This window comes from Anastrepha ludens, chromosome 5, assembly GCF_028408465.1.
Source record: "Anastrepha ludens isolate Willacy chromosome 5, idAnaLude1.1, whole genome shotgun sequence".
Classification (NCBI taxonomy): Eukaryota; Metazoa; Arthropoda; class Insecta; order Diptera; family Tephritidae; genus Anastrepha; species Anastrepha ludens.
The window spans coordinates 42053793-42197971 of NC_071501.1; the positions used below are offsets into that span (position 1 = coordinate 42053793).

The window sequence follows — 144179 nt, forward strand, 5'->3', positions numbered from 1 at the left end:
CTGCCGATGAGTTGCCCACTTGCGGATCAGCGGTTACCTCTCAAAGAGCAGAGCCAATAATAGGAATCAGTTCGACAGCAATCATGAATTGGATCAGCGATTACTAATGCAATTTACATAAAGAGCGATGGTCCGGTCTTGAGCGCTGCAGAACTGCAAAGTGTTTTGAGAAAGGTGCGAATCGAAAACTGCCAAACTTTCTATTAAAACTTGGAAGAAAAGACGTTCGGTTGATGGTCGGAACTATTACGGAACACAACTCATGGGGTCAGCATATCAGCACTATTGGAATTATTGAGGACCCGATTTGCCTGCCTTGCTGAGAGGAGGCGGATAGCACTGAACATTTTCTCTGTGAGTCTACTGCCTTTGCTAGAGCAAGGCTACGAATTTGGGGTTCCGATGTCATTGAATGCGTAATATTCGTTTTTTCAAACTGGAGGACATTTTCAGATTTGCCAAATAATCTAGAAAATTTTTACAGGGCTAGCCATCTCTGTCTCTGTATGGATTCTATCTTATTTCTTTTCTTCTGTTACTTCTCACCTTTTCTCCTCGACTATCTACCCTTTTACTTTCCAGAGCTTTGAATACAATAGGTGAGTGCTTTAGGATTTACTAATCTCTCGGTGCTTCTTGGTTCTTCGTTTTCAAACTTCAATTTTGAATTTCAGTACCCTGCTGAGCCAATCGGGGTTTTTGGTGAATTTCTTAAGACCCCTTAATCAGATCTGATTTAGAGTATCTAAGAATGATATTCCCATATACCGAAACCTGTTCTTACACAGTGCGGTACAGTAACAAAGAAATGAGAAGCCATTTTTTCGGCTTTGTCAGCTTTGTAGATCCTCCTGCAGCTATGAAAATTCAAGCCGATCGTATTTTTCTATTCAATAATATTCTGTTAATAACTCCAATGACTGTAGTTACACATAGCTTCGATTTTCAGAGGATATAAGGCTCGTGCTCGATTCGGTCAAGTTTGTCTTGAGATCCGACGAGCTGTGTTTTGCTTTCATCTGCCACCAGTTTGCCTAAAAGTAAATTGCCTAAAAAGTAAGTGACAATTCTTTTTAAAAAATATCTACTCTTTCTTTACTCCGCCTTACAGAAACATCTGCCATGCAGTTTCCTTCTGTCCTCATGACCTGAAAAGCAAGTGAAATGAAAGCTGTTCTATTTAGAAATCATTCCAATGCTGCATAAAGTTCTCATATCGGATTTTGTGTCCCATTTGGAATGCGAGTAACTGTATTATGCGTATTTCTTCCCATTTTACTAAAATTAAGCGTAATCCCTTTAAATGAATGGCATTGACTGCAACCGTGGTCAACCGAGCTATATCTCAAGTCAAACGATTATAGAGCCAACAAATTCCAATTTACAAACACGCAAAAGGAGAATGTGCGCGCAAAGGCGAATACATCTACACACAAATAACTCAAAATTATATTCTGATAGACAGTGTGACGTATAAAACTAAATTGGTAAGCTTAGGCCGAACTTCTTCTCTAATCGGTGATGAGCGTTCACATCTTGAAAGGTCGGCCTTGAAACGAGTTTGAAGTTTTTAAAACGTTTAAAAATCTGTCCTTATACAAGTCAAATTGTATTTGAATGTTTGATTGCCTTTAGTATTGAGACTTTGAACCATTGCACTAACAGCGATAATGCCACGAACAAGCAAACTCAGCTGTGGCAGCCACTTGCTGTAATCGCATACACGCTTAGATATGCGGCAATAAATCCTTATACATACAAACATGAAAATGTTGTACCATACATTGTGACGTTCGCGTGCTTCGCCCACCATAAACTAACGAAAATTCGCCAATTTAGAGCATTAGCGACCACACAGCGCGCACAATCATAAGCTGGCACACTTCAATGGCTGCAAGTACGTCTGGCAAACAAAATTCAAACAGGCAGTCATGTCGCGCTGCCAATAGTCTGCGCCTGACACTGGGTAACAATTTTGATAAATCTGTGGTAATTAGTTGGAATCTAGTTATAAATCGGCATAACCTCAGCTGTCGAGCAGTATCAGTTGCCGCGAGCGCTCCTACAAGGACAATAGTTGCTTTTCCTCGATACATACATACCTACATACGCACGCATAGGACGTGCGCCCATGGAAATGTATCGTACACATTAATTAAAGGATACATACAATTTATAAGTAGTTTATATTGTATTTATGGCATTACGCGAATGTAACTCAAATCCAGCTGAGTGGTGTGAATCGATTAAAATCGGATTAGACCAGGAACAAAGCAGTGGGCTTGATTGTTGCGTATGAAGTTGGGTTAATAAGACTCCGGAAATTGGAATACGTCGTCCATTCACTCAAATACAGAAAGTGGCCTGTCACAAAGCAGCTCTCAAAAGAAATAACAATAATTTTTCGATTGACCGATCGGTCAAATAGTTTTCTTGTGATACCCCACAAAAATTGTCATATGAATAGAAGAGCCTGATTTTCATGTGCATTAAACACTATTAAAAAAAAAAACCTGGAAAAATATTAAGTTTTAACATATACATGCACGCATACATAGTAAGCGGCCGAGAGACATGCTAACGAGCGCCTCAATTCTTTTCCTTCTCCCAGTTACTGCTGCTGGCGTTACTGTGACGGCGGTGACGTAAATTTATTAACGCGTTTCCGACTTCGTTGTAGCTTAAAAAAAATACATAAATAAAAAAAAAAAACGCAAAAAAGCAGAAATAAAAAATAAAGCCTGCTGAACATAACAAAAGGAATGAGGAAATGAAAACTTCAAACAACAACAAGTACGCATAGTTTTCATCTGCAAGTCCTATAGTGTTCGTTGAGTTTTAAACGTTAATTTTTCTGCCATAAAAATACCAACACCCAGACGTATGTGACCTCTCCGCATCTACCATTCACTCGCCGATTACTTGACGCTAGTCCTCTTAGTGCTCCGATTTGGTGGAAGAGGCATTTGGTTGGTTGGCTGGTAGGAGCTTCTCGTACATACTCGTTTATTGCAATGAGTTGCTGCGTTGGACTTCAGTGTCGCTATTTCGCGTTGGAGCCTTCACACTCAACAAATTTATCACCCGTGATTTTTGTGTCGACCCATTTGAATCCAATGTAATCGTTTTAGTCTTCCAGAGTGGTTATGAATGTTGTTGATGTTACTGTTATCAGGAGGTACTTGAACAATAACAAATGTTCTGAATCAACTACAAATGCACGAATGTGTATAGTTGTAAAATACGTCATTTTGTTGTCCAAAAGCAGTTTTGCAACAGAGTAACAACCATGGAATACACGCATTTCTGAAAGAGGACACTGTGATGGCCATTTCTTTGTTGACAAAGTTATGATTCAGCTCGCCTGAGTATACTTTTATTTGCATTCAAAGGTGACAAGGACTTAACGGGGAACGGGTTCTTGTACTGCGAGAATAAAACCTTGAGGAGTTAGATCATTAATGTCTGAGACAAAGTTGATTCTTATAAAAATTTTAGTGGTGAGAAGTCGTCATAAACTCAATGCAGTTTTCTTCAGAAATCAACGTACCATAGTTGGACTGTGGCATAAAAAAAATTTAACTGGCTCAGTTATGGAATTAATAATTTCATGAGATACTTGAAATTTGTATCTTTTTCATACACTTCAAGAGCTATCAAACTATTTTCAAGTTCTACTTGCAAGCGAAGTAAAGACTCACCATGAACTGCCCATCGCCGGACGATGAGCATTCACTTAAGCGACACTGAATATTATTCTTTTGCAACAGACCCCCTCAAATCCTCTAACACTATCACATTACCACAAAGCGTCTTGGATTAGTCACTTCTCTGCTCGTTATATCTGGGCTCTGCTTGCATCATCTATGCTGCTCGCTTGACGAAAATTTGTATTTGAAAGCAACACTAACGTTTATCGAGTAAGAAAATTTTTTACACGGACATGTATATCGGTGCGTTTTGCTGATAATCAAGCTGAAAAACGATTTTACAATATCGGCTAGAAATTTTTAGCAGTGAAGTATGGAAACACAATATATGAAAATTAGTTGATTACAAAATATAAAATAGCTTTAGCAAAAGTACGGCCGCCGTAGCCGAATGGGTTGGTGCGTGACTACCATTCGGAATTCAGAGAAAACGTAGGTTTGTTCTCGGTGAAATACCAAAAATGAAGAAAACGTTTTTCTAGTAGCGGTCGCCCCTCGGCAGGCAATGGCAAACCTCCGAGTGTATTTCTGCCTTGAAAAAGCTCCTCATAAAAAATATCTGGCGTTCGGAGTCGGCTTAAAACTCCCTCCATTTGTGGAAAAACATCAAGACGCTCACCACAAATAGGAGGAGGAGCTCGGCCAAACACCCAAAAAGGGTGTACGTGGACTTATTTTAGCACGTACAAATTTCGGCTGCCGCATATTTTCTCCATGAACAAAATCGCTCTTGGTTTATTATAGCCATTGAACCATGATTTTGTTTTCTGTGTTGTAAAAGCGCTAACAAACTGAATCAATTTTTTTTTTAATTCAAAGTCTTGGTCAAGTTGGCAACATTGAACCCAGATTCTTCGTGCTTGACAACGTATATGAACGGTAAATCCAAGTTTCGTCACTTGTCACCTGTTACGATGTCATAGACGTACTTTGAACCCCCGCGGCTGAATTTCTTCAATATTTTTTTACACCAATCCACATGAGTCCGTTTTTGGGCAATTGTCAAATTATGCGGTATTCTACCAGAACAAATCTTCTTAACACCCATATGTTAATGCAATATTGAATGTATGTTGGTCTCACTAATTTCCAAGGATGCTTCTATCTCGCAATCGATTGTTTGTGGCATGACAACCGTTGTTAGACGACCTTTATGCAACTCTATTAAAAAGATCGTAGTTTATGTATAAGATATCGGCCTCAGTCACTACCGAAGTCGAGCGGTTTTATGTGGAACCAGCATTCTGTAGTTCTTTTAATCTGAGCCGTTGCGGATCACCTTTCACCTAAGCTCTTTTACCCATAGCTGACTCTCCCTGCCTTATTTATTATTTTCTCCTTTTTGTTTCTCTTTGCTGGTGTTTTCATTCGCGGTAGTTAATTCGTGTGCGATAAATATAGAATGTTCACCGCAATAGCGTACTCTCCCGCGAACAGATCCCACTGTTATTCTTTGTTGCAAAGAGAGCTCCATTAAAACTTAGCCGATGATGTGAACTGCTTGGCCGCAAATAATTTATTGAACATAGAGGCAGTAGATGGCAGCGTTGTGACTAACTGAGCAGTGGATTACGGCAATCCGAAAGTTGATTACATAGCTATTAGACGAATGGTGTCCAAGGATGATAGATTTACACGGTTTGCTCTTTAAATAAGAAAAGAAAATTGTGAGGAAGCTTCGGCTGCCACGTCACAAAGGAGATTCGGCAACCGAATTCTGCACGTTCATTTCCCATGTATTCACATAATCGTCTAATCAGTTGTTGTTCAGACAGCAACGAAGCGATATTTTGCCGATTTTTTCCACATATTACCAACACAATCTCAGTTTTTTGTACACACATCGCCTGTTTCTTCAGCCTATCAGCTGATTCTGTCAAATTCGCTCTGTCTATTAAAGATCACGCCTCTGAAAATCTTTTCACCACGAACAGAAACCGATAAATTGTGTAAATATACCAACAAAGAAAAGTAGCAGTATATACGGGCATAAGTTTTGCTCAGTTTTGTGCATCTCACGGGGAACAGACTCGATATACGGTAACGTTGGTGAGTGTGGGCACCATAAGCCCTCGTGTCAGTGTGAAGGTACCTGCACTCTATAAAATGTAGTATGAACTTTCTGTATTTTGTGCGAAACATTTTGGGTCTCTTTTAATATTTTTTTCTGCAATAAATGAATTTTTAACTACGAAAAAAGACGAAAGCTCAGGTGTTACTCATTCTTAATACCAGTCAGACTTAATAAAAGAAGAATAAATATGTACAATATAATTTATGATCCGAATAGGTTTAAATACTTTCACAGAAATGTATGCAATAAGAAAAATCATAGCTTAACTCCCAGAAGAAGATTTCGACTGTTACGCAGCACTCATTATGGCCTCGCCTCGTTGTAGACATATCTAACTAACATCCCTTTTAGGCGTGAAACATTTTTTGGTGGGCGAAAAACGAAAAAAGGAAATTGCAAACAGGAAAACATTTTAAACACATTATCATGATTATCATGGCGGAAAATGGGAGATGAAAACTCGCAAAAACCTAATGGACTTAGAAAGAAAGGGCTCAAATAAAGTAATAATCAGAAATTAAAGAGAGAGAGAGGGAAAAATAGAGAGAAGATATTACATATACATACTTAATAAAGCATTATCCGGCAATGACCGACATACAAACGGGACTCCTCTTCGCCCTCAGAACAACGTACATACATTGCATGCTTTTTAAAAGCCTTGGAGCTGCCAACTAAAACACAAGTGCACTTATACTAGTATAGGTATTATAATAGAAGTAGCCCACATTTATGAAATTACGTACATGTAATTGTGTGGGTATAATGAAGCGAAAAAGTGCGCCTATTCTAAGTAGGCACGCGCTATTACACTAAATATATAAGTAAGTACTTACAACTATGCACTTTGCAGAAGGAAGCGGCTAATTAGCACTACTCTTCCACAGTTGAAAAAAGGAAGTGTGCGGCATAAATGAAAAAAGCGTGCAAATTTAATTTTTATTATTATAAAGCAACCTATTGGGAAAAAATTATGATATGTCACGCCTACGCCACGCGATGGTGAATTATAGCCACGTACAGGAGTTGCTACGATTGACTAGGAATGAAAAATTCATTGATGCCAAACCAAGGATTTTGTGTAGTGAATGGTGCGGCATCAAATAGTAGTGCGAGTATAATAGAGAATCTGCGGCATGTAGAATATACCCCCACTGCCGACCTTAAGGTCATTCTGCACTTATTGTACTTCCCGTTGATCTTCAAGTTCAATCCATAGCAGCTCAGAGCACTATTAGGTTGAATGAGGCTGACCTCCTGATGCAGTTTCCTGTGGGACCTGGTAGCATTTTGAGGTGAATTTATCCTTCTTTTTCTGTACTTCGTACATATCTATTTATTAGCTAACTGGGTTTTGAGGGTTTTGCTAGGGCTATCTTTCCAAGCAGGCTAAATTGGTACGAGAGGAGAGCCTACAAGGGCAAAGGTTTTCATCGACGGATCCAAGACGGAACATGGGATGGGAGCGGGGGTTTTCTCTAAATCAGTCAATATTTCAGTCCGCTTTAAACTGCCGAAAACTAGTAGCGTTTTTCAAAGCAGAGCTCTCTGCGATCCTGTAGGCGAGCAAAATGCTTAGGGATCACTGTTGGGAAGGAGCCATAAGTAGCATTTCCGATAGTCAAGCTGCGATCAAGGCCTTGTCGACGCGATGTTGTAGCTCTCTTCTGGTCAACTCCTCTGAGGAGGAGATCAAACGTCTCGAATGTGCAGAAAATATTTCTCTTATATGTATTTCTCTCTGGGTTTCAGGGCATAGGAACATCGAGGGAAATGAAATTGCCGATGAGCTTATCAGGAAGGGGTCATAAGACCTGGTTTCTGTTGTGCCCATTTTAAACATCGGTATCCCCTTGACTGTTGTTAAAGGGAAACCGCACAATTTCTTCATTTAAAAAGCGGAGGACAGATGAAGATCTCTTTTATCGCGCGCCATCTCCAAAACATTTTGGTCTCAGTACGACAGAAGCAGGACGTTAAAAGGGCTGTGGATCACCCCGCTATTAAATTTCCAAATTCATGCGGAGAAGCTTGGATTTCCGTACAACTCCTATTGTAGAAGCTGTGGGGATCCTGCAGAGAAATATACTGATGAACACTTTCTTTAAAAATGTTTGGGCTTGGCGGCTAGGCGCTTGAGGTTCTTTAGTGTGACTTTTGAGGATAGCTTGAGACAGTTCCCCAGCCTAAAAACCCCGTACCCGAATTCATAAGGTAAAAATCTTATTTTCGAAAATATGAGACAACCATTTGAAATGCCAGAAAAATGAGGAATTGTAACTTCAGTAACTTATTAACTCAGTTACATATTGTATTATAGAAATTTTATAAAGTACATTTAGTCTCCAATATAGACTAGTAGCAATAAATGTTTTCTTTTTTGTTTTATGTACTTGAATGAAAAGACAGCGACAATTGTTGAGAAAACTTTGAAGAAATTACATGCAAATCTTGGTATACATATCTACTTGACATACATACATATATACATTAAACGTATGTGTATGAAAGCTCGCATAGTATTTTGAACTCCAAACAAAATTCCAACATACCAGCCAAAAACGCAATAAATATGTAGGATATATTATATGTATGTATGTCCATGCTTACAGTGGCGGATTCCGAAGAAACTTTGTGGGAGGCGGGGCTAATTTTCATTCACTCTTGGATACTTTTCTCTTCATTTCGTTTTATTTAGATTCCGTAGCGTTTATTGAGTTTCGAAATACTTCGCATTCCTTCATGCGGCTTAAGAGCGATTCAGACTTTATTATTAAAATATCTGTCTCTCTGATAGCCCTTTTGTTGGATTAAGATGGCTCGCCTTTGGACTGAAAAATCTATCCAGTGACGATTAAACTGTGCAAGTTGTGCCGTCTTGTTGGAATCAAATGTCGATGAAAAATTCATTTAGCCTGACTCGATAACACTCGGTATTCACCGTAACGGCAGCTTCTTTCTCATTTCTAAAGAAATAAAGAGCGATGATGCTGCCAGTGCTCTATGAACTTCACGAACAGATTTATTTATTTTTTGTCAAAGTAAATTTCCACAATTTCGAAGCGGTGCTCTGGGGTTAAACGATTCATGATGACTTGCCAAACCTTATTTATATATATGTAATTGCCGCGTACGCCCTTTTTGGGTGTTTGGCCGAGCTCCTCCTCCTATTTGTGGCGTGCGCCTTGATGTTATTCCACAAATGCCAAACCTTACTGAACAGAAATATCAACAGAGTTTGCTATTATCAGCTGTAAAACTATAGTTATCGATATCGATATTTCTCATGCGGCTAAAAAACACCAGATATATTAATACCGATGTAGAACCCCCTTTCGCTTGCTAACCTCTCTGTTCGTAAAAATATTGATTCTCACACTCTGGAACTCAGCCAAATATATTTGACTTCTAGCGCAATGATAAAATCAAGGTAGTGGCGGCTGCGTTTTGGTGATCTCTGTGGAAATGAAATATCAAACGATACGATTGATTATACTAATGATCACCTATGGGCAAGCAATGATAAGCTTCAGGTTTTCTGCCATGGAAAGGCTTTCATAGAATTTCATCTGCCCATAAAAATGTAGTATGTAAAGGATATTTATATATTTTTGTACAGGGTCCGGACCTCGAAGTGTAACCAACTTTAGACCGGACATCAGCTGTCTGTTAGTTGGCCAAATGACAGCCCAGAGTATTGTTTTCAAGCGCGCGGAAGCATTTTGCTGAGAGTAATAGTAATAGAGAGTAATAATTTCAAAGGTAATAGTGTGATTGTATTATGTTTGGCTGGAAAATCACAACCAGCGATTCTTCGTGAGCTCGAGCACCTAAAAGTAAATACAGTTTCTGTTTATCGCACCGTCACTCGTTACATCGATACTGGTAGCATCGCGAAACGTCAAGGAGGTGGTCATCAAAAGACTGCAACGTCACGTGAAATGGTTCAAAAAGTGAAGAAGCGAATTGAGCGAAATCGCCGACGAAGTGCTAATAAAATGGCGAAAGAACTGAAACTAACTGACCGTGGCATCCACCGCATATTGAAAAATTGTCTCAAAGTCAAGCCTTACAAGATCTAACAGGCTGCATGATCTCACACCAAAGCAGCAACAAGTTAGACTTGAGAGAGCGAAGGAGTTGCTTCGCTCGACCGAAAGCGGTCAATTTCCGAATATTGTGTGTTCTGACGTAAAAATTTTTCAAATTGAGCAATTCGTAAAGTCGCAAAACTATGGGGTTTATTTTACCGAACGTTCATACGAAAATTTGAGTCTTCGATTGGCCACCAGGAGGCGGCACCCGCCACAGGCAATCGCTTGGGCTGCTGTAACCACAGATGGGCGCTCTCCAATCATTTTCTTGGCACCTGACGTCAATTTATCAGGAAAGTATTCTGGAGGTTGCTTCGAAGCCGTGAGCAGACAAACATTTCGGTGGCAGACCATGGACGTTTCAACAGGACTCGGCACCGTCTCACAAAGCTCGAGTGAACCAAGAATGGCTAAAAAACAACGTTCGGAACTTCATAACGTCCACACAATGGCTCTCAAATTCACCAGACGCGAATCCGGTGGATCATTCTCTTTGAGCCGCATTGGAGAGCAAGGTCCGAACTAAAAGATTTACCAGTCTCGAGGCGCTGAAAAAAGTCATTGTCCGCGAGTGGGTCAAAATACCTGCAAGTCACATTCGGGCAGCTTGCAATTCGTTACTGGACCATCTCAAGGCCATAGTCAAGGCAAAAGGTGGTCATATCGAGCAAAAGTAATTGGATTCTTAATTTTGTATTATTTTCACACATTTTTTACTTTCAATTGAATAAAATTAATTTTCCAAACTAAATGTATGGGCTTTTTAAATAGTTACACTTTGAGTGCTGGATTTTGTATGCTAAATGAGCGATTCCAAGTCAAGCGATCCAAGAACTTCGGATATCGTCTTAAATTTTTCTGAAAATTTATTTATTTGTAGGCTTGAATATAATACGAAGTAAATTGAAAAACTTAAAAACAAAATTAATAGTTTTGAGATTTATTCAATACTGAAAATTTTGATATTGAGTTTTTTGAATAAAAATTTCTTCTTCAGTCATTTTCATCATTTAAAATTTTTTTTTTCTAGCATAAAGTATATGCTCCTAAAAAAATTATATTTCTTCGAAACCTATATCTTTTGTTTTTTGTTAAAAATACAAATCTCAGATTTTTTTCATTGTTTCGTAGTAAGATTTCATTAACTTTTCGAAATATATTTAAAAGGGTACTCCGAACCAATGACAAATTAAGCGCGACGTAGATATTTTGATTGTTTCGCTGGTTTGTTTCAGCTGAAATTTTTTTACAGTATTTTTAATTATTCTTCGCCTACCACACATTTGAATTTATCTCGTTTGAGAGATAAAAAATTTCAAAAGAATTTTTTGTGCTACTCCCACGAATACTGGACTTCTTTTATTGTGAGCCTCAAAATTTAGAAGAGCTCAATCGAAAGTTTCCACAAAATACTCACTATTTATACGGAAGTAAATTTGTGACACTCTCTCTATAAACCTTCATCGACATCGAAAGGGTCTTCCTGTAACTCCACCTATGTAAGTGTGCATAATGTTCTCTCTAACTTGAAGGTGAATCATTCGTCATTTTACACTTCTGGGCGTATAGTTTATGTTGTGCCAAAAGTCGCTTTATAAATGTTTTACACCTTAATATTAGAGGTACGCAATCGCTCGGGATATGTTTTTTATCTTCAAATTTTATAGTGCGTCCAATTGAAAACGAAATCTGGAAAGTAAATTTTATAATAAAAATATCAACTAAAATATGGGTATCAAAAGAAAAGTTTTTAAATAAGCTTCAATTAAAAAAAATATTTCTCGTATAGTGTTGCCACCATATTTTTTAGAAATTAATTATTTGACTGAAAAAATATGTTATTTGTAAGGTAAATATGAAGGCAAATATTTTTAAGAAACATCAATTTCGAAACATTTGTTTTTAATAGTGTTGCCAGCTAATTTTTTTTTTCAAAAGTAGCACTTCATCACAAATTACTATAGAATTATGAGATATACAAAGATATGAAATGAAAGATGTTTAAATAAATTTTCAATAAACATATTTTACTGTCTGGTATTGCCAGATGATTTTAAGCAGCAATTTATCACAAATTACTATTGAACTATGAGATATACAAAGACATGAAATGAAAGATGTTTAAACAAATTTTTATAAAATTTTTACTGTCTGGTGTTGCCAGATGATTTTAGTTATAAATATCTTAACTAATATATGGATATAAAAAAAAAGTGTTTAAATAAGCTTTAATTAAAAAAAATATTTTTCGCTAGTGTTGCCAGCAATGTGTTTTTTAGAACTTAATTAATTGATTGAAAAAATACTTCTCTGTGAAAGAGCAATGCAAATATTTTTAGAGGAAATCAATCCCAAAAAGAATTTTTTTATAGTGTTGCCATCTAAATTTTATTGCAAAAGTAGCAATTCATCACAAATTTTTATTGAATTATTAAATATAAATAAGATAAAATGAAAGATGTTTAAATAAAAATACCAACTAAAATATGGTTATCAGAATAAAGGTATTTAATATATATAAGCTTTAATAAAAAAAAAAACAATTTCCTAGTGTTGCCATCAATTTATTTATTTTATTTAGAAGTAACTGACTGAAAAAATTAATTATTTTGAAATTATTTTTGGTGTTCGTTGCCATCATTTTTTTAGGAATTAATAAATTGCTACTACTGAAATAAAATTTAGGTGGCAACACTATAAATATAATTGTTTTGAAATTGATTTTTCTTAAAAATATTTGCCTTGATATTTGCCCTACAAATAATATATTTTTTCAGTCAAATAAGTAATTTCTAAAAAAGATGGTGGCAACACTAGCGAAAAATATTTTTTTAATTGAAGCTTATATAAAAAAATTTGTAAAAAAATGTATATAATTACATTTATATGTCAATGTTAAGGTAAATATTGCTTCAATGCAATACTATTTTTAAATGGTGCTGCCAATTAATAAAAAACAATTATTATTAAAAAAAATTTGTTGGATATTAGAATATGGGTAACCAAACATGAGAATTTTCTTTCGAGAATTCCATTCAGAACCACATGTCACACGTGATTCTTCCGGTTATTAAATCGGTAATATTTAGTTTGCTCAGCGCACCTCTTCATGAATGTAGTGTTTCTTCTGCAGAGTGAAGATGTCACCGAGCATGCTCTTGAATGAAGTAGTATATTTTGTATTAAAAAATAAATAAATAATTCGCGTAAATTTCTGTTAGGTATTTGGCCGAGCTGCTCCTCCTATTTGCGGTGTGCGTCTTGATGCTGTTTTGATTGGATGATGAGCTTTTTAATGGCAGAATTGTACTCGAAGGTTTGCCATAGCCTGCCGAGAGGCGACCGCTATTAGAATTAAATATTTGTATTATATTTTGCATTATAATGACCATTTTATCTACTATTGCTTTCGGGCAGGCTCTACATCCCCCTTTGCAACCTCGAAGAACTACGCCTACTTTTATACATTTGTAATTGCTTTCGGACTCTCTTGTACTTATTTTCTTATATGCTTGTTTTCAGTTCCGTTTCTTCTTTATTTATATATTGCAAAGAGTAATGTTGCCCCTTTTCTGTTTGTTGCAAGCGACTATGCAAGTTGTACTTCCATTAAAGTGAATCAAATTAAAATGTAATTTGGATTGTTTTACAAACTTCTTACAATTCTCAATTTTGGTGGGTAGGTCAAACGACCAACAAAGGAACAAAGGCCATGGCAACACTCGATTTTGCTCACTCGATTGTTGTGACCGGCTTAGTGACAAATATACTATGCCGCATACACATATATACAAACACGTATGCATACGTAGGTGTGTATGCGTATAACGAGTAAGAGGTTTGTTGGCTGCAACAGTTTCTATTTACTCCGAAAATTGTCGCACTCGAAGTTGTCTAAGATACTTGCAATCGCAAAAAGAAACAACACTTTGAGTATCCTTTTCAACTAAATAAAACACTTGAAAATACACGCTGTAGAACCGCTTTCATTGCGCCCACACACTTCATTACAGTGACATCGACAGAAATTGCAAGGATGTTTCACGATTGCCGGCCCGTTCAAGGCAAGCGGCTTTTGTTGCATTTAAATGTGAATTGTGGCAATTCAAAAGGAGTTTCAAACAAATATACGGTGCGGGTGTCAGACTGACGTATCTACGCAATGCGCTACATAGTCTAAATAGTCAATGCTTCTTGGGAGTGTCTTTGAAGTTGCCAGTCTGCACGCCAACAGCTTAGTTGGAAGCCTGTTGATGTCGTTCACTCAATCACTTTGGCGCAACTTGAAGTGAACTTATTCAATTTAGTTTGCAAGATTTCAGGGTAACGCCGGAAGCTTGTACAACTTACACTTTCCTATGCTTGAATATTTTGAATTTTATGACGCGGAATGAATATTTTTGTCATAACTTGCGAGATTTCGCAACGCGGGTATGGCCATATTCCAATAGGTAGAGTTGCCATACGCTAAAACGAGTATGAAGATAAGTATGTACAGGTACCTGTGGCAATAATGAATTAGTGGTACGCTGATGCAGAGCTGTGCGCTTTTTGTGTAATTACTCAAAGTTGTGCACATTGCTGTTTAATAGCGGCTGTTTAATAGGGTGGTAGAGTTTTCTGAAATGTCTCCTGCTATTTTGTCATCACAGAGTAACTTCTTGTCTGGAGTTGCCTCAAAATATTTAACATTATTGTTAAATTTAAGGAACATAAAAACAAAATTATACAAGTATATTTCTTTTGTTGCAGCATCCCTAAGCTCGGTATAAATCGGTGAACCCATCAAGTGTTGCCATTGATGATTTACGAGTATAAGGGTAACCTCATGCACAATACTTTTTCGAAGGGGTCGGACCGAAGTTAAGAAGTGTTAAAAGGTGTAAATTCCTATGTGAAGCGCCGGTTGGTATATACAGGGTTGCAATGGTACTTGAGTACATGCATATATGTGGCTGTAACTTCCCGAAACTTTTTATTTTCTTCTTGTTATTTTTCAGATAAGACATGGAGGACTACAACTTGACTCAAGAACTAAAGAGGCATGCAGTTATCGTCGCTATATGTGCAAGTCATACCGATTAAGAAATCTCTAATATTCTTAACTGCATCCGTTTACTCGTTCGTAAGGTTCGGCCTGAATTTGAAGCATCAGGAGCCAACGCAGAATCTTTTTCAAATCACAAAAAATACGAGGAACAAGTGCAAGTAATCATTGACGAGGATCCTTCAAATCAGTGATGGTCATTGCGAGAGAGTTTCATGTTTCTGAGGGTCTTATCTGTCGAATTGTCCATGAAGATCTCCGTTATAAATCCAATGTTATGTTGAAGCAAACACTAGTATAGCGAGTCAGTACGATCAAAATGCCTTCCAAACAATATTAAACACCCTCAAGCGCTTAAAGTGTTTTAGTTTTCTTCTGACGAAAGAAAATTTGAACAAAGACCAATCGCAGAAGCCCAGAATGATAGATAGTTATGCTAAATTCCTACAGAGGTTCCTGTGGTCATACACACAAAGTTTCAAGCCACTCTTGTGGTTTTAGGTAGCAACAGAGGACATGCCATGCCGCCACTCTTCTTTACTCAAGGATTTCGAGGGAACTCTGCAGACAGTAGTGAAACCGTGGTTTGATAGTGTACGCCGTGGCAGCCCATACATCTTTCAGGAAGACTCGACATAAGATTGGAAGATGGCGACATAAGATTGGATGGCTGAAAATTTCCATGACCACATAACATAGAACTTATGGTCGCCTAACTCTCCAGACCTTAATCCCCTATATTACTACACATGGGACAGAGTTGAGCGTAAAAGAAATAAGCACCATTTCTTCTCTGAATGCTGTAATTAATACCGTTATGGACAATATGAATAAGAAGCATTTGATTCGGACATGCAATCGTTTCCAGATCTATATCGAGGAGGTTGTTGCGGCTGTTGGAAATTTTTCTGTTGAATTTAGTAGGCTGTGCAGTTTCTAGCAAGTAACTGATCGTTTACCACAATGAAACATTAAATGAGCAAATGGTGGATGAATAGGAAGGTGAATGAGTCTCTATGCAGTTATGCTAAAGTAATTCCAGTCAGATTACATTGCAAAGGGTGTCCGAAAAGCTCAAAATTGCTACCGGGTCATATTCTTTTACCACCAACGAGTTTTATTTGATGTGAGCCTTTGTAAAGGAAGCAAAATCTGTGGTATGTTACGCCTAATGATTTCACTTCAAACTTTAGAATTATAGTTAAACACGGCAGTTAAGCTAAATTGGAGTTATATAGGAATATAATCACTAGACCTTGCTTTGGAAATTTCGTACAAGCTTATGCAATGGGGAAACCGGAACTTGTGGAATTCTGTTTATTCTGCAGCTCTTCATTTGTTGAATAAGTCTTGGTGGGGGCAGCGCTCATAGAAATATTCCAGGTGCTCAAAGAAAGAATCTTTGGTTGCATCGTCCTTCTCTTCCATCTGAAAATGGGCGCAAATGAGCGAGATGTCAAAAAAACGGGCTTTGATGCGGATTATTGCGAGACGCTCATCGGTGTGAACGACAGTACTTGGCGATGAAGCCTCTCTCCCATTATAAATCCAACACCGAATTTGCGCTCCTTCACATGGCAGCTGTAGTAGATGTCGCAATCCCAATGCTCTTTTTTGCCAAGTCCATCGCATCTCTTGAATGACAGTGATGTCAGCATTGGCTCTCACAAGAGCATAGACCAGCCGGTCAGAGACCAATTTCCCATTAACGGACCGCACATACCAGTTGCATGCCCTCAAATTATAGTCCTTAGTTCGTTTGCAGGACAAGTAGTTTTCATACGAGGCTTTGTTCGTGTTTTCATTGGGAAGGATTTTTACGTGGCAATTCTTAAATGCAGCGCAAAACCAGCTTTTCTGCGATGCTTCGCCTTCGATGGCACTTTCCTCACTTTAGTGGACTTCTACACCTGGAACCTCCCTCCCTCTTACATATATATCTACTAAAACTATTATGATAAAAATCTATTAAAAAAAAAGTAAATTACAATGAAAAAGCTGCTTTGGATCATATATTCAGCGCAGGTTTAATAAGCAGGTTCAAACATTTGATAAAATATTTAATACGGAAGTTTATCCGGAAGAAAACCCTTCTTCACATCTTCATCGAATACAATATTTTGTGTGGGAAAAAATTTTTTTAGCAACCGCTGCTTCCAAAAGCTTAATTTTTCTTAAAAAATCTTCACTTGGTTTAATCGATTCTCCTTTTAAAACTGTGTCGATCCATCTAAATTAAGGTTCATTGGACACATATTCATTTAATTTCAACTTTCGGATGATATAGCCAGCAGCATTTGGGCACAGTGGACTGTTTTGTAAATGGTTGTATTCTTAGGCCCAGCTAACTGCAATGCTATTGCCGATGCAGTATCGTCCCATGTCCATTGATGATTTTTTCCATTATTCTCTCATTTTTTACTTGTCCTTCTGTGAAAATGTATCTGGCTTTGGACTAAAGTTTCTCCAATTCTACGACTCGTACATTGAGTCGGGCCATATTTTTTTCAATAGTTGCAATCTGGCAATCAGAGTTCGTTCTAAATCAAAACATATTTATACATACTTAGATTTTTATTTTCTAACTTATACTTAGAAAAAGTTTAATATAGCCATATTTAGAAAAAGTTTAATATAGTTTACTTAGAAAAAGTTTAATATAGCCATATTTAGAATTAGAGGAGGGGTTGGGAAAAATTGATCTGCTGTGTCCCAGTGCGTAAATACTTGCAAAAAGGTGTGGCCGCACTTGGACCAGAAAAAAAAACGCCGAAAGAGTGGTGCCAAAATTCAAGGCTACAGGAAGCTCGTAAACAAAATGTTCACTAGTTGGAATTTAGCCCAACAACCACTTCTACCAAGCTTGCAGGGACGCTTTGCCCTCTTTTCCGAACGGATATCGGTGTTCTAGAGTACGCAAGAAATTCTCAACTATATTGGCCACTAAAACAGTCAAAACTAAACTTGCACAGCGACACCTGCAAAAACAAAGGTTTATTGAATTATATTACATATGCTTATGGAGATAAAATTCTTGTTAAATTATAAAATTGGATAAGTTTGTTAAAAACTTGCAGACTTTTATGCAGACTTTTATGCAAAATGTGAGAAGAAAGTAAATTACACAAACGACTAAGTGTTTCTAATGATTTTTTAGTATGAAGAAGTTTACGTTTTTTATTTATTTATTTATTTAGAGCAGTCAGAGACATTGTTAATCAATTAAGGATTTTTTCTTTTTTTTTTTTTTCTTTTATTATTGAATCAAGGTTTTGGACTAAAATGAAATATTTAGATATGCACCAAGTAAGGTCACTTATCATCTGATCGAATTTCCGCATCCATAAATACCTATATCTACATATAAAGAGGGGTATTTAAGAGCTTGATAACTTAAATTGTTTATACACAATACAGATATTGATATATCTGAACAATACAATACGTCTAAATGGGCCCAGACAGCAAATTGCGGCAACAACGATGGTAAATTGCATGAGCTCTATTTTACAAACACATAAGCCAGATCCTTATGTAAAATTTTCCATGCATGCGAAGGACAAGTTGAAAGTGGCGAAGAATCGACATTTGGGAATCTTCTTCAACACCTCATTCCATGGACTTCGCGGATTCATAACAGATTCATTTTTTTTTTTTTTTTTCAAAGTAAGTTTCCACAATTTAGGAGTGTTATTCTGGTATTAAACGATTTAAGATAGCATGCCAAACCTTACTGAACAGAAATGTCTACACAGTTTGCCATTCTCAGCTATCGCTATCGATAGTTCTTATGCAGTTAAAAAATACCCGCTATACAAGTATACTTATATATGGATATTGAGTCATAGGCATAAACTTAGTTCGTCAAGGCATTTATGCCAACAGTTTACAAAGCATATCCTTAACTTATGTATCGTAGTCATCGAACATGGGGAGTGACATGGGTTCGAGACCCGCTGAAGGCTGAATGGAAATTTCCAGATGGTATGAAATAGACAATAAATTTCCAACACTTTAGACTATTTTAACTTTTCCAATTTTCAGTAAAAGTATTAGTTCAGATTGAGCTCTTAAAATTCGCATTAATATTTAATTTGGTAGCCCAATCAATCGATAAAATTGATTCGCAGTTTTTAGACACCTCTGAGTCCGAATACAGATGAATATGATCGAGATCTTATATACGAAACACCATTACGGAAATCAGCCGGGCACGATTATATCAAAAATATTATGATAAGATATCTGCCTTGTGAAGCAGTGCTGTATTTCACCTACATTATAAATTCTTGTATTAAATTGCAATATTTTCCTAAAGCCTGGAAAACAGCAAAAATTGTACCTATCTGGAAGCCAGGTAAACCTAACAATATTGCTGAGAGTTATAGACCTATTAGCCTCTTAAGTTCCCTAAGCAAAATTTTTGAAAAAGTCATAAAACACAAATTACTTAAATTTATTAACGCAAACCAATTAATACCAAATGAGCAGTTCGGATTTAGGCAGTTTCACAGTACTACGCATCAGATAAAACACATAGCAAACTATGTGAAAATTAGTATTGAAAACAGGAAGTCTGCTGGTCTGATATTACTGGACATTGAAAAGGCCTTTGACTCAATTTGGCATGATGGACTGATTCGTAAATTAAACAGCTTTAACGTATCTCGTAAAGCTTATAAAAAGTTTTTTGATAAATCGTTATTACAGTGTATGTTTGAACAATGAATACTCCGATTTAATTGAATTACCCGCTGGAGTTCCCAGGGATCATTGCTTGGTCCACTGTTATATGTTGCTCCATGTTTGCGACGCTATAACTCACGAACGACAAAAAGCAAACAACAATTAATCAATCACGTGTTAGCACGTGAAAAGAGCTTTCCAAAAAGCTCTAGCGTGAACCGATGCGACGAATACAACTAGAACTACGCGCTTGCAAAGACAAGCTTGCGGAAATACCGCAAGACTTTTTTGACAACCTTATATCATGGGAGAAATCTGTTAAGTACCTCGGGGTAATTTTTGATAAAAATCTCACTTACAGTGATCATGTTAAATATATAACAGAAAAAGTTAATATAGCTATTAAAATGCTATACCCGCTGATTAACAGAAACTCCAATTTGAGCAAAGAAAATAAATTGGTAATTTACAATTATATTTTCTTATCCATAATATTATATGCTTGCCCAGCATGGGGTATAACTGCAAAATCTCATATTAAAATGTTGCAAGTATGTCAAAACAAAGTTCTCAAAATGATGCTAGGGCTACCCTGGGATTTTTCCACTAGAAAGCTCCATATCGAGGCAAACGTAAACATGGTAAATGAACAAATTGAAAAATTTACCGAACGGTTTAAAATTCGTTGTATTATATCAGACAATACATTGATCTCAAATCTTTTTAATTAATATAATTTACTCATATAAAAAGAAAGAAAAATAGCTTGTGTATTCATAGTGGAGGTGTTTTAAATAGTAGTTCTTTTCCTCCGAAATTTACCTGTAAAATGACGAAAATCTGTGATAACAAAAATATGTTGTAGAATTAAGGTTTAGTTACCATATTCTGTAAGTTGTGCTATAATTATTGTTGGGTTCATTTCGACAACATCGATATACCTCTTGTTGAGTTCACTTCAACAACATCGATATACCTTTTTCATCGCTATACATATTTGCATTTCATTATTCTTTTTATCGCTCTTACGCATTGTTCGTCAGTCAACTCGGATGTCAACTCTCTATCTAAATAAATCATTGTATTAAATAAATTTTAGTTTTTCTTTCAACGGATTTAATTGTGAATTTAAGTGCCTTCAAAGCAGAAAAAACCGCCGCAACCATTTCTGGTCCTTCGAGCCGGATTACCGCGATAATTTAATTCCATATAGTCTACACCGCGTTATATTAACATAACCTATTTTACCGCACCCGCAAAATGTCCGCATTCGTAAAAACACGTGATTCCGCGCTAAATGCTATAAAAAGGTACATGACCAAGAGCAACGACGAAGCGTTTGTGTTAGATTTAGAAAATGTCGAAAGTTATCTGCAGTTATTAAATGAACAGTGGGTACGATTTAAGACAGCCCAAGATGAAGTCGAGCTTTCTTGTGGTGCAGATAACATCGATGTCGAACAGACCGCGCGCATCCAGGCCGATACCTGGTACGTTACAGCGCTATCACAATTTAGGCGTGTACAGAAGTGTAGAACCGAATCAGTTGCGAATTCTACAAATCCGCATCCCACCGTGTCAGCAGCAATTAAACTACCTAAAATGGAACTTCCATCCTTCGCGGGCAATTCCACTGAGTGGATCGCCTTCTACGACGCTTTTGTTACCCTCGTAGATTCTAACTCTTCATTGTCAGGTGGTCAAAAGCTACACTACTTACGTAGCTGCTTAAAGGGTGATGCGCTTAGCATTATCAGCGGTTTCCAAATTTGCGATGCCAACTATACGGAGGCATGGAATCTTCTAAAGTCGCGATATAAAGTCATGCGAGTTATTGTCGAAGCGCACTTTCGGGCAATTGCAGAGATACGTAAATCGACGAGCGACACTGCTGACTCCATTAAGAACGTGTTGAATGCATTCCAACAACACATAAGGGAACTTAAGGCTTTAGGGCGACCAGTGGATTTTTGGGACGATTGGTTAGTACATGAAACTGTAACCAGACTCTCCTACGAAACTCGCAAACAGTGGGAGTTGTCACTCACTAGCGACGATCCTCCTACCTTCGAAGACCTTTCGTCCTTTTTGGAAATAAGGTGTCGCTCATTATCGATGATATCAACGCCGGCAACCCAGTCATGGCCAGGAAAACCGAACAATCAAAAATTGGTCGGAAAATCGGCAAAGGTTTTTCATGCCACCGCAGATCAATCGCGTTGTACGTATTGTAACGCAGGTCACAGAATTTATTCTTGTGAAAAATTCCGTAGTTTAGATGCAAACGCTAGACTCAATTTTGTGAAGGATTTCAAGGCGTGCTTAAACTGCTTAAGTACCGGACATTTTAAGGAACGCTGCAATAGCGCGTCTTCCTGTCGAATATGTCGGCAGCGCCACCATACATTGCTTCATAGTTCGCCAGAGGCATCTACCTCTTCCCACGTCGTCGACTCACCCCGCACCGCTGCAGGTACGTTACCCGCCGCTAGCTTGCTCCCGCAAACCGCTGTCACATCCGCCTCCGCTTGCCTTAATTCCAAGGTTAACCCAATGCATAAACCACAAAACGCTGTGTTGCTATCAACCGCCCTAGTAAAGGTACGTGATTCTGCTGATCGATGGCAGAATGCTCGCTTATTATTCGATTCAGGTTCTCACGCCACATTCATAACTGAGGCATGCGTACAACGTCTAGGTCTAGCTCGCAAATCTTCGTCCATATTTGTAACGGGAATTGGCGCTTCTCAGGGTGGCCGTTGCAGAGGCGAAACGACGTTATTCCTTTCTTCGCGACATTCAAGTGAATGCTACCCCATCAATGCATTAATTTTACAAAAGATTACGGGCGATTTGCCGTCGCAGAGTTTAAGCGTTCCTGAATGGTCTCACATCAAGGGACTGTTCTTAGCTGACCCGCATTTCATGGAACCCGGCCGTGTAGACATCTTAGTGGGCATGGACTATATGGATCGATTCATTTTAACTGAGCTGCGTAAAAGCCCACCTGGCACGCCAATAATACAGAAAACAGTCTTTGGCTGGACGTTGTGTGGAAACGTAGATACATCCGTTCCACCCGCAAACCATATACAATCATTACACTGTGATGTATATTTAGATAGAGCATTGGCTAGATTGTGGGAACTTGAAGAAGGGCCGCAAACACGATATCTTACCCACGAGGAGCGGTACTGCGAAGAACATTTTGAATCAACTCATATTAGGAAGCCGGACGGACGCTTTGTAGTGGAGTTGCCACTCAAGGTCGACGTGCCATTAGGTGAATCAAGGAGTCTCGCCGTACGAAACTTATTACGCATGGAGCGCAGATTTGCCGGTGATCAGGATCTGTGGACACGCTATAACGAATTCATGCAGGAATTAATTGAAATGGGTCATATGGAAGTCGTGCCTAAAACGAACTATGCGAAATATTATATGCCACACCATGCTGTCGTAAAGGAGTCCAGCGTTACGACAAAATTGCGAGTTGTGTTTAACGCGTCTGCTAAAACCACAACGGGGAATTCCCTCAACGATGCGCTTTATGTTGGTCCTCAATTACAAGAAGACTTGTACTCCATACTTTTGCGCTTTAGAATACACAAATTCGCAGTAACTGCAGACGTTGCAAAAATGTATCGACAAATCTGTGTTTCAGCTAAACATGTCGACTTACAACGAATTGTTTGGCGCTCTAACCCATCTCTACCTATTACAGATTACCGCATGCTACGCGTAACTTATGGAATTGCGTCCGCCTCGCATTTGGCTGTCAAATCGATGCAACAAACCGCGAAACAATCTTCCAATACTTTTCAGAAAGCAGTCGACGTAATTCTTAAAGACTTTTACATGGACGATCTTCTCACTGGTGCGTCTAGCAAGTCGGAACTTAAAGCATTGCAGCGAAATGTGTCCGATATTCTACGGGAAGGTGGGTTCGAGTTAAGAAAATGGGCGTCAAATTGTACAGAGCTAAATGAGACTATCGCTAGAGAATCCAAGAACATATCACACTACACCGTAGATGGCAACAATGTACATGCTCTGGGACTAATTTGGTATATGGAAGAGGACTATTTTACATTTTCCATTTCTCTAGGAGAACCGCCCCACGTCTTAACTAAGAGAGCATTTCTGGTCGATGCCAGCAAACTTTTTGATCCATTGAGTTTACTTTCACCCGCAACAATCAGGTCGAAAATGTTGTTGCAGGACATCTGGCGTTCCAACACTGGATGGGACGACCCAGTACCAGATACGATAGGCAAGGTGTGGCTTGATCATCGTTCGCAATTACAACTTTTATCTGAACTTAAGGTCAACCGTTGGGTTGGAGTCGGGACGATAGGCTCATTTACTGAGTTGCACGTTTTTGCCGACGCTTCCGAGCGCGCCTATGCCGCAGTCATATATGCGCGCACTGTATATAGGGATGGTCACATTACAATCGGCTTAATTTCATCAAAGACTAAAGTTGCCCCGCTAAAAACAACAACGCTACCTCGCCTCGAGTTGTGTGCCGCACATCTCGCCGCAAAATTGGTCAAGGCCGTCATGCAAAGTTGGAAGGATTTTTGCTGTCCACTGGTAGCATGGACAGATTCCACCATTACGTTGGCGTGGCTGCAAGCACATCCTAATAAATGGGAAACATTCGTCGCAAACCGTGTCGCCTATATTCACGAGGTCCTGCCTCCCGAGTGCTGGAACCATATACGCTCTGAAAGCAATCCTGCGGACTGCGCATCCAGAGGTATATCTCCGCTTCAACTTATGCATGATGAGTTATGGTGGTTCGGACCTGACTTCTTACGCGAAGAGGAACAGTTCTGGAAGCAGCCTGCGCAAATAATGCATAAAACCGAAATAGGCTTACGAAAAGTTAAGGCTTGTATCGCAGCTACTGACGTTCACTGGTCGGTCATCACAAAATACTCATCTTATTCGAAATTAAGAAGAATTATCGCTTATGTATTGAGATTTATACACAATACCCGCTCTAGCTCGCTTGGAATCAATAACAAAAAAACGTGGTTTCCTAATTGTCAGGAGTTGCTGGAATCCGAGCGAAGATTAATCAGGTATACACAAAATTTCTATTTTTCTAATGAAATACGTTGTTGCAGGGAAAAAAGGCCAATTAAACTGCGTAGTAGTTTGCTGCGATTACAACCGTTTCTCGATTCGTTTGGAATCCTTCGTGTTGGAGGTCGGCTGAAATCCGCAGATGTTGCAACTGATGTCAGACACCCCGTTATACTGCCAAAAAACTCTCCGCTTTCAAAACTCGTTGTTTTGGATATACATCACTATACGCTACATGCAGGCCCCCGTATAATGCAAGTAATCCTGCAACGCCGGTATTGGGTCGTTGGTGCCCGCAACTTAATTCGTAATATCTATCGCAAATGTGTAAAATGTACCGCTTTAAATCGCAAGCTCGCAACACAATCAATGGGTGATCTTCCTTCGTCCCGCATAACGTACGCTCGCTGCTTCGTTCGTACAGCAGTAGACTTTGCTGGTCCTTATATGTTCAAATTTACGCATGGAAGAGGAGCTAAATCCGTAAAAGGTTATATATCTTCATTTGTCTGCATGTGCACAGGTGCAATGCACCTCGAGTTTGTTGGAGATCTCTCAAGTTCTTCGTTTCTAAACGCCTTTAAACGATTCATCAACCGCAGAGGCTATTGTAAAGAAATGTTTTCGGATAACGGGACGAATTTCGTTGGTGCAGAAAGGGAACTCCGTGAGAAATATCAAGAGTGCATGCAAGACTCCCAACTTCAATCGTTTTTTGCAGACTCTGCTATTGAGTAGCGATTCAATCCACCGTCCGCACCTCACATGGGAGGATATTGGGAAACTGGAATCAAACGCATAAAATATCATCTAAAACGCTCCCTCGGAGAAATTCTTTTAAGCTATGAGGAGTTTAGTACGCTCTTAACGGAGGTGGAAGCTTGTGTCAATTCCCGCCCATTATGCGACATTTCGACGGATGCAGGCGACTTATCGATTTTAACGCCTGGCCATTTTCTGGTAGGCGAACCATTGCGGGCAATTCCAGAACCTGAGGGTCAAGGGTTTTCTGGAACCCTGCAACAAAGGTGGCAGTTGGTCTCTTCTATTCGTCAACACTTTTGGCGCCGTTGGAGAGACGAATACCTCGTTAGCTTGCAACGACGTGCTAAGTGGTTTCGTCCATCACGAAATTTTCAAGAAGGAGACGTCGTCGCTGTCTTTAATGAATCTTCTCCTCCAACAAAGTGGACACTCGCAAGAGTAATTCATTGTCATCCTGGTAGAGATGGTCACGTACGTGTCGTAACGATAAAAACCGCAAACGGAGAATTCACTCGCCCAATACCTAAGCTGTGTCTTCTACCAACTCAAGGGGACGTATTTTCCGAAGAAAACTAAAATGTAATATAGTTATTTAACTTATTTAAAGTCTGAAATTCCTATTTTGCTTAAGTTTGTATTCGAATTTATTTCCTTTGTAATGTACATATTGAACATATCATGATAGTTCAAGGGTGGCGGTATGTTGGGTTCATTTCGACAACATCGATATACCTCTTGTTGAGTTCACTTCAACAACATCGATATACCTTTTTCATCGCTATACATATTTGCATTTCATTATTCTTTTTATCGCTCTTACGCATTGTTCGTCAGTCAACTCGGATGTCAACTCTCTATCTAAATAAATCATTGTATTAAATAAATTTTAGTTTTTCTTTCAACGGATTTAATTGTGAATTTAAGTGCCTTCAAAGCAGAAAAAACCGCCGCAACCAATTATTGATGTAACATCTTTTGTCTACTTAAATGAAAATCTATCTATCTATCTATATTTAAATAATTAGGCTCAAGTATTAATAAATTTTGCAAAAAATAAAAGAAGAAGGCAGATGACAGTGGAAGCAGTGTTGAAAGCATTCATGACATACATCAGTACAATAAATTTATTTTCACAGCCACATACATATATGTATACCTATATAGAAATTACATGTTCAGTAGTTGAAATGAACAACAGCACCCTTTTACGAAGATATTAGAACTTAGAAGGCGATTTATAACAACGAGAAATTTTTTTTTATTATAATGTCCGAATAGCAAACACATTACGGTCTCCGAATAGAGTTCTGGGCGTTCGATCGCTGTCTGGCCCAATTTGATTTACTTGTAGCGTAAGTATAATATGGATTTTGTGGAAAAGTCTAGGGGATACTTTGCACATATGCATGTATGTATGCATGCCTGCAGTGTGGTATCTTAGTGCATTACTGCAGTCTATGGCTTGCGAAGAGTGCTGGCATAATCCACTTGCAAGCACCAACTAGTGCACTAAGCATTTGAAAATCACAATGCGGTTAAAATGAGGCGATAAAAACAATAACTACCTTAGACGTGCTAGTGACTCACTTGGGCGTAGCTTGGCTAGCTGTTTCACTTTGGCTTACATCTGTGCTCTCAAAATAATATTATTCAAGCCACACATAGTGACCGTAAATTCAATTTGAGTGTAATGTAGGTTCTCCTTGTTCCGTTACATACAAACATATGCATAGGCAAGGGCGCTTACAAAGAGGGCTTTTGTGGATTTCGGCTAAAAAAGCGTCCACCTGGGTGAAAAACAAAGAAATGAGGTCAGGCTTTATTATTTACAAACCAAAAATTGCTTCCTTTCGGAGATAGTTGTAAGGATTCCATTCTACATCAGCTCATTGTGAGTAGAAGCTGTTTTTATATTCGAATTTAGGGAAATAAAGAAAAATTTTCAAAATTATAAAAAAAAGAAGAGAGAAATTTTTGTTCATGAAAAAGTTATGAGTTCGATTTTGCCTGGGTGATGCTTCTATCAGTTATTTGTATGATACTCTCGAGATGCCAATTCAGCCATGTCGAATTTTATCGAGCAATCACCCTGTACGAAACTTTGCAATTTCAAAAAGTACAAGTATTCTGCAAAAATTATTTCATTGAAAACGTGGATCTAAACTCACAAATCAATTGGAATTGCAAATATGGTTACAAGAAAAACTGCCTACAGGATGAGAAGAAAGCGTAATTGTCCCAATACATAAAAAAAGGTGCTGAAACCAAGTGTGGAAACGTCTCTGCCGGAATACATGCCACAAAATATTTTCAAATATGCTCTGAACACAGTTGTTAGATGGGCAACGGATTGCGGCCTGTCGGTGAATACTCTTAAGACGGAGCTCGTCTTATTAACGAGGAAATATAAGAAACCCGGAGCTCAACTTCCCTCACTAAGGGGCGCTCCTCTGATGCTTTCTGAGAAGGTGAGGTACCTAGGTATTATCCTTGACGACAAGCTTACGTGGAAGCCCAATATTGAGGAATATGCATGGGTGCAAGTGCGCAATTGACAAAAGATGGGGCCTTTCGCCTAGAGTGGTTCTTGGCTATATAATACTATTCTAAAGCCTATCTTGTTGTATGGAGTCATAGTCTGGTGGAACTCACTAGAGAGAACGACATTGGTCAAGAAGCTGGAGAAAGTTCAGAGGTCGGCATTCATTGGAATCAGTGGGGCGCTTCGAACGACTCCTACTCTGGCGCTCAGCGCAATGTTAAATGTGGTATCCGTAGACATCGCAGGCAGAATTGCCGCTACGCGTACCGCAATCAGACTGAGGGGCTCGGGCTATAAGCTCAACCTCACTTATGGGCACTCAAGCATCCTTAGAAACTTCGAGTTCATCCCCCTGTGAACGGATCAGTGTATCCCTCGCTTAGTCCAACCGGAACCTTCTCCACTCATATTCCATCAAGAGAAGAGTGGACCGGGGGCTACACTTGGGGGCAGGGCCTGGTGAACTTGTTCACGGATGGATCGAAGTTGGAAGGAAAGGTTGGCGGAAGAGTTTTCTGCGAGGAGCTCCCCATCAGATTCAGATTCAGGTTACCGGACCACTGTAGTGTGTTCCAGGCAGAGGTAGCCGCAATCAAGGAGGCAGCTGATTGACTGCTCACATGCGTACTTACAGTCAGAAAAGTAAATATTTACTCCGACAGCCCAGCGGCAATAAGGGCCCTCGGGTCAGTGACGGTGCACTCGAAACTGGTCAGGAAATGCCTGACCTCACTTTCGACTACGTCTGAATTCTTTGACATTAGCCTCATCTGCGTTCCAGGTCACAGCAACATTGTGGGAAACTGCGAGGCGGATGAGCTGGCCAGACAAGGGAAATGTGAGGTGATCTCCCCGCGAAGGGAGAGAATTGGGATCCCCCTAACTGTGGTCTGCTCCTGAAAAGATGGGCAACGCGCCAACTCAGCGAGCGTTGGGCAAGTACACAAACTTGTAAGGTTGCGAAATCCTTCTGGCTTGAGTGCTTTCTTCGTTTGTTCTTCCACATTGAGCTTCCACGTTAGTTTGCTAACCAACATTACTCCTAGGCACTTGACATATGTCTTAACTTGCAGTGAAATATTGTCCAGTCTTGTACTTCCTGGTGAACAGTACTAAGCCCGTCTTCTCAGGACTTACTTTTAGTATCGTTTCAACTCTTCACTTGCTGATTACTAAATAAAAAAAAAATTCTGAGTAATTCAAATTTTGTTTGACCTTCACATACTCCACCGCTTGTTTGCTTGTGCACTGTAGCTGTCTAGTTCACATGACAAAAATTATAAATCCTCTGATAGGGTGATTAATTGTGCGCCTTGTTATAAGGTGTTTAATTTATGATCTGAAGGATCTATTGTCCCGCTTTATGAGTTCAAAATTGCTCAACTTCCTCAACAAATTTACGCTCTACTGACAACAGTATTCAATACCTGTTTCGCTCAGCCTACTGCCATTGTCTTAATGCTCATAACAAACAGGCTGAGGTGTGGATTTTAGTCGCCTTCAACGACTAACCCGCTAATCCCCTGGGAGATAGTGCTACGAATACAGAAATCTATTATCCTTGGCATAACCATGATCGAGATTAACCCCATTGTGACTAATCGTCAAACTGATACTAAAGGATTTAAGGGACAGTTTAGTTATAAGAGTATTCCTCATACTCACTTTCACTTTCCTCATACTCATTAGTAGTTTTAATGTAATTTTGCCAATATTATCTAGGTCTATAAGACCGTAATAAATAAATAAATAATAAATAATAAATAATATTATTGGTATGGGAATAAGCTTCCGTTCTCGAAAACGAGGTGTCGCTGCTGTTACTATTTTTGTGTTCGCTCTGATAATATTATATACTGGTGATTTGCAGGTGTATATGTGAGGTCTCGATCTCAGTAGTTGACATTCGTTTGATGCGTAAAGATCTTTTTGTACCTGACGCCAAAAATGTGGTTCGTCCCGAAAAAAACAGTATTTGCCGGAAGTCATGTTTTATTTTTACCTTTTAAAGAAAAGTGCAGGTGAAACGTGTTGTATATTGATCAATATTTATTGTAATCACGCTCCATCAAATTAAGGGGGTTTTTAATAAGAGGTGTTTTATTGATATTCAAAGAAAAATGCCAATTAACGGCATTTCATTTATATTAAAAGATCGGATGTTTGTTTCATTATAAAGAGGAAGGTATGCCGTTATATATAATATATAATTGGCTCGTACACCCTTTTGGGTGTTTGGCCGAGCTCCTCCTCCTATTTGTGGTGTGCGTCTTGATGTAGTTCCACAAATGGAGGGACTTACAGTTTCAAGCCGACTCCGAACGGCAGATATTTTTATGAGGAACTTTTTCATGGCAGAAATACACTCGGAGTTTTGCCATTGACTGCCGAGGGGCGACCGCTATTAGAAAAATGTTTTTCTTAATTTTGGTGTTTCACCGAGATTCGAACCTACGTTCTCTCTGTGAATTCCGAATGGCAGTCTCGCACCAACCCATTCGGCTACGGCGGCTGCCGTTAATAGTGGAAAATAACATCAGAAAAATAACCACCACGACCACGCTTACAAGACAATATCCTTTTCATGAAATTTTCCATAACCGAATTGCCCGGTTGCCCAATGTCCTCGATAGCCTAACGAATTCTATCTTTGAGGTCTTGAATCGACCTTGGGCGGTAGCCGTAGACCTTTTCTTTCACGTGGTCTCAAAGAAAAAAATCACAGGATCTCGGTGGCCAATTGTGTTCACCTCTTCGAGAGATAACACGGTCCGGAAACTTTTCCCGTAAAAGCACGTAGCGCCGCCTTGTTGAAAATAAACGTTGTCCATTGTCCAAGATCGTTAATCATCTCTCGATAGGGCAATCCATTCACCTGTAACCCCTGTTATTGGAAAACCCTTTATAACTTGTAAAGTGCTTTCGACGCTTCCAAAGTGGCAATTTCGTCGTGAGTGATAAAGATCGCGAAGCGGCACGAAAAAATTCGAAGGTACTCAACTACAACAATTATTGGATGAAGGCGCATGTTGAACCCTTGATGATGTGTCTAAAGGGTTACAGTTGACAAGCCAACCGTCGCTAAATGTTTGCACGCGATGGGAATGGTCGAGAAAGCAGGTAACTGGGTGCCACATCAATTGAGGGAGAGGGATGTGGAAAGACGTTTCGTAAGACGTCTGTGATGCTTCTTGAACGGCAGAAAAGAAAACATTTTCAGCATCGCATCGTCACGAGCGATGAAAAATGGATATATTATGATAACCCTCAGCGTCGAAAATGTTCGAGCCTGCCAGGTGAACCAGATGCATCGACAGCGAAAAAAAATATTCATGCTTGAAAGGTTTTGTTGTGCATCTGGTGGAATCAGAAGGCTGCCATCTATTATGAACTCCTTAAATCATCTGAAGCCATCACTGGCGATCGTTACCGACTGCAGCTAATGCGTTTGAATCGAGCTCTCAAAGAAAAGCGGCCGAAATGGGACGGTAGACGTGACAAATTCATTTTATTGCATGACAACGCCAGGCCACACGTTGCTTAATTGGTCTAGAAATATTTAGAGTGACTGAATTGGACCTTCGGATTACCATCTGTTCCGATCAATGCAATCAGCCTTTATTAGAGAGCGGTTCACTTCTTACGAAGTGAGAGCATCGAGAGAGCATCGCAAACTGGCTCAATGAATGGATCAAGGCAAAAGAACTCGAATTTTTCATCAGAGGAGTCCGTATGTTGCCTGAAAGATGGAGTAAAGTTATAGCTTCCAATGGGGCATACTTCACATATCGTCTATTATATAATTGTCTAAATAATTCGTAAGAAAGGACGGAAACATACCTATATGACAGTTGGCAAAATTATTGCGGTGATGATTAAACGTTTTTTTTAATTATTTCAATACTTAAAAATCGGTTCTTACTGTAAGTGGTACATATTAAAGAGCGAATGAATGTATATTAGTAAATATTTATCACTTAGTATAGAATCAGTTTAGTTGGTGAATGCCACACAGTTTTCGAGGGCAAAAAACTCCAGGTTCTGTTTGAAATTTGGTGGTGACCAATTCTATGAATTCGCAACTTTTGGAATCAAAATTTGGCTATACAGTGACTGTATATGACTACGAGTATATCTAAAAATTTTGCAAAAGGGGTTTCTCAGTGGTTTCAAAATGGCATTGTACCGAGTTGTTTGTTATAATGTTGCCGATTATATCTAAGCATCTGTGGATATCTCCTTAAAATTTATAAAATAAATTAAATCCTCCTCCACAAATGTTTTCCTTTACCTCTGCACAATTTCTTTTCTACATTCACCTTCGCAAACTGTCGTTCAAATGCATTTCAGCATTAGCCACATATAATGTAAATATATATTTGGGTTTGTATGTGTGTCTAAATATACATCTGCACATATGTGTATGTATGTAAAAAAATAAATGCAGTAATACGTACTACTACATATACACTTCTTAAATGTATTACAGAACTTTATCACAGCGAACGTTCAATGCAGCCACGATGAAGATTTAGTGCTACAGTTCCTCCACGCTGTCCTTCAGTCTGTGCGAAGTGAATACGTTATACTTCTTGATTTAGTTATTATATTAAATTTTGTTTTCAATTTGGCTTTTAGAATTCTCGAAAAAAAAAGATGTCTGCTTGCCGAAATGCTATACTCGCATACACCAGTGGAAAACTCAAGTGATCAAACAAAAAATTCCAAATTTTTGGCGCTTTTCCAAAAGTTGTATCTCAGTCAAAAATGGTCGTACGGGAGTTGAAAAAATGCTATTCAAATCTTTAAGTCTCTGGGTTAAACATCTTATGAAAAAAAACATTCAAAACCAGAAGTATTATGCAACCTTAAGAAGTGGAATCAAAAACTAAGAAGACTTAATTTTTGTCCATGTGTGTTTTGCGTCGTTTTATTCCATTATGCATATCTCTCCATTCTCTGTCCTAATCATAGGTTTTTCGAAAACCCAACCTGAAGATTATTTACGCACTTATTTGCGGTTTACCCAATCCTTATCTTGATGAGCCAAAGAAAAACCAAAACAATCAGCATAAAACTACTTCGCTATTTCAGTGTAACTTCGTCGCTGACATTTAAAAGCCAGTTCACCACATACATAGCAACAATAGGCTGGATAGACTTTCTTGGCATGCTGAGAAAGTAGCAATGATTAGCTTCTCTGTGCTGAGCCCAAAACATGACACAGATTAAAATGAAAACTTGATTCAATTTGACACTACGTACAGTAATATTGGCGAAAAATATAGCAAATCCTTAAGCAGCAGTCATAGTGTCAGAAAAATAATAATATCTATTTTATAATGAGGGAATGTAGTAAAGTAATAATAAGCACAGTAAGCAGTAATGAGCTCATTGTTCTATCGCTAACGATACTCGCCATCGCCAATGTGCACAGGCCCAAAGATCGTCCGCAGAATACTTCTCTCAAACACTCCAAAGAACAACTTCTCTTCCTGCTGTCGAATACGGCTTCAGAATCGACAAAGAGATGGTGTGTGTCGATTATCTTGCCATGGGACTTTTCCAAGATTTGGCGTACTATGAATATCTGGTTGATTGTCGATTTTCCAAGTCTAAAGCCACACTGATAATATTCAATCAGTTGGTTGATGGTGGACTTTAGCCTGTCCCGCTATACGCTCACTAGGACCTTATACGCCACAGATAGAAGACTAATCCCGCGATAATTGGCACATATTGTAGCATCACTCTTCTTATAAATTAGGCAGAGCACACGTAAATTCCAATCGGCAGGCATGTTTTCATCCGGCCATATTTTGCTGATGCATGATCTAACCAGATCCTCGCCATCATGGTTGAATAGCCACGTTATCTCTATTTTCATCTCCTGATGGGCGGATAGCAGAACGACAGTTCTGTCGTCAACAAATGAGGCACTTCGATCATCACATTCTCTGTGACAAGCACATATCAGTCAATAGATTGCCGTCAGTCAGCACCTGAAGCTCCTCCATTCACGAATTCTGGCCCGAATCTGCTGAAAGAATCAGTATTGAAAGAATCAGCTGATTGGATTACGTAGCCGGGGTCATGACAGCAAAAAAACTGAGATTGTGTTGGCGATATCCTCGCCCATGTTGCTTCGTGGCAGCGGAAGTTACTCGCACAATTTTGTTTTCCACCATAACGGATTGGCCACACGTGGTAATCTATCCTTCTTGCATTAAGCTTTTTGTACGCCAGAGTGAAATGTTTTGAGCTCTCGATTTTTTGGTGTACAGGCATCAGATGTCTGTTAGTTGGCTAAATGACAGTCTAGAGTATTGTTTACAAGCGCGCGAAAGCAACGTCACGTGAAATGGTTCAAATGGCGAAAGCACTGAAAATATTTGACAGTAGCATCCGCCGCATACTGAGAAATGATCTCAAAGTCAAGCCTTACAAGATCCAAAAGACGCATGATCTCACACCAAACAGCAACAAGCCAGACTTGAGAGAGCGAAGGAGTTGTTTCACTTGGCCGAAAGCAATCAATTTCCAAACATTATGTTTTCTGACAAGAAAATTTTTCAAATTGAGCGATTCGTAAGCTCCCAAAACGATAGGGTTTATTTTACCGCTCGTTCATATGAGAATTTGAATAAGCGATTGGCCACCAGCCGCTGTAACCGTAATGGGCGTCCAATCGTTTTCATCGAGCCTGGCGGTAAGGTAAACGCGAAATATTACCGGGAAAGTATTCTGGAGGTTGTTTTGAAGCCGAGGGCAGACAAACATTTTGATGGCTGGCCATGGACATTTCGACAGGACTCGGCACCATCTCCCAAAGCTCAAGTGAACCAAGAATTCCTAAAAAACAACGTTCCGAACTTCATAACGTCCATACAATGACTCTCAAATTTACGAGACGCGAATCCGATGGATTATTCTCTTTGAGCTATTTTGGAAAGGAAGGTCCGATCTGAAAGACTCATCAGCCTCGAGGCGCTGAAAAAGGCCATTGTCCGCGATTGGGGCAAAAAACCGCAAGTCAGATTCGGGCAGCTTGCGATTCGTTTCTGGACCGTCTCAAGGCCATAGTCAATGTCAAAAGATGGTCATTTCGAGCAAAAGTAACTTGATTCTTAATTTTTTATTATTTTCACACATTTCTTACTTTGAATTGAATAAAAGTAATTTCTTAAACTAATTTTCTGGCCTTTTTAATTGGTGCCGGGACCCTGTAATGACGAAGTAGAGTTTGGTGAGGAAACCGAAGTTGATGTTTTTTTTTGTTTTTGTCGGGAACTCAGACATTACTTAAGTCCATTGTACTGCACTTGGTTTCCCTTTTAATTTTCTTTAAATCTACCCGATCTCCGAAGAAATCTGAGTAGATTTTGTGGTGCCAAGGAGCTAAGGTGCTCGCTTCTTAACACATCAGTGCCAAAGACCTCAAACCTGATTCGAGCGAAGGCGGGGCAGACACACAGGAAGTGGTCCGCCGTCTCATCCTCCTCTTCACAAGCTGAGCAGAGTACACTGTCTGAGATGCCCACCCTTTACATGTGCTTCGTCCACAGGAAGTGGCCCGTCATCAGTCCAACCAGCTGTTTGCACTCTCTTCTGCTTAATGACAGAAGGGTTGCAACAGTCGTTCGGACATGACAGGTAACATCAGTTTAGTCCATCTGCAGCCTCTCTCAGCCTACCAAGCTCGCTTGTGGGTTGTAGTAACCCATTTGCTAACCGTGGCTTTGATGGCCGCAAAAGGGAGTGGCAAAACGGGCTCTGGGCAAAAGAAGTTGGCCTCAGAGCCCTTCTTAGCTAAGGAGTCAAAGGTCTCATTTCCCACGATACCCACGTGTCCCGGGACCCATGTTAGCATCAGACTGTTATGTCTACCGACATAGTTCAGCCTAGATTTACAGGACTCGACTGCCCCTGATGTGGTTGGGGGGCTGTCTAAGGCCATGAGCGCAGCTTGGCTGTTGCTGCAGGCACAGATAGATCTGACTCTCCATCGGTTTTCCACAACAAAGTTCATCGCTTCTTGAACTGCATACACCTCCGCTTGAAACACAGATGCATGCATTCCAAGAGCAAAGTGCAGTTTTGTCCTGCTGGATTCCACGTAGACCTCAGAGCCGGAGCAAGATGATGGTTTAGTTGATGGTTGAAATAAGTAAAGTGGATTTTGATTTCAAGGAAGACTTTGTTGATCCAGACGACTTAACTCGTGATTCAAACCCCGACGGTGAATCAACAAATTAATCGGGAAAAAGCAGGTATTTTATTGGCCGGTATAATTTTACAAAATGGAGGAAACAAGGTCCAATTCAAAATGCCTCAAGAAACATTGAAAAACGTTTACATTTGAAGCCGAGAATAATTCACTCATACAGATATACATATATTGTTTGTACACTATTATTGTATTATATTACAATAACATAATCAGAAAATTTTAAAATGATTACAGAAATTAATAAAATAATTAAGAAATAAATATTTTCTGCCCTTCGGTCTGAGAGACCGATGCTAGCAACCTTGTTACGCAATTCATGTTAGTAGCGGAAGGTTAAACAAAAAATATTATAAAATATTCACAAACTATCTACCGTACTACAACAACAACACAGTTTTCTTCCACATACTATTGTTTCAATTGAATTTTGCTTTATTGCACCGGCTTTGCTGGCGTTTGTGGAAAATTTAAATTAAATATATTTTAAGGAGAATAATGCCAATGCCTATCGAATAGAGGCTGCTGGCAATTGGGCCAATAGTTATTGATTGCAATTAACAAATTGCTGCATACTGAGAGGTATCGGACAGAAGGTCCTTCTTTGCGATTAAAGCATTCCAATCAACTACTGATTTGCCGACTGATATGAATATGAAATGTTCAAACAATCATCGGCACAATATACAAGTGCAAATGCCATTGTTATTTGTGTATATATATTATTTATATGCAGTTACTTGCATATATGCAGCATGACTGCAGACAGGTATATGCAAGGGCGTATCGAGGGGGAGGTGCGTTGATGCTTCGGAGCACAGACTTCTGTAAAGTACAGAAATTCGGCAAAAATTTGAGTTAAATATATCCAAAGCTGCAATAATTCCTTAGAGAATGGTACTTGAATTTGTGTAGGTATGTATGTATGTATGTGTGTATGTAGACTGCTATAACAAAACTATGGGAGGAGATAACATCGAAGTGCACATAAACCGGACACATTTGAAATGAGATGCACAAAGAACGCCTGAATCTGAATGTTCCAATTATATACTCGGGCCCTTTACTACTTATATTTACGTCCACAGATCATAATGTGAGCTGTGATATTAAAGCTGTGCATTTTTAACTGTAATTGAAATTACAATCACTCAGCATATAAACAAACAATCAATCAACATTCCAGAAATTGACAGCTAAATAATTTTGAAACGAATCCGCCGATGAGCTCTTCCATTTTTCTTGCTGAGAACGGAAAATGTCGCATAGGCTAAAATTTCAAAGACTTTCATATCTGGAGCACGGCCCCTTAATGGGAAATATGTGTCGGTCTGATTTCCAAGACGTCAATTTCGAAGAGTTTGTGCCAAGAGAAAGATTTTCAATAAGTGCATTCATTCACTCCGTTGGACGAGTATCTCGCCATAGCCTATGTGAGAGCGTCACCGAATGAGAAGGCATTTTTACGTTAGAGTTAGACATACCTTGCGCTAACAAACTTAAGCTAATCGATTGTTCGTTGGAAAAGAAACAATGTTACATAGTACCTGTAGTACCGAGTTTTAGCAAATACAAGTCAATGTATAGATAAACTCGCAACTAAAAAATAAGTCACCGTCAACTTAAGTAAATCTCCTACCGAGCTCCGTATATTAGAAAGAATGAGAGATGAGTTGCGTAACCCAGGTGTGTGAGGGTGTATATGAGTGGATGGTCGATAAGAAAATAGCACGACAATTCTACCAGAAAGTTCCGGTAAGAACAAAAGTGACACTTCTCTACTCCGTAAATGACAGCAGCCAAATTCTCAAAGAAGAAAATCAACTAAAATTTTTTATCCTTGACAAAGCAATTGTCTGTGTTGAATTACGAACATAATGAGGAAGAAGGCTATTCTGAAGATGACAATATAAGGCTGTAAAGTGATTTGTAACACTGATTGACAAGGTTTTTACTAGACGGATTCTGTATTTATGTCTGATGCGTAATTACAGGGCCCGCCATCTATCGTTACGGATTTGAATTAGGTATTATTTGAAGAATGGTAACACTTAGCTGTCATCTGATTTGACAGAAAATTAGTTTTATTCTTCCGCTGAACGAAAATGGTTGTGTATACGCTCAAAGAACGCTGTGAAATATTGCTACATTACTTTGAAAATCATGGTAATGTTGCAGAATGTGTACGAAAATTACGTACGGCAATGGGAAGAAGAAAAGCACCGAATGAAGCGGATGTGCGTTACTTTGTGAAAAAAGTAAGAGAAACTGGGTTGCTTATTGACAAACCAACGCGTGACCGACCAAAAACCGTGCGTACACCCGAAAATATTGCTGCTGTGGCCGAGAGTGTTCGTGAATCACCAGGAACATCAGTTCACCGTCGTTCTCAACAATACAATCGAAAATGTGTTGAAAAATTGGACCGATCGTACGGGATGGTGCATGGCTAGCCGAGGCAGCCATATGAATGAAGTTGTCTTCCATCATTAACAGGAAGGATTGTACTTCAAAATAAAAAAAAACAGTTTGGAAAAATATTGAGTAGTTTCTTTTTTGTAGCATTTTTAATTCCGTAAAGTTATATGGCGGACCCTATATTATTATGACTTTCAAAATCAGAGACGAAATTTCACTGAACTGTTGAAGGAATGTTATCGTAATTATGTACGTATGAACGTGGAAAAACGTGTGGTATCGTTAGCGAATGGAGGCTTCGTAGATGGGATCATTTTACTGCACTTTTGCTCCTATTCGTATTCATTGGAGGGGGGCATTTTTACGTGGCGGATCCCAAGCCTAGCGCGCCCCCGACATCCTGGGTTGCTTCGCTTTCACACATTAGCTCGCTCCCGAAACGATTTGGGCGTAGCCCGGAAGTTGTGAGCTACTTCGACCAAATGCAGAAGAATCGTTGAATTTTTGCTGATCTTGCAAACTGATATCCGTATATTGAAATGCACCGAGTAACCAAAGTTTAGCTTTATAAAAAGATTCACAACAGAACTTAGTAACGAAAGTAATTTGGCTGGTGTATTCTTGAAACTAACAGGACAAACTAACTTATGATAACTTGGCACATGGAAGGAATTATCGGGACTGATGTATGTGGACCGACGTTAAGATAAGTTAAAACCGTGGCTAAACAGATGCCCATAATTTAGGTAAAAATATATGCAATAGGAAGTTGTGTAGACTACAATATCAGTCACAGTTACTGGGACCGAAAAACTGGAACCGAAAAACTGGAACTTTTTGCCTAAGACAATTAAGGACCTCAGATCAACCGGGCAACTTCCAGACTAGTGTCTTAGTAATCTTGGAATAGCCAAGTTTGGGCTCTACGGGCACTGCTTCACTTTTTATTGAAGGAAATGATGTTGCCAACAAACTCGCAAATAATGTAGTCTCAACTCTACTTTCTACGGCTTTGGCAAGAGGGCACCCTTACAATAGAAGAAGAAGAAGCTCATAGCGAGCTATCTTAGGACAATGTACGAGATTTACATCACATTAGAGAACTTTGGGGCTTTAACAACTACAAATGCTTTTAGGATTTCATAAATTTATCGAAGAAACACCCAGAAATAGTCCGGAGAATTCTGACAGAACATCACAGGGTGAATCATTACTTGACTAAACTGGGAATTCATTCGTCTGAAACCTGCAGTACTTATTTTAATTGTGAGACGACACCCGAAACTGTCCACTAAAAAAATATAGTAGAAGGATTTTGAAAATCTTCTACAGAGGAAATATTAAAAATGCTATGGTGATAGAACTTGCACGCTTTATAGAACTGTGAGTCATAAAGTGGAATTTTGAACGTATAGCGCACAAGCTTGGACAAAGATAATAATCGATAACGTATTTCTTGGAGTCTTCAAGAGAAAGATGCCGCGGAAAATTTTGGAACCTTTGCACGTTGGTGACGGTGAGTATCGCAGCCGGTGGAACGATGAGCTGTATAGGCTGAACGTCGACATACTCATAGGGCAGCGAATAAAGACCCTGCGGATTCCGTTTACCTATGAGCTTACGTCATATTAATATCCAACTCTGAAATCTCTCTCACCCTTCTCTCTAAGGCGTGAAACATTCCATAAAATTCTACCTCATTCGTTCATAGCAGGATCTGAGAAAAATTCTATGGGATTTCTGCCAAAAACTTTGTTTTTTAAATAAACAAATTCAATTTCTCGCCTAGCTGATATCAAGATTTTTGGAAAATTTGCATTTATTGAACGTGACTTGAAGAGTCTAAAAAGAGATATTTTTGTTAAAACTTACTTTTTCTGTGCATTAAATTGTTCCCTTATTCTGAAGCTACAATGCACATTGTATAGTATTTATCAATCTCTCCCCTCCCCTTACCAGGTCACTGGGTCCGCTTATGCATTCATAAAGCAGTAAATAGATGCACGCAGTATTATCTCATATATGTACGTCCACTTATACGACCTTTCATGCAAGGGATGTATGTATGTACAGAGCTACATATATTTAAGGCCGAGAGGACTTCTCATACAAAGAGAACTAGTAAATATTTTCAAAATCTCCTTTTGCTTTTACATTATTTGCTCTGCTCGATATACTCGTGAACTAGACAAGCTGACCACTTTCATAGCATATTTCCCCTCTTCACTATCTCTGCTCCTTCATTCCTCAAAAAGGGAATTTACTTTCCTTTTGATTTGTTCACAAAAATTGGTTGAATATCAAATTTTGCAAATTTGATAATTGCCTGAAACAATTTTGTCAATTACCATTTATGGTTTCAAATATTTCCATTTGAATATGTGCACGTCCTTGCCCTGTGGGATGGAGAGCATCAAAAAATGGGATGAAAATTAAAACGTGCGGAAATTTGATTCTGAAAGTTTTGAAAGTTTAAATGTTTATGCAACAAAGCGATTTGCTGGAGATATTTTTTACAGGACGCAATTAAAGTTTTTTAGATGAGAAGGTGGCTTTCAGCAGTTGGAAAATTATTTCAATGGTTCAATTTATTCGTTAATTCAACTGCTTATTATCTCACGTTTATTAATTCTATTTGAACCGCTGCTTGTACACTAATGCGATGTCCTAATTTGTGTCGTTTTAGTAGATAATTAAGTGGCACCTACATCATACCTTCAGGAGAGAAATTTCAACTGTTTCGGTTTTAGAGTGCATATATTTTTATTCACCTAAGAGATTCTATTACTATTACATTGATTGAGGCTAAAGAAATTTGATACAGGGACTAAGAAAGTGCAATGAGTCCTATATAGCGCCTCGAGATTGGTGAATCTTTCAGTTTGGACCATCCATCGGATTCGCGTCTGGTGAATTTGAGAGCCATTGTGTGGACGTTATGAAGCTTGGAAAGTTTTTTTTAGGCATTCTTGGTTCACTCGAGCTTTGTGAGACGGTGGCGAGTCCTACTGAAACTGCCAGCGAAATGTTTGTCTACCCACGGCGTCAAAGCAACGTCCAGAATAATTTCCCGATAATATTTCGCATTTATCAATTGAAGAGGGCCCATCTGCGGTTGCAGCAGCCCAAACCATTACCTGTGGCAGGTGCTGCCTCGCGGTGGAAAATCGATGACTCAAATGCTCGTAGGAACGGTCGGTAAAATAAACCCTATCGTTTTGGGAGTTTACGAATTGCTCAATTTGAAAAATTTTCTTGTCAGAAAACACAATTTTCGGGAATTTACCGTTTTCGGCCAAGCGAAGCAACTTCATCGCTCTCTCAAGTCTGACTTGTTGCTGATTTGGTGTGAAATCATGCGCCTTTGGATCTTGTAAGGCTTGACTTTAAGATAATTCTTTAGCATGCGTTGGATGCTTATTCACTTTTTGAACCCATTTCACGTGACGTTGCAGCATTTTGATGAACACCTCCATGACGCTTCGCGATGCTACCTGTATCATTGTAACGAGTAGTGGTGCTGGAGCTCACGACCAATCGCTGGTTGTGATTTTCCAGCCAAATATAACGCAGTCACTTTATTACGTTTGAAATCCCTTACTAATTTTCGTTTTTCGCGTCGAAAAAACGACTTTAATGGGCAAAATTATATGAATTAATATATGGATTGCTCCCTCCCCTCGTACACCATATTTCGCAGATCTAACCTCTTGCTACTATTTGCTTTTTCCAAATACTTGTGAAGCTAAGCCTCAACGGTAAACAAAACTACTATTTTGAGTACTCCAACCCATTATTATGTAGAATATAAAATTATATTATATTAAATAAATTAGAGAAAAGTTGGATGAAATTTATCGAGCTAGAGAAGGAAATGCTTTTGAATGGTAAAACGTTTTTTTGCAAAATAGAGTTCAATTTCCAGGAACTTACTGATCCACCTTCGTATGAAAGATGTTGTGTATTTAATGTTTAGTATTCGTATCAAAATCCCATTTCTAATAATTCTTCATTTATTTCTTTTCGCCATCAACAAAACAACCTTGCATTCAAAAAAAAAAAAAAAAAAACAAAAAAAAAAAAAAACACAACGCATATCTGCATAAAAAGCGCAGGGCTGAATTGCGAGTAAAAAAGTAAAATGCCATCATATGAAACATTTCACGGTTGATCTCTTGACTTCCAACTACTCCTGACCATATCTGCGCTATCTTGCCAATCCAAAAGCACCAACATGTGTGAGGCCTGCTGGCCTGCATGCATGTTACGTTAGTTGTCCAGTTAGTCGGCTGATGACTTGTTGGGTCCAGTGCGTTTTTAGGATTTTGCTGTCACAATGATTTTGCATAGCATTGTCACCCGACAAACCGTTTATATTTGCAGCTTACACAGTTCATCGGTTCTGTGCTACCCTTTTCAGTCGGCATACACTACATCATTCCGGCATATTCTGACATATTTACTGCTCGTGCCCTTGATGTTATTCAGTGATTTGGCTTCTATGACGATTTTTCACGCGCGGCTGCATTTGTTTTTCAACATTTTTCGTTCGCTATTCGCACCGAATCGAAATGTATTTCTGCGTGCGATTTTTTCCCTTATTGATAGATATCCTTTGTTTTATTCCAGCAAATATTTTTTTTTTTGCTTCAAGCAAACACGCGTTGGTGGCATCAGTTCGCAAATGGTGTTAATTCGAATGTGATAGGCCAACAATCGCTTTAATACAAATTGACAATTTGTTTAAGCAATTTTCCGGTTGTGTTGATTTTCTGGCCTACGTACTAAAAAGTTAGCATGCGATTTTTCAAACAGATTATTGTACAATAACTTATTTGTATGGAATGTGGAGTATCATTTCAAATATAAATGACTGCACGTTTCACATATATACGAGGAGCGGCTGATAAGCTCGCATCCTAGGGTACTTAATATAAAAAATGAAAGAATTGTATGCTACTGAACAAATTTTCTTTAGATTTCTCTTCAAAGGGTGTTGTTATGGCCGCCTTCACTTCGTCAAATTTGAGAGAAAATAAAATCACTTGGAGGGAGGTCTGGGTTGTAGGGCTGGTGACCGCAATCCCAAAAAGTGATAGCTCTTAACTTCAATACCCACGTATCCACTTTAAGATTCTTTAGTGGTATTTCCTTGTCCGCAGGCAACAATCTTTGCGTCAATTGAATCTTATATGGGAATAAATGCTAATCAATGCGGATAATTCGTTGTAAAGTGGTCCGAGCAATGCCCAACTGCTGAGAACGGCGATTTTGGGATGACCTTGGCGACGCCTTGGTCGGCCTCTTTGGATTAGAAAGGTCATCACCAGTCGAAAACCTTTCGTACAAACGTTTAATGGTGTTCTTAGAAGGCGCATTTTTCACATTATTTAATTTTTTATACGCACGTTGAGTTTTCACAATTGACTTTTTTTGTTAAATGTAAATTTCAACAATTTGGGAACGCTCGCGTGGCGTGCACTGTTCCATGGTAGAAGTCTGCTTGGACTGACGCTTCCAACGTGGTATGTCATTAAGCGATCTGACGTCTCTGTCAAAAGATACAGGGTTGCCAAATGGGCCGTCGAATATTGGCAACCCTGTATACGATGGGTGAATATATATTGTATAGATTTGTCTGCTGGTAAACTCAGAGATAGAAGAATATCTCATATTTTTGGAAAGATCAAAGAGAGAAGAACTAGGCTTTGAGTTTGTGTATCAAGTTGGCGCCAGACAGCATGAGTCATGCTATCAATGAACTCGTCTAGAATCGCTTAGCCGATTATCATGCCAATAAATTCAAATTCTTAGTCCAGCTTGCTTAAATCTTGCTTGCAATAATCCAGGCGCCAAATTTGGTAGTAGAAATATTTATATTAAAGGCTAATAATCATTCTTGTAATTTTTCTAGAGAATCATTTTTGTGAAACATTTTAATCCTTAACTTTTCTTTTTCTTTTTAATTTGTCACTTTTTAGGTTATTAGGAATTTAAAAAGTCGGTTTTTGTAAAGATTTGTAAGAGTATACCCTAGAACGAAATCTGAAGCACAAATGCGCCTATGCACTTTTGTATTGCACTTCTGCAATGGGGATTATATGGACCAATTAACCGGCAAGTACAGCTCCAGGTTTGGAAGTTGAAAAGCGTGGAGTCCCTTGGGACTACCCGCACCTTAGGTCATTGTATTGAGAAAATAGAGATCCATCTCTTTTGCGCTTTCCTGGGAAATAAGTTGTGCAATTCATCTTTAACAACAGTCAGGGGGATGACGACGACCAATTAGAAGATCTCTGAGACCAATTAAGTTGACCCCCTTCCTGGCAAGCTCATCAAGCAATTTCAATTCACTCTATGTTCCTATGTCCTGGAACCCAGACTAGAGAAATGTTACTTGCAGATAATATGGCGTCGTCAGAGCCTTGATACCAGCTTGATTTTCGGAAATAGGGTTGATATCTCCCTCGATCCCGCGTTCTCTATGCATTCTACATACCTACAGGATCACAAAAACTTTTGCCTAAAAAACACTAGCAGTATTCGGATAAATTGGCTGATTTAGAGAAGACCCATGCTTTGACTCCCGATTCCATCTTGAAGCCGTCAGTGAAGACAGAAGTACCAGCCTCGGTAAAGATTTTTCCTAAACTCCTGTACTTATACAACATTGTTAGAAAAACTCGTACTGGGGCAAGCCGTCAATGTAGTTCTCTAGGTTTAAATGAAACTTTCAAATGTCTCATAACTACAGAAATGGCAGTTATTCTTTGCTTTTCATTGAGGTCAAAAAGCAGCCGAAGGGACATTTGCGACGTGTATTGAAAAAGTGTCATAGGCGAGTCTACAGCACGGAAATGGCGTGCAAAGTTCAAAAGTGGCGACTTTGACGTCGATGACTCGTCACGCAGCGGAAGGCCTTCTGAATTGGATAAAGAACGTCTAAAATCACTTTTGAAGGAGAACGGTCGCCAAACCAGTTGTGAATTGGCAGAGAAAATGAACTGCTATCAAAACGATTCTCAAGCACCTTCATGCATCAATATGAAGTAAAAAAAGGAGTGGGTGGCTCCAGGACATACGCCAAAGCCGAGAGTCAAGCCGGATCTTCATCCAAAGAAGATCAAGATATGTGTTTGGTGGGACTGGGAGAGCATGGTGATCTGGAAATGCTCGAAAAGAATGTCACGGTCAAAGTCGCACTTCTTCGGTCCTTGCACCGACCAATTACCATCTTCTTTGTTCTCTATCAAACCATATGAAGACCGTACCGATAAAGAGGTCCTTGAAAATTGGCTCAACAACTTCTGTGACACTAGACCAGACGGTTCTAGCGGCATCAACAAATTGGTCGAGAGGTGGGAAGAGGTTGTAAACAGGAACGGAAAATATATAATTGATTAAATTATTGATATAATGATTGTGTTTTTGTTTAAAGAAAAGTCTTCGATAAAAACGCTATGAACTTATTTCGCCAACACAACATATTTATCAATCTTCAGGAACGGAATCTATGATTTTCGTCTTTTTTAACTTTATCAACCTGGACCATATTTTTACGATGCTATTCGATCTAACTGTGTTTATTTTTTTGTTTTTGAAAATAAATATATACTTTGGTACAACTTTAAGCTTTTTTGGATGAAACTAAATTAAAATGGACAAATAAAAGTAAAACTAGCAAACCAAAATTTATAGGATGACTCATTTATACGTACAGGTTTTTTTTTTTTTTTTTGTCACACAGTGTAATAATCAAAAACCTTACTCTTTACATAGTTAACGCAATCGTTCGCAGGACGAGGGCTGTAAAACTGCGAAAAAGCACAAGACGTCTCACACTGCTCTGACGCCCAAACCAGCCAAACGCGCGTTTAACGAGGTGGCACGGGATCACCTGCAAACGGCGTTGGTGGACGAGTTAACGAACCGCGGTAAACCTGCGTTAGAAAGGTGGTCCGAAATCGAGGCACGGCTGTCTCGCATTGTCGTTGATCACGTCATGGCAAGCCCGGAGGGTCAAGTGCCAGGTTATGATTCAATGGAGGTGGTCCGTGGATACAGGGTGATCAAATGCGACGATCAGTTCTCTGTTGATTTCCTTCAAAACGCTATTAGCAAAATCCAGAGCGACTGGGAAGGTTTGAGGCTCAAACTAATCCCAGCCAGTGAGATCCCAAGACGACCAAGGGCTCGTATCTGGATACCGAACATGGAGTTCGAAGCTAAGCAGTTAATACCATACCTGCAAGCACACAACCGCACTGTTCCAATGGATGACTGGAGTATCATCAAAGCGGAGGCTCCGCAAATGAACAGTGTGTCCTTCCTTCTCCAAATCTCGGAGGAGAGTATTGAGCCACTGGGAAAAGTGGACAACAAACTTCGGTTTGGCGTGAGGAAAGCGCATCTGAAGTTATTCCGTTCTGCAAATCCGGAGGATGAGCAGGACGAGGTTGACGACGCTAATGAGTTGCTCATGGGCATGCAACTGGAAGAAGCCGGGTCCACCCAAAACAATGGCGCTAATGAGCAGCAAACGGGCATGCAGCTTGACGCCCCCAAAAACGACCAGTAAGTATGGGTCTCAAGGTTGTCCAGATCAATTTGCAGCACTCCAGGACTGCAACGGACAACCTAGCCGTTCTCCTATCGGAGGAGGACGTAGACATCGCACTGATACAGGAACCCAGAGTGCGGAGTACTGAGGTAAGCGGATTTTCTCTCAAAAACTACAACTTGTACTATAAGCGGACCCAGGGTAACCCCAGGGCATGTATTGTAGCAAAAAAACATCTAAATATATTTTTAATCCCATCCTACAGCTCATCGGATGTGACGGTCATCGAAATGGAGGCTACTGACGGCGTCAGGATCAAAATTGCCTCCATCTACATGGCACACGACCAACCAGCACCACCTGACGAGGCTCGTAGGCTTGTGCTTGACTGCAAAAACAGTATCCTGCTACTAGGATGCGACGCCAATGCGAGGCATTCCCTATGGGGGAGTACCGAAACGAATGATCGAGGTGAGTCCCTATATGAATTTATCATCAATACTAACCTAACAGTATGTAACAGGGGTAATACCCCGACTTTCACCTTTCCAAGCACGGAAAGCTTTAGAGGATGGGCGGAAGTAATAGATGTTACATTACTGTCTGAAAATACTTCAGTGAGGGTAGAAAATTGGAGAGTCTCAAGCAAAAAGTCCTTTTCGGACCACAGCTGGATCCTCTACCACCTGGATCTTGAGGTAGATCCACCCTTACCATATCGAAACCCACTTAGAACAAATTGGAAACGGTTCAAAAATGTAGTAGGGAATAGGATAGGAAGGATTCCGATCCATCAAATCACTCTCGCAGAAAACATTGAGAGTAGGGTCACAACATTGGAAAAGACATTCAGTAGGGCCTACAAAACGTCATGTCCAATTAAATATAGCAAAAAATCCTATCCTCCTTGGTGGAGCAATGAGCTCTCAAAATTAAGGGAAGAAGCCAGATCAAATTTCAATCTCAGCTACTCAACAGGTAATTGGCAGTTGTATAGAGAAAGTCGGAGACAATACAAGAAGGCAATCAGGGCCGCCAAGAAAGAGAGCTGGAGAGATTTCTGTTCTTCTATCGAATCTACCAGAGATTCTGCGAGACTTAGCCGTATTCTGTCCAAGGACCAGTCAATGGCTTCTTGGGTCAAGAGGCCGGATGGCACTTGGACCTCTACGGCGGAAGAGTCTCTAGAACTTCTTTTAGATACACATTTTCCGGGATGTAGCACCCATGACAGTGATGCTGGGAGAATCCGGCGGAGCCGATATGACCCACAGCATCTTGTCGATGTAATAGTTACGAAAGAGAAGGTTGCATGGGCAATCAAATCATTCTCACCTTTCAAATCTCCAGGCCCTGATGGGATCTTTCCTAAGATGTTACAGGAAACTCTTGATAGTATTCTACCATGGCTAATGGAAATTTTCAAAGCGTGTCTAAATCTAGGTTATATTCCAAACAGCTGGAAACTTGTTAGGGTCGTCTTCATACCAAAGGTAGGCAGAAGAGGACATGAATCAGCGAAGGACTTTAGGCCGATCAGTTTGTCGTCCTTCCTTGTTAAAACTTTGGAACGGCTTTTAGATATGCACATTAGAAGTTCGCTGGAGAGCTTTAGCATATCAACTGCACAACATGCTTACCTCAAAGGCAAATCGACGGAGACAGCGCTTCACGAGGTAATCCGAACAATAGAGGGGTCTCTAGTAAACAAACAGTATACGATGGCAGCTTTTCTTGACATAGAGGGCGCATTTAATAACGTTAGCACGAATGCTATCCAACGGGCGTTAATAGACTTAGGGGTGGAAAATTGTATCACCAATTGGATCATCTCTATGCTAGAAACCAGGATCATTAGAGCTAATATGGGTAACATCAACATAACTAAGAGAGTCCACAGGGGTACTCCACAGGGGGGAGTACTATCTCCACTTCTTTGGTTATGTGTGATTAGCAAAATCCTAATAAAACTTAATAGAGGAGGGATAAAAGCGGTGGCGTACGCTGATGATGTGGTGCTAATGGCGTCAGGACTGTGTCCTAATACGATCAGTGGGATCATTCAAAGGGCGTTAGGCGAGCTTAATTCTTGGGCAACAGGCTGTGGCTTAAGTTTAAACCCGCGTAAAACAGAACTCATGCTCTTTACCACCAGATACAAGGTACCAAGCTTTACCCTACCAAATATTAATGGACAAACCCTCTCACTTTCACCCAGTGCAAAGTACTTAGGGGTAATTTTGGACTCCAAACTTAGCTGGAAATTAAACGTCGAAGAACGGGTAAGGAAAGCTGAAATTGCTCTATATGCCTGTAAACGTATGCTTGGAAGAAGATGGGGTCTTCAACCTAAGCATACATTATGGTTGTACAAGGCGGTTATACGACCAATTTTATCGTATGGTTCGGTAGTTTGGTGGAAAGCTCTAGGGAGAGATTACAACATCAAATTACTCGGCAGAATACAAAGATCAGCCTGTGCAATAACGGTCGGCGCAATCAGATCATGTCCTAGGGAGGCTCTGAACGCACTGACACACGTTATTCCAATAGACCTACATATTAAGAAGACGGCAACCATGAGTGCGTTTAGGTTAAACGAAGCGGGCCGCTGGAAAGAAAACACTTATGGTCATGCCAGTCTACTATTGCGGCAAACTCAGTTAACCTCGGTGAGGACTGACTACATCGTCCCGACGGTAACATTCAATAGGAATTTTGCCACTCTCTTTCCATCTAAGGAAGAGTGGAATAAGGGATTCTCATTAAACAACTTCGACACTACAGTCTATACAGATGGTTCTAAAATGGATTGTGGTGTTGGAGCTGGTATATATTCTCATAGACTTAAGATTGAAAAATCTGTGCGCCTCCCCAATACCTGCAGTGTCTTCCAGGCGGAAGTACTGGCAATTGGGGAAGCTTGTAGGCTACTAATCACAGACTTCTCTTTTAAGAGCAATATCGCTATTCTCTCGGATAGCCAAGCTGCAATCCAGGCACTGGATTCAGCGACTACAACCTCAATGGTGGTGGAACAAAGTAGGAATAGCCTTTCCACCTTGAGCGAAAAACATAATGTTACCTTAATCTGGGTCCCAGGACATCGGAATATTGAAGGTAACGAAAAAGCAGATGAACTGGCAAGAGGGGGATCTGCCATGAATAACGCTCTTGCAGAACCGGTATTCACACCATTAGGCGCAGTCAAGAGTACAATTTCCCTAAAATACCTCCGAATGGCGGAGTGTAGATGGAGGGGCCAGACGAAATGCAAAATCAGCAGAACGTTATGGCCCACCTACAACCTTAAACAATCATCAATATTGTTAAACATGAAACGACGGGATGCCTGGAGACTAACGGCAGTCATAACTGGCTTTTGGTCTGTCGGAGAACAGGCAGCCAAAATGGGCATCCCTCACAACACATACTGTCACAGTTGCAAACAACCGGAGAAAAAGGAAACAATCTTCCATTTCCTCTGTGAATGCCCTGCCCTATGGAAGGACAGAATGTTAACCCTGGGCAAACCGCTGTTCGAGGAGCTCGAACAACTGTCTGGCTTAGATGTCAACAACCTAATAAGGTTCCTGAACCGCACAGACTGGGTATAGTCATGCCGTAAATAACAAGTTGGTAAAGAGGATGTGGCAACAAAATGGTGCGGAAGCGCTAGTTGGATTCAGGATGAATCTCCACTCTAACCAACCAACCAACCAACATAGTTAATATGAAAGCAAAAGGCATTTCCTTGTAGGTATCATAGTTTAGATGCAAGATATAATCCGAATATACTTTCCTACAATTTTAGGCTAATTGTCAGTGGGACAGCCAATTTGAAACGAATTTGAGATGAAAGTATTAGTAAAACTCCAAAAGCTTTTTGCTGGTAAAATTGAAGATAAGACGAAATATACGGCAGTCAAAATAAGCCAACATCAGACAAACTGAAAATTGGTGATTTTTCTTTTGAAATCGTGGAATCCTTTACCTATTTAGGCTTCAAACTGAGTAGAGACAATACAAAAAGCCTCACCATTGATGAGAGACTTCGAACAGCTAAGAGATCGTACGTGTCACTAACGAAACTCTTCAAATCGAAACTAGTAAACGTACAATGCAAGTTGATTCATTAGACCAGCTTTATGCTGTGGAGCTGAATCGTTGACCCTAATTGAAGCAAATACAGCAAAATTACGGTCCTTCGAACGAAAACTATACAGAAAACTTTTTGGAGCAATCAAAGATCACGGCGAGTGGCGTATAAGGTGGAACGACGAGCTTGTTCCTGTTGCTCAGTTTGCGGTCATACTATTCCATAGGTGCTGATTGCGGGAGAGACACATCATTGTACCGTATTTTTTCCAAAGTGAAAATGGAGTTATGGTTACCGCAAATGACACAATCGTCTGAGGATTTAATGGTTTCAGCGAGATGATGTAGTATGCCATGCAACCGTCGCTTTGTTGCAACCACTTTTTGCAGTTAAATACCCCACAGTCAGGGTTTCAAAAGAAATTGGCATAGTTTCTTTCTTTCTTATCTTTATCTTTAACAGCTTGAAGTGAAAATGTATGTTTTGTGATTAACTGATAGGGCCTCAGCGCGCCTTTTGTTCACTTTAAAGTTTTTAGGCGATAAGTGGGATTAAATTAAAAAAATGCATAATAAGGGATTCATAAATATTATTTGTATTCATAGTCTAGCATATGTTTCATATTCATATTCATAATTGCATAGCAACGTGTGTGGGTGTACGTGCATATGTGTGTGCAATTGCATATAAAGCATAGCATAATATTTTTTAATTCAGAAGTAGCAGATGTTGCCTGCTCTTTAATGATGTTGGCAGTAAAAAACACGAAACGACAAATATGAAATCGAGCATGAAAGCACAAACAAGCAATGAGCCATAGCAATCACGGCTGCATGTACACACATTAATGATTGTGTGTATGCATAAATACATATAAATATGTATGTATGTATGTAAATATATGTTGAATTTCCAATACATTGCACTTTTTTGAACGCTTGCAGGAAATAGCAAGGAACACGAATGAGGAAAAATATGCACTATCACTCAAAGGTATATATCGACTTGCATACATACATATGTACGTATATATACACACAACCATACATTTAAATATATCATTGCAACGAGTGAACAAAAAATAAATGCAATTAATACTATTGAATGCATATGTTTTGCATGTATAATATATTTATGTATGTATGTGTGTGGGTATGTAAAAGTATGACCCAACAGGGATTGATCGTTTAGTTAATTAGTAATTACGATTGTATTCGAGCTTCAATAGTTGCGTCAGAGTTACTTTTTATGAGATATCTAAAGTAGAGTACTAGGTTCGAGTTTCACGTTGCCAGTTCCAGTTTGCCCTGCAAGATGTCGGTACAAGTCTTTTGGATAGCCTCTATGGACACAAAACGTTCTTCTTTCATAGCCAAATGCAATTTTCCAAATAGGTAGAAGTCATAGGAAGCCATATCAGGCGAATACGGTGAGTGATTGATGGTTGAAATGCGATTTCTAGTCAACATCTCAGTCACAAGAGTGGATCGATGCTGGATCAATGGTGGATCGAGATGGTGCATTATCATGCAATAAGCGCCAGCTTCCTCCTTCGCGGTATTCAGGGCGAATTTGACGAATGCGATGCAACAAACGCTTCAAAAAGCCAAGATAGAAATATGCATTGACGGTTTGGCTCATTTTCACGAACTCATTGTGAACAACTCCCTTGGAATCATAAAAACAAATAAGCATCCACTTAATTTTTGACTTCTCCAAACGCGATTTTTCGGGTGGTGGCTCGTCTAGCGTCTTGCATTCGGCACTTTGACGCTTAGTTTCAGTTTCAGGTTGGAAACACCACCGATTCCATGAATTTCCACAATGATTTCGTTTAATTTTTGATAGGTTAGGTTAGGTTAGCCTGGTTGGCAACAAGCCTCTCATAGACCTTTTGGTCCCTAGCGATACCAGATGGATACCGACCTCTATGAATACCGAAAGTAGACTTCATGTAGGATATCAGCGCTTTTGGCGAATCTAAGCAGCGCTGGGAGATCCGCTTTTGAGACGTCCTCCAAACCCTCAAACAATGGGGCTCCCATGCATTTTAAACGCGTTTTTAATAATGCCGGACAAACGCACAGACGTTGTTCTAAAGTTTCCTCAACATCCTCTCTGCATTTCCTGCATTTGTCCGTGTTAGCAATCCGTATCTTGTATGCATGTGCAGCCAATAGATTGTGACCTGTTAGCATACCTATGATACTATTGTACGAATTGAGTCAGTTTTTTGTCGTTAGTTCTACACATGACTTTTGCTGTTTTGCAAGTGGTTAGATTAGTCCAGATATTAATTTTTGATAAATTTACGAACAATTCTGATGGAGATTTCGATGATTAATTATTTCGGGCGGCCTGTATGTTCATTGTCATTTATATCTTCACAACTATATCTGAAACGTGTAAACCACTCATGAACTCTGGTTCGAGACAGATAATCATCGCCATAAACTTTTTTCATCAAATCAAATGTTTTGATATTCGGTCTTTGTTCGATACTCATTTTTGCACCGATGACACAAACATACAGACTCTTTGGTGAGCTGAAAAATTCATCTGGCCCAAAAAATGGTATTAATTCATGAAAATTTTCGTGCGAAGACTTATTACGATTTTGGAATAATGATTCATATGATTATCAATGCCCAGTTGATCATGGGCGTTGAAACACCACACTTAGCCACTGTGAAACGCTGGTACAAGAAATTGGAAGGCGGATGACTTTCATGAACGCCATCCGGTTGTTGGAACGAAAATAATCGATGCTGTTAATGAATTGATAACACAAGATCGCCATGTAACATACGATATCAAGAGATAAAGCCCACCTCGGACGTTAGTGGGACCAGCACACATTGAATATTAGATGAATATTTGGTCGTCAAGAATATTTGTTCTCGTTGGATGCCGCATAATTTGACAATTGCCCAAAAAAGGACGCTTGTGGTTTGGTTTAAAGAAATGTTGAAGAAATGCAGTTGCGGTGGTTTTATGACATCGAACAGAGGATAGGAGTAGGAAAAATAGAGCTTAGGTCATGTTCAAATCTTTGGTGCGTGACAAGGCCGAGGCTACTTGTTAGGGTTGCTTACTCTCGGCCACATTTTCACAAATCTGAACTGCGAGTGTACTCAACTAGCAAACCAGTCTCATGAAAAAACTTCTAGTCTGTACAGCTGTTGCTATTGGGTAGACAAGTAAAAATAAATTCAATGTTACAAAAAATAGTGTTAATAAAGATCGATAGCTTTTGCACTCAGATTGAGGTAACTCCAAAGCGTGTGATTTGAATGCATAAATCGCTTCTTCAGGCGTCGAAAAAATTTTACTTGGCAACTTAATTTTGATTTTTCAAAATCTCAGCTCTTTATTTACATATTTGTTTGTTATATTGTAAAAGTCCAAAGCTACAAAGGTTCTTACAGACTAAAATGATTCTCAAGATTGAAGCATTTTGAGGGAAATACTGAAATTTAATATAATTACATTATAATACATTTTTTGGCAAACAGAAATCATTATGCTTGAATTCAAAGTCTGTTTTAGTTCTCCACTGAGGCATACCTTGCAAAATTCATACCGAAATGCATATATAAAAAGGATAGTAAGAAGGAAGAGGTATCGCTGGGATAACAAATTTAATATTAGGTAGTACAGTAACTAAGGGGAAGTCAATAAGATGATTTATCACACCAAATACAAAAAAACATATAGAGAGTAGTCTTTCTGCTTTCAAAGGACTTTAGATGAAATTAAATTTAAGGAGAAAAGATTTCCATTAGCATTTGGCAGTTTCTATTGATTTCGTCTACTTTTCCTCTTCACCTTCATTTTGTTTGTATTTTCTCGGACCCTTATGTTACAAGGTTAATCCCGCATTTGCGCTGCAGGGAATGTAAAAATCACTGAGCGTGGGTGATTCAGAGTTGTATGTTGAGTGCCGTCGAATGCTGCTGTAACGCGGAATCAACTACAGGAATGCCATTTGCGATAACATAAAATTTATGAGTTTATAAACGGGCTATGTATTTATTTATATGTATGTGCATATGTCTTGATGTATGTATATCACGGAAAATTAATTTGTGTGGAAAAAAGTGCATGGCACAGAGACGATTTTTTTATGTATATAAGTACAACAACAATTAGAAGTCAAATCGTGCAAAGAGCAACACCACCAAAGGTGATCCGAGAGCATTGCAGCAGCAATTAAGAATAAAAAAGTAAATTCTAACAAATATTTTAGTTTTTCATGAACAGGTATCAGATATCTTAAAATCCTTGAAGGTTAACGCGATTAAAGAATATAATCGGGCAAGATCTGTAATTTACTTCCGAGTGAATTTCAAGGCATTCACCAGAAAATTGCTATGAAATTCACTAGGAAGTGAATGAGGAACTAAAATATTTGTTGGAATTTACTTTTTTATTCTTAATTGCATCATACATAGTTTCACTGCACTCTGGTCACTTTTTATTTTCAATAAATTGCACAATTCTCTATGTATTTTGTGAATAAGTTAAAAATGAGTTTCCCGCATGAATTTCAAATGTTAAGTAGCAACCTGGGGTCAAACATTTTTCATCATGGTGCATTATCGAATCAAAGGTCGTTGAAAATTGTAAAACAGCATTTTTGGACAGTTTTGAAACAATTTTCAGCTGAAACCGGATTTTCATGATACAAAAAAACCTTACTTATGGAAATTTATGCATTTTATATTAAAATATTTTAAATAAAATAATATACAATATTAAATAAGTATCAATTTGAGTACAATCGATAACAAAAAAAAAAGTACCTACTTGGTCCTAATGGTCTCAGGTCCCTTCCCATTAGTAATGGCTGAAATTTTGGAAGGTGCTCTGGCTACACTCAGTATATGGTCTGCTACTTGCGGTCTCAGAGTCAACTCTGACAAAACGGAGTTGGTGCTATTCACCAGAAAATGCAAGCCTCCACCACCTAAGCTTCCAAGACTTAACAACCAGTGTCTTACTTTTTCATCGGAAGTCAAGTAATACTTGATTCCAAGCTCCACTGGAAGCTGCACATAGAAAATCGAGTTAACATAGCCTTCTACGCCTGTAAATCTATGTTCGGCAAAAAATGGGGTCTCAAGCCACGTGTCGTACTTTGTATGTACAACTTAGTGGTTCTGCCAATTTTGACATACGGTTGCCTAGTTTGGTGGGTAGCTCTTCAAAAGGGCTATAACACCACTAAACTAGAGAGAGTGCAGAGAACTGCATGTGTGGGCATTACTGGTGCTTGTAGAACATGCCCCCCTGCTGCGATCAACGTTATTCTGCACTTACTTCCTGTGGATCTGCAGGTTAAATCCCTTGCTGCTCAGAGTGCTACTAGGCTGAAGGAGATTGGCCTTTGGAGGCAACTTCGTGTAGGGCATAGTAGCATCTTGAAGCAGATCTCCCCTTCCTCCTCTGTTATTCGCACTGACCTCTCCATCCGCAAACTGTGCTTTGAGGGTTGTGCTAGGGTTATCTTTCCGAGCAGGCAAGATTGGAAAGAGGGGAGAGTTGGTACGAATATAGATACCTCTGTTTTCACTGACGGATTCAAAATGGAGTCTGGAGTGGGAGTGGGGGCTTACTCTAAATCAGCCAGCATTTCGGTCTCTTTTAAACTGCCGGAAACAAGCAGCGTTTTTCAAGCAGAGAAGGATATCAAAGCATTGACTTTTCTTGTATAATTTTATGTAACTCGTTTTAGTTTTTTTTTTTTAATTTTAAAATTATTACATACCTATTTTTTAAACATTTCATTTTTGGTCACATTCACGATTTTAAGTATTTAGGTAAACGAAAATTCTCAAAATGAAAGTAGTAGGTTGAAGAAATGTATGTACAATATGTGGTGCTTGTATCGAGTTCCCTACAAACAAATTTCAAAATATTTGCTCCAAATTGTAATCCACATTTAATTGAATCTCCTTTACTTGAATACATTGATATGTGCTTGTGTGTGTGCCTATTAGTGTCCTTGAGCTCATATCTGCTTCGCTTTAAAGTCACTACTTCGCTTGTGGCAAATTTCGTTCTTATAGAAGCCCAGGTAAACAAACATACTTACGTACGCTTGTACATACATACATACTTCCTGTACATACCTACAAATGCACTTGAATATAATTTGGTATTTAAGTGTCCCTAAGAGATTTATTTCTGAAAAGTATTTCTCAATAAATTGGCAGTGCATAAAATGTCTGAAGATGTTTATAGCGGCATTTGGTTTGTCCATCAAAGGCATTAGAGCAGGATAAGCAGAATGACATTGACGCCATATTGGCAGTTCAATAATAAACGAATATTGTGTCTAAGAGTTGAGACTCCACCAATACATACAAGCATAAATGTTAGAATGTGTATACGAGGGGTGTCTGGTGGATTCGTGGCCCAAGGCACGCAGTTATAAAAAGTTCATTTCTAAATATAATTGGCGATTACAACAAACTTTTTTTGGTGTTTGGTCGAGTTTCCCCCTCCTATTTGTGGCGAGCGTCTTGATGTTGTTCCACAAATGAGGGACCTACAGTTTTACGACGACTCCGAAAGGCAGATATTTTTTTATGAGAAGCTTTTTCATGGCAGAAATACACTTGGAAGTTTGCCATTGCCTGCCGAGGGGCGAACGTTATTAGAAAAACTTTTTCTATTATTTGGTATTTCATGCAATTCGAACCTACTTACTCCGAGGGGTAGTCACGCACCAACCCATTCGGCTATATCTTTTTTCTGTTAATGTAGTCTCCTTCCAGTGAATCTGCAGGCAAGATATTTCGCTCGCAGTGCGGCAATAAGGCTTAATGCCATAGTACATTTCTAGCTGGCATTTCGGAGCTTCCCTGTCGGAGCTTTACTTTCGAACTGTGCACTCCCACCTACAAGTGCCATGAAAACATGCACGACCATTCTACTCTGAAAGAAAGAGTGGGAATGGGACTATGTAAGGCAGGGCGAGTCCATCCATGTATACACAGATGACCTAAATCTCGAGAACATCTGTAGATCTCCTTTAGTTTTCAGCTTCCCGACTACTGCAGTGTCTTTAAGGCAATAACAAAAGCAGGGACACTGATGCAGTGTGATGCGATACCTGGAGATGATATCCTAGTCACTAATAGCCTGGTCCCCATAAAATCCCTCACAAAGCAGTAGACAACCTCCAAAGTAGCCATGAAATGCCGGTAACATGGGTGTCTGGTCATTGTGAATTTGAGGTTAACTGTAGGGATGAACTAGCGAGACTTGTTACCAACCTGACTGATGAGTATACAGACTATGACATTGGCATACCCTACTTATTTCTGAAGAAATTGTTAGAACAGAACCCACAATTGTGGCCGACTCTAAATGTTAAACATACAGAATCTCTACTAAGCCTAAATGAGCTCAGGCTTCGCACACTGACTTTCATTATAACGGGGCCTAGTACGTAGGTAGACACGTCCAGAAGATGGTCGTGCAAAAACACAACTTCTGCAGAAGCTGTCTTGATGATAAAGAGCAATAGACGACCTCACATCACATCATTGTTCCGCTGCACCCACACGGTACGGAATAGACGAGAATTTTTGAAAAGTACACATTGGTTTTAGGAGAGATAAGGAAAAGTTAACCACGTCGCGTCACTATGGGATATGAGCCTGAGAGTTTCGTCCCTTAGGGACAATCGCTTCAACCTATTCTATCTTAATAAAGTCTTCTTAGAGTGAGACATATTTTTCACTTCGAGTATATATGCTTCTAACCCGTTGAAATTTCGTGTTTTTGCTTTTAAAAATGGGTACCTGCATCCGCCTTGATTTCAATGCAATAAAAGTCTGAGAATTTTCCCATTTTTAAAGAAAAAAATACTGGGATTGATCAATTTCCAAAATTCCGACTGCCTACCCTTTCTGCGTCAATAAGTTAACATAATATTATATGTATCATTCATTATATTGGGTTCGCAACTAAGTAATTGCAGATTTTTTTTTTAGAAAATCAAAGACAATTTTTTCATGGAACTAAATAACTTTATTCTGTAATGTATTGCCCATTTTGATCAATGACCTTTTATCATCTTTCAGGCAGCATCATAATCCCACGTTCATAAAACTTATGGTTTTTATTAGCAAAAAACTGAAGCAGGTACGACTTCAAATTAGGACCTTAATAGAGGCACTCACAGGACATTGTCTCATAGGAAATCATGCAAGAAGACTATGCGTTTGCATGCATGATTTCTGTCGTAGTTGCAGGAATGAGGAGGAATTGGAAACAACTCAACACCTTTTTGCACTTGCGCGGTTTTAGCCACAAGCAGGAACCGATATTTAAGATCCTATTTCTTAATGAATATATTGTAGATAATCTATACACTTTAGGTATCAACAATTTTTTACGCTTTGTCAAAAGCTCAGGATGGTTCAATATGGAAGGGGAAATGTAGCCCAGCCCTTGCGGCTCACAACCGACCCATTTCATGGTCTAACTGGCAACGCTGTCTCTATGTGGGATGCGGCTGCCAAACCTAACCTAACCTACCCTGAGTTGCGCAACTGAGTCATAGTTAAGTGCCTTAGGCCACGAACTTAACAGGCAGCCCTCATACAGACACATGCACCTCGCGATTTAATAAGGCGTACATTTGTTACATAGCTTGCCGCGAGAGATCTAAACCGCAAATAAAAATATTTTCAAGAGACAGCCAAAATGGTTTTCTTTAGCATTAAGGGGGTAGTATGGTTAATTCGGTGTAAAACAAGCATATTTTTCGAAATTTTTTTTGTCGACACAGTTGATTTATTCAAAATTTTAAAATTACTTCATTATAAAGTCATATTTAAAGAATATTGTGTGAAATTTTCATTGATTTTTATGAAGAAATGAGTTGGTGGCAGGGAATCTTCGCGGACGTCTCATAAAAAAGTTTTATTGCGGTGTCCCTCAGAACTCATTACTGGATCAACTAAAATCAAAAAACCAAATTGATTTCATCAGCTAATAAAGTTTCGCAGGTAACAACGTCAAATTTTTTTTTTTTTTTATTTTTTTTTTTTTTTTTTTATTTTTTAAAGCGCTTTGAAGTCAAAACACCGATTTTTCATAAAAAAAACTTGAAAACTTTGTTGTTTTAAAATATGACAAAATTAAAAAAAAAAAAAACTCGACGTTGTTACCTGCGAAACTTTATTAGCTGATGAAATCAATTTGGTTTTTTGATTTTAGTTGATCCACTAATGAGTTCTGAGGGACACCGCAATAAAACTTTTTTATGAGACGTCCGCGAAGATTCCCTGCCACCAACTCATTTCTGCATAAAAATCAATGAAAATTTCACACAATATTCTTTAAATATGACTTTATAATGAAGTAATTTTAAAATTTTGAATAAATCAACTGTGTCGACAAAAAAAATTTCGAAAAATATACTTGTTTTACACCGAATTAACCATACTACCCCCTTAACCGACTTGGAATTATAATCTGACAATTTAAAGCTGTTGCGGCATACTAAAGGTATCCCTGTAGGATGAAGTTAAGCTGTGGGTTTGAATAAAACCATTCTAATTTTAATATACATATTTGTCAATTTGCAGGATGTAATGGATTGCATGAGAAATAAAATATAGTTTAGACTTTATGATCAATGCAATTTAATTGGGGTCGTGAGACTTCAGCTTAATATGGTAACCAAAATCTTTGGTACAGATAAATTTTGTGCTGTTTTTGTGACGTTGTGGGAGTAAGAATATAATTTTCGGAGTATATAAAATGTATATGAGTATTAGAAACGCAACTCGACATTGAACGTACCATTATCCATTTCAGTCCCAGAAGCAGGGATCAAATCGGCACCAATGCAAGCAAATAGAACCAATTCAGCAGTAACTGACATTTCTATGAAGAAGCAAATTATTGAAAAACGAAAGTTAAGAAAAAAATGGCAAACAACTAGATCCCCTGACGACAAGAGAAAACTAAACTTAGCCACAAAAATTCTTAAGGATACTTTAAACAAAAGAAATAACAAAGAAATCGAAAACTATTTGAAGAACCTGACTCCCAATAAAGATACAAACTACTCTCTTTGGAAATGTACTAAAACATTTAAAACCCAAGTAAAACACCACTAAAGAAAGATGACAATTCATGGGCCGTTACAAAAGAGGAAAAAGCGACAACTTTAGCAAAATACTTTGAAGAGGTTCTATCAAATGACGAAGAAAAGAAAATTGACAACCAAAACAACTACCATTATGACTTTATGAAAATAAAAAGGGCGAATACACACGAAGTAATAGCTTGCATCAAAAAAGGAATAAATATAAAAAAGCACCCGGATATGACATGATAACAGGAAAAGCATTAGCGGGGCTACCAACCAAGGCATATATATTTTTGGGAAACGTTTTTAATGCAATGTTTCGCTTGCAATATTTTCCGAAACTCTGAAAAGTGGCAGAGATTATTGCATTGCCAAAACCGGATAAAGGTCCAACTACCGTATCATCTTATAGACCAATAAGCTTGCTACCGACAATATCTAAAATTGCTGAAAAATTACTGCTTGATTGTCTAAGCCAATTTCTGGAAAAAAACGTACAATATCGGATCATCAATTTGGATTTAGACAAAAACATTCGACTATCCAACAGATCCATAGAATTACAAATAAAATCTAATCAGACCTTGAAAAAAATTGTTATTGTGCGGCAATGTTCTTGGACGTATCTAAAGCGTTTGACTAAGTGTGGCACAAAGACTTACTCCACAAAATAAAAATAATGATACCTTTGGACTACTATCTTATCATAAAAAGCTACCTAACGGACCGAGGTTTCTATATTAAATATGACAATCAATGTTCAGATATTCATCAAATAACAGCTGGAGTTCCGCAAGGAAGCGTTCTTGGACCACTGTTATATGTTTTATTCACCGCAGACATACCACCTCCTGACGAAACTAATTCATCAATTGCTACGTTCGCAGACGATACAATACTATTGGTATCGGACAAAAGCTTAACTATCGCTACTGAAAAACTGCAGCGATGCACAAACGCAGTTAAGGAATGGTTCGATAATTGGTGCCTAAAAATAAATGAAGCCAAACCGTACAGGTTATATTTACTACCAAAACAAAATTTACTGCAGTTCCAATTAAAATAAATGGCAAAGCAATTACAATTAAATCAACTACTAAATACTTTGGAATACATTTGGATTCGAAACTAAATTGGAATCACCACATAAAGCAAAAGATCAAAGAAATAAAAGAAAAACTTCGACAACTTCATTGGGTAGCTATCATTGTACAAAGCCATGATTAAACCAATCTGGCTATATGGACTATAGGTGTGGGGAACGGCTAAAAAGTCTCATTTACTAAAAATTCAATGACAACAATCGAAGATTCTTCGAATTTTGACCATGTCTGACAGGTACACGAAAAATGATGACATCCACAGGACTTAACAGTAGACGAAGAGATCAAAAAAATAGCAAGAAGGCACTTTGAAAAAATACAAGAACACAATAATGCAGAAATCAACAAACTTCTGGAAAGGGGAAAACGCTGAAAGACGTTTAAAGAGAACTCGACCAAGCGACTTAATAAATGCTAGAAAATAATAAATGTGCAAAGAGGTTAAATTGCTTTATATCGTTGTACAATTGTAATTATGTAGAGTCAAACTTGTATTGAATATTATTTAATTGTATATTAATTCGTTTATTTTAATTTTTATTCGCTTTGGCACTGGTCATTAAGCGATGTATGTAAATCCTGACCAAATTGTTAAACAACGTACTTAATGTCAATGGACAAATGAATAAAATAAAGGGGAACAAAAAACAAAAAAAAATAACCTTTGATTCCTATTAGTGGTCGAAAAACTTATGCATTCAAACGAGTTTTGTGGTAAGAGTGTGTAAGTGCATTGAGATAACTGCTCTGCTGCTCATTGGTCATAAGTAAATATTTTATTTATTTTTTTTTAGTTAGCTCCAAAGGAATAGTTAGTTATTTTTTCACCCAATATTAATAACTTGGTAAGATAAGTTCCAAAACTCGTGGAAATTATTGAATGATTGAATGGACTACTCTAAGGCCAGCTGTACGATGTTACCTTTATATTTGCATTTCCAACGAAATATCTGTTTAAATAATCAGAGACTGCTTCGGTTTTGTTTCGATTGGCGAATGAGCCCGAAAATGAAGAGTTTTTCAGTTGCAGTGTGAGAGCAAATGATGACATGAAGAAAATAAATAAATACTTTGAATTCCACAGCTAAAACTGTTGGTCGGGCTGAGTCAAGAGTACAAAAAATATTAAACAACTTTTTTGAGACAAAGTCATTAGTAAGCAAACCCAGAAGTGGTTGTTTGTCTAAAAACTCTCAAGCAGTTAAACGATAAACTAAAAGTGTTGTGGACAAAAATCCAAAAACAACAGTTGAAGAAATTCCGAATACATTGAAAACCGACCAAAAAATTAATGTTCTTGCTGAAACAGTACGAAGTGTTTTGAGAGAAACCGGATATAATAGCAAAGTACCGAGTAAAAGGGCCACTTATAAACGAAACTTAAACAAAAGGAACCGATCGAATTTACATTGCAGTATGCCAACAAATCGATTGATTTCTGGACGAGTGTGTTGTTTACTGATGAAAGAAAATTCAGGTTATTCGGTTATGATGGCAAACAGAAAATATGGCATAAAACACTTGAAGAGCTGCAGCCGAAATACCTTGTCTCAACTATGAAGGATAGCGGAGCTTCGGTGATGGTATGGGTCAGCGAATGCGGTCGGTGTATTGCAGTTTTTAGAAACAACTGTAGATATGCTGAAAGCAATTTGAAAGAATTAGCAAGCCAATTGGATCGCAAAGCGTTGGAAGGCATATCCAACAAGACAAGGATCCGAAGCACAGATGCCTTATAGTAAAGGAATGGTTGCTTTATAACCTGCCAAAACAACTGCATTCGCCACCCTAAACACCGGACCTCAATCCAATAGAACATTTATGGGACCAATTAGAAGGCCGGATTATCAGTTCGTTTAAAGCTTGTTATAATTTAACAGTTTGGAAATTGGAAATGAGAAAATGTGGTCAATAAACTCGCCCAGTTGTTCTTTGCCAAGCGAACCACTACTGGCAGTACTGACAGCCTAATGAAAGTGGCGTGACTAAAGGGTAAATAAATATGTATCCCCAACACTGGGGCAGTCACAATGTGGAAGTTTTGAGGCGCCTCGCGTTAAAAAAGCTGTTCTTGCAGCCGTAACGGCATAACAACGGTCATCTCTTCATTTATAGTATTTAAGAAGTGGCATCGTAATACAAAATAACTAATAGTCTTCTCCAATAATGGTATAATATTATGAAATATTTTCATATAAATGCCTATGGATTCTCTTTACGATACTGCAGGCACGCAAAATGCTTAGAGAACGCAGGAGCGAGGGAGATATTAACATTTTCTCCGATAGTCAAGCTGTAAGGAGGAGATCAAATCTCTTGGGGGTGCAGGTAACATTTCAGGGTTCCAGGTCATAGAAACATAGAGGGAAATGAAATTGCTGATGAGCTTGCCAGAAAGGGGACTGAATTGGCCTTAGAGACTTCCTACCCGGGCATCGGCATCTCCACGACAGCTGCTAAACGGGAACTGCACAAATTATTTCTCAGGAAAGCGCAGAAAAGATGGAGCTCCATTTCCTTATGTGCTAATTCGAAAACCCTTTGGCCCAAGTACAATATAAGGAGGACTCAGAAACTTCTTTGGACTCCTCGCCATTCAATTTCCCAACTGTATTTACCGGTCACTGGACGATCGACACACACGCGGAAAAGCTATGGTTACCATTTAACCCCCATTACAGAAGTTGTGGGGAACTTTCAGAGAAAGAGACTGTTGAGCACTCTCTCTGTAAATGACCGGGTTTGGCAGCTAGACGATTAAGGTCACTGGCTGTTCCTTTCTTCGATAGCCTGGGGCTGTGCGCCAACCTAAATCCCATCAATTTTCTCCATTATATCAACAGCTCTGGCTGGCTGTAGATATCTGCCTGTTGTAGGTCTCATAATGGCATCAAAACGACGCTTTAGTGCTACTTGAGGAGTGTCAGACTGACACTTCAGCCATTGCACCTACCTACCTGCCTTATGGATGGGCTACTTTTACGTATTACTGAGGTAATGGTTTTAAGTGTCTAATACTTTTGGAAGAAAAGAGTTCAGGTTGATTGATCGGCAAAACAAAGGCATTTATTGTCGTTTTTTGGCTTTCAGCAACAAAATTATTAAATGTATCTTACCATCAGAATACAGGAATGATAGGTGCCAATGTTTGGCCACCCGAAGCAACATCTTAAAAGTAACTTCGGCTGTCACGTCATTGGGGACTGGGCAGCAGAATTCTGCCCAGTTATTTTAAACGTATTCTTATGCTCTTCCAAAAAGCGTTGTTCAAAGGCAACGAAATAATATGAGCGGAGACCAAGGCGAATTGAATGACTTTTTATCTTTATGACGTCAGGCTCCTTTCTTGAATATAAAAGCTGCAAATGCAGTTTTCCTGTTTTTTTTGTGCAGAAGACGTCATTGTAAGAAAGTGTGTGCGCATTGTATTGAGTTTTATTTCCTTTCCTGGTAAAATACGAGGGATGTCGAAAAGTCCATGCAAAAATAAAAATTACTTAACTGTTTGGGGTAAACATTTTTTGTTTTTCGACTTTGCCGATTTTAAGTTTATACATTTCGTCCTACGCTGGCCTAGTTTGTTAATCCCTTTTAAATAATGGGAGTTGTCCAAGGCTTAAAAATAGCCATTCTTGTCTGCACTCACCTCATCGTTTGAATAAAATCTTTTCTCCGCCAGCCATTTCTTCAAATTGCGAAGCAAATAGTGATCCGAGGGAGCCAAGTCTGAAGAATAGGATGGATGTGAAACGAGTTGGAACCCTTCTTTTTTTGAAAATCGCTGAACTTAATCGATTCAAACAAATGCCAAACCCAAAGGAATAGAGCGATCTGGCTGAAACTTGGTGTGTGTTCTTCCAAGATATGCTACTAACTAAACATAATCTCGATATGCGCCAGTAGTGCCATGTCTCTGACTTTGCACGGACTTTTCAAGCGAGACTCGTATGTTTACTAGGGCATTTGAGCAGCTTTGCATCAGTGCTGGACACACCTGGTTTTTCAACTGCAAACATTTTTTCATGAAAGAATTTTTTAAATACATTTTCAGCTATTTTTAGGACTGTGAGTTTTTTCTTCTGTATATCCTCAACTCTGAATATTTTTGTTTTTTTACTGTACACGCACAATAAGACTCAATGCTTGCTGATTATTGTTGAACCAAACGATATTTAACTTTTTGAATCTTTGATACTTTGAATAAATCTTGATATTATTCGAAATGTGATAAATTTCCTTTTATTTATCGTTAAATTTATTATTTTGTCTCCAAGCTGTCTTGGGTTGGACGTCCGTAGAACCATACGTGCATGTAAAATTTAATGCTCATAAACAGAAAGAGGCGTCTGACAAAAAAAGCACACATTCTTACTAGTAAATATGTAAATATAAATACATACAAGTGCATAAATATGTATAAGTGTATGGCCCTTCAACGATGAAAACCGACCCAATAGCAGAAAAATTATAAATGATTTTCAAATTATTTTCAGTCACTTTATCGTGTCAAAACTCCAGGCATTAAATGCTTAAGAAAAAGGCAGTGATTGCCACTTTTGGCAAATTCGTTGCACGTTCACACCAAGTGGACACAGTGGGTGCGTTGATTGTCGAATAAGCTAAATCATGGCTACTTAAATGTCAACAGTGTCAATTGCTTGATGATGCAGTAGAAACATAAATAAATTAATTCTGTGCACGTTTTTGTTACTACTTTAAGCCAACAATCGTTCAACTCACAAAATGGTTGCAAAATAGGTGTTAACTGCATTGTAATCGAGGCTAATAACTTTACTTGCCACCAATTCACAAACAAATCAAACTCGAAATGATGTTGGAGAAGGAGCCGTAACTTCTACGTATAGGAGTTTAAGTTTTGGCCAATTCAATCTTCACCTACTAACCTCTTAGATTCCCCTGACGGACAGTAACACAGTAGACACACTATTTGGCAACTGATGGACGTTTCCGATTACTAGATTCTAGATTGACTAGAGACTGCCACAGTTGCTGAATCCGGGCTATAAGGCAGATGATCCACTAACCCAATTTTTTGATTTTGAGTGCTCAAAAACTCTCTAGTGTTTTCCGATACGTGAGAAATTGTCTTGGTAAGAGACAACTCGTCTTCGGCTGCTGGTTTTCCTTAATTCTCCGAAAACTTCGTCTATTGTCTCAGTTGTCTATTGACACAGTTGTGACATTGCCAGATTTGCTAAAAAAAACAAGCGTCTATTTGCTGTGAGGTGCTTCTTCGGCGAACAATTTGTTTGAATTAAGCTCGTCTTGAAAAACCCATTCTGTCGGTTGATGCCCTGTTTTCTGCTCATATGTATAGATTCAAGATGCGTCACCTCTTACAATGACGTCTATGACATCTTTTCAACCACAGCGGCTGAATTTCTACAATATTTCTTTACACCAATTGAGTCCTCTTTTGGGCATTTGTACATGGTTCGACTAATAAAAAGTAGTGGTTCTACAAGTGATTGTTCACCACTATCACTATGCCACATAAGCTCCCTAGTATCCTTCGGTGCTGTATTCAGTGCTGAATATTGACGCGCTTAAATATGCCCATATCGTCGTAGAATCTATACAGCTCATGGTTCATTCGGCGACAGTAGTTATAGGCAACTCGAAGAGGGCCGAAGATTTTCCGAAGATTTTTTCTCTCGAATACCCCAAGAGCTGCTGCATCAGTCTGCGACAACACTCATGCTTCAGCGCCATAGATAGATGAGCGTCTTGTAGAGTGTTAGTTTTGTCGGGCGAGAGAGATCTCTGCTACACATTTGCTTACTGACACCATAGTAACACCTATTAGCTATTAGACATCGTTTGTTGTTGTGACGGCGGTGCCAATATATATAAATTCCTTGACAACTTCAAAGATTTGGTTGCCCTCTGAAATGCTCTAGAACTCCGTGTATCTTTACTAGTGGACATCATATACTTCGTCTTGCCCTCGTTAACCACCAGACCCACTTTAATTGACTTTCTTTCGATAGCGGAAAATGCTTCTTTGTAGTTTCCTATGATGTTAGCATGGGCAAGGAGCTGACCACTTTTGTTAAGAATAGTACCATTTCGATGAACACCGGCTTTCCGCAGTACCCCTTCCATGAGGAAGTTGAAGAGGTCGTACGATAATAGATCGCCTTGTCTGAAACCTCGCTCGGTATTGAAAGGTTTGGAGAGGTATTTCCCTACTTTGACAGGCTGGACGTGTTGCCCAATGTCATTTTGCAAATGGTGTAATGCTGACGCTTAGGCTAAGGATTGACATTTCGTACATCGTCGTACTAAAAAACCTTTTACCTTCATTGAAAGATATATTTGTATAGAAAAAGCCCAAAAACTTCAGCGGCAATGCGAAGTAGTAAGCGAAGTAAGTATTTCAGAACTAGTTAGTTTGATTGCAATGCACAAACTGCATACATAAATATGAATGTATGTAAGCCCAAGTACGGAGGAACTAAACAAAAACTTGGCCAGCACTGGAAAACCGGAAATAATTAGAAAATGCAGTAATCCGGAGATGGCAGTAAAGATCGTGATAAGTGTTCCAGGATTTTAGTGTGCGGTACATACCACAAGCGCATATACAAATATGAATATTCACAACCATTTCAAACACACAAAGAAGACACTTAAAATTTTTTTAAGCTTTTAAAATCTCTCAAAATGTTTAGTTACTCAAATGCATGCTGGAGGAGACATAATTTTTACATTAAACACGGGAAGCAGCGCTCACATTAAAAGTAATGTATTACTGAATTAAAGCTTGCTCAGACAGACTAAAAACTCTCTCGAGTAAAATTGTCTGTTATAAAATTATAAAACCATTAAAATAGTACCTTCGGGTACCGAGTGCCATGATTTGCGGCATGAATTATAAGGAAAAGTGCTATCCAAACTTTCTTACCAAAAAATGGCTAAGGATCATAACACAAGTGAAGTGCATTAAGCAAGTGATTAACAGTGAGGAAAACCTTAAGGGGACCCGGTGGTCTAGAAATTAAAAAAATTTGTTTCTTCGATATTTCGAAAGTATAGCATCTGAAGAATAAACTGTGAAATTTTCATGCACGAATTCCCAATATTATAGCTTCTACAGCCTATTAACTAGGTAGAGAGCGGTTCGAGCGCTCCTGTACCTCAAAATTTGCACTGATTTATCATGAAACAACTTTTTTCGGCCTGGTTGTCAAAAAAAAAAAAAAAACTATTCAAGCGAATCGTCTGAAATTTTAATATGTTTTTCACAACAACAAACCTGAACAAAAACCCGATTTTTAGAATTACAAATTCAAAACTGCGCCATTTTGTGAATTTTTTCGTTTTTTTTATTCTAATAGCGGGGCATAGCTACAGACATACGGATTAATAGTTTTTTTGGTTTTTCTGTTTCAGATGAATAAAATAGCCAAAATGGACGACACCGTCCAGGTCCAATTTTTCGGAAAGGTCAACTTTAGCGCCCTTTTTTAAATTATTAAAAATGAGAATTATTAAAAATGTAAAAGAAGTTAAATTAAAAGCTTAACAAATTTAAATATCGTTTTTCATTTTTTTTTATTGAAAAGAAAAATCCTGAAAATACTCTACATTTTCGAGAGCTAGACCACCGGGACCCCTTGCTGAATGAATTTGCTGAAGCATAACACTCAGGCCCGGACTATCCACAAGGTAGATTAGGCAACTGCCTAGCGACCCCGCGCACAGAGAAAATTAAAAATATTTTGAACTATTTAATTGAGTGAAAATTTGATTTGAAGATTTGCGTCCTCAATGGCAATATTATCGGTTAGTGTGTTTGTATTAAAATGACATTTTTCATTTTTACTTGAACTAATCATGTGACGATTGACGTGCCGTGCCGGTTGTAGAAGCAGCTGTTTTAGCGTGGAGCTCTTCAAAAAACCTCCATTGTGACTGCCCAAGGGCTGGTACTACGTATTCATATACGCTATGGTCATCTCACTTTCATTTGGCTGGCAGTACTACCAATACTGCTTTGCTTGGCAGAAAGCTTTGGGAGGCTCCCGATGCTTTGGATACATTCCGCAGCGCAGTTCTTTTATACAGAAAAGTTTTGAAACACGAATACAATTACACTGTGGTAGAACAAATTTATTTTACGAAGTTAAAAATGAATAAAGTGACCTCGATATGGTTAATTTGGTCCTGACCACGTGGAAGAAGCAAATTTTGTTGGCGAAAAAACCAGTGTACCTAATGGGCGCTTAATTAACCTTTTCGTAATGCCCACACAAGGCAGATCGTTTATATTATTTGGTGTTTCATGCATTGAGATTCGAACCTGCGCATATCCGAATTGTAGCCACGCCGCAAGCATTCGGTTACGACAGCCGCCGAACCGTTTCTCTCAACTGCTTCATGTGTGGCGTTTTGCACCCGGCCACTACCGAATGTAGTCACGCGACTGCGACAACCGCTTATCGATGAACTTACTTGAGTAATTTATATTTGAAGTAAGTAGAAGTTGAGTTATCACAATAGCCTTACCAGCAAAGCCTAAAAAAAATTTAAAAAAAAGTTGGATATCAACCGATATAGGATATTTTCATTCAAAATTCTTGAACTATAATATCGAAGTTCAATAAGTTTTCAAAATAATAGTTTTTGTGATTAGTTTTGTAATTAAAATTGTGTGATTTGTGTGCCTAGTATGGACGAATGACATGGGAATTTCAAAGATGAGTTCGATCAAGCCCACGAGCCTTCGCGAAGAGGCCAAATAAGAGAAAATTAATTATATCAGAGCATCGCAGACACAATGAGCCGTATTTAAAAGATAACGCTAATATCGGGTGTTTTTTTTTTGCTGCATGCGAACTATGGCTTGACATCTCAGTATAAGGTTTGCAAAGTCACCCAAATAATGGAAATCTACTTCGAGAAAAATGAATCTGTTTGCGAAGTGTTGAATAAGACGTCGAAATGTCGTTGTCATTGTTATCAGCTTTTTTGGCTTTTGTTCTTCGACTACTGGGAAAATTTTAGGTAAGGATCTTAATCTATGTGCCTATAAAATACAGCCAGTGCAAGAATCGAAGTCAAATGACCATCGTTTGCCGTGAGAATTTTTGCTAACTGGGCTCATTTAAATTTATTATTTAGTTTTATTGGAAACAGTAGTCCAAAATTGGACTGATCGATTGGACCATGTAACTCGTAGCCGCGGCGGACATATGGCAGATATTATATTCAAAAAATAAATTCCATGAAATTAACTACCAGATTAAATAAAAAATTATCATTATAAGTTCTCAAGCTCTTAAAAACCCCCATTTCGAGCGGAACCTTATGCCTTTCGAGTAGAAGCATATTTCTCCGCTCATATAAAAGTAAATGGGTTTGTATAAATGCCCTTCAGAAAGAAAGAAAAGACTCATCTCATGATGCTAAACATTACACACCCCGGCTACCTGCACTTTTTCATGATTTTAAAGATTTAAATCGTGTTGAAGGGAGAAATGTAGAGTGACTCGCGGATTTTTACGTACCGATGCAGAAACACGTGGAGGTGCCTTGCCACCTTTTCGTAGTATGAAAGCATGTTTACGATATCTCAGTGATCCTGGATTAGATGGTATCGATGAATAACTTGATGTTCGGTGAATAACTTGATGTTCGCAGTGGTTGACAAGGATGCAGGCAATCTACCAGATCACTAACGCGAATCATCAGATATTGACGATGGCCTGGCTGTAGAAGTAATGATTGAAGTTAAAAAATATCGATGGAAATAGCATCAATTTTAATAACAAAAATCATCGAAAAACAACAGACCCCAGAATGCAGTTTCTTGCCTTTTACATACTTCGCTGCATACTTGAACAATAATTTTTACCTATGTTGTGATTTTCAAAGCCTGTTTCTCTTAAAAAAATGCTAATAAGTATTTTAATTTTTTACACAAAGAAATCCATTAAAACTTATTTAAGTCAAGTCTCTTTCATTTTTCTGGAACATTTTCACATGAAGACATGCATTTATATGTATGTGGGTTCCAAGTATGTAGCGTAGATATATGTATGTGTGCAACTATATAATTACAAGTACATATATATATTCATTTAGTTCAGTAAGAACACTTGTCAACGCATTGTCAGTGAAAACTAGGTAGATAGAACAAAGCTGGAAATTATATGCAGCAAAAATGCAGTCGCACAAATGACAGGCAATTAAAGCGACTTACAATGCTTCATTTTTTGGCGCACACAAAAATATGAGAGCACCGAATTCATGGACATCGTTGGAAACCGGAACGCACTTGCAGCATTCAACAAAGCCTGTGAAGAATACTGCAACAAATCCACAGGGTCTTACAAGCTGGAGTTTCTTTTTTGAACTCAAAATTAACCCATATATTGAGTTCATTGCTATACCGTTAGTCTACGGTAAAATAAAATAATTGTTTTCTAAATAATTTTTTCCGTATTTTGTGATAAAAAATTACCAAAAAATGTATTATAAATTTTAAATAAAAAAGTTTTTTAACAAATTTTATTTTTTAATTACACTCAAATGGAAGCTTGAACTTTTTCTTTAAAATGCTACATAACTTTTATGGGGAAACATACAATTTCCTGTTTCAATTTTCATTTTGAAAAAAAAAAAATTCAAAAAGTTTCAAAACGCAACTTGGTTTTTACTAAGAAAATTTTGTTTCTCTGTCAAAAGTTAGGCATAATTCCAAATGAAAATTCAAAGCCCAAAATGCTGAAATTTTAAGGGGAACGCCACTGTGAAAATTCAAAGGAATCGATTTTTTTTGCATAAATTGTTAGTATAACTACTCAAGAAAATGTGGTAAAATTTTTAAAGCGAAATTCGCTTTATTTCCGATTCTACCTATGTGCACTTAAGTGAGCGCCCGTCGGTTCGGCCCCGTAGCCCTTACGATTCGATGCTTTATTTCAAACGCGTTTTTCTCGAAACGACTTTTTTTAATATGGTGGCAACGATTTCTCGAAGACTAATGAACCGATTTTAATTTTCTTTTTTTTCAAAATTGTTGCTATCGCATTGGCTATCGTTGTAAGTAGCCCATTTTCAAAATTTTGAAAATAACTATTTTTTTGGGCCTGTTGAAAATCAAAAAAAATGGCGAAAAACACACATCGAAATTCAAATCACCACCATTTTGTCAAAAAACAAGAAAAAGGCTACGTACAACGATAGCCACTATTGTGGAAACTAATAAAGTTTTTGGGTTTTTGATTTCAGATGATTATTCAGTGCTGTATCGCTGCCATCAGATAACGTCATTTTTTTTTAACTCCTTACGTTTATTTACACAAATTTGTCAATTTTCAATATTTTTTAATCAAAATTTACAGCAACATAGTTTAATACATTTATAACAAATTGCTTTTTGTCCGATCCTCGAATAATCATTCCTACTTCCAAAAAAAAATTCCCAAAAATCGACTATTTTTTACCCTTCACAGTGGGGTAAGAAAATTCCCCTTAAGAAATTCCAAAAACATTAGTTTTTTTAATTTTGTTTTTATTGGAAAGCATGTAAGATATTCCATAGAAAACATTTATTCAGTTTTCTCTTAGACCCATGAAGCAATAATTGAAAGTGATGTAAGGTGCTTAATTTTCACCCAGTGTCAGCTATTTTGAGATACTTAATAAATTCGTGACGTCCTTTTGGAAATGCCACAGAGTAAATTCTAAAGAAAAATTACTTAAAAGCATATAAATGAAAATTTGCCCTAAAAACGTTAGTGGTAATATTTTTTTTTTCTTTGCGCACAAAACGTGGGCAAAAGTGAGCGTAAATTTTTTTCATGCCCCAAAAAGCAAAATGAGCAGTGAGCAAAAAAAGGGGATTGGATAAAATCATACGGCACTTTATTGAAACCAGCCGAAAAAGTTTACGGGTATTACTTTTCGGTGATTTCTAGGTCGGGCCAGATCGAAAGGAAGTGTGGTTGTCTGGCGATGCTCTACTGATGCTTATCGGAATTTTTCTTTTTCTTCGGATCAGGCTTCTACGTAACCATAGTAAATTATTTTTTAATTAAAGGGTGTAGTTTTATTGAAACGTGTTTTGATTTTGAATATATACTGATTGTGTGTTTCAACTGGAAAAAGAATTGGACCATTTTAAGGAACGATTTGTAAAACGAGATAAATTCAAATCCCACGTCAGTCAAATACTTTGAGAGGGGCAGATTAAAAACCAACCAAAAAAAAAAAACGATATGTCACAGGCAATATATTTAAAATTCATACATGGATGAACATAGGCTCTCTGAGAACGGGAATAATATCTTTCCTCCTTGCAGAAATTGATAAAATCTAACAATTAAGTTGAAAATAATAAACAGTAATAAAAAATAAGAAATAACAAATAATAATGAAGTTAAGTTGTATGGTTTTGGTTATCACAATTATTTATAAAACTGCGAGCTTTATTTAAAATACTCATATTTCTAAAACTTGAAAAAAAGAGGTTGTCTGTAAAGTCGTTGACGATAGTTTCACGTGACAACGTCATAAGAAAATACTGATGGAATGGTTGCATTTTTCAAAACAAAATTTGAATTTTATTTGTTTGATAGATATTTTGTATGGATATAGAGACGGAGGTAAATGGAATCGCAATGGAATTGATCAAGTTACATTTACACAAACATGAAAAATTGCGAAACATTTATCAAATTCATAAAAGATATGTTCAATTTCGATTGTGCATCAGACGTTAATAAGTCAACAACACTAAGAGACAACATCATCAATTTGCCTTTTTCAAGACACATTGCACTCGAAACACTCCCTTTCATTTCCTACTCTTCCTATCATCTTCCTATTCTCAACAGAGAAATTGTTCATTACCATGCACACAGGAGAAGGCATATGCAAATACAAATATGTGAATTGATATACATATGCGCATATACATACATATATATGCTGCGGTCGTTGTTCATTCCATCTGGCTGAACGACAAAGCTGGGCTCTAAGCAACCGTGGGGGTCGGCAGGTTGCGGATAGCCGGAAGGCCTGTAGTAGCAGGTTAGTTGCGAAATAAGTTTAAACGAATAAGCAATCCCCGACAATGAGCGGCCAGAAGCGGAGGAGGCGGCTAAATGACAGCCCATCCGATGAGGCTTCCGGTGACAGAACAAAAAAAAAAAAAAAAAAAAAAAAATCCAGGCGCGGCGGTTTCCATAGTGGACGGCTTCCTGGTCAGCGTCTGTTCACCTTGTTAGGTGCGGCTGCTAACTGACCGGTATATGCCGTGGCGCACTGGGAGTCTCTCATCACTTCAAGAACCATCTCTGTTGTTGAAGTGAGGGGAGTGATGTGAGCTTGCTCTGCCGAGGTGTTAGCTGCGGGGTGTATCAGTGACCAGCCCCTTCGGGCCCTAGTCAGGGAGTGTGTATTGGACGCAGAGGTAGTAGTATGCGTTGCCCCGGGTGAGCTCCGGTCCGTCCGTGTTTTCCGGGACCGGTAAAGCGAAGAACAGGCCTCAGGGAACTGGGGTAGGGGCACCGTCCCCAAGGGTATACCCGTTCCTGTTTATTTCGGCCCGCCCCCCTACACACGATGCGCTGGTAAACAAAAAAGAATGGAAAACAAAATGAGAATTACAAACACAACAAACAACAGCAGTAACATCTATGGAGCCATTATGGGTAGTGGAAATGCAAGCCTGGAAGAGGCTAACAAAAAGGTACCAGGTGCAAGTGGATCGAGTGATCTACTAGTGGACCTAACTGAGGAGTACAAGACCCCCAAAGGCCGTATAACAACGGGGGCTGATCCCTTTAAGCGTGCACCAAAGCTGGGACGGAGTCCTATCAAGACGCTCAGTGTAGAAAGGCCTGAGAGAGCAAAATCGTCGCCACCTGCGCTGCAAGATAGCAATGAGAAAGCAGCACAATCGAGTAATGATACCTTAACGCTTCTTGGTGAGACGATTGGGAAGTTGACAGAAGCAATGCGTCTACCGCAACGCTCGATCAACAACCATATAAGGGAACTCCTCGAAAAGATCACTAAGCTACACTCGAGAGCCCAGGAAGAAGCGAAAAGCAAGGAAGCCAAGCGAAACGTTCTTGGAAGTGTAATGGCTGAAGGAACACCGAAAAGACCACGCGACGATAAGCAGCCGGGCAGAAAAACGCCACCCAAAAAAAGCAAGACTACACACGAAGAAGAACACAAAGTGTCAGCAAGTGCAGACAAAAAAGCCAAAGGGGAGAGTAATGCCAAAAGGACAAACGGGGTTATGGAAAATGGCTGGATGAGTGTCAAGCGCAAACCAGCCAAGAAGAAAGTGATAAATAAACCACCCCCGAGGCCGGATGCGATTGTCATTGCGCGTGCCGGAACAATGACATACAGTGACATTCTCAGGGCGGTTAAAAAAGATGATGCCCTGCAGGAACTCGGCGAAAACGTTACGCGTATAAGAAAGACGGCCAAAGGCGAAATCCTGCTTCAATTGAAAAAAGAGCAGATGGCCAATACAGGAGTCTACCAGAAGAAGATTGGTAAGGTGCTAGGTGACCAGGCGCAAATCAAGGTCCTAACCCACGAGATGCTGGTGGAGATCCGTGATTTAGATGAAATCACAACCAAAGAGGACATAGGTGAGGCAATACGAACGCAAGTTAAGGAGCTTAACCTATTTAGTGCAAACGCAATAAAAAGCGTTAGAGCGGCGTATGCAGGCACGCAAACAGCGGTGATAGCCTACCAGCACTGGACGCAAGGCGACTGCTTGAGAAACAAAAACTCAAAATCGGCTGGACGGTATGCCGAATAAGAGAAAAGCCTGACTTGAGGAGGTGCTACAGATGCCTGGAGTATGGACACCTAGCGAGGACGTGTACAAACGAAGACGACAGAAGCCAGAACTGTCTCAAATGTGGAGAAAAGGGTCACCAAGCAAAAGTATGCGAAAAAAAGCCCTTCTGCGGAGCTTGTAAAAGGAATGGAAGAGAAGATACAAGCCATCAGATTGGAAGCAGAAAATGTCCCCTGTATCAAGCGGCGTATATTAAAACCAAAAAATGAGGATTGAGCAGATCAATCTAAACCATTGCGAGGCTGCACAAGAGCTCTTAAAACAAAGGGTATACGAAAATAAGGTGGACGTTGTGCTAGTCAGCGACCAGCATAAAAACCTAAACGTCGGAACGTGGGTCTCGGACAGGAAAAGTAAAGTTGCTATTTGGGCCTGTGGTGGAAATACCCTGCAGGACAAACCGCACACCCACAGTGATTACTATACCCGAGCAAAATACGTGGCATCTATTTCTACAGTTGCTACGCGCCACCGAAACTGACGCAAGTAGAGTTCGAAAACCTACTGGATGAACTTGTGCAAAACGCTCGCGGCACCACACCAAACGTGATTGCGGGTGATTTCAATGCGTGGGCCCTGGAATGGGGTAGCAGATACACCAATAAAAGGGGAGATGCCTTGATTAAGACATTCTCACTGCTTGATGTGGTTCTGCTAAACACTGGGGGAAAAAACACCTTCGAAGTGAATGGTCGTGCATCAATAATCGACATCACTTACGCCAGCAGGGCTCTAGTACGATCAGCAAGCTGGCAAGTGAGTGACTTTTACACAGGCAGTGACCACCTCGCCATTAAGGTGGACTTTTTGCATGCAAAAGAAACCGCACAGAGAAAACAGAATAAGGGTTGGAGGGTGGAGACGCTTGATGAAGAAATGTTCCAAATCATGCTAGAAAAGACCCCACCTAGCACCAACGATGTGGAACTTCAGGCGGAGCTGCTAGTAAAACATGTTAGCAGAGCGTGCGATGCCGCTATGTGCAGGAAAAGACAGAGCGCTCCCAGAAAGCCTGTATACTGGTGGAACGAGGAGATCAGCACCCTAAGAAGTGAATGCAAAAAAGCAAGGCGCCTTTCCCAAAGAAGTTATGGGCTGGCAGAACACTACAGGCTCCGCGAGAACTATAAAAAGAAGCGGAAACAATTAAAGAAAGCCATTAAAAGCAGCAAGGCAGCCAGCTTTAAAGAACTGTGCCAGAATGTGGACGAAAACCCGTGGGGTGATGGCTACAAACTCGTTATGGCCAAGGTCAAACGAGGTAGAGGACAGGCGCCAACTTGCCCCATTCTCTTAGAAAAGATTGTACAGACACTCTTTCCAAAGCAAGACATACAACCAGCTACAGAGGTCGGAGTTAGGGTTTAGTACGTAGGTGTACTGTTTCGCAAGTCCAGTTTAGTAGTAATACTGACTGTGCGTGGTCCCGAATGAGGTGCACCTTTAGCGATCAGTATGAATCGTGCATGCCGTCTGTATTGACGGTATCTATGTAAGATTCCCCCTTCGGATAAAAAAAAAAAAAAAAAAAAAAAAAAAATAAAAAAATAAAAAAATACATATATATGCTCACTCAAGTAGGAGAGAGCCAGATGTCGAACGTTGCCGAACGCGGGGGCCGATTGTGCGCGCTATCGCTTGCAGTGCAAGCAAAGTAACGACGCATGAGCAATATAACGACGCATGAGCAATATAACGCCGCATTTTCTGGTGCGTGCAGCCAGCTTCATCGAATTATAAGACGTTATCACGTCAAAAATCGCAGTAGATATAGGGAGCATTACTAAATTAAGGCTTAAAAAAAACACCATGAAATATAATGAAGGGCGTGCAATTTAGAGGCATCGGACCAGTTCAGCGAAATACGTGATTTTGGCAACACAAGTAAGGCCTCTCAATATCGATTTGAAGTTTTACGGCACTCAATAGGGTGCTTGATTACTAAGAAGATCTTAAGGCCATCACTAAAATTTAGCAAATGAGAAACATCAATTTGATATTATCAATAAATAGCACACATTAGAGCGGTCCCAAGATTTTCTAAATATCCTCCAATATACTCGGTTCTTTTGAAAAAACTTGCTATGATTTTGAAGCACACCAATTGTTCAAAGATTCAAAGGTTTAGGATCTATTCACATAAGCTTTATATTTGAAGTAGCTCCTCAGAAAATAGTACACGTATTTAAATATAACGATCTTGGCGGCTAATTTGCTACAGATTATAATTATTCTTCCCCGAAATTTCGTTAAGAATAATTGATTTGAATTATTGTATTTACATGTTATCAATATCCAAATCAATTTATTCCTATATTCTTCTTCTTCTTAGCATCACAGTCCTTGGTGAAACATTGCTCCATTTACAACCTTTCGCCACCCGTCTCTATCTAAGGATAGTTCCTTTCACTGCCGCACGCTCAGCCTTGCAAGGCCATCTTCAACGGCCTCCAACAGGGCGCGATTCAATTGCCTTTCGAGTTGTTCTCTCCTTGGGCAATTCAAATACGTGTCCAAGCCATCTTATCCTCTGAGATTTTATAAATTCTTATTCCTGTCATATCTCATATCTCATCTGTATTCCTAACTTATTCCTATAATATCTCGATATTCGGTGAGCCACGTGCAGTTAACAAATGTAGATCCACTTCAATGTTTCCTCTTACAGCAGCCTTATTTCCATTTGGATGCTTGAGACTAGTTTATGGTGACATTTTTATGTCTTGTACCTCGCCCTTCAACAAAAATTTTCAAGACCATATTTTATTTCAGACTCTGTTAAAACAACCGAAAATGTGTCAGATTTCGCAATACTTTTAGCAGATCCACTATTAGATCTTAGCAGACTTTAATTAATTTTATCACGTTCCCTAGCAAAATCAAACTCATTTTAATAAATTGCATATTTTTTCAAAACTATCAAAAGGGGTGCCATCGAACTGTGGCAGCTGAGAATGCAAAACACTGCTAAAAAAGAAACTTGAAAGACCCTGTAGCAAAGCGATTACACCCGGACAAGCGGCACACGAATGACAGCATTTTCTGCGAATGCGTTCATTCGACACTTATTCTCAATTTTTTTTTGGTCCTGTACAGCATTTTATTTTAAATTTAATGTAAGCAGCAATTACCAGTAACATCGCATTCAACGTTTATGATTTCCGCTTGCATAAACAGAGTAATGCCTACTCATAAACGATTACAGAGACGGCTAAAGTAAGTTTTTTAAGGACAGTGCACACTCAAATCAGAAAATCATTTTATACGTTGATTTAAAATGAAAAAGTACAGCACCAGCGAAGCTAAGTCTGTGCATGGCTGCAATAGAGGCGCTGGAAACAAAATTACTGGAGTACATGAATTTTGTAATTACACGGAGAGAAGAATACAGAAGGTGGCAGAACCGCCTCAGTGAATTTGACAGCACTAACCGATTTGCTGACGTTATAATTGGATATTTGTTTCCATTTTATTGTGGTATCGTTTTTCATTTTTGTTGATATTAACAATCAAATTTATCACAGCACGCCGTTCTCATTCTTCTTCGCCAATTATTACGTCACAGTCAGATTAATACTCTTAATCAGACAATCTTGTAGTCCATCCTTCTTGTTGAAGTGAGATACAGCTTTTTCCCCTCAGTGGTAGTCCTTCGGCTGATTATGACTTGTCTCTAAGCACTTTATTGTCATGAAACATTTCTCTCAAAAATCCACTCTCGAGATTGCGTAAAATTTTTGGGGTCTCCCTTTGCTTGGAAACATACCACAAAGTAGAAGAGGAACTTGGTCTAACTCTTTCAATGTTGGTTGGGGACCCTACTTGGGTTATCAGTGTTATCATTACTTTCTGAGTGAAAAGAAAGGAAGGGTTTTCAAAAACGAAATTCATTTGATTGTACAAATCTAAAATCAGCCTACGAGTTGGGTTCAAGAAGTATCCGTGTTAGAAATGAAGACACTATTTTTTCAAAACCAAAGCTCCGGCCATTTTTTAACCACTCCAAAAAATAGAGATTGGCGAACCCTCCAAAATACGACACTGCTCCGGCGCTGACTTCCTCTTTTGAACTAAATTTTTTTCCCGCTAACCATTTATTCGTGTTACCGAACAAGAAAAGGTCGCTGGGTGCCAGATCGGGTAAACACGGGGGGTGCAGTAGCAATTCATAACGCAATTCATGCGGTGTGGCGGCGACAACTCCGGATGATGTGCGGGTGCATCATCATGGTGAAACAGCACCTTCCTTTTCGCCAAATGCGGCCGTGCCTCCCTCAATTTTTTGTAAAAGCGGTCTAATAACTCACTGACGTATTGTCTAGTGACCGTTCTTCCTTTTCCTAAAAAAATCCATGAGGATGACGCCGTTCGCATCCCAAAAAATCGTATCCATGACTTTTGCGACCGATGGGACTGTCTTCGCCTTCTTTGGAGCAAATGCACCGGGAGAAATCCATTGGTTTGATTGTTGCTTAGTTTCTACTGTGTAATGATGAATCCAGGTTTCATCAACGGTGAAAACTCGATGCAAAAATTCCTTCGGATCTCACTTAAATTATGCCAAAAACTGCTTTGAAGTTAATAGCCGCATCCGCTTGTTGCCCACCGTGAGCAATCGCGGTATCCATCAGGCCAACAATTTTTTATCACCAACTTATTATGTAAATAAATTTAATTTATTAATTTCTGTTCCGGTCGACACACCTATGGCATCTCTTACTGCGCGCACTTCCGTTCGTCGATTAGCGAGAATTATTTATGATGAATGTATGAATTCAGGAGTCCGGAACGCCCAGAGAGCACTCATTTCATTGCCCAGAAATTGAAGTTTGGTCAAAACTATTTTGAAACACTTTTTTTTTGTCTTGATTGGTGCGGTAACCGCTTATCCGATTCTGTCCGAGCTTAACAAGGCGTTCCAATCGTGCTAATCTGCTAACCGACGCCAGCTGCACACACCAAGTGAGGCCAAGTCCTTCTCCACCTGATCTTTCCAACGCAGAGGAGACCTTCCTTTTCCTCTGCTACCATCAGCTGATACTGCTTCGAATACTTTCAGAGTTGAAGAGTTTGAATCCATTCGGACGACATGACCCAGCTAGCGTAGCCGCTGGATCTTTATTCGCTGCACTATGTCCATGCCGTCGTAAAATTCATACAGCTCTTCGTTCCATCGCCTGCGATACTCGTTTTACTTTATTTTACCAAATACTAATTGAACATATAAATGGACTGCAGTAGGCGCAAACTTAGTTTCTACTATTCGGCGTTATTTTATTAATAAAGGCAAATACAAATTTTAGTTTTTCCTACTTCTTACTCTCATTTTCATTTGCGTGCGCATCTTCTTTGCGGCTATTCGTAAAAAATTTAAATTTACATACTTAAATAAATGCATAAATAGCTTCATAGTGAACCGAAGTGTGAGAAAGCGGCACACGCATAACAGTAAATACAATTTGAACACATTTCCTTATCCTTTCCTGTCATAAGGATATTATAATTCTAATCCAACAAGTTCATTTTAATTTTATTTTGCGTCGATAGAGAAATTGTTTTCATGACGGCAGCGAGCACAAACCGAAACACCGAGGATGTGTTGGTTAAGCGGACAAGACGCTAAGCAGATAGAAAAGGGGTGTTGATGTTGTTTTTATACGTTCTCATGCGTATGTATGGGAATTTATATGCTTGTCCGCATGGGCTGCGTGCGTTTGTAACTGTGAACGGAAAACATAAGCCGGATGAGTTGCGTCGAAATTCGACGAGTTGAAGACGCAAAGCTGGGTTTGTATCTCCACGTTCTGTTACTTTCTTAGCTGCCACATTACTTCCTTTGCCTTCGACCTCATACATATGCATTTACTTACACACACATACACCTACTTGCGCTGTCAAGATTAGAGCTTGTGTGCAAATATGGAGTTTGTGTGTAAATATTGACAACATTTTGACTAAAGTATACCCGCCTCAGTTGTGTTAAAAAAAAACAAAAAAGGTGAAGGCCGCACTGGTCTCAAGGAAGATTGGTGTTTGCTTGTGGGCGCTGGTAAACAGGTCTGATGGGATAAAGGATGCGTTCAATGTTCTGTGTACATGCTCGCGCTAAAGCTCCCATAAGATTATGTTTCTTGGAATGTTACGGTTAGCGCCGATGTGCTGGCTCTCAATGTAAGCTGGCTAATGGCATAGTGCAGATGATGAAGTGCCTGAGCAGGGGCTACTGCATACTGACTCGTACGCATTCACGTGCTCCATTTTTGGACTTAATATATCCATTAGAATGTATTTGTGTGTGTATGTATCTGTGAATGTATGCATGTTGCTGACATAAGCGGGTTAATAGTGCCAAAAGCTCTTGAAAATGTTGCCACATTTACTCAACACATTTTCCATAACTCAAACTCGCTCCAATAAAGCAATTTTGCAATAACAATTTTTTCCACTGGCTCAAATATATTTTGCTTTCCACACATTATTATTACTAGATATGAATTGAAATGTATGTACATATGTATTGTATGTAGGATAAAGTGTGAAATGCTATCTTAAATGGCTGCCAATATAAGAGCCTTAACTCGTGCACGCCTACGAGTTTGTGCGCTTGTGTTTGCAACGCATTTAGCTGTCTGCTGTCATGTCATGCTGTCATGTGGGAAAATTTCTGTTGCGACCGCTCTGTAAAATTTGTTTTTGTATGGGGCTTGCAAGCACATGCTTACCCACATATTTTTATATGAAATTAAATTTTTCGCTGAATTTGATAGAAATTGCACGATAAGCTCATATTCGATTTCCGCAAGTGTCAGTGCTGCCAACACAAAGAAGCAATTGTGAGTGCGTGTGAAATGCAGCAGCGGTTGGTGAAAATGTATTTTTGGTTATTTGGAAAAAAAAGTTGTAAAAATAATAAGAACTATATAGTTATTGACGATTATGAGGCGCACAGTCTAACTTGAAAATTATGTCACCATAAATTTTCCTTCACCTTCCGTTTTCGAAACGCATTTACATTTGCTACAAGTTTGGCTGGTATGTCATGGCATTAGGGCGTATACACACATACATACAGACATGCAATTTTTTCAGTTTGTCAGAATTGTATTCCTGCAGCTGTGCATTCTGCGTACTTCTTTTACATATTCATATATGTACGTATGTATGTATGTGTGTATATCAGTTTGCAGTAAAAAAGTAAGACAATCTTCTAGAAAACTAGTACGATGCTATGCATTTCGTGACTATCTTAGAACTGGCACAAAACGGATGATGAGTGGCACAGTTGGTAGTTGGTTTTACACTAGCACATAGCGAAGACCAAAGTAATGCGGATTAAACCACCGAAACGCAAACCCCTCAAATTGCCGACACACCGCTTGAAAATGCTCGTTGTTATGTTTTATTTATAAAAAAATCGCCGATCCTATTGAATCACTCTGTATCGACCCGTTTTATCTTAGTTTTTGAATTAATCAATAAAATTAGTTCTGTTTCGAATAAACGTTGTTCTATTTTTTCACTTTACTGCAAATTAAACACAAAATTTGGAAAATGGTTTGAATTTCTTATACCAAAATTATCAGGCAGAAATGTTTCTCCCACAGAAATGTTTATAAAGAAAGCGTTTTTTATCAGAAAATCTATCAAAAAGTGATCTTCTGAAACCAGGACATACTTAGTTTTCCAAGAGTTTTGCACCCCACGAGACTTCCGCCAGGCATTACTTCGTGGGCGGATTCGTGTTTCGTCTAACTCTTTCTATACTACTTCAATAAAGTAGGCTTATAGTCCAAAATTGCCTGCATTTCCATAAAATCAGAGATAAAATATTGTACAAACTTGTCTAAAAGTGACTAATTCGCAACTAGTGCCACTAAGAACTAGTATTACTATGGTTTTAAACTAGTTCGATTAACCGGAGGGTGTTCTTTAATAAAAAGTTTTCATACTTGCAGCTGGATCGACATACATACACACATATTTACCTAGCTATCAATTCACTAAAGCAACTAAAAGGGATGCAAGGCATCAAGGCCGCAAAAAAAAAGAAACGACCTGTGCCAGTGAAAAAATGATATTTAACACGTTTTTGATTTTAATTTCATGCAATCCGCAATGTAGTTTGGTTTATGTTCCGTGATTTTTTCCCACATTCCGTTCTATCACTTGTTCTCTTCTTTATGCACTTATCGCTTTAGCGGTTAGATGTTGGTTTGGTTTCGTTTTATTCATTACACAAATGAAATTCATTTCATAATTTCATTGAAAGTGTAAATCATATTTTTGTGGAAAGTAAACTTTTGTAATATTTATGAAGTTCATAATGGAAGACTTCATTTTTGCGGACATTTAAATTTAATATAGATTTGCATGCCGAGATATAAAATGTGCCCGAAAGCTTGTTTTGGTAACTGCAGGCCCTCTGATGACCACCTCCATGACGTCTCGTGTAATGTTTCCAGTATCATTTCTTCGAGTAATGGTGCGATAAACAAACACTTTATTTACTTTAAGGTGCTCGAGCTCACGAACAATCGCTGGTTGTGATTTTCCAGCCAAATATAATGCAATCACACTATTACTCTCGGGAAAATGCTTCCGCGTGCTTGTGAGCAATGCTCTGGACTGTCATTTAGCCAACTAACAGACAGCTGATGCTCGTGCAACTTCGGGAACATATCTTCTTAGAGTTTATCCGCTTGAGTCTCAAGCTCCAACTTTGAATGCTCTTATATTTGGAAAGCCATATTCTTCTTCTTAATTGGCGCGATAACCGCTTACGCGATATTGGCCGAGATTAACAAAGCGCGCTAGTCGTTTCTTTCTCGTGCTAACCGGCGCCAATTGGACACACCAAGTGAAGCCAAGTCCTTCTCCACCTGATCTTTCCAACGCAGAGGAGGCCTTCCTCTTCCTCTGCTACCCCCAGCTGGTACCGCATCGAATACTTTCAAAGCCGGAGCGTTTGTATCCATTCGGACGACATGACCCAGCCAACGAAGCCGCTGGATCTTTATTCGCTGCGATATGTCTATGTCGTCGTAAAGATCATTCAGCTCATCGTTCCATCCTCTGCGATATTCGCCGTTGCCAATGTGCAAAGGTCCGAAAATCTTACCCAGAATCTTTCTCTCGAACACTCCAAGCGTCGCTTTATCGGATGCTGTCATCGTCCAAGCTTCTGCGCCATACGTTAGGACGGGCATGATGAGAGTCTTGTAGAGTGTTAGTTTTGTTCGTCGAGAGAGGACTTTACTACTCAATTGCCTACTTAGTCCAAAGTAGCACTTGTTGGCAAGAGAGATTCTACGTTGGATTTCAAGGCTGACATTGTTATCGGTGTTAATGCTGGTTCCTAAATAGACGAAGTCTTTTACAACCTCGAAATTATAATTGTCTACAGTGACGTGGGTGCCGATACACGAGTGCACCGACTGTTTGTTTGAAGACAGGAGGTACTTCGTTTTGTCCTCGTTCACCACCAAACCCATTCGCTTTGCCTCTTTATCCAGTTTGGAGAAGGCAGAACTAACAGCGCGGTTGTTAAGGCCGATGATGTCAATATCATCGGCATACGTCAGCAATTGTACGCTCTTATAGAAAATTGTGCCTGAGCGATTAAGTTCTGTGGCTCGTACGATGCTCTCCAACATCAGGTTAAAGAAGTAACACGACAGCGAGTCACCCTGTCTGAAACCTCGTTTGGTATCAAACGGCTCGGAGAGGTTCTTCCCAATTCTGACGGCGCTGCTGGTGTTGAGCAACGTCATCTTACATAGCCGTATTAGTTTTGCGGGGATACCAAATTCAGACATCGCGGCATTCAGGTAACTCCTTTCCGTACTGTCGAATGCAGCTTTGAAGTCGACGAAAAGATGGTGTGTGTCGATTCTCCTTTCATGGGTCTTTTCCAAGACTTGGCGTATTGAGAATATTTGGTCGATGGTAGACCTTCCAGGTCTGAAGCCACACTGATAAGGTCCAATCAGTTGGTTGACGGTGGGCTTCAGCCTTTCACACAATACGCTCGCTAGAACTTTATAGGCGATATTTAGAAGACTAATCCCGCGGTAATTGGCACAAATTGCAGAATCGCCCTTCTTATGGATTGGGCAGAGCACACTTAAATTCAAATCGGCAGGCATGCTTTCATCCGACCATATTTTGCATAGAAGCTGATGCATGCACCTTACCAGCTCCTCACCGCCATGTTTGAATAGCTCAGCCGGCAGTCCGTCGGCGCCCGCGGCTTTGTTGTTCTTTAGCCGTGATATTGCTATTCTCACCTCGTCATGGTCGGGTAACGGAACGACAATTCCGTCGTCAACGATTGGGGTATCGGGATCTTCACATTCTCTATGATATGCGCAGCTGTCACCGTTTAACAGGCCCGAGAAGTGTTCCCTCCATAATTTAAGATTGCTCTGTACGTCAGTCACCAGATCGCCGTCTTTGTTCTTACAGGAAAACGGCCCGGTCTTAAAACCTTCTGTAAGCCGCCGAACTTTCTGGTAGAATTTTCGGGCGTTGTTCCTATTGGCCAGTATCTCAAGCTCCTCGCACTCACGTATTTCGGCCTCTCGTTTCTTCTGTCGGATAATACGTCTCTCTTCCTTTTTCAGCTCTCTGTAGCGATCCCACATGGCTCGCGTTGCGCCCGATCGCAGCGTGGCTCTATAGGCGGCATCCTTTCTTTCTGCGGCAGCATGACATTCCTCGTCGTACCAATTGTTTTTTCGGGCTCGCCGGAATCCGATTTCTTCTTCGGCGGTACGTAGGGAACGAGAAATGTTGCTCCATTGCTCGCGCATGCCGGTTTGTTGGGCAGTGCTCTCCGAGAGCAGGAGTGAGAGTCGAGTGGCGAATCTTCTGGCTGTCTGTTGTGATTGCAGCTTTTCGATGTCGAACATTCTTTGCGTAGGTAGATGCACGTTTTTTGCTGCACAGAGGAGGGTGTGCAGTTTGGCTGCAACAAGGTAATGATCCGAGTCGATGTTGGCTCCTCGGATCGTACGTACATCTAATACACTAGAAGCGTGTCTTCCATCTATCACAACATGATCGATCTGGTTTCGCGTTTTTCGATCAGGGGACAGCCAGGTAGCTTGGTGTATCTTTTTATGCTGGAATCTGGTGCTGCAGACTACCATGTTTCGGGCCCCGGCGAAGTCGATCAGCCTCTGTCCGTTACCGGATGTTTCGTTGTGTAGGCTGAATTTTCCGACTGTGGGACCAAAAATTCCCTCCTTGCCCACCCTGGCGTTGAAGTCGCCAAGCACGATTTTTATGTCGTGGTGGGGGCAGCGCTCATAGGAACGTTCCAGGCGCTCATAGAAAGAATCTTTGGTCGCATCGTCCTTCTCTTCCGTCGGGGCGTGGGCGCAAATTAGCGATATGTTAAAAAAACGGGTTTTGATGCGGATTGTTGCGAGACGCTCGTCCACCGGAGTGAACGACAGTACTTGGCGACGAAGTCTCTCTCCCACAACAAATCCGACACCGAATTTGCGCTCCTTTACATGGCAGCTGTAGTAGACGTCGCAAGGTCCTATGGTTTTCTTACCTTGCCCCGTCCATCGCATCTCTTGGATGGCAGTGATGTCAGCCTTTACTCTCACGAGGACATCAACCAGCCGGGCAGAGGCACCTTCCCCATTAAGGGGCCGGACATTCCAGGTGCATGCCCTCAAATCGTATTCCTTATTTCGTTTGCAGGGGTCGTCATCAGTGTTGGAAGTTCTCATCCGAGGCTTTGTTGTTGTTTTCATTGGGGGAGATTTTTAAATGGCGGGTCCCAAACCCAGCGCACAACCAGCTATCCTGGAATGCTTCGCCTTCTCACGTTAGCTCACTCCCGAACGGGTGTTCGGAAGCTACCCAGAGGATACCTGGGCTAATCCCGGCCCAATCGTGGAACCACTTTGCCATGACCTGTTATATTATTGTATATACTTATAGATATGGTCTAAGGTGATTTATTTTCAATTGGTCTTGGCTCAAAAATCATCTACATACATCGATGGCAGGCAATCTGTCTTGAATTTGGTTACTAGCCAACTTTTTCCATTCACTTTTTCATACATCATTTTTAACTGCATAGTTGCGTAATTTTGCACTCTGTTAAGCTTCAAACTCATTTAACATATCAAAAAAAAAAAAGAAACTGTTTCCGGGTAAAAAAATAGAAAAAATGTTCGCTGTCAAGTTGGCAGTGTTGCTAAACCTCTTCTTTTTAATAAGTCTAACTGCTGGTGCTAGCAAAGGAAGCGAAGACTTTCCTCAACTGAGGTGCTTTTTTAAATTCGACTAAAATTGCTTAAACGGTAATCGCGCCAATCAAGCTGAAGAATAAGGCAAGTGTAGCAAGTAAATCATATTTATCAGAAAAAGTTATAGTGTTTCACGTCCTCAAATGCAGAAGCTCTTTGCGTTGGCTGGAAAGATCGCTCAATTTAACCGCTTCAGACTCTGTTTTATGGGGTTGTAACGAGGCACGAATCTATGCTAACCAACCTCAGGCTATTGAAGCCCTCCAAAAAAGATCCGTCAAGAATTTAAGAAGCTATTGCCACAAGTTTTAGCCAAAGTTTTGGGAAATGTCATAAAACAGCCGCATATGCTCATCCGATATCATTTCCTCGTGTGAATGAAAAAAGTTAAGGCATCAAATAAACATTAAGCAAAAGCCAAACCAAAGAAATAAAGGCAGCAAATTGGCCTCGCGTAAAAACTTTTGCGCCAACTTGTACATGGATTATTTTGAGGTAAACTTTTGGCATACATCCATATAACTGGTGCTGGAAGTGAAGCTATTGTGCCCACAAGGTTTTGCCATCTGTGAGTTTAATGTTGCTTCTCGGTGAGCAGCTTGGAAACTTTTTATAAGAAATTTTGATTCTATAATAAAATACTAGCGGGAGTACGTCACGAACTTATCTCGTCGGCAAAGCGTTGAAATGATTTGCATGATGGAGCACTCTAACATTCACAATAGCCAAAGGACTGATCAGCTCGTCTACAACGGTTTGCGGCTAGGTATCTCTGGGATAAAAACCACTGTTGTGCCTCTTAGATTCATCGGGGTTCACACCTCTTAACATAGGCTAAGAGATCTTGGCTAAAAGATCTTGAACCAGTTTTAAAATGGACAGAAGGGATATATCCCGACTAAACCTAGTTTTTACAGGTAAAGAGTGCTCTTGCGATCTGAGTTGGACTGAAGCATATTTCCTTCTGCCGTACCTATAATATCCCAGAGGCGAAAGCAGCGGTAGAGCATTTCCTTCGTAGCCCCGCAGCAGTATGTAAGGACAAGAATGAGGTGTTTGAGCATAGCTTATTTAGGAAGTTTAGCAGAGTTGAGTAACGTCAATTCGCTGAATTTGGCCTAGTTTCTAAATGCATGATGCTTTTCTCTCGGTAAGCATCTCCTCCAATTTGTGTTGTGTAGCTTGATGTAGGATATTCAATGCGCGAAGTCGGCGTTGCTATATGGGTGTTCCTCTTGGAAAGTTTCAGTGACAATCCCAAACGCCGAGCTGGCCTGTGAAGTGCGAGGAAAGAAATGACAATGAAGGGGTTACACACTTGTAAAGGATGACAATGAAGTGGTTACACACTTGTAAAGGATGACGATGACGTGGCCAAACATGCGTTACGGTAGAACCCGTTCCAACAAGTAGGACGCGCAGTAGGAAGGCCTCATCTAAACTAGATCAACCGAATCCGAAATGGCAACTCGCGTCTTATGATGGAGCAAATTAGACGGCCACAGCGCAAAATCGGATCCAATGTCGTTCTGGAAAGGAAAATATGTAATATATGTGGCCTTAGTTTGGGGGAAATAAATTCATATTTTATTTTCCATAAAATTAAAAACTTTATTTAAGATGCTTCGGATTGTCCGATTTGAGTCAAATTACACCGTTTTGTTGTATAATATATTTGTTGCCATTTGAAAGGTAGCTTCGTAATGCCTATATCTAGAGGGCTTAATGCTTATTAGCGAAAAACTATAGTAAGCGATTTCCATAATCTTCTCTCGATACCAATTTCGAATCACTCAGGAAGTTTTGCAATGAGAGGAAAAGTCGGTCACCGCTTGGTGCAAGATCCGGACTATATGGTGAATGCATTAAGACTTTCCAACCAAGCTCTCGGAATTTTCGACGAGTCACTGCACACTTGTGTGGCCTCGCCTTGTCTTGATGGAACACAACACCAGTTCTGTTGGCCGATTCTGGTGAATCGCTAGCTTCAAACGGTCCAGTTGTTGGCAGTAGAGATCTGAATTCAGTGTTTGGCCGTACTGAAGCAACTCTTAATAAATTACTCCTTCCAAGTCCCACCAAATGCATAATAAAACTTTCCTCGCCGTTAGTTTTGATTTGGCCACCGTTTGAGCTGCTTCATCAAACTTTGGTCACGATCGTTTCCGCACAATATTGTCGTATGTGACCCCATTTCTCATCCCCAGCCACCGTCCGTTTAAGTAATGGGCCGATTTCATTCTGTTTGGCCAAGGTCGCAGATGGTAATTCAATTCATTTTGTTGTTTGGTCTTTATTGGTGTGAGACCCCAACATTCAGCTTCTTTCTGAATCCAGCTTTGTGCAAATGGCTTAAAACTGTTTTATGATCGGTCTTTAGCTCCTAGGCGATGCTACGACTACTAACATGTCGGGCAACTTCGATTATTTCTGTGACTTTATGGACATTTTGCGACGACGGGCCTGCCTGTGCGAGGTGCATCTTTAACATCACAAATGCCTGAACGGAATCGATGAAACTAAAATTGCGCATAATTTGCTGTTAAAGTATCAGCACCGTAAACAACATTCACAATTTCAACGGCATTACTTGCATTGTCACTTTTATCCAAGAAAAACTGTGAAATGTACCGAAATTTCTCTTTGTTGACTTCCATTGTTAACACCCTGTAACTCATAATTAAATAGAACACACAAAAAATTGCAAAATAAGTTTTTAAATGTGAGATGTCACCTTGACAACGAGCATAAACTTTGAATTGTTTGATCGATACTTTGCGATATATCGATCATTAAAGGCATCTACCGAGAAAATAATGGATTTCTTTTTCCCCAAATATATAATATACTTACATATAGGGTTTTCCAATAAGAGGTGTTATTTTGATATTCAAAGAAAAATGCTATTTTTAAATATAAATTATCGGATGTTTATTTCATTATAAAGAGAAAGGTATGCCGTTAATAGTGGAAAATAATATCAGGCAAATGACCACCACGACTCCGCTTACAGGACAATATCCTTTTCATGAAATTTTCCATAACCGAATTGCAAAGTGGCTGCCCTATGTCCTCGATAGCCTCACGAATTCCATCTTTGAGGTCCTGAGTCGACCCTGGGCTGTGAGCGTAAACCTTCTCTTTCACGTGGTCTCAAAGAAAAAAGTCACAAGGTATTAAATCACAAGATCTCGGTAACCAATTGTGATCACCTCTTCGAGAGATAACAAACTTTTCCCGTAAAAGATCGCCGTCTGGTTGAAAATAAACCTTGTCCAGATCAATATCATCCAGTTCCGCCATAAACAATCGTTAATCATCTCTCGATAGCGTAATCCATTCACCTGTAACACCTGTTATTGGAAAACCCTTTATATATTTATCTTGATTGAACCTTTTATATATCTTGATGTTGAACTATAAATATAGCGTTCTTCAATATGATGCTACCCCCAAACACTTGAAGGTTATTTTTATCTTAAAGGGTTAGAGGTAGTCAGACATTTCAAAAATTGATTTTTTTTGCATTTTCTTAAAGTATAGCGTCTTAAAAATATTGTGTGAAAATTTGAAGCCAATCCGACAAATACTTTTCGAGTTATTCAACAATTAACAAAGGAGGCTCGGGCGCTCCGGAGCGTTAACCATAACACTCGAGAAGGTAGAATGCTACGTAGGCAACAGCAAATCGATATTTTGTTAGCTGCGGTGACGGCTGAAGAACTTCTATATGGCCCAGGAATAGATGACACAGCGTAAGTAATTAAATAATTCGTATAACTGTGCATAAATTGATAGCAAAACTTTAAATGCATTTTTCTCAAAATTATGTTTTTTACTGAGAGGATCGAGTGGAAAACAAACCCGAAATGGATGAATGATGATTCACAAAAATGGTACACTGATGGATCAAAAACACCTTATGGTGTAGGAGCAGGAGAAGTGGGGCCCAGAATCCACAAATCATACACTCTCACTAGGGACACCACTATCTTCCTAGCGGAACTATACGCAATAATGGAAGCAGCAAACATCATGCAGCGTAGAAACCACAAGAGAGTAAAGATCAAAATACTCTCGGACGGCCAATCAGTTCTAAAAGCTTTAGATAGCTATACCTACAACTCAAAAACCCTCTTAGAATGCCACAAGGCACTCAATAACCTGGCATCCAAAACAATGTTTCATTAATTTGGGTACCGGGACATGGGGAATATGACAGCAACGAAAAGGCAGACTTTCAAGCCAAAAAAGGGGCAGATGTAAACTTCATCGGACCTAGTCCTATGTTCGGATTCAACAAAAACAACCTGAAACAAAGAGTAAAATACTGGGCCAAAACTCTATTAAATCAGCATTGGAACAACGTAGAGGGTCTTAGACACTCCAAAAAGTTCCTAAGTTTCAACGCTAAAAGAGCTAACATGGCCCTCACGTTAAACAAAAAGAGCATTCGCACTCTCACAGGCGCCCTCACGGGTCACTTCACCTGCATCAAACACCTACATAAATTAGGCATAACTAACACCAGCACCTGCAGACTTTGCTGCGAAGATGAGGAGTCTATAGAACATCTCATCATCGAATGTCCGGGGCTGACGCATAGAAGGAAAAGGGTTTTAAACAAGTTCATGCTTACAGATGAAGACCTTCAATCACTCCTTCAGAAGGAGCTGGTACAATTCATAAGCATACTTAACAGTCAATAGACAGCATAGGGTGCACAATAGATCAATATGGTCGCAGTGTTAAAGGGCCATACCTTAACCCTTTACAACCATTAACCATTACGGTGATAACTTAAAAACCGCTTGGTAGATTTCAATAAAATTTATGCAGCTTTTGAAAAACATAAAAAAAATCGTACCTGATCGAAGGATTTTGTTTTTCAGAAATTTCGATTTCTTTTAAACAATTAATTGTCGGTTTTTTCTAGAAAATCTGAAAAATGTTTCCTGGGGCCACCTATTGTTAATTTTGAAAAAAAGGTTCATTCAGATAAGATTATCTATTAATAAAACTATATTAATTTCTCTTGTCCGCGTGATTTTAGATGAATCTCCAAGGACGTGTGATGATCACCTCAAGGGACTTTTGGAGAAACGGGCTCCACACAAACAGCGATAAGTTTTACAATTATTAATTTTTTTTTTAATTTTGCTTAAGTCAAGCCGAAACATGATGGATTAATGTAATGGATTGGATTAATTATTGAAAATTATGATTTTTTGGGCTTCTGACTACTCCTAACCCCTTAAAATGCCTTGCCTGCTCAAGTTCGACCAGTATTAGAAGAAAATGGCTATATGTAGTTTATTGTTCCATTATCACTTTTCTATTGCCAAAAAGCTATAAGCCATGCAGCACTGCGAGGCCCGCAAATTTACCCACACAGTAGATCCCACTTGGTATGCACATAAATATATTCTACATACATGCAAACTCGCGGCATCTCTTGCCTGCAACCATAAATAAATTATTTAAGCTATTTTACTTGTAACAATGCAAAGAGTGGATGCTAAATATTTTACTAAAAGATTCTTGTAATTCAGTTGCAGCGTGCAGCATTCAGTTGCTGCCACTAAGGCTGATAGTCTGCTATTGCCTTCGCTACTTCACATGCATCAGTATGTGTGTATGCGTGTGTGTGTGTGCTATGTGTGTATTGTACTTAGATTTCAATGATGTTGCAGAGATTTCATGCCGCAATATCCCAGGTTGTCGTGTAGTTGGCTACAACAATGCTACAACAACAAAGTGAATGGGAATCTGCAGCCGAGAAGCGGTTGTTGATTTTTGAAATTCCTTTGTTAAAGTATTAACATTTTTGTTTATCAAAGCTGGTAGAAAATTGTACTTTCTTAAGAGGTACTCGCTCACTAGCGCACATCTCTCACCCTCACTTCGCTGTGCAGTGTATGGATATTATAGATGCACGAAATATATACGCAGTTAGGGTTTTTTGTATATATATAAATATATATGCATGTATGCATGGCTGTATGTCTGTATGTATTTCCGTTTTTCGCATCCCGACAAGTATGGATTAAAGAAAAAATTGCACACCTACTAAATATGTATAATTTTCCTCGTACATATGCCAGCATTTACACATAATATACATATATGAACTTCAGCTCACCTAACCCCACCACATACACCCCTTATTGGAGCTCATATGCAAGCTTCAAATACTTTCAACATTAGCCACGGTACGGATACGTGTCATACAAAAGCGAAAATAGAGTAAAGTAAAAATTCTTCGTGTTCCATTCTTGAAGCGAGCTGTGTGTGGCAAATATGAAATGGCAAAGTTAAAACCTTAGGCATGTAAACAGAGGAGAATTTTTGAGCAAACAGCATTCCACAGGTGACATACTTTGTTTTAGTTACTGAAATATTTGTTAATGTTTGACTTTACAGCTGCTAACGTCATCATTAACTAAATCGTCAGTGCAACAACAATGGCTTACTGCAACAACAACTACAACTACAACTAATGTGAAACCGAAAGTATTTTTAACTAAAAATGCTTGCGTGACTGAACCCAACGGTTAAGAGTGCCTCGTGGAGAAAAAACGCATTTCATGTTGGAATTCTGCTGTTTAATGCTTTTGAGCATAATTTTAGAAATTTAGAAAATATGCTCTTCGTGTGTTGTATGTAGTATTAAAATGAGCTGCCGAATGTGTTTGAGATAGTGACGATGCAAATATTGGCTTAGCTTAGAAAAGGGAAAAAGTGATCACGAAAGAATGACTGAAATATTTGAGTGCCTACATTTACCCTACTATCTATTGCTAGGTATGTGAGCAAATATGTATGTATGTTAGATATGGTTCTATGTGTGCCATAGCTTAAATATTCGTTGTTGAAGCCTTTAAGGGTTAGCATTTTTTATGCTTTTTGTTAAAATGCAGGTACGACCTTCTAGCCACCAATTTTTTGACAATACTAAATGTACGTTAATCAACGCTTCTCAGGTGGTAGGGTCTCCAGATGGATTGTCAAAAAGTTTTTTTTTCTAGTCATAGGTTCCTGAGTAAATATAAATTTTATTATTATACTTCGCGATTTTTGTATTTACAATAAAATTTTTTTTTTGTGTTTTGAACCATTCTTTTTTTTCAATCATAGGTTTTTCTGAGCAGGCACGACAATCACTGAACTAAAAAGTGCATTATGAGATTAGGGGTAGCCAGTGGCCCGAAAAAAGAAGATTTTCAATAATTTTGTTTTTGCTAGTCAATTGCTTTTTGCGGCCGCCGTAAACGAATGGGTTGGAGCGTGACTACCATTCGGAATTCACAGAGAGAACGTAGGTTCGAATCTCGGTGAAACACCAAAATTAAGAAAAACATTTTTCTAATAGCGGTCGCCCCTCGGCAGGCAATGGCAAACCTTTGAGTGTATTTCTGCCATGAAAAAGCTCCTCATAAAAATATTTGCCGTTCGCAGTCGGCTTGAAAATTTAGGTCCCTCCATTTGGAAAACAACAACAACACGAACGCCACAAATAGGAGGAGGAGCCTTGCCAAACACCCGAAAAGGGTGTACGTGCCAATTATATACATACACACTGTGGGCGAAAAGGGGTTGTACATGAAAAATCTTTATTTATTCTTGTAAATCAATTTCATCCCCGTCAAAATAATCCCCTCTCGATGAAATACACTTATGCCAACGATTTTTCCAATCCCCGAAACATGCCAAATAGTCCATTTCCGGTATATCCATCAGCACCTTCTTCGATTCAGTCTTTATCTCCTCAATCGACTCGAAACGCGTTCCCCGGAGTGGTCTCTTGAGTTTTGGGAATAGCCAGAAGTCACACGGAGCCAAATCAGGCGAATACGGTGGTTGCGGAACGATATGCGTGGAATTTTTGGCGAAGTGGTCACGAAGAACGAGTGCAGTGTGAGACGGTGCATTATCGTGATTCAAAAACCAAGAGTTGTTGGCCCATAACTCTGGTCTTTTTAGACGAATTGCTTCACGTAAACGACGCATAACGCTCAAGTAATATTCCTTATTAACAGTTTGGCCAGGTGGAAGGAATTCATAGTGCACCACACCACGAAAATCGAAAAAAACTGTCATCATGAGCTTTATTTTTGAACGACTTTGACGTGCTCTTTTCGGTCTGGCCTCGCCTTTAGCACAATATTCGCTTGATTGGTCGGTTGTCCGCGTGATTTTAGACGTAAGCATAAATCCAAGTCTCATCTCTCGTAATGATGCATTTGAGCTTGTCCTGATAGTCTGAAAGCATTGTTTCACACACATCAACGCGACTACTTTTTTCCAAGAAATTGAGAGTTTTCGGTACCAAACGAGATTTGACTTTTCGTAGGCCCAAATGGTGTTTCAAAATGGTTTTCACAGGTCCTTCTGATATTCCGATCATATCTGTAAGGTCTTTAACAGTCAACCGACTATTTTTGAGCACTAACTCCTTCACTTTGTTGACGTGTTGGTCATCTGTTGACGTCGATGGTCGTCCGGAGCGCTCCAAGTCATCAACACGTTCTCGACCCTCTTTGAAGTCTTTGTACTACTTATAAACATTTTTCTGCGACATGGTCGAATCACCAAATGCCTTCTGCAACATGCTAAACGTTTCCGCAGCCGAAATTTCATTCCGCAAACAAAATTTGATGGCACTTCTCGCTCAATCAAATCAGACATTGTAAAAATCGAAAAATGCACTCTTGGTCGTTTGGCAAACACAAGCGTAAATATATTACTGATAATGACATTCACATGAAAGTTGGCCCAGATGTTACTAACAGTGCTGCCAACTCATGAAAAAAAATAACTAGATCGAAATTTTAATCCCGCGAAGTTTGACAAATAAATTCACCTTATCAATGCTTTATTTTACAAAAAGAAAAACATAGCATTAATACATCATGTTTCGACTTGACTTTAGCAAATTTTCAAAAAAAATCTGTAATTGTAAAGGTTTTCGCCGTTTCTCCAGAAGTCCCTTGCGGTGATCATTACAAGTCCTTGAAGATTCATCTAAAATCACGCGGACAAGAGAAATTAGTTTTATTAATAGATAATCTTGTGCCTGATCGAACCTTCTTTTTTTCAAAATTAACAACATGGCGGCCTTAGGAAATATTTTTCAGTTTTCGAGAAAAAACCGACAATTAATTGTTAAAAAAAACCGAAATTTTTGAAAAAAAAATCCTTCGATCAGTATAATATTTTTTTAAATCTACCAAGCGGTTTTTAAGTTACAGTGATCACCAGTTCAAAAAACATGGTTTTGAGAAAAACGCATTCAAAGTTTTGCTATCGATTCCGGAGCGCCCTTTGATAATTGTTGAATAACTCGAAAAGTATTTGTTGGATTCACTTCAAATTTTTACACATAATTTTTAAGATGTTATACAATACTTTAAGAAAATGCAAAAACAAAACGATCCAATTTTTTTTTTAAATTCTGACTACTTCTAACTCTTTATTATGCATGCGATTATTTAATTAACAAATACATTTTTTGATAGCATTCAATTTTTTTGTTAACAACAAAATTTATATATTTTTGAATCCTCGGTTTTTGTGAGTAGGTGACAATCAAAAAAAAAATAAATAATTGGCGCGTACACTTCTGTTAGGTGTTTGGCCGAGCTCCTCCTCCTATTTGTGGTGTGCGTCTTGATGCTGTTCCACAAATGGAGGGACCTACAGTTTCAAGCCGACTCCGAACGGCAGATATTTTTATGAGGAGCTTTTTCATGGCAGAAATACACTCGGAGGTTTGCCATTGCCTGCCGCTATTAGAAAAATGTTTTTATTAATTTTGCTTTCACCGAGATTCGAACCAACGACCTCTCTGTGAATTCCGAATGGTAATCACGCACCAACCCATTCGGCTACGGCGGCCACCACTTACCCTGCATTATACCAAGTCTTCCCCGATCCGTCCTCTGGGGACGCGTTCGATGGAGATAGACTATTCCATACGGCGCGTGAAGTGGAGTTCTTTTATTTATATTTTTTTAGGTCCACTTCCTTCGGGTATGACTTATCAAAGCCTGTCAATTTTCGTTGTTTAATAATGATGATGATGAATTGATGTTGTCAGTAGGCACGTATACTTTTTCCCAAAGTTTATGTCTGAAATAAATTTGCCTCTAACCTCCATACACCTTGCGCTTGCTATCAAATGCTTGGCGGAAAGCGTGCTATTTATTTTAGTTATCTAAAAACTAACAACTGGCCATTACTAGGTAGCCAATTCACTTCAAATATTGCCAAGCTCATTCCAGAAAATAAAAAGTTTGCAAGGTGCTAACGCGTGACATTTTTGCGAAAAATTTTCAGGAATTTTTTTACATTGCTACTTATGATGCAAAGCTTCTAATAGGTAAGATCCGCAAAAAAGTTATGTTTTTTAGACACTCCAACAACTCTAACAAGATTAACTTTTTTTGCGAAAAGTTTCACAAATTGAGACAAAGGCCAGCTTATGACTCTCAAACGAAAATCGAAAAACAAAAAACGAAAGACTTTACGGCAGGTTATGAGGGACAAACATCCAGGCAGACATACATAGATTTGTATGTAAGTCCGTAACATGGCATTTCACTATTTGCAAGCAAAACAAAACGCGTTAGGATATGTATGTGTGTGTGTGTGGCATGCATGCATCCATTCATACATTGCAGCACAGTTCCATTCTGATTGTTTTGCCTAAAGAGGTTTATCACTATGAAGCATAAGCAGGCGTGGTTTGGTTTTCGCCCGGCATATGCGTACATGCCGGTTACTCATGCGCTTAGGGGCCTGTGCCCGCATCAATCGTATTCATGTGTATGTATGTGTGCATAAGTACAAGACAATAGTTGAATGACTGTAAGTTTATAGATTGTAAAGGAAGCTGCTGCTATGCCATGTGCTTATTGTCGATGCTGTTAATTAATGTCTGGAGTCAGCTGATAGGAAACTAATCTCCTCGCTGTGCTCCGTAAGTGAAATAACGAATAACAGCCAAATTTCGAGAACAAATGAATAAACGGCACAATGTGAAGGACAAACAAATTTGTTTTGTGCTCTCAAATAATAACAAAAAGCTGGTGAATGCGTGAATAGGAATGTTTGCATAAGTGTATGTATGTGTGTATGTGTGTGCGCTTGTGTGTATATGAGCGAGTTGGCTTTATACTTTATTGTGTACTCATCATAACTTTCAAAAGTAAAATCTTCCTCACATTTGACAGAAAAATTTAATGAGTACTCAACATATTGAAATCGTTTGCTGGTGAATGAATACTTTAAAACCAAGTAGGATTTATGGTTTGCCACATGCCACACAAAAGGGAATGCGCTCTCACAAATACTACATAATCTTATATTTGCAAGAGTAGAAATTAGTGGCACAGAGCTTTTCAAAAGGTATTTTAAACTAATTGAGTGCTGCTATTTTAGAACTAGACACTTGGTGACTAGACAGCTGCAGCACACAAACAGACAAGCAATCGAGTGCGTTAAGGTCAAAATAAAGATTTTCTTCACTCGAAATCAATTTCTTGTTTTATTTCATGAATATGAACTCGACAGGTGTGCTCTGCGATTTTCACTATGGATAAAAATATCGAACAAAGAATTTGTCTTAAATATTGTGTTTTGAACGGGATTTCGTGTGCTGAATCGTTGACACAGTTGCAAAAAGCCTATGGCGAGTGTGCTTTATCAAAAACTCGGATCTATGAGTGGTATAAGGCTTTTGCAGAGCGCCGAGAAGTCGTGGAAGATTTACACCGATCTGGTCGCCCATCAAAGTCTTCAACGGATAAAAACGTCGGCAAAGTCAAGGAAATGGTGCTGGGAAACCATCAAACCATCATTTAAGTTTGAGAGAGGTAGCTCGTGACCTTAGCGTGTCTCACGCATCAATTCGAAATATTTTACACCATCGATTGGGCATGAGACGCTAAGACGCGTGGCTGCTCGACTCGTTCCAAGGGAGTTGAATTTCTTTCAAAAAATGCATACACAGTTGGAATTTTCAAAAAATCTATTTCTTTAATTTGTTTTTTTTTTTTTCTTAATGTACATATATTAAAGAATGTATAGTACACAGATTATTTAATATCATTCCGATGAATATTTTCGAAATTACATGCAAATTTGGAAAGGCGTTTCCTATCCTATGTAAAGTGCTTTTCAAACTTTAAACGCATTTTTCTCAAAATGGTTTTTTCAAAGTCGGTGACCAACATTACTCGAAAATGGCTAAACCGATCAGTTTTAACTTGAGTTTCTTAAATATATTTTTTAGTAATTAATCGAAGATTTTTTCTCACCGATAAATATTTTTTTATAAACAATTTAAGGCCGAAATTTTGGTCAAAAATCATTTTTTTGTTTTGAGAAACCGCCATTTCATCAAACAAATTTATTTTGCTGATTCCTTCTATTAATTACTAGACTTAACATTACTTGAACGAAATATGTTTAGTGTTTTAATTTCCGAGTATCCAGTTCAGAGATATAGTGGTCTCCGCAAAACATCTTTTTGAGAGGACCTCCGGGAGATCAGCTGTAGCTCCTTTCCAAATAAATATTTTTCCTAATACTAAGCTTAAAATACGTGGCCGCCGTAGCCGAATGGGTTGGTGCGTGATTACCATTCGGAATTCACAGAGAGGTCGTTGGTTCGAATGTCGGTGAAAGCAAAATTAATAAAAACATTTTTCTAATAGCGGTCGCCCCTCGGCAGTCAATGACAAACCTCCGAGTGTATTTCTGCCATGAAAAAGCTACTCATAAAAATATCTGCCGTTCGGAGTCGGCTTGAAACTGTAGGTCCCTCCATTTGTGGAACAACATCAAGACGCACACCACAAATAGGAGGAGGAGCTCGGCCAAACACCTAACAGAAGTGTACGCGCCAATTATTTATTTTTTTAAGCTTAAAAGACAGTTAAAAGATAACATAATATGTGTACCTACAAATGTTTAGATCAATAAATTTTTTTTATTGTTTTTTTTTTTTTAATTTTTTATTGCAACTAGTCCATAAATATAATATTTACAAATGACTAACAAGCAACTTAATTATGATAACATTACACAAATTTCACTCTACATGACATAAAGCATTTCTATGGAGGTATGAGATCGCTAGATACTTCGTATTAATCCGTTGGTTTCAATTAAGTTAAGTGCTTCTTCATTGATGTAGTTTATTAGTCTTTCTAATGGGCAATTTTTGCGATTTCAGTGTTGATGGAGTTTATTTTAAGGTCGCGCTCAATGTCGGAACTTCTGCAGTACCATGGTGTTTTGACAATGCACTTAAGGACCTTATTTTGGAAGTGTTGGATTTGGTTTTTCGTACTTTGACTGGTTCTATCGTGAGAGCTGATCTGCTACCCATGAGCCATTGCATGTTTTTGAGTTTGATGTCCAATTCTTGCCTCTTTTTCTTGACATGCTATTTCCATCGAAGTTTGCAGTCAAGCGTCATACCTAGGTACTTCGCATTGTTTAAGTATGGGACCTGTTGATCATCTATGTATAGTGGTATATGTTGTATTTTAGTGTTTGTGAAAACTACGTGTACAGATTTTGTTTGGTTAAGTTTAATTTTTCATGTATTAGTCCACTGGCAGATCTTTTTTAACGCGGTTTGTAATGTGGCTGTCGATTTGTTTTCAGTTTCACTAACTGCAATCAAGGCAGTGTCATCTGCAAACGTTGCTGTGACGTGATTAGGATCAGACGGTAGGTCAAGTGTAAAGATAAGGTACAGCAGAGGCCCAAGAACGCTGCCTTGAGGTACTCCTGCATTTATTTGTCGAAGTCTTGAATTAGCATCATCTTGCTTGACTCGAAAATAGCGATCTGATAAGTACGATTCCAAGATTTCGTAGTATTGCTTAGGAAGTATTAATTTTAGTTTAAAAAGCAAACCTGTGTGACAAACTTTATCGAATGCCTTTGCCACATCGAGGAATACGCCAGAACATACTTTTTTATTTTCGAGTGCTTTTTCTATTTCGTGCGTGATCCTGTGTACCTGGTCGATTGTAGAATGTTTACTTTGAAAATCAAATTGATGTGTTGGAATTATTTTTTTCGTTCTATTATTTTATTGAGTCTTTTAATCAACAGCTTTTTAAACAGCCTTGAGATCACTGGTAGGAGTGATATAGGTCTATACGATGAAACTTCGTGTCCAGGTTTGCCTCGTTTTTGGAGCATAGTAACCTCCGCAGTTTTCCAGAGAATAGGAACGTTATGAAACTTAAAAGATGCATTCATTATGCTAGTGATAATTTGGATGCTTTTAGGTGGAAGCTGCTTGGGTATTTCTGCAGTGATTATACCGAAACCAGGAGATTTTTTATTTTTTAGTATTTTAATTTCTCTTTTTAGTTCGGCGCTCGTGACTCGTGGAATTTCTTCAAACACGAATGTAGACAGGCTTTCGGATGTTGCCTCATGAGGTGTAAAAATATCAGCTAGATAATCTGCATATAGTTCTGCTTTCTGGGAATTGTTATTAGCCCATTTTCCTTCTTTTATCTTGACAGGAGGACAGTGCATTTGTGGCCCTTTTAAGTACTTTGTGCATTTCCCTAAAGAGTAATCCACACGACGATCGTTGGACAATGAATGCAACTAACGAGAAAACCCATCATTTTTAAATTTCTTTATTTTCCGACTAAGGTCTTTGGTCATTTTATTTAGCCTAGTTTTATCTATTGGTGCTCGTGTTTGATGCCACTTACTGCGAAGTTTTCTCTTTAGTGAAATAAGGTTTCTGATGCCCTTTGGGTATTGAGTAATGACTGCGGTTTTTTTAATAGTTGGAGTACTTTTCCATGCGGCAAGTTGAACGTTGAACGTAAAATTTTGAACTTCACTATCTAATTGTTCCTCATTAATTATTTGTGCTGCATTATTTTTGCAATTTTGTAGAATTTTCTTGAATTAATGCCAATCTGTGAATCGGTTACTCAATTTGTCCATATGTTCTTTAAAAATGATATGCTCGCTGAGCGACAAAAATATTGGTGAGTGATCCGAGTTTATATAATCACTATCTTCAATTTCTAGAAAGTTTCGAGATATTTTGTTAACTATGAAGAAATCGATTAGGTCAGGCATTTTTTTGGAATCAGTAGGCCAGTACGTTGGTTTGCATGTTGTGACCGCATCACATCCAGCAAGTTGCATTGCCTTATGTAATTCTCTTCCTTTCGTTGTAGTTAGTCTTGAGCCCCAGTACACGTTTTTAGCGTTAAAGTCTCCACTCATGATGAATCTATTTTTTCAATAAATTTAAAAGTTTTCTCAGAAAAAATTCTGGGAAATTCGAGTTTTTCAACCTTCTAACTGTACATATCTTAAACATTTTGAATTTGAAGCAGCATGCTATGTGTGTTCGAGTTCTTCATTGAGCCACTGTATGCACAAATATTTCTCTGGCACTGTTATTCATCAATTCAAAGATAACCAAGTAGATATGTGTTTGTGTAAAAGAAGAATTGTTTTAATTGAACCGCTAATTGCTTTAATGTTCGGTAAGCTTCCATTTATTTCCTTTGGCGCAACCTCCTCCGCAATACTTCGGCAATGATGAAACGATGGAGCGGCAGTGAGCTGATAATTTGAGAAGGATTACATATTCCTTTAGTGGCAACCAGCTTAGGTAAAAATCCTAGTGTGGCCTATATTTTGGCGCAGGTGGATCAACATACATACATGCAGCTTGAGATATACTCGCACACGTAGTATTTAACTCGTTCGCTTTCTATCCACGTGTTTCTCTTAAGTAGTTGGTAAATTTAACATGGCAGTGCGCTACAAAAGGCCATTAAAGTATCATGTTGGCTTTTTAGAGCCTTGATTTCTCTCTGAATTTCGAATTAAATCAATGCATCTTAAGTTATGCAACTATTTTAACGGTATTGCTGTGCTGAGTGAAAAAATCCAAGCTGCAGGACATTACCGGAGGAATATCAGCAGCAGAATTAAGTTCAATATATCTGGAGCAAAGAGATTTTTAAATGCTTATTAGACTGCTGGATAAGAAGTAACACCCAGAGGGCGAGAACTCTTCAAATCGATGCCAGCGAATAATTTGGATCATGTTTCTACGGGGCACCCCACAAACTGGGCACACTGCAAAAAGTTAGTTAAGGACTTCCTGCCGCGAAAAGTTCCACTAAAAACCAATTCTAACATGGAGTCTGCCGTGGAACTTTTCAATAACTGCATTCAGAGTGCAGCGTTGTCTGCTACTCCGGAAAGAAGGTGTAACTAATATATCAAAATTCCGACTTCGATGATCACATAAAAATATTACTTCACGACGAACGCGCGGCAGAAAAATAAAAACAAACACGACAAAAAAAATCTTAACCAACTAACAAAACAACTAAAAATCGCACCAAGAGAAGTAAATAATTCTGATTTTCACGAGAAAAGCATTCGGCGAGAGAATAGTTAATATTTTTGCTTATAAATATAAGATCTGAGATTCTATCAGGTCAGTTCATAACGTCGTGCGTTTTTAAAGGTGTTTTAAAATGAATAAAAAAGATGTTTCAAGTATTTATTAATCAATAATATATTTTCCTTCATTATTTACAATGTCTTCAAACGTTTAAGCAAATTTTTAATTCCCTGCTCAAAAAATTGTTTGTCCTTGGAGCCAAAATACGCTCCGATATCCCTTTTTATAGCTTCTTTTAGTAGTAGTTCTTGTTACTCATATGGGATTGAAGTCCACGGAAAAGGTGATAATCACAAGGTCCAATATCCGGAGAGATGGTGGATGCGGCATTAGCTCCCATCCGAGCTCGTTTAGCTTGCCTAATGTTTGCCTTGCGGTATTTGGTCTTGCGTTGTCGTGCTAAAACAAAACCTTGCGTCTATTCACTAAAGATGGTCGATTTTTGTTAAGTGCCTCATTCAGGTTTGATAGCTGATGAGAATAATAATCAGCAGTTATCGTCTGGTTTGGTTCCAGAAGTTCATAATAAACAATACCGGCCATATCCTACCAAATTTATTTATGTATTTATTTATTATTAGAAGGCCATTACGCACTGCGACCAGAGCTGATCTATTGTGAAAGGCCTATTTTTGTAACCCTAGAGTTTTACGCTTTTTAAAAATTTTAGCACAATTTAAGGTTTGTTGGTCCAAAGATTGCATGGAGATACTACGATACCACCAAGGTGATGAAGTTTCTGTCTGCCCAACGCAGGACATTCACAAAGCACATGTTCTGAGCTTTCTATGTCCTTTTCGGAAAAGCGGCAGACATTGGTCTCAGATATACCAATATTATTTAGATGATACCTCAGGCTGCAGTGCCTGCAAGGTATCTCGTTAAAAGACGCAGATGTACTCTGCTTAGTGATAGTAGCTTGTCAGATATTCCTTTAGTGGGACTTAGGAATAGTTTGGCTTTCACGCTGACCAGCACAGTTTAGCCAGTGAGCAGCAAACTTCTTCCCATTTCCTAAGGAATTCATTAATGTGGCTTTTTGTGAGTCCACAGAAAGGCTCAGGACCAGTAAGTTGCATATTTGCTCCTTGTTTTGCAAGGGCATCAGCCATTTCATTTCTCTCATGTCCTTCATGTCCCGGAATCCAGCCTAGTGTTACTATGTTGAGGTTTCCTAACGTGTTGAGAAGGTTTAGGCAATCATTTACCAATTTAGAGGTGATAGTTGTTGATAGAAGGGCTTTTAGAGCCGCTTGGCTATCTGAAAGTATGTAGATGTGAGTACCTCTCATTTTCCTGCTAAGGCATTCTCTCACACATATTTCAATGGCATGTATTTCTGCCTGGAATATTGTTGGATAGAGTCCTATCGGAATCGATTTTTTGAATTTAGACCCATTGATTCCTGCCCCTGTTCTACCATTTTCCAATTTGGACCCATCAGTAAACCATAGCTGTTATGTTTGCCATAGCTGTTAAATGTCCTTTCATATCATGTCCGTAGGACATGTTTTCATAGCTCCTGTAATACCAACACATATCAGGCGATGCAGTTTGTTTAATTCGTTTACTGCTTTTCTTTGCTTGACCTTGGGCCACCATGCTAAGGACGCATAAGTGACTATGGGTTTCACAACTGTGGTGAATGTCCAGAAGGTCATTCTAGGGTTTAGTCCCCATATCTTACCAAAAAGCCTTGTGCAGGCAAAGAATGCCCTTGTGGCTTTTGAAGTGACTCTCTCAATATGGGATTTCCACGTAAGCGTTTTGTCAAGACTGACGCCAAGATAGTTCGCTTCTGTCGAGAGTTGAAGTGTTGTTCCATTAAGGGTCGAACATTTGAGATTTATGTTCCTTCTCCTAGTAAGCGGTACAAGTGCTGCTTTTGATGGGTTAGTGGAAAGCCCTTTTTCCGTGCACCATTTGTTTATTATTATAGGGGCTTGCTGTATGCGATCCGAAATGGTTTTCTCATGCCAGTCTAATACATAAACTACTAGGTCATCAGCGTAACCCTAAGTGTGAAAACCTAGGTTGTTCAGTTTGTGGAGAAGTTCATCTATGACTAGAGGCCACGAAAGATGAGAGAGTACGCCTCCTTGGGGAGAACCTCTTGCGGCTTTGATAGTCTGTGCGGAACCCCTTTTCCCAGCTTTGAAATCTTTCCCAACTGAACTAAGTGCCTGTGAACGGTTCCATGCGATGAATTTAACCTCTGAGCTATCATATCGACTGTCAAATTTGGCTCAGCTTCCACGAGTACGAGCAAGGCGTCGTAGTTAAAGACTTCAGGACGACCAGCGCTGGGCATCCTCCACGTCGCAGTTACCACTTCGGAATTTTGAAAACCACTTTTACGAGGTCCTTACACTCATGGTGTCCTCTCCGTGAACTGTGTTTATTTCTGCAGCAGCAGTTGTTGTATTTTTACAATTTAAAAAAAAATACAAAACATGCCTTTTACACGCGTTCTAAGATTCCATTTTATTTGTTAACAACACGTGCTTCTATCCGCGATTAAAATCACTTGTTGAATGCACAATATATATAAAGACAATATAAATAGTTCCGTTACGTTCCGCGAATAATTTTTTGTATGCAAAAATCGTACAAAATTGGAATTATTAAGTTTATTTAAAATATTATTGATCTCAATAAACCATCAAGGAGATATAATTCATTACTAGAATTTACATTATTGGGAATAAGATTTTGAGGACCACACGCAGTGAAAAATACATCTTTGCTATTTTGCTGTGCCTCTTATGAGAGGGCCCCTTTTCAAATACTCTAGTTTGAGAGCTTCCAACTCAGCCGTCTACACATCGGTGGTCCCATACACTTACACTTACATAGGTACCTTATTTAAGTCATACTATAATATATAACTTAATATTATATAAATATCAACAAGTGTGATTTTGAGAGACAGCATAAAACTGTAAAAGTAATTACATATTTGTAGTAAAAATTCAATACTCATATAACAAATAGCGTGAGCGACTCTGTATAAAACTATGTGTGGTGGATGTGCATTATTTTTGCTTTCTCTAAATTTTTACACACGTACGAGTATATGTACTCGTATTCATGCATAAGTATGTACATATGTGAGTAAGTGTTGTTCCCACAACGATGTATCACTTTACTTTGACTATTTTGTGGTTAAATTTTTCCCATTAAAATCTCAGGTTACAAGCAATTTCCAGAGCAAACAAAAGCGAATGTTATGATTGATTCACGGAAGTATATTAAATTGCTGACGTATGCGCATACATACATACATACATACATACATATGTACATGTACTACTCTGAGAGTTCGGAGCGTATTGCAAGTAATGTAAATAGACAATCGGTGGACTTGCAAAATTTCTTGGGTTATGTGTTCATATATGTATGTATGTATGTTCTGTGTTATGTCTCAAAAGCTTGTACAGTATTAAAAGCGCTACTTCTGTATGCGAAAACCAGTCAGTAAGTGAATTATTTTTAACAGTTAAAGGGGTAGCAAAAAGCAAATCATTTTATTATTTGTTTCTGAAGTGAAGGAACAAAGTAGAAGGGTGACAGTTTATAAAGACTTCTAATATCTAGAAATATGTTAACCGATTAAAACCAGAGATATTTCTTTTTAAATAAAGGTAATTAAATTTGCAATTTGGAAGGAGATCTACCATTTTTCATTAAGATTAAACATTTTCAAGATATTTACAAAGTCAAAAAATGTAAGATAAAAATGAATGATGTATCAGATTTCAACGGCAAATCGCTTCAAAAAATAGCAAAGGAATACCATATTGGAATCATTAATCGATTGCAGTAAAAAGAAGCATTAAAAAAGTAGATAACTTCCCAGTCATAGCTAATAAAATAAATAAGGGCCAGCTGTTTTTTAGTCCCAGTCATGACCAAAAAAAGATCAATCAAATGAATAAAGCAGTCAAAATGGATTGCATAACTTAACACCTCTGTTGCCAGCACATAACCGATTTTTGTCATACAAGACCTTGGTTTTTGTAGAAGGTAATTATTTTGGGTAACAAATTTCAAGTATAAAACTTAATACTAATGGTCTCAAAGATTTTTTGTTTCAAGATCAGAATTGTATATTTTTTTAGAGTAACGAAAGAGCTCAAATGAAGTTTGGGAAAAAATTGAAGCAGAAATTCTACTTATTTCGTTAATAAAACACATTTATTCAATTCATTTTATTAGGGATCATAAAAAAGTTCAGTTCATTCTAAGTTCAATAGCAAAAATATTAGAAAGCTAAAAATAAAAAATAAAAACTTTTCAGGAATTCACTTCAGTTAAATTGGTTAGTCGGGAAGTACCATTACATTTTTTTTTTAATTTACAGCCCATTCGTATCTTATAATTCTTTATTCTCCCTTCACCTCCTAGACTTAATCTGCCTACATATTTCTAAATATTTCCCCAATTCGAGCTTTTCAATTTCAAGTTCCTTAATTTGACTCTGCTTATGGGACTAAAATTTTTCCAATTTCGAATTTCAGTTTTAATAAGTTCGAAGTGGGTAACGTGGGTAACGAGATATCTGAGTCTTTTGTTAGGATAGGCTCTGAGGCCAATTTTTTGGCCGGAGCCCGTTCTGCTAATCCTTTCTGCAGCCACGGTTAGCAAACGGGTTATTTGAACTCAGAAGCGGGCTTGGCAGGCTGAGAGGGGTTGCAGATGGACAAAAGTGATGTTACCTGTCATATAACCGACAGTCGCAGATCCTCCTGTCATTAAGCAGAAGGGACTGTAGGCAGCTGGAAAAGGTAGGCCTCTCAGACAGTGTACTCTGCCCAGCATGTGGAGAGCAGCATGAGACGGTGGACCACTTTCTGTGCGTCTGCCCAGCCTTCGTTCGAATGAGGCTTGAGGTATTTTGTCGGGAAGACTTAATGTTGTCTGAGTGCTGCTCTTCTGTTCCAAAAAAAAACAAAACAAAAAAACGCATGTCAATTGACCAATCTAGCGGAGCTACATCTTGAGCACCGTCAGTTACTAATTCCTAACCGGAGAGCAGAAAGACTGACGGAGGGCAAAGATACTCATGTACCTAGAAATTTGGCTAAACGCGGACAGAAACAACGACCCGTCAAGTGACAGACTCGCGGAAGGAAAGTGCAACGCCATTGAGTACTACGCCAAAGGCAAACACGAGTATTGGGCAGACTTCTATGCTCGGAGAGGCCAGAAAAATGTCTGGTATAAGTGGCGCATACACGAAAAGGGATGCACGTTATCTTAAAGAATGCTTAATGTCAGAATACTTTTAACTGTAGTCTCGCCCAAATTAACAACGCACCTACGTTTACTCTTCCAAAGCAAATAACTTCAAAATGCTATAAAAAATAGTGAAGTTATACCTGAAAAAATATGAGCCAGTTTGATGGCTTGTAAAAGGTTTAGAGCCTTGGTAAATTCTTACGAGTACAAGAAGGTATTTAAGCTATTTCTTAATATGAAAATAGCTGTGCACATCTAATAATTTCCACCTTGCGTCAAGTTTCGTCAACAAAACAACAAATTCAAGTACAACTAAGCTCTCAGTTAATCAGCGTATGGAAATCTTTACTAATTCGTAGCTTAAGTCGAACGCATACTCACGCTCCAGTTAAACTTTTTCACGCAACAAAGACGAAGAAATAAAGTAGATACTTACATACGCTCATACATACATAGTTGATGAAATACTTGTAGGAAAAGGACGAGGGGAACATAAAATAAGCGCCAGCTACGTAACTGCGTTGGCAAGTCAAACATTTTGCCAGCAACTCATTTCAATAGAATTCAATAGACTTTATAAGTACATAAGTCGTAGATAGCAGTAATTTTTTGGTTTTCCCTTTTTTGTTTTCTGTTTTTCTTGCTGACATTATTGCTGCTAATTTACTTCTTGTTGTAGTCATTAAGCGCCAACACTAGCGAACATACCACCATCCTACTATGGAGTGCCTGTCAGCCACAATTTACATTGACATTCTCAATGGTGCTCCTGCGCCAAACTCTCTCTCTGGCAAAATTCTTCACATTCCATTGGTGGGCGAGCAAATGCGCGAAGAGCTAATCCAAAAGCGGCATTTGAATGCTACACTAAATAATTGGCTTAAACAACATTTTTAGCAGTGCGAGTACAAGTGCTACTAAATTAACATTATTTTGTTGTTTTTGTGCTCTTATCAGTTGCGTGGCATTGTCTTGTGCTCAAATCCTCCTAGCTCGAATGCTTACTCACGTACACACATACATAGACACATACGTAATATACTGCATACTCAAGCCAAAAGTATTCCACCTGGTATTTTGCATTATTCTTCTCATAATTGGAGCAAAATCGATATGAAAACACTTTTATTTTTGCAAAAGAGTGATCATTAAATATTTTTGAAGTTTTAACGGATTATCCTACTTGAATTAGTGTAGAGTGAAATGAAACTGAGTTGTTGTTGTAACTTGTTTTTACTCCTGCAAAATTTATCTTTTATTCGTACTTATGCATATATATACCAATAGGTATGCCAATCTCGGATAACATTTTATACTTGTACAAGCTTTTTCGAGACTTCTTTGGACCACCCTTTATCTTTATATAGGCTGGTAAGTGAAATGGTGGTACTTTAACCAAGATTCACTCCTCAAGTAGCACTGAAGCGCACATATCTACAGCCATACAGAGCTGTTGATGTAATCGAGAAGGTTGATGGGGTTTAGGTTGGCGCACTGCCCCAGGTTGTCGAAGAAACGAGTACCCAATGATTAATCGTCTAGCTGCCAAACCCGGACATATACAGAAGAAGTGCTCAACAGTATCCTTATCTGAAAAGCCCCCACACATTGTGCAATGGAAATTAAATTGTAAGCCTAGACTTTCCGCGTGTGTGCTGATCAAGTTTGGAAATTGATAGGCGTGGAGTCCCCAAGGCTTTCCACCTTCTGCGTCTATGGTAATTGAGTGAAAGGGTTTTCAAAATAGCGCATCAAGATATGCAGCTCCATCTCTTCAGCGCTTTACTGAGAAATACGTTTTGCAATTCCCCTTTAATAACAGTCAGTGGGATGCCGATGACCGGGTATGAGGTCCCTGAGACCAATTCCGTCGACCCATTCCAGGCAAATTCATCAGCAATTACATTTCTCTCTATGTTCCTATGTCCTGGAACCCAGCTCAGAGAAATGTTACCATCACACCTAAGAGATTTGATCACCGCCTTACAGGAGTTGACCAATTTGGATCTGCACCATGGCATCGCCAGAGTCTTGATCGAAGTTTGATTATCGGAAAATATGTTAATATCTCCCTCGCTCCCATGTTCTCTAAGCATTTTGGAGCCGTCAGTGAAGACAGAGGTACCAGCTTCGATACAGATTTTCCGCTCGTTCCAAACCTGTCTACTTGGAAAGATTGCTCTGGCAGGACCGTCGAACTCCAGTTTGCAGATAGAGAGATCTGCTCTGTCCGAAGTTCAGAGAAATATGGTGTTAACTGCTTACAAATGCTATCATGACCCTTAAGAGATTGCCTCCAGAGGCCAACCTCCTTTAACCTGATTGCATTTTGAGCTCCGATGGAAATAACTTAAAAGTCGGTGGAAAGTAAGTGCAACACGATATTCAGCGCAGCACTGGGGAAAGTTCTTCTCTTTATATAAATTTGTTGATAGTTTTCTATTACCCGAGAAAGTGATATCCAGAAGTAAGAGCTTCCAAAGTGCCGAGTTGTAGATGGCAAATATGAGACAAAAACAAAAAAAACGCATTTGGTGGCAAAGAGAAAACCTCACATTGATCGTTAAGACATATACTTTTATTCTTATGGGGCCACAATTGAGATTCTATCACAATTGGTATGGTGTGGTATTTTCGAAAAGCCCAAGTGAGAACGATACGAGTACAAACAGGCCAGAACAAAACAGCCACTGAAAACCAGATCAAAAAGAGATAAAGTGAGTGCTTATTTTAATTTTCTCAAATAATATGTTGAGTGTGAACCACACCTAAACGTCAAGTTTTTTCTACATTTCATTTGACATTTTTCAATTTCAGACTAACCCAATTTGAACAATGGAAAGATACACAATCGAGAAACGCGTTACGGTTATTCAGGCTTATTATGAAAATTTTCGAAGAAAATCATCTTCAGAGATGAGGCACATTTTCACCCCAGTTGATTCGTCAATAAGCAAAATTGCCGCATTTGGGCGAATGATAATCGAAGAGTGATTACCCAAAAAGCAATGCACCGACAAAGAATGACTGTTTGGTGCGGTTTATGGGCCGACGGCATCATTGGGCCGTATTTTTTCCAAAATGAGCCCGGTCAGGAAGTTACTGTGCATAGTGTTCGCTATCGTGAGATGATAAACAACTTTTTATGGCCCGAATTGGAAGATATGGATGTAGTTTCAACCGGACGGTGCCACTTGTCACACAGCTAACGAAACAATGGCTCGTTTGCGCGAAACATTTGAAGGCCGAATAATCTCACGTCGCGGCGATGTCAATTGGAATGTGATTTTGGGTTATTTCAAAGAAAAGGTGTACGTCGATAAGCCAGCAACAATTCAAGAGCTAAAGGATGGGATAATTTGGCACATTAACGGCATAGAACCTCAATTATGCCTCAGCGTCATCGAAAATTTGGACCATGGGATGGAGGTGTGCCGCCGAGGCTGCGGCAGCCATTTGGCCGATATTTTGTTCCACACGTAATTGAACCGTACCAATATTATCATAATAAAGAGAAATGGTAATAATTTTGTAAAAAAATTGTATTTTATTCAAAATCACCACTGGCCCTTGGAACTTAACCACTTATAAGGAAGCTCGCTGTGGTGAAGGTCGCAAGCTTTTTTATTGAAAGAGTTTTTGAAGAATAAACTCAAAAAAACTAGCGCAAAAAAATTTTCAAAATATAAATGGCATTCGACTGAGATGTCAGTTAAGTTTACGGATATTCCCGACTTAATCAGGAGCGATATTAAGAACTTTACTATCTCCTTGGGAACATGAAATGCCCTTCCTTCCCTGCCCTCACTTTTGTCGATGAAATTAATCTTGTAACCCTTCCTCACCGAGTTCTCTCGATCTGAGCCTACCGCGTGCTGGGCACACACATAGTAATTAATCTACGGTATCCTTTTGCAGGTTGTATTCTCTGCAATTCTAAGGCCTAGTTTAGATATAACAATCTACAAAGTTCCTTGATAAAGTTAGAAGGTAGATACAATGCATTCCAGGCGCTATAGCTTACAGTGTTTTTTTCAGCTGACAAGTCTAATAGCTTCATAAAACACTAAAAGCCACAACGCCGCAAGAGATTAGTGTGGAGCTCTAGGTTTAAGGATAAGTGAGAGAAAAGATTTTATGGTCGCCTGACTGCCGATGTAAGAGTTCACATACCTGCTGGGTGGACTGATTTTCAGAACTAGTTCTGCCAGTTTTCTTGCAGCTAAGATTTCGACCCGAAAGATATAACACTAATCCGGTAGTTGAGAAAAATATAATCACTTTTACTTTCTTACAATTCTCGAACCATCCTGTGCTGCAGTTGCCATCTTTACAACCTCGCACCATTCGTCTACCTTTCTATTCGATCAAAGCGGTATTTTATATATTGCATCCCTTATTAAATTTATTTGAACAAATTAACGGCAGCTGTTATCCAAAGATTTCCATATTGTGTATTCCGGGATTATGATGTCTAATGAGTATAAATATTTGTATCTCTCTATGTGATAATAAAATTCATTAAAATCGGGATTATGTGTTAGAATGAAGTGGAAAAAACTGTAGCAACAGTGTACAACAAAAGGCTTAGCGTCACACCATAAGTATTTACACTGAAAAGAAAAGAGGTACAAATCATGAACGAATTTTAATAGATCACAACACTTTGTGACCGCCTTTGTAAAGAATAATCAAATCGGAATTCGCTCACAGCGAGTTTATTTATATTGGTTAGGAGTTAGGTTAGGCTCGGTTAGGATAAAGGGCTGCCCAAGCGAACGCTCACATGAATCATAGAATCATACAGAACGCAAATAGAGGGGGGAAAAAAAACCGAACAGGGGCGAAGAAGGCTTTGGATTGAAGGATGATAATGGTGACAAATTACATTGCGTTAAGAGCTTCAAGCTGTTGCTGAGATTCACCAGGTGTGTAATGTTTAAACCTGCTATATCCGTGGGTGTAGCAAAAAAGTGAAAGCCCAGATGTCTGAATCTTAGCATGATCAGCGCAAGGCAGATGAGGAGGAGGTGCTGAGATTCCACCTCTAAATTGCTTAATATCTTCTTCGACGGCCAGGAGGCAATTAGCAGCACGGGCTCGTTGTTTGTGCGTTCGAAATTAGTTGGGGAATTCCTGATTTCTCTCTCGACTGCATCCGAATACTTCGATATAAGACTCAATCGGAGTTAAATACTATTGGATATTTCGAGTTAAAAGTGTTTGACTGGCTTTAAAACATACAATGCGCGGTTGCTAAATGCAATAATAGGGACAGTTGTTTCACTGCTTTCCAAAACATAAAAATCTTACGGGACAATGGATGCAGTTTTAGGGTATAATATAAACTCAGAATAGGCAATTATTTGTAGCGAGTAGTTTGTATCTGAAGAAGGAATTTTTTTGAAGGAGGAGGAAGAAATTGAATGATATTTGTATATACCAATAAAAAGAATGCCAGTACAGGACTTTCAAAATTTAATGGTGCTGAATGAAAGAATGAATAAAAATGAGGTATTCACTCCGACCCCACAGTCTTTTGTGCCCTCTACCCATCACAGTACCTCATCCAAAACTAGCCTCCTCAACAAAGATGATGCTAGATTGGGTTGAGCGTATGTACCTTTCTTTTGGCCGCGTCCGGGCGGAGTTAATAGTGTTAAGCCGGGAGCCAAGTGTGAACAAAAATGGGTCTTCGACCTCAAATGTGTCACGACGTGGGCGGGCATCCATGTATATATATATATATATATATATATATAATTGGCGCTTACATCCTTTTTGGGTGTTTGGCGAGGTCCTCCTCCTATTTGTGGTGTGCGTCATTGTCTGCCGAGGGGCGACCGCTGACCGCTATTAGAGAAATGTTTTTTCTTAATTTTGGTGTTTCACCGAGACTCGAACCTACGTTCTCTCTGTGAATTCTGAATGGCAGTCACGCACAAACCCATTCGGCTACGGCGGCCGCATCCATAAGAAGGAAACAGCAGCAGAGTTGGTACAGCAAGAAGAAAAGGATCCATCAAATGGATCAGCAAAAATCTCTTTATGGTATTATTCCAAGTCAATCCGCTTATTTCCAGCGATATTAGAATCATATCGAGACATGTTATAACATACTACTAGAACTTATTAAGGAAGAGACGCAGACTCCAAAATCTATTGCTAAAGATACCAACAGGAAACTGCAACCAGAAATGTTAGTTACATACAGCCTCGGTTGTAACATCCAGAAAAAAATATCAAGTTTTGTAAAGGTGAGAAACATTAGTTATTGTGAATCAACAGCTAAGCAAACAAATGCGTTCACTTTTAAAAGATATAGAAAAAGCTTTAAAAATATTTAATATACAAAAATTAAAATTAATATTATAAATTTTTGTTTTTAAGTTTGTTGGAGAGCTACCATCTTTTAGGAGTTGAGTTTACTAATTTCCTTGCTCCTCGGCTATTCTGCCCGCATAATACTTCTCAAAGTGGCTTTACTTGTTATTAAAGTAGATGCTGTCGAATTCTTTTCTCCAACAGCTGCTAGAAATGCTCAATAGGATTGAGAGCGGACGACGGTGGGAGTATTTTGATATGTTTTGAAGTGTTGTGCCTACAAGAGCCAAGGCTTGACGATCTTGGCTGTGTATTTGGGTTATTATTCTGTTGGAACCAAAACTTTCTTGATAAGCCATGATTTTCGGCATTCTATTTCAAATTCTTTATTAAAATGTTTAAATACACTTTTTATTCTTTTTATTGACCCACACCATTTACCGCTATGCATGTCATAACTCTATCGTCACCACGTTTGACTGTACGAGCACGATTTAATTCCTGAAGAGCAGTTACTGATTCGCGCCAAACAATTTGACGACCTCTTATCCCAAAATTACAAAATATACTTTCGTCTAAAATATGACTTGTTTTCAAAACTCTGCAGGCTTATTTATATAATTATTAGGTTGGCAAATAAGTGCATAGCCTTTTTACCGAAGACCTTTATTCAAACAAAAACACAATCATTATATCAATAAGTAAATCAATTATATATATACTTGCCGTTGCTTTTTACAACCCCTTTCCATTACTCGATCAATTTGTTGATACCGTTCCGCCAAAACTCGCCTGATCTGGTGTCAAAAGCTATGCTGAGTCAGTTTTTAAAGACTTCTTTGTTATCGAAGGTAACACCCTCCATATGGTTTGACAGGGAGTGGAAAACATGGTAATCGGTCGGTGCAAGGTCCGGAGATGTTGAAGGACCACCCATTCGAGCTCTTGGAGTACGGCTTTGACGACTTGTGCAACATGGGGCCGGGCGTTGTCGTTAGGGAGCATGGTTTCACCATGTCGATCAGCTATTTTCAGTCGAATAGTCTCATTTACGCGGTGTAGCTGGCCAATGTAGAGCTCCTTGTTGACCATGGCATTCTTTTCGAGCATTTTCCAGTGCATCACGCCTCCCAGTCCCTCCAAACATAAATGATGCTTTAGATGAATATTCTGCTTGACTCTCAGCTTTGGCGTATCTCCTGGAGTCACCCACTTCTTTCTTTGCTTCATATTGTGTATAGGCACCATTTCTCCATTCCACCATTTCTCATGTCGCCTGATGAGTCAAGCGGCAATAAGGGCCCTCGGGTCTATGACGGTGCATTCGGAATTGGTCAAGGAATGCTAGACCTCGCTTTCGACTGCGCCCGAATTCTTTAACATCAGCCTCATCTGGGTTCCTGGTCACAGCGACATTGCTGGAAACTGCGAGGCGGACGAGCTGGCCAGACAAGGGACATGCGAGGTGATTTCCCCGCGAAGGGAGAGAATTGGGATCCCCCTGACTACCTGTGGTCTGCTCCTGGAAAGATGGGCATCGCACCAACTCAGCGAGCGCTGGGCAAGTACACAAACGTGTAAGGTCGCGAAATCCTTCTGGCCACGTGTGGACCGGAGGCGCTCGGGCGAGCTTCTAAGGCTGGCAAAATATCAGCTCTCTAATCTCGTGGGTTTTCTCGCAGGACACAATGCAGAACACATCTCAGCACCTTCTCCTTAGCTGCCCTGCTCTGGCGGGGCTAAGATCTAGGCATCTTGGTTCCTACTTCTTTGTCACGCCTGCTAATATAATAATATATAATAACATTAAAAATCTGATGAATTTCATCAGCAGCATAAAGCGGTCGACGCAAACATAGTCATCGTTCGTAATCCGCATGCTCCTCACCATCCCAGCACCACCTCTCCCGCCCTCTCCCTGTATCCCATCGGTCTTTCTTTCCCGCCTCACCCCTCCATAATGGCATCACAAAGGACGAATCCTTCTTCGTCCAAGTGTGCCATTCCCTGGGCAACCACATCAACCTAACCTAACCTAACCCCTGACGATTCGGTACAAAAAGCACTGTTTATGACCACGTGTTGCTCAAAGGCAGGCGAGATGCTGAGAAGCAATTTGAAGGCGACTTTCTTTGTGTTTTTCGTAGAGCTCGTGAGGCACGCAGGCTCCCAATTTTTCGCTAAATCCCATTGAATGAAGGTGATTGAGAATCGTTTTATGATCGCAGTTCATTTTTTCCGCCAATTCAGGATGGCGGTTGTTCTTCTTCAAAATTGATTTGAGACGTCATTCATCGAATTCAGAAGGCCTTTCGCTGCGGGACGTGTCATCGACGTTAAAGTAGCTATTTTTGAACTTTGCAAGCTATATCCGTGCTGTAGACTCGTCTATGACACCTTCTCCATACACGTCGCATTATGTCCCCGGCTACTTCGGCAACTTTTTGACCTCGTTGAAAAGCAAAGAAGAGCAGGTGTCGAAAATATTGATTTTTACCTACTGGGTATTCAATTTCTAAGCCTCAAAAGTAATACAAAATTAAATAACTCAGATATATTGTACAACTAACATAGTTTAGTAGAACAGAAAGAGTTCTATCGAAGGAATACTTACCCTCTGCCAAACAGCAAAAAAATCAGTCAAAAATAAAAGAACCGCTAGGAACTTATTCTCAAACCCAATAAGAGTAGTAGCAAATTCAATGCGCTCTTATTTATTTACAAGTGAATAGATGTGAATTTGGTTCCGCACAAAAACCTTTTTAAATGTTTGGTTTACGTTTTGAACAATTTTTGCTTCACTCTGCTCGGACCTATAGCGTTCTTGGACGCTCAGAACTGGGCTTGGTGCTAAAATCTGCGTTTGCTTTTAACTGTTTACTACGTTAAACAGAGGCATACGTGCTCGCAATAGCATTGCTAACATTTCGGAAACTATTTCTATATTTCCACAATTGCATAATGATTTTCTTTTCGTTACACTAATTTAACTTTAACTTTTAAACAAAATTTGCACTGAGTTCGTCAGCCAGTCAATTACATATAAATATTAGCAAAGAATAAGAAGTGAGCAAAGGCGAGAAAAATTCCTAGTAAAATGACGGTACTCGTATCATTAAAAGAAACAACGCCAACGCAGACTCTTTGGTTCCTGTATTTACATGTTGCTGCAATTACTTACCGTTATGCGAAAAATGAAGTGAAGAATCTCGTTAAATTTTTTATTGGTTTTGTAACTTAAGAATATATATATAAACAGGGTGATTTTTGAAGAGCTATAGGAAAGTTTTTCAAAACACACACGTAAAATTCAGAAAAATGCTTGACATTTTTATTTAAATCGATAGTACAGTCCATATAATTTAATGTTTGAAGATTATTTCATGCAAATGTTGACCGCGACTACGCTTCAAATGGTCCATCCGCTTAGTCCAATTTTGGCATACTCTTTCCAATGTTTCGGCCGGTATCTCACATGTAAATGCTTTAATATTGTCTTCCAATGCGTTAATTGAAGCAGGCTTGTCTGAATAGACATGAGCTTTAACATAGCCCCACAAAAAATAACCTAAAGGCGTTATATCGCATGATCTGGGTGGCCAATTGACAGATTGACAGGTCCCGAACGTGAAATAAAATGTTCACCGAACTCGCCTCTCAACAAGCCCATTGTTAAGCGTGCTGTGTGGCATGTGGCACCGTCTTGCTGAAGCCACATGTCATGCAAGTCAAGCTCTTGCATTTTGGGCAAAAGAAAGTTGGATATAATTTCACGGTAGCGCTCACCATTCACAGTTACGTTACGATTCGCAGCATCTTTGAAGAAGTACGGTCCAATGATACCTCCAGCCCATAAACCGCACCAAACTGTGACCTTTTCTGGATACATTGGTAGCTCTTGCAATTCTTCTGGCGGATCTTCACTCCAAAATCGAAAATTCTGCTTTTTTACGTACCCATTGATCCAAAAATGAGCTTCGTCGCTGAACACAATTTTTCGATAAAAAGGTGGATCTTAAAGTTTCTTAATAGAACACACATTTTGAAAATAAAATTCAATGATTTGCAAGCGTTGTTCGTTTGTAAGACGATTCATGGTAAAATTATAGACCAAACTGAAGATGTTTGACAGGGAAACAAAACACGAAACGTGCGTCAGCTGTTTCAACCAACTGTTTAAAAAGATAATACCTAAAAAATTACCCGTTATATATTATTGGCGCGTACACCCTTTTCGGGTGTTTGGCCGAGCTCGTCCTCCTATTTGTGGTGTGCGTCTTGATGTTGTTCCACAAATGGAGAGACCTACAGTTTCAAGCCGATTCCGAACGGCAGATATTTTTATGAGGAGCTTTTGCATGGTAGAAATTTGCGGAGGTTTGCCATTGCCTGCCGAGGGGCGACTGCTATTAGAAAAATGTTTTTCTTAATTTGGGGTTTCACCGAGACTCGAACCTACGTTCTATCTGTGAATAACTTAAGAATACAATGGAAAAGTAAGGAATAAAATATGTTTGCGTTATGAGCAGGCTATTTTTTGGAACGTCTGCTCACAGGGTAAATCTCATGAGCTGGTATTTTCAAATAGTGTGGTTCCAACCGTACTGCAGCTGTCTGGCTCACAAGAGTCAGATATAACTGACGTACGACGACATTTACAAAAATTGTTAGTCTTCCGATAGGGTACGTTGTTTTCACTTTCAGTAGTTTAACACTGAATACTTTAACACTTTGCCCCTTTTACAATATTTTTATTTTGTATATTCATATAATTTCAGCCGTGCTTTCATTTTGTTCGGTGTACGATGGGTGACCTTATCAAAAATTGCTAACACTCAACTGCGAGGGAAGAAAAAAAAAACACAAAATAATATTAATAAAACCAATCCAGCAGCTCTGTCAAAGTACTGAAACTCGAAAGCCTTAAACGATTACATTGGATTCAATTAAGTCGACAAAGGATCGCGTGCGATAAATTAGCCTGCGTATGAGTGCGCATCGGCAACGGCAACGGCAACGTGGCTAAATTGAACTTCAACGCATTGCTGCGATATCGTTGCCGAATTAATGCTGCCAACGATGTCACCAACTGAAAAACCGAGTGTGTTTCCAAGGCTCAGCTAAAGGGGCACACTCTCATTGCTGAGGTTTCAAATATATGACAGCAAAGTTTACGATGGAATCTCAACGATAACGCAGCAATTGCAGCTTAAAACGAGTTAAGTTGTTTTTCGCTTCCCGTGCTGCTTAATCCGCCTCCATCCTGATGGCCTCCACCCATTGCTGTTTGCATTGTTGTTATTAATGTTTTTGTTGCCTTTTAATGGCAACAGCAGTGCCAAATAGCGCGTTAATACATAAATTTTAAGTCACTGCCATCGCTACGCCAGTGGCAACAGCGACGCCCGCGGGCTGGTTGGAGGAGTCTTTGCGCCATACGTACAATACGCGCATTGTTCGACATCCGTGCGACGTCTTCTGCTTCGCGTACTCACGATTGTTGTAGTCCAGCACAGTTTTTAATTGATACCGTAACTTTTATGAAATCGCTTTGTTCGTTGATTTCGAATTTTCAAAATATTTGTTTACTTGTTTTGCCCATATTTTTACATACACACACACACACCTAAGTATTTAATTTTATTTGTAACTTTTGTTAATTCTCATTCAGCCATTCGAGTTGGTGCATAAAAGTTCGACGGCATTGCCGCCATTGTTATGGACCACGTTTTTATGGCATAAAAATTATGAAACTTTTCAAATTATTCCAAGGTAATTTCAACAATTCTAAATGCAGTAAACTCTTTACTTTTTATGAAGCGAAAATTACTTACAAATCTGGTTTTATTACAATACGAGCAGAGCCCAGTGGTTAAGTATTTTGATACGATTATAAGGATTATACTCGTATACAAGTATTTATGGGTGAGTGTGGGTGTTTACGTTCAGTAAGCCAAAGCGGGTCCTTTTGGGGGAACACAAACAGAAAACATTGCGGAATTGTAAAGATTTTCGGAATTTGTGTCTCTATGATTTAGACGAAACGGGTATCGAAGTATCATTTTTGCTTTCCGTAACAAAAACTGTCATTATCTTGTTTCGTACATTCGATAGAAACTGTTCGACAGCATTTTTACTCCGGCTTTCCTGGCCACAGCTATCAACCGTAAGAAAAGGGAAGTTAAATGTTTTTGTCATTTTAAATGTTTATTTTGTTTTTTTTTGCAAAGTTATTCAATGTTTTCATACCGACATAAAAGATGGTGCACCCTGTATAAATAATATATAGATAGCGGCGGCCGTAGTCGAATGGGTTGGTGCGTGACTATTATTCGGAATTCACAGAGAGAACGTCGCTTCGAATCTCGGTGAAACACCAAAATTAAGAAAAAGATTTTTCTAATAGCGGTCGCCCCTTGGCAGGCAATGGCAAACCTCCGAGTTTATTTCTGCCATGAAAAAGCTGATCATAAAAGACTACCTACCGTTCGGAGTCGGCTTGGCACTGCAGGAACAACATCAAGACGCACCCCACAAATAGGAGGTGGAGCTCGGCCAAATCCCCAAAAAGGGTGCATGCGCCAATTATATATATACGTATATATATATTAGGTGTGCAACTAAGTTTCCACTGTTTGTCAATAGATGCCGCCAGCAGGGTATGCTAGTCGATTCTAACAAAACCTAAACGTCATTAATCAAGCTTAAACATATGGTAAACCAACTGGTTCGACACATTAGTGACTTTGGTTTGGTATCATGTACTTTTGGTTTTGTGAAAATTTCTGATTTTGTGCCGAATAATCGTCATTTGCGGAATGTGTTGATTTTGATCTTTCACTCGAAAAATACGGCGGCTGAAGCGCATCGAGAGCTACAAAAAGTTTATGGAGATGCTGCTGTAAGTGAAACAACGTGCCGAGATTGGTTCCGTCGCTTCAAAGACGGTGATTTTAATGTTGACGACCGTCTGCGTGAAGGAAGGCCGAAGACCTTCGAAGACGCTGATTTGGAGGCATTGCTCAATGAGAATCCGTATCAAACGCAAGAAGAGCCTGCTTCAGTATTAGGAGTTACCCGCCAATCCATGGGACCAAGTTGGTGTTATTTATTATGAACTGTTAAAACCAAGTGAAACCATCACTGGGGACCGGTATCGACTTCAATTGATGCGATTGAGGCGAGCACTGCGCGAGAAGCGGCCGCAATACGCGTAGAGGCATGAACGTTGTCAAACCCCTTAAAACCTACCTGGAAACATTGAAATGGGAAATCCTACCCACCCGCCATATTCTCCAAATATTGCGCCGTCCGATTATCACCTGTTCCGATCGATGGCACATGGTCTAGCGGACCAGCAGTTCCATTCATATGAAGACATCAAAAAATGGCTTGATCCGTGGATAGCCTCAAAAGATGACGCGACGGTATACGAGATCTACTAGATAGATGGGAAAAAGTAGTAGCCAGCGATGGGCAACCATTTTTTTAGAATAATGTTGTATTTTCAGAAAAAAAAAAACAGCGAGAACTTAGTTGCACACCTATATATGTATGTATTGATATATGCCTAAAAAATCTGGGACACTAATATTCAAAAAATTCTAATTTATATAAATAACGAAATTATTCACAGGTTTTGAAGAAACCATTTGCGTTGTCTATATTCCTTATATTATATTTCAATATGCATAACTGTTCTTTTAATATTGACGGTAACACCGTTTATTTAAGTAATAAGCACAAAAGCATAATTTTTCAAAGTTGAACAATAAGTGGCACGGTCTAATTAGCATATTTAAATAAACTATGCACTTTTTATCAAATTTAAGTAAACTATGGGTATTCCGTGTTTTGTTCATAATGGAACTGCAAAAGTTAGTTTAACTTAAAGATGAATAAGCAATCATCGATTTAAGTGGGGATGTGTGCGTCAAATCGGGAAATTTTTAAAGAACCTATTTCGAGAGTATTTAACATATTGAAAACCAATATTTTCCTTGAAAAAGTGGTACTGGAAGAGCTTCCAAAATACGTTTAGTAAAAGAGAACCCGACAGTTTTGACAATTATATTAACATTGCTAAATCACTCAAAAATTCGTCAGTTGTGGTCGTACACCCACAAACTATCAGAAATTTTCCGCACAGTAACAAATACAGAGCGTACACTCCTAGAAAAGCCCCCTTCTTTTAAGGATTAATGCGAGTAGCAAGTTGAACTATGCCAAAGAACTCGTTAGCAAGTCGAATGAATTTTGGAGCAACATAATTTTCACCGACGAATCGAAATTAAATTTATTTGGGTCAGATGGCTTCAGTTTTGTCGAAAGAAGGGAAGGTACAACACTCAATCCGTCTAATGTGGTTGGTACTGCGAAAGATGGAGGCGGCTATGTAATGATTTGGGGAGCAATGACGGCAAATTGAGTGGGCTCGGTTTGTTCTATTGAAGGTATGTACTATATCTAAAATAAATTATCTAGAAATATTGAAAGAGCACATTCCCAAAACTGTTGAAAATTACAGCTACCGCCAACGTTCACTTTTATGCACGACAATGACCCACAGCAGACTGCGCTAATTGTAAGGGAATGGTTGCTTTATAATATAAAAAACAGGAGTAGTAGTAATTCTTTATTTATTTATAAATTTTGCATCTTACATTTCAATAATCGATACAATAATTCATTTAAATAATATATATAAATACGCAAAGAAAAAAATAATAAATTTGAGGCAATAACAATGTTGTCTGTCACAGCTCAAAAATTAAACTCTGCAATAAAAAATTCTCTACGAGTATAGCGTAAGGCTGCGTATATAAAGCAAGTTAGTCTTTTACAATTGTGGACATTACTTCTGCTTCATTTAGCTTCCCTGCGTTAAGGTATCTTGTTTTGATCTCCTTCACGCATATGTTTTTTAATATATTATTCCCCTTTTGAGTAGTCTTATTGTTTATAAATTCGCGTGGCGCTTGACTGTGTGTTTTGCTTTGCCATTTTGAGATCTTTTATTTTTATTTTGGAAAGAAGTTGCACACAGCGATCTTACCAGTCTATAGCGGCCGAACACCATTCCCATGTCGTTCAGATGCTTAGGTTAAGGTAGTAATGGTTGCCCAGAGAGTGGGCCCACTTTGACGAAAGAAGTTTGCTTCATCCTTTGTGATCCCATGATACCATTGCAAGAGGTGAAAAAGAGGTGAAGGAAAAAACTATAGGACGAAAAGGAAAGGGGTGGGGAGGGTTGAGTATTTGTGGACTATGAACAGTGACTAATTTGCGGTTGTGTTAGCGTATTTATGCTGTTGATGAGTTTCATCATATTTTTGGTATCAAGACCTGCTACAATATATCAGCAGGTGCAGAAAAGAATTGGGAATCAAGATGCTTAGCTAAGGAGCAAGGGCTGAGATGATTCCACCTTATCCTCCATACAGCTGACGCAAAAAGGACTCGAAGTCTCACGGCATGCATACCCCGCGGATAGTGCCCCGTGAGGATGCCCATGAAATTTGAGAGATGAGATTTTGTCATACTCAGAATATCACTCGACCGCCTCCTATCCAAACGTGGCCAGAAGGACTTCGCGACCATACACATTCGTGTACTTGCCCAGCGCTCGCTGAGTTGATGCAAAGCCCATCCTTCCAGGACTAGAGCGCAGGTTGTCAAGGGGCTCCCGATCCTCTCCTTTCGCGGGCACACTACCTCACAGGCCCCTTGTCTGGCGAGCTGCTCGGCTTCGCAGTTTCCAGCAATACCAGTGTGGCCAGATGCTTCAGCCAAAACACATTTTTACTTAAGATGCCCTGTGTTAGTTTGAGTAGTTCTAAAGAATAAATCTTTCTGAATTAGTTTCTATTATTATTGCGTAATTCGGAGTGAACTCGGGTATTTTTAGGATTCTTTTAATGAAATAACGTTGAAGTTTATTTACTCCATCAAATATGCCTTATATCCCCAAACTTGCGCTGCGTAGGTTTGTATAGCTCTGCACACCACTTGGAACAGCTTCCATTTTTATTTTAAAGAAATGAATGGCTTCGCCAAACAATCGTTCCATGTGCATTTAATACTAGCTTTTTCTGAAGTATTTCTGGCTTCTAAGTGCTTGCCGAATGCCATTTTGGATGTGAGAATGACACCAGGATATTTATATTCTGCCACCAATTTAATTTTATCACCTTGGTACCACCATTTTTCTGCCTGGTGGTACGAAGGCCGATTAAAAAAAAATTCGAACTAACATAAAAAAAAGGCGCGATACGGGTCTTCTAATTTCGCCTCTATTTTCACACGCCACTCTTAGAATGGACCTAATTTTTGCTGACCTGAATTTGTTCCACAGTGTTAATTTAGCATCTTAGATGGACTCCTCTGTATAATTTGTAGTTTTGATTTACTGGCAGTCCTCCAAATTTCTACTCCGTAGGTCCATGTCGGTCTAATTATTGATTTATGTATATATCATTTGTTTATTAATTAAGCTTAGGGTTGATTGTTTTCCTAGTAACCTGTAGAGTTGTCGGAATTTGTTTTTCCTCTCGTTTCTCTTGTTCAGTATGTGTTTTTTCCATCAGAGTTTTGAGCCAATCGTTATGCCTAAATATTTTGCACTTGAGTATAATTTTATGTCTTCTCCGTTAATTTGGGTTGGATGTCTTGCAGATTTTCTCTTTGCGTTGTGTTTTGTTTTTGTTGACCTGAAAGCCCCATTTTTCAAACCATTGTGTTGTAGCTGATAGCGTATCTTGCAGTGTTTTTGTTGCTGCTTCTTCATTGTTGTTAGCTGACATTAAAACTGTGTGTAGCTATCATTTATCCTCAAGTTGTTGGTGTTGTTATGTCTGCTGATATACTAAGTATAGTATGGGGCCCAGTACGCTTCCTTGAGGAAGCGTCGTATTTTAAGAAAATGCGTCTATCAGTTATGTAGCTTTTGAGGAAATTTAATATGTTAAGTGGCAAAATGTTATTAGCTTATATAGAAGTTCTTTGTGCCATACTCTGTCAAAAGCTTTCGCGATGTCCCAATACCCGGCAATGCAATATTTCTTCTTATCGAAGTCGTCTGTAATTTTGTTTACTACTCTGTGAATCTGTTGCACAGTTGAATGTGGTTTTCGAAAACCGAACTGGTGTGAGGGAAAGCGTCTTTTTGTTTTAGAATCGGGTAAATTCTGTCAAGCAGTATTTTCTCAAACAATTTGGAGTGGATGGGCAGCAAGCTAATTGGTCTGTACGAGCAAAAAGTGGCGTTCTTGTTTGGCTTGGGCATCGCTATAACTTATGCAACTTTCCATGCATTTGGAAAGTATTGTAGCCTAATTATTCCGTTGAAGAGGTCTCGTATGTAGTTTATGATAGTAAGGAGTAGCTTATTTAGTATTTTTCCGTTTATTTGCTCATATCCCGGTGTCTTTTTGCCTTTAAGTTTCTTTATATTGTATAATATTTTATTTCTTCTTTTGTCGAGTGTTTCAGCCTTCTCTTTGTTTGTTCTTGCCCATGTGCTGGAATTTTTTTTATTGGAAGCTTTTGTATGGTTCATTTAGTGAGTTTTTAGTTGCTTTCAATAGGGAATAGTTGATAGTTGTGGTTGTTTAAAAGCTGCTAGGGTACTTCTTCTTAAAATGAAGCAAGTAATTTATAAGTTTAATTTCTTTTTGATTGAGTTATTAAGCATTAATCTGTTTTTCATAGTCTACTGCATTTGTAGATTATTAACAATCAAATAAATGGTTGTTGTTGGTTTTTTATTATTCATTCGACAGGTTTTTTTTGTGCATGGAAAGGATTGCGTTTAACAATAATAGACGATTGAAATTAAATATTAGAATTTAAAGGTGCCAGCCAGTTCATGCACCCATGCCCGTACACACATACATACACACATTTGTAACCAGTCTTTATGTGGTGATTATATTTGTTAAGAAGCTCAGAACGAGACAGTTGGCTAGAGTGTTCTTATTGTTTTCCGAATCCTCCGGTGGTCGCTAACGGCACTAGAGTTGCAGCTGCGTTGTCATTAACCGCACCGCCACCTGTCACAAAAAGCCAACCAATTGACAAAAGTTTGTTGAGCTGCAGCAACAGAAACATTTGGCATTTAACAGTATTTTATTTTTTTTTTTTTTTTTTTTTACAATGAACTTTTTGCTTCATATAAATTGACTGCGACACTTGACATCATCTTTGCAAATTTGTTGCCAAGCTGCGTGAAGCAGGGATGGTGAAGGTGGAACAATGGAGGTAAAAGCACGAGCAGAAAGAAAAGCGAAATGCGCATTTAATTCTTTCGAGTGGCGGCTTGCTGCTTTCTTGTGACCCTCTCCACCTCCATTACTTCTTATTCAAACGCCTACCATCCGGCTTTTTGTTCTGGTACTATTTGCGTACCGCAGTCTTCCGGGCCATGTAGTCAGTCAGTCGTCAGCACAGCTTCCATCACCGCAATGACTTTTTGCCAGCAATCGAGCGAGCACAAAAGACTCTTCAGCATAAAATCAAAAGCTGATTTGCCTTGTTTAAGTGGTGGCAAAAAATGTTTGCTTTTCGGTTTGTGTTGCCAACACAACCGGAAAAATGATGGGAAAATAAAAAATCCGACTACATTTGTACACTCATATGCTAGGTGCTTATATGTTTGTATGCGAATATACTGAGAGAGAAAAATAAAAACAAAAAACAGAAACAAAAAACAAAAGACAAATAATACAGGAAGGCAAACGCGAAGTGCAAACCAATCATGTGATATGCTCGTATAAAAATCTGCATGTATGTATGCATTCGCACACCTACACATACGTGCATGCACAAATATACAAGCTTGTTGGTTGCCATTTTTATTTCTCATCTCCTATTGTACTTAACACTCGGAGCAGCGTAAATTCCGGCGCACACATGTCTCAAAAGCAAAAAAAAAAATCGTTTTTGATTGTCTGACAATAATCCCGAATTTACTTGCGAATCAGTACCTTCAACTTGTCCTATCGCAAATTACATACACTTATGCAAGTGTGCATGTACATACATAGACACACATTTTGTACCCATAATGAAAGTTGCATGTCAATCTTTTCTGAATTCGAAGTCAGACAACCGGTGCGCTGGCTGAATCACATCGACAGGAGCTGGGATTTAATTCTCTTTCCATGCAAATGCATGCATACACACATACATGCTAATAGCGATCTACGCCAGCATTTTCGGGGCTTAAGCACGTGCCACCATCAACTTTTCAATTCGTTTCGATGAACACTAAAAAATCTTTTTTAAAAACGTATTCGGCTATGTTAATAAAATCAATAAGAAAAAAGTTTTCGGAAACCGTTTTGTAATCGCCTTTCAGTGCGCATCAGTACTGGATCACAGATGAAATCATTGGTTCCATGTTCAGTACTTCAGTACTTACGCTGCGCCTTATTTTGCTAATGAATTGAACAGATTTATCTAGGACGCTCTGGCATGACTCTTAGCATTATAAATCAGGTGTGAATTCATGGATGAATTGACTTTCAAATGCATGTGCTGAATTCACAAGGGAGCTTTTATAATTCGCAGGTGATTTCGAAGTTCTTCTTTATTTTTAAAATTATTATTATTATTCTTTTTATTATTTAATTTATTGCATTTTAAGCAAATTGTTTAATCATAAAATACATTTTTTTCTAATTCATTGCCTGATGTTGAAGCTTGCTTCAAGCAGGGATCTTTGAAGTTCCTTGGCTTCGCTGAACCGTGTTTCCGTCAGGCCGGGTATCTCAGTTTTCGATATAGACTCTATAGCAAAAAATAAAAATCTGACAATTTTTTGCAGTTTTTAATACAATTTGCTGTATTTATTAAACGACCGCCGTAGCCGAATGGGTTGGTGCGTGACTACTATTCGGGATTCACAGAGATTGCGAATCATAGAGAACGTAGGTGCGAATCTCGAATTAAGAAAAATATTTTTCTAATAGCGGTCGCCCCTCGGCAGGCAGTGGTAAACCTCCTAGTGTATTTCTGCCATGAAAACGCTTCTCATAAAAATATTTGCCGTTCGGAGTCGGCTTGAAACTGTAGGTCCCTCCATTTGCGGAATAACATCAAGACGCACACTAGAAATAGGAGGAGGAGCTCGGCCGAGCACCCAAAAAGGGTGTACGCACCAATTACTTATATACATACTGTATTATTATGTATTGCCGTACATATATTTTCTTCTCTCTATTTTATTCTGCCCTAATCTTCTTCAATTTTACAATCTCGTATTCGCCAACCCTTTCCGCGTTCGCCTACCACTCATGTCTGAATTCATGACCTGATAAATCCAATCAGATTTCAGCAATGGAAATGCAGTGATCGCTACCTTCCGTAGAATTCCCGGGGAATACCTATGGCAACTTGCAAATGAGGAGGCCAATAGGTCATGGAGATAAGAAAATATCTGTGTTACAACCAGGCTAATTTGGCCGCAAATAGATAAGAAAACGTCAGAAGAGGTAGGCGCTCTTGTTGTACAGACGGGGAAGAGGAAGGAAAAGTAGAGCACTTTAGTAATTGTCCAGCCATAGCTAGGAGCAGAGCAAGGTTGTTAGGAAAATACTATTTTGACTCTCTTACGGAGCTATCCGGTGTAGGGATAAAACCTATCCACCGCTTCAGAAAAAATAAATAGGAAGGTTTCTGTGTTACACAGTGGTACCACAACGGACCAACATGGCCTAAGTGAGTGGGCTATTCAAAGCCGACTGCCACATAAACCAAACATAACCAACCGCCCGTACTGCAGCCATGGATTAGCTAATCGCACATACTAACGCATATTAGCACAAACGCAAGGCCGATATTTCAGTTTCAGTACACAAAGCACATATGGTTTTTTATAAATAACACACCAGATTCTAAGACGAATTAACAATTCAAAAGCGGAGAAAGGACAAAAAGGAATACATCTTCCTTTATTCCAGCAAGTGCCGTTTTGAAAAAAATATGCGGTCTTCATTCGAAAATGATTCTGAAGTTGTATAAAATCTTAGTTTCCTCAATCTTATTTTACGGTTCCTTGGGCGGGTGGAAAGTTGTATGATACGAATGAAATATAATGAAACTAGGAGGGGCTAAGGGCGCAATAAGAACATATACTACAGATGATTTCAACGTTATTATGCTACAATTTTCTATCGATCTTCATACTTATATAAGGCGTACCGTGTCAGAATCTGTAGGGCTTATGGAAGTGCATGAAACAACAAATAATGGGAAAGGTATTTTCTGCTGCCAGTTGCCCCGAGGTAGGCAAGGGCGTATTTTTGTCATGAAAAAGCTCTTCATAAAAAGAGGTTGTCTGTAAAGTCGGTTTACTGACGATAGTTTAACGTGACAACGTCATAAGAAAATACTAATGTAATGGTTGCAATTTTCAAAACAAAATTTTAATTTTATTTGTCTGATAGATATTTTGTATGGATAGAGGAGGAGGTAAATGGAATTGCAATGGAATAGGTCAAGTTACATTTACAAAAACGTGAAAAATTACGAAACATTTATCAAATTCATGAAAGATATCTTCAATTTCGAGTGTGCATCAGACGTTAATAAGTCAACAACACTAAGAGGCACCATCATCGATTTGCCTTTTTCAAGACACTTTACACTCGAAACACTCCCTTTCATTTCCTACTTTTTCTATCATCGTCCTATTCTCAACAAAGAAATGGTTCATTACCATGCACACAGCAAGAAGGCATATGCAAATACAAATATGTGAATTTATATACAAATGCGCAAATACATACATATATATGCTCACTCAAGTAGGACAGAGCCAGGTGTCGAACGTTGCCGAAAGCGGGGGCCGATTGTGCTCTTTGTCGTTCGTTCCGCGCTCTCGCTTGCAGTTCAAGCACATTAGCTTACATTTGCTTGCGTACGGAATAGATTCGTATATTTGATATGTCCATATGACTTGTATGCATCTTTACATATAGATTTGTTCTTTTTGAAAATTGCGCGAAATTGTATATGTATATGCATGTTTATATATATATATTAGTATACAACATATCTTATAAGGTATATGGTAAATATTACCATACATTTTTTTCTTCATATATAATAAAAGAAATAATAATAATAACATTAAAACAACAGGTATTATTAACAAACTTGGTTTTATTTTAAATTCTTCAAGTGAATCAAATTAATAATAATCAATAAGAAGGCATATGCAAATACAAATACGTGAATTTATATATGTACATATGCGCATATACATACATATATACGCTCACTTAAGTAGGAGAGAGCAAGATGTCGAACGTTGCCGTTCGTTTGCCTTGTCGTTCGTTCCGCGCTTTCGCTTGCAGTTCATTCAATGCAATGAGCAAGGTAACGACAAATGAGCAAGGTAACGGCAATGAGCAAGGTAACGACATATGAGCAAGGTAACACTAATGAGCAAGGTAACGACACATTTTTTCGTGCGTGCAGTCTGTTAAATCGAATTATAAGACGTTATCACGTCAAAAATAGGAGGCATAAAACTGTAGCTCACTTCATTCGCAGAAAATGGTACACGTTTTTTCTCTTAACTTTCCATGAAAAATAACTCTATGGCTCTCCTTTCTCAATGAATGACTGGTTTCCTGTGTCTAAGTCCACCGCACCAAAGACTACGAGATGGATCGTGTCGCTGGGGCTCCAACTGCCTCGGAGAATATGTTTCCATCCACCTAACTTTGTGAGTTTTTCCGGATAGAATTGTTGATTATCGGTTTGTATGTCTCATTTTGTAGTGCTTAGGAAGTTATTGCAACTTCTAATCTTTAAGATGAGCACGTAGCGATGTTTTTATACAATCGGGCTAGTATTTGGATACAGAGGTCTTTCGAAACCAAATTGGGATTCCTTAAGCAATGTATAACTCTTTTGCATAGCGTCTGTAGTTAGTTATTGGTAGACATAAGGGGTACTGGTGGTCTAAAGCTCGAAAAAACGAAATTTAAATTTTTTAGGATTTTCATTTAACTTCTTTTACATACAAACATGAAAAAAATTGTAATTTTAATAATTTAAAAAATGGCGCTGATTTTGACCCTCCCGAAAAATTGGACCTGGACGTTGACCATTTTGGCTCTTCTATTTAACTGAAGCACAAAACCCAAAAAAATTATTAATCATTATGACTGTAGCTATATCCCGTACTAGAATAAAAAATTTCACAAAATCGCGCGACTTTGAATCGGGTTTATTTCAGTTTTCTAATCAAAAAAATACGAAATAATTGAAATAATAATATGATTCTAGTACGGGCGATAGCCATTGATGTTGTGATGTATTACAATTCCATACGATTCGGTTGAATAGTTGTTTTTTTTTGACAACACCAGGGAATGGATTCAATTTCCATCCACAGATGAAGAAATCAGAGCTGCGCAAAACCAATGGGAAGCAAAATGTAGAATGGGCTTCCAATCGATAAACGTGCAAGCAACATGCGATGGTAATGAATGGTTCACCAGGTTGGATGTATCCTGGCCAGGTTCGGTTCATGACTCTCGGGTGCTAAGTAATAGCAGCATATACACGTTCGTAGGGGATGCTCAAAGTAATGCCTTACTCCTTGGAGATGAGGGTTATGCTCTCTCTCCTTGGCTAATGACTCCATTTCGAAACCCACAAGCAGAAGCAGAACTAAACTATAATAGAATATTTAAGAAAGAAAGATACATCATCGAGCGGTGTAGCAACAGAATTGGTGCCAATGGTCATAGCGAACTGTTTTGTTTTGCATAATATTGCAAAGTTTTTAAAAGACGATTTTATTTTTGATGAAAGTTGTACACCATATGACTCCCCGCATTCGGAAAGGGACGAATCTGTGCGAACCAATTCTAGAGTTTTGGAAGCGGGAAAAAGAAAAAGACAGTTAATTTCGAATTTATTAAACTAAATTTTTACAGATGTACATACATACATACATGTATTTGTTATTCCTTTTATTTTTAACAGTTAATGTAAAACTGGCCGCTGTGGCTGAGTGGTTAGATGTGCGCACTACATTCAGCAGCGCCTGGGTTCGGGCCCTGGCTCCAGCAACATCTAAAGTAAATTGTAGAAAAAAGGTTTTTTCTAAGCAGCGGTTACCCCTCGGCAGGCAATAGCAAACCTCCGAGGGTATTCCTGCCATGAAAAAGCTCCTCGTCAAAATACATTAGCCGTTCGGAGTCGGCTTGAAACTGTAGGTCCCTCCATTTGTGGAAGAACATCAAGACGCACACCACAAATTGGAGGAGGAGCTCGGCCAAGCACTTAGAAAAAGTGTAAGCGCCAAATTATTATTATTAATCTAAAACTAAAAAATTTGATTTCATTTTATTTAACTTTTTGGAAAAAATATCTCATTTGGCAAAAGTGCAAAACCCCGCATCGCAATTCTGCAAAACAGTTGTTTTAATTCACCATAAAATATAAAAGCTATAACTATAAACTCTGTGAAAAACAAGAAAAAAATTAATAAATAACTTAGTTTTAAATATATTTTCGAGATCGTAGTTGTTATGTTACTATTAAGTTTTAGTGCTAGTTAAAAAAAACAGATATTCAGTAAAAACAAGTATAATGAATTTTATGTTTTAATATTCGTTTAAATTTAGCTCTTTTTCTGCAACCCGATCTTCTAAAACTTTTAATTTCAATGAAAGAACTTTATTTTGCTTCAACAAAACAAGTCTTTGCAATTGTTGAAAGTTTAAACTTTTCGTTGCCTCTGACTCATACTCATCGAAGATTCGTTTGGCCTGTAATTAAATTAAGTTATCAGTTAATGCCATTCCATAATAATAAAGTTGGTTTTTATTTTAAGAGTACTCTCAATTCTAACTTATTTTTAATCCTATACCTAGGGTTTTATTTAAAAGCTTTATGTTACAAATAGTTTTTGTACTTATACTTTGTTTTTGCTAATCAAGAAATAATACAACAAAAACGGCTCAACTAAGGGACTTTTGTACCTCTATGCTCCTTAGCCTAACGAAGAGTTACCGGCCGAATATCATGTTCGTTATCATTTAGCTTTCTTTTTGATGTTTGTTGTTGTGGCACATATGGGATATCTACGGGGGTGTTCTGTACTGCCGCGCTGCTGGTGGAGCTGTCATTAATAATGCCCACTGCACTCTCTAAGTTGCTGCTGGAACTCTCATTAGCATTAACGCCTACCGAAAAATTGCCTCCAGTGGAAAAAGTAAAATAAAAAAACAAAAACAATTTATTATCACCAAAACAAGCCACGCATTATAACGACACGCTTACTGGTAACTTTTCCGATAGATTCGATTCAGCAGAAAGTAATTCAAATAATTCATGTTCCCGTTTTTTTAAATAAATTTTTTTGTTTCCCGTTTTATTTTTGTCACTTTTTGGCTTTACTCGGCACTTCATATTAGAAATTTTCTTCATTACATTTTTTCGCTTATTTCCACACCAGTTTTTTCTTTATATTCGCCACAAAATTTTCTAATTATTTCTTTTTTTATTTTTTACACCGGGGAGTTGGCTTTTTTCTAATAAAGTCTTATATTTTTTTAAGTATCCAACTATGAAAATTGATAAATTCTCATTAGCATCAAAATGTAAATTTTCACTTACACTTTCACTATCTGAACTCATTTTTGCAACTAATCAAACAAGCGGTTTGATCTCAGCTAACTCGAGTTCAAGGTATTTGCTCTATCTCATTTTTATGCATACCAAATTGAGCACGAGTTCGGTCGGTTTGCTCGAACTCACCTACTTGAGATAGATCTCACCAGACTCTACTCGAGGAAATGCTCACTTATTATGCATAAGCCCCAATGTTTTCGGTTTCATCGGAGTTTGGTGATATTTGTACAGTTCAGCCAAATTTGAAGAACTTCGGTAGTTTTAAAGATAAGTCTGATTAGACTATACGTCCTATTTGCAATGATTTTATAGTTCGTTTCGCCATTCTTACTGCAAGATTCCCACATAAACGCCTTTTTTCTCATCAGTTTTGTATTTATCAAGCAGCATAATAAACATCAAATGAGGGCGCTCTTGAAATGTTCGAGAGGCAGGCAGACAAGGCAAATAAAGGCTGACCAGATGTAAAAATAGTTTTTCAATTGTTTTGTTGTAGCATCTGTTAATGTAATCAAGCTGTAAAAATATTCAGCTCGAACCGGATAAGGCGCTGATACCCATGCCCATAGCCACTTGTAAATTACTTATAGACTGGGAAACCATCAAAAAGGTAAATACAATCTGGCAAAACCTCACAACATGCGAACTAAGCAGACAGACATGGCCGAACTGGAACAGCGGTCGATCGAAGATCTTGCTAAGATTCAACAGAGAATCTATAAGAAAAATGATCGGTGTATTAACTGGTCATTGTTTAATAGGCAGCCACGCTAGAAAGTTAGGACTCCCGTACTTCGATTTCTGTAGAAGCTGTCTTAATACAGAAGAAGAGGAAACAGTCAGACACCTTTTATGTGAGTGTGAAAGCCTAGCTATGAGAAGGCTGCGCACTCTTGATACAGCATTTCTAACCAATGTAGCGGATATAGCCCATCTAAAACTAACGAAGCTCTGCTCGTTTATTAAAGCAACCGGATGGTTTGAAAAGGAACACGTAGAGTAAGGATAAGCTCCAGTGGTATCACAATGGACCTGCGGAAGGTCTAAGTGTGTCTTACGACAACCACCCTACCTATCTACCTACCTTGCCATTTTATTATGCAACGTTTCACGTTTGTCGCACGTGCGGAAATTTAAAAAAACTATCGAAATTCCGCGTTAGTTTTGCATACTGAGATTCGGTTTTTCGCCAAAACATTATCTTGTTTGTCGAAGTCCATTTTTGGTTTTGTCAACCAGAAAAATTGGCATTTGTGGAGCGAACACAATCGAAAAATGTTCGACGAAGCTTCAATACATACACAAATATTGACTATTTGATGCGGTTTATAGCATACCGACGTGAACGGAACTTACTTGTTTTGAAATACGAGAGGAGACATCGTTACTGTGAATGTTACTCGGTAAAGAGCGATGTTAATGTTATGACTTCATATAGACGCAGCTCGTTAGCATCGACATATTGGAACTATGTTTCCAAGAAGACTTCCTCCCATACAAGCGACGCAACGATCGAAGAGAAAAGAATAACTTTGACGACTGAGTCATCTTAAAGCGAACGTACACCAATTGGCCGCCCTGCTTATGCGACTTGACACATCTCGATTACTTTTTCTGGGGCTACGTCAAGTCCTTAGTCTATGCTACCGAGTCAACTACTTTCAACACCCATCAGAGAGGAATTATGTTTGAGTGACGTCACACTGGTATAGAAATATGAAAACGCGAATGCAAGAAGAAGAAGAAATTATGCAAGTGAAGTCCCTGTGTTTATGACGTCTCGCTGGTGCAATTAGGTGGAATAACGGTACAAGATGGGCGCCACCTTGTATTATGTGCATCGTGATCCAATACAGTTTTATTAGAAAACCGCGGAAGCGGGTCCTCAAGAATTGCATCGATCGCTTAAACCAATGCCTGCGGTACACCGGCGGCAATTTGGATGATGTGCTACTCCATATAAAATTGCATGAATGTAGCTTGAAAATATGGCCAGAATCAATTTGATATCTTACACCTTTGTTGTTTTATTTAAATTCCGTTTTTTATCGTTCTTGCCTGGGCACTTAAATTCGATTGCATTTTTTATTTGGCGTAGGGGCAGCGAGAATACAACAGACCCATTGCTTTGTACTTACCCCCCAAGTGTTAATGTGATTATAGACAGTGGAAAAGTTTGACGAATTGTACCTGTTAACGACGTTTTATGTAAAAAAGGCTTTGTGAACACTTCAAAATAAATCTTACTGCTCCATGTCTGCATCCTCTTATGTGTAATAACGTATCAGAAGGCAGTTTTAAGTGCCTCAAATGCACTGACATTGTAACCTAAGCATGCATAGATATGTATGTAGTAGTAGTAGTAAATATATTCACTTCCGTATTTGTTTACTATATTTTTCATATGGAGCTGCTTTTTCATTTGACTTCCGTACTCGTTTTCATCTCAATCCGAACAAGCCCTTGTAACACAACAGTAGCCACGCTGGAATTTTCTCATAAAAGAATTATTGTGGTGATGGAATTCCACTTACGACCTGCGGAATAGGGGTGGTTGGTTAAGCGATAGAGATAGAAGAGGATAGCCCTGCACTGCGTTATTACAAACACTTTTTGTTTTCAATTTTCATACTGACCTTCCGTTTTATCAATTTTCCTAGCTTTTTTTTTGCTTTGTAATAATTTTTATGTGAAGAAAGTTACTTTCGCTGCTGATGGCGTTTTACTCTCCAAGTTAAAACGTGCAAAAAAATATCGCTTAAAGGTAAACGAAGGTAAGGGATCCATAGAATTTCAAGGGTAACAAGTATTAACAAATATTTCAAACATTCAAAACATTTTGTAAACCTATCTATGCAAGTGTGCGTAGCTATACGAGTACATGAAACTAAGTGAAGCAAAATGTGTATGTCTTTATGTACGAGGGAAGGCTGCCAAGCTCACAACTTAAGGTACTTGGTGATGATTAGTCACCTAGGTACCAGGCTATCAGTAACGTCTTTTTTTAATTTAGGAAAGGAGTTTCGGTGACAAAAGTTCGGATATTAAAATAAAGCTAAAGAATAGTTTTTTATTTTAAATTATTTATTTGTTTATTTCATAATTTCAATAAACTTTAAATGATCTTACTGACTATAACGGTAGGTTAGTTTAGGCTATGGTGGTAGTCGGTGTGTAGGCCCAACTCATTTAGAGCTTACAGGTCCGTTGTGATGCCACTGTGTGACACGTTGTTTCCTTCGTACAACCATTTGGTGGCTCTTATGAAACGCTGAATTGGCCCCATCCCCACGCCATACAGTTCCGTAAGATAATTCAAAATGTATCTGCCTAGAAAACCTACTTTTATTTTACCTAAGGCTGGACAATTGCAAAGGAAGTGCTCAACTGTTTCTTCTTCAACTCTACAACTTCTACAATATTCATGAAAGACAACTCCGAGTCTCAGAGAATGCTTGCCAAATAGCCAATTTCCGGTTATACAAGCCACGATATTCGAGATATACTCGTACTCTGTTGAGAGGCTAAACAGTTCTTTTGTCCTTTTTTCATTTATTTGCGGTCCTATTGACGTCTTGGATAATGGTATTCTTAATTTGCTCGTGGTCATAGGTATTCCAATGGTTCTTCTATCACTGAGCAGTTGAAGAGTGGGCCCTTTCCTGACTAGCTCATCGGCTTCACAATTTCCCTTAATGTCACTGCATTTAGGGTTGCCCGGCATTCCACTACAACATTTCATCTTAGTATAGCCGCATTCATTGACTTAATGGCCGCCTAGCTATCCGATGATATATATATTTATAGTAGTTTTTGTTACGGTATACGTATTTAGAGAGTTCTTCCACTTCCACTTCTTTTTTAGCTAGAATTTCTGCCTGATAAACACTACAGTAGTATGGTAGTGAGACAGTTAATTCAAGTCCTAATTTCTTCGAAAATACTCCCTACCCAAATTTTTCGTCTAGCTTGCAACCCTCTGTATAGAAATTTAATACCGCCCATCTCCATGGCCTTGATGTTTGCCACTCTCTTCTTCATGGTATACTCGTCTTGAAGAGTCTGTCGAAGGTGAGCCAAGAAATAGAGTAGTCCATTTCTTGTTTGTGACTATTCAGAGTATGGTGAATAGAGGCGTGGTCAAACCGCAGGTCTAAATTTTTAAGTCTAAGCGCCGAGGCAGCAGCCACGTGTTTCTCTAAAGGAATTAGTGCAAGCAAGTTGATTAGCACTTCCAGCACTTTGTTTGGACTAGTCCTTAAAGCAACAGAGATGCATAAAAATTCTGTACTTTGGACCTTACTTGACAAGACTAAAACTTTAACTTAGAACTAAGTATAGACAGCACTAAAATAAAATTGAATTTAACAATTTGCAAAACACATTCTTGGACGAAAAAGTATCAAGCAAAATAGAAATCGAAATATAGTGATTCGAAGTGAGCGCACTGACGGGCATTTCATGCGTAATTCGTACTGAGAGTCTTGAGGTAAAAAGCAAAATTAAGAGGAAGTGTTCTCACCAGAATAAGAAATTGAATAGCTGGCAGTAATTTAGGGCTATCGATTGACCACTTTATTAACCATTGATGTGGTTACTGAATAAACTTAACTTTCGGTAAGGACAACCAAAACGGCAAGTGATTTTATTAGCGCTCCCGAAATTTCATCACCACCTCGAAAATAAATTGATTAAATGCTAATGTTTATCAGAAAATTATACATTTTGTTATAAGTTGCTTTGGATTCAAGTTTTAAAGTGATATGCTACTATGTAATTCTTGGGGGAGCCCCGCCCAACACCATAAGGGCACTCTAGTCATCTCAAATTGAGCCTTAGCAGCATCTTCAGAACTTTTAATGGAACAGAAAACTTTTAGGTCGCCCGAGTAAAATATGAAGCTAGGAAAGAAAAGTATCAGGCTCTTCATTTCAAGCGTTAGCAAGTGGCGAATAGATGAAGAAACTGATATAAATAAACATATCTGGGCAGCGCTGGAAAAGAGCTGCCAAAAATTACATTTGTTTGCGAAAGTAGTGAGTTATATCTGTTTTATGAAGTATAACCGTACTCGCTAGCGACGAATCTTGCTCGATAACTTTGTTCTTGCTTTCACATGTAAATTTTTTGTCAAGTGAGCAGAGCCCAGAGATAGCGATCGAAGAAGTGAGAAATCGAAGGCGCCTATTTTTTCAGTGGCACAAATGGATTATACTCATGTTGTAAGGAGTATTTTGCACTTAAGGGCGATTACATTGAAAAATAATAAAATATAAAATCATACTTTTCATTCATTGAGTAACTTAAGCCGCGAACTTATCAGTCCCTTCTCGTACATTTGAGTATATTATCGGCAAGCCGTATACGGAGTGTTTTATTGCGCGCGCTTATTCATAAATAGCCTTGCAGGAAAAATTTACTTTACTAAAATGAAAAATGAACCACGCAGTTACAGCAAATACGACATGTAATCTAGGCAATATACACCCAAAGGTAAGACCATTTTTTTTGGAAATAAGAATAAAATGTATTTTAGTATTGTATATTTATATATCGTAGTATTTTCAGTAATTTTTATATCAACAAATGGTTTTCTTTCGTCGGCAAATGCTTTCATTCTTCCATAAGTGTAAAAGTCGCGCTGCTAACAGCAAAGCTAAAATCTTTAGTAAAAAATTTGCTCACTAGAGTCAATTATGGTGGAACAAAAGTCAATTTTCTTTGGTTTGGTAGAACGAACATAAAACGACATAGAAAGATTTTTCACATCTATTTAGTATATGTTTTTAGATTTGATTCGTCAGACGCTTTCCAACAGACGCCTTGGTGCTTAGTTTCAAGCTCAAATTCACATTACGTCACTAGGTATAATCTTGTAAGGAAAAAGCATATACAGTAGGTTCTGTTTTTATGCGGCTTTTTTTTATGCGGTTTTGAAATAGTGCGGTTTTTTTTTAAATTACAAAATGCATTTCGACCTATCGGGAATTGTACATATAAACAAGATTCTAAACCAGCTAAGCAAAAACTCATCACAGATAACATCAGAAATGCTAGCCCTACAAGTATGGAACCGCCTGCATAGCTATCTAGATCAGACGTGTACATTTCCTCAAGTGACGAAAGTGATTTTACGCCAAATCCTAAACGAACGCGCAACATGTGGGTATTGTCTGATTCTATTTCTGACTTAAATTTATTTTTCGATTCTGACGTTTCTTAAATAAAGATATAATTTTCAAAAATACAATATTTTGTTTATGCGATTTTATTTAATTATTTCAGACTAGCAAACCCGGCCCCCTTCGCTGGGCACACTAAAATAGAATAGATATGGTTTAGAACAGAAAATATATGGTTTTCATATTATTTATTTCTTTATTCTTTATTCAAGCGCTTTGGCATAAACAATATTTTTTGTTTTTCTATTTGTTTTTGAGTAAATATAAAATATAAATTAAAAATCAGGGAAAAAGAAGATTGTTTTTAAATTTCAAATCAACGCATATGAATAAACAATCGTCTTTTTTCCTAATCATCCATGAATTTTTCGTTTCAATTTATATGTTTTATTAAGCATTGGAGCTTTTTTAACCATTATCCATTTATATTTTTCAAAAAAACAAAAAACGAAAAAAATTGTTTTTTCCACGAACACATAATTTCATTCGGATTTCACATTAAATTCTCAAATTTCGTAAGAAATTATTCACTGTTCCGAAATCCACTCCAAAAAAATTCACAAAAAATTTTTACATGTTGCACTTACGTTTTTTCCTTATGGCATCCAAATCAGAAAGAAATATT

General features: G+C 38.8%; 1 protein-coding gene across 1 annotated transcript; it reads left to right on the forward strand.

The window, feature by feature from the left end:
• The first annotated feature begins 20871 nt into the window (after positions 1 to 20871).
• On the forward strand, positions 20872 to 52283 carry LOC128864686 (uncharacterized). Its single transcript, XM_054104439.1, has 5 exons — positions 20872 to 24501; positions 46456 to 46707; positions 47008 to 47231; positions 47483 to 47688; positions 52261 to 52283. Exons 1-5 carry the CDS (start codon positions 20872 to 20874, stop codon positions 52281 to 52283), a joined length of 4335 nt encoding a protein of 1444 aa, XP_053960414.1.
• The last annotated feature ends 91896 nt before the right edge of the window (positions 52284 to 144179 follow it).

Bases quoted from the DNA above. Each gene is read 5' to 3' on its own strand.
- LOC128864686 (XM_054104439.1), top strand. From the start codon at position 20,872: ATGTCCGCATTCGTAAAAACACGTGATTCCGCGCTAAATGCTATAAAA. The intron at 24,502-46,455 runs GTTAAGGCTTGT...AATCGTTCGCAG, and splicing joins CCGAAATAGGCTTACGAAAA to GACGAGGGCTGTAAAACTGC. The intron at 47,689-52,260 runs GTGAGTCCCTAT...GAACGCTTGCAG, and splicing joins TACCGAAACGAATGATCGAG to GAAATAGCAAGGAACACGAA.